The sequence below is a fragment of the Mya arenaria genome, chromosome 11, assembly GCF_026914265.1.
Source record: "Mya arenaria isolate MELC-2E11 chromosome 11, ASM2691426v1".
Lineage (NCBI taxonomy): Eukaryota > Metazoa > Mollusca > Bivalvia > Myida > Myidae > Mya > Mya arenaria.
In genome coordinates, this window is record NC_069132.1 from 443,672 (window position 1) to 578,208 (window position 134,537).

At 36.0% G+C, this 134,537-nt stretch overlaps 6 protein-coding genes across 11 annotated transcripts; 2 read left to right on the plus strand and 4 right to left on the minus strand.

The window, feature by feature from the left end:
* Positions 1-4,475: 4,475 nt before the first annotated feature.
* LOC128207741 (coiled-coil domain-containing protein 9-like) lies at positions 4,476-31,877 on the minus strand. The gene is made up of 12 exons (XM_052910858.1): positions 31,805-31,877; positions 22,880-23,020; positions 22,324-22,446; positions 21,484-21,741; positions 20,235-20,949; positions 19,115-19,329; positions 17,795-17,970; positions 13,808-13,854; positions 11,262-11,342; positions 8,431-9,794; positions 7,818-7,881; positions 4,476-6,983 (listed from the first exon to the last, which is right to left on the minus strand). Exons 2-10 carry the CDS (start codon positions 22,889-22,891, stop codon positions 8,467-8,469), a joined length of 2,955 nt encoding a protein of 984 aa, XP_052766818.1. The 5' UTR covers positions 22,892-23,020; positions 31,805-31,877; the 3' UTR covers positions 4,476-6,983; positions 7,818-7,881; positions 8,431-8,466.
* A 2,256-nt stretch (positions 31,878-34,133) lies between these two features.
* Positions 34,134-42,031, minus strand: LOC128207484 (uncharacterized). The gene is made up of 4 exons (XM_052910433.1): positions 41,105-42,031; positions 39,204-39,362; positions 38,536-38,737; positions 34,134-38,104 (listed from the first exon to the last, which is right to left on the minus strand). The coding sequence occupies exons 1-4, from the start codon at positions 41,603-41,605 to the stop codon at positions 34,788-34,790; spliced, it is 4,179 nt and encodes a 1,392-aa protein (XP_052766393.1). The 5' UTR covers positions 41,606-42,031; the 3' UTR covers positions 34,134-34,787.
* A 1,582-nt stretch (positions 42,032-43,613) lies between these two features.
* Positions 43,614-71,582, minus strand: LOC128209514 (centrosomal protein of 128 kDa-like). 5 transcript variants are annotated; one of them, XM_052913563.1, is made up of 30 exons: positions 71,525-71,582; positions 70,992-71,223; positions 69,420-69,497; positions 65,581-65,667; positions 64,998-65,060; positions 64,551-64,738; positions 63,035-63,107; positions 62,212-62,325; positions 61,694-61,786; positions 61,155-61,229; positions 60,834-60,951; positions 60,273-60,427; positions 59,408-59,673; positions 59,011-59,185; positions 58,470-58,589; positions 57,793-57,924; positions 56,797-56,871; positions 55,047-55,193; positions 54,337-54,423; positions 53,169-53,266; positions 51,479-51,644; positions 49,888-49,965; positions 49,553-49,606; positions 48,914-49,085; positions 48,495-48,544; positions 47,837-47,872; positions 46,786-46,902; positions 46,205-46,242; positions 45,717-45,780; positions 43,614-45,428 (listed from the first exon to the last, which is right to left on the minus strand). In XM_052913563.1, the coding sequence occupies exons 3-30, from the start codon at positions 69,456-69,458 to the stop codon at positions 45,189-45,191; spliced, it is 3,120 nt and encodes a 1,039-aa protein (XP_052769523.1). In that variant the 5' UTR covers positions 69,459-69,497; positions 70,992-71,223; positions 71,525-71,582; the 3' UTR covers positions 43,614-45,188. The 5 variants fall into 5 exon arrangements, with proteins under 5 accessions (XP_052769523.1, XP_052769526.1, XP_052769525.1 ...); XM_052913566.1 differs by adding an exon at positions 70,178-70,319 and having other exon boundaries at positions 70,992-71,567; XM_052913565.1 differs by having other exon boundaries at positions 71,546-71,561.
* Positions 71,583-79,069: 7,487 nt separating this feature from the next.
* On the minus strand, positions 79,070-96,823 carry LOC128207745 (uncharacterized). The gene is made up of 16 exons (XM_052910861.1): positions 96,783-96,823; positions 95,233-95,337; positions 94,691-94,817; positions 93,795-93,924; positions 91,974-92,129; positions 90,382-90,565; positions 88,718-88,834; positions 86,970-87,074; positions 86,425-86,551; positions 85,078-85,207; positions 82,284-82,439; positions 81,487-81,538; positions 81,078-81,185; positions 80,524-80,647; positions 80,168-80,294; positions 79,070-79,581 (listed from the first exon to the last, which is right to left on the minus strand). The coding sequence occupies exons 1-16, from the start codon at positions 96,820-96,822 to the stop codon at positions 79,381-79,383; spliced, it is 1,989 nt and encodes a 662-aa protein (XP_052766821.1). The 5' UTR covers position 96,823; the 3' UTR covers positions 79,070-79,380.
* A 4,004-nt stretch (positions 96,824-100,827) lies between these two features.
* LOC128209903 (adenosine 3'-phospho 5'-phosphosulfate transporter 1-like) lies at positions 100,828-116,615 on the plus strand. Of its 2 annotated transcripts, none has more exons than XM_052914163.1 (3): positions 100,828-100,968; positions 112,782-113,008; positions 113,287-116,615. In XM_052914163.1, exons 2-3 carry the CDS (start codon positions 112,867-112,869, stop codon positions 114,381-114,383), a joined length of 1,239 nt encoding a protein of 412 aa, XP_052770123.1. In that variant the 5' UTR covers positions 100,828-100,968; positions 112,782-112,866; the 3' UTR covers positions 114,384-116,615. The 2 variants fall into 2 exon arrangements, with proteins under 2 accessions (XP_052770123.1, XP_052770122.1); XM_052914162.1 differs by lacking the exon at positions 100,828-100,968 and adding an exon at positions 100,993-101,094.
* Positions 116,616-128,314: 11,699 nt separating this feature from the next.
* Positions 128,315-132,047, plus strand: LOC128209420 (uncharacterized). The gene is made up of 3 exons (XM_052913445.1): positions 128,315-128,371; positions 129,971-130,380; positions 131,073-132,047. Exons 2-3 carry the CDS (start codon positions 129,981-129,983, stop codon positions 131,282-131,284), a joined length of 612 nt encoding a protein of 203 aa, XP_052769405.1. The 5' UTR covers positions 128,315-128,371; positions 129,971-129,980; the 3' UTR covers positions 131,285-132,047.
* The last annotated feature ends 2,490 nt before the right edge of the window (positions 132,048-134,537 follow it).

Here is a 134,537-nt window from a genome sequence, read left to right on the forward strand (position 1 = left end):
CATGTAATCATACAGGTCTCCCTCTCCCACCAGACCTTGCCATGTTACCATACAGGTCTTCCTGTCTCACCACACCTTGTCATGTAAGCATACAGGTCCCCTCTCCCACCAGACCTTGCCATGTTACCATACAGGTATTCCTGTCTCACCACACCTTGCCATGTAAGCATACAGGTCCCCTCACCCATCAGACCTTGCCATGTTAGCATAGTAAGTATACAGATCATTTTCTCCCATCAGACCTTGCTATATTAGCATACAGGTCTTCCACTTCCACCAGTCCTTGCCATCTTTGCATATTTCCAATCTACCCTCTCTCATCAGACCTTGCCTTGTTTGCATACAGGTCTCCCACTCCCACAAGACCTTGCCATGTTTGCACATCACAAGTCTCTTTCTCTCACCACACCTTGCAATATTTGCACATCACAAGTCTCCCTTTCTCACCACACCTTGCAATGTTTGCACATCACAAGTCTCCCTCTCTCACCACACCTTGCAATGTTTGCACAACCCCAGTCTCCCTCTCTCACCACACCTAGCAATGTTTGCACATCCCCAGTCTCCCTCTCTCACCACACCTTGCCATGTTTGCACAACCCCAGTCTCCCTGTCTCGCCACACCTTGCCATGTTTGCATATTATCACAGGTCTCCCTCTCCCACCAGACCTTGCCATGATTGCATATCACAGGTCTCCCTCTCTCACCACACCTTGCCATGTTTGCATATCCCCAGTCTCCCAGTCTTACCACACCCTGCCATGTTAGCATACAGGCCTCCCTCTCCCACCAGACCTTGCCATGTTTGCATATCACCTGTCTACCTCTCCCACCACACCTTGCCTTGTTAGCATACAGGTCCCCTCTCCCACCACACCTTGCCATGTTAGCATACAGGTCTCCCTCTCCCCACCACACCTTGCCATGTTAGCATACAGGTCTCCCTCTCCCACCACACCTTGCCATGTTAGCATACAGGTCTCCCTCTCCCACCAGACCTTGCCATGTTAGCATACAGGTCCCCTCTCCCACCACACCTTGCCATGTTAGCATACAGGTCTCCCTCTTACACCACACCTTGCCATGTTACCATACAGGTCTCCCTCTCCCACCACACCTTGCCATGTTAGCATACAGGTCTCCCTCTCCCACCACACCTTGCCATGTAAGCATACAGGTCTCCCTCTCCCACCACACCTTGCCATGTTAGCATATCACCTGTCTCCCTCTCCCACCACACCTTGGCATGTAAGCATACAGGTCCCTCTCACACCAGACCTTGCCATGTTAGCATACAGGTCTCCCTCTTACACCACCCTTGCTATGTGACAATACAGGTCTCCCTCTCCCACCAGACCTTTCCTTGTTAGCATACAGGTCTCCCTCTCCCACCACACCTTGCCATGTTAGCATACAGGTCTCCCTCTCACACCAGACCTTTCCTTGTTAGCATACAGGTCTCCCTCTTACACCACACCTTGCTATGTTACCATACAGGTCTCCCTCTCCCACCAGACCTTTCCTTGTTAGCATACAGGTCTCCCTCTCACACCAGACTTTGCCTTTTTAGCATACAGGTCTCCCTCTCACACCAGAACTTGCCATGTTAGCATACAGGTCTCCCTCTTACACCACATCTTGCAATGTTACCATACAGGTCTTCCTGTCCCACCACACCTTGCCATGTTAGCATACAGGTCTCCCTCTCACACCACACATTGCCATGTTACCATACAGGTCTTTCTGTCCCACCACACCTTGCCATGTTACCATACAGGTCCCCTCCTCCACCACACATTGCCATGTTAGCATACAGGTCTCCCTCTCCGACAAGACCTTGTCATGTTTGCATATACCCAGTCTCCCTCTCCAACAAGACTTTGCAATGTTTGCACATCACCAGTCTCCCTCTCTCATCACACCTTGCCATGTTTGCACATCACAAGTCTCCCTCTCTCACCACACCTTGCAATGTTTGCACATCCTAAGTCTCCCTCTCTCACCACACCTTGCAATGTTTGCACATCACAAGTCTCCCTCTCTCACCACACCTTGCAATGTTTGCACATCACAAGTCTCCCTCTCTCACCACACCTTGCAATGTTTGCACATCACAAGTCTCCCTCTCTCACCACACCTTGCAATGTTTGCACATCAAAAGTCTCCCTCTCTCACCACACCTTGCAATGTTTGCACATCCCCAGTATCCCTCTCTCACCACACCTTGCCATGTTTGCACAACCCAAGTCTCCCTGTCTCGCCACACATTGCCATGTTTGGATATCACCAGTCCCCCTCTGTCCCCACACCTTGCCATGTTTGCATATCCCCAGTCTCCCAGTCTCACCACACCTTGTCGTGTTAGCATACAGGTCTCCCTCTGACACCAGACCTTGCCATGTTAGCATACAGGTCTCCCTCTGACACCACACCTTGCCATGTTAGCATACAGGTCTCCCTCTGACACCAGACCTTGCCATGTTAGCATACAGGTCTCCCTCTCCAACCACACCTTGCCATGTTACCATACAGGTCTTCCTGTCCCACCACACCTTGCCATGTTAGCAAACAGGTCCCCTCCTCCACCACACCTTGCCATGTTAGCATACAGGTCTCCCTCTCCCACCAGACCTTGTCATGTTTGCATATCACCTGTCTCCCTCTCCCACACCTTGCCATGTTAGCATACAGGTCTCCCTCTCCCACCACACCTTGCCATGTTAGCATACATGTCCCCTCTCCCACCACACCCTGCCATGTTAGCATACAGGTCCCCTCTCCCAGCAGACCTTGCCATGTTTGCATATCACCTGTCTCCCTCTCCCACCACACCTTGGCATGTAAGCATACAGGTCCCCTCTCCCACCACACCTTTCCATGTTAGCATACAGGTCTCCCTCTCCCACCAAACCTTGCCATGTAAGCAAACAGATCTCCCTCTCCCACCACACCTTGCCATGTTAGCATACAGGTCTCCCTCTCCCACCACACCTTGCCATGTTAGCATACAGGTCTCCCACCAGACTTTGCCATGTTAGCATACAGGTCCCCTCTCCCACCACACCTTGCCAGGTTAGCATACAGGTCTCCCTCTCCCACCACACCTCGCCATGTTAGCATACAGGTCTCCCTCTCCCACCACATCTTGACACATTAGCATACAGGTCTCCCTCTCCCACCAGACCTTGCCATGTTACCATAATGGTCCCCTCTCCCACCACACCTTGCCATGTTAGCATACAGGTCTCCCTCTCCACCACACCTTGCCATGTTAGCATACAGGTCTCCCTCTCCGAGCAGACCTTGCCATGTTAGCATACAGGTCTCCCTCTCCAAGCAGACCTTGCCATGTTAGCATACAGGTCTCCCTCTCCCACCACACCTTGCCATGTTAGCATACAGGTCTCCCTTTCCCTCCACACCTTGCCATGTTAGCATATCACCTGTCTCCCTCATCCACCATACCTTGCCATGTTAGCATATCACCTGTCTCCCTCTCCCACCATACCTTGCCATGTTAGCATATCACCCGTCTCCCCCTCCCATCATACCTTGCCATGTTAGCATATCACCTGTGTCCCTCTCCCACCAGACCTTGCCATGTTAGCATATCACAAGTCTCCCTCTCCCACCACACCTTGCCATGTTAGCATATCACCTGTCTCCCTCTCCTACCTGACCTTGCCATGTTAGCATACAGGTCTACCACTCCTACCTGACCTTGCCATGTTGGCATACAGGTCTACCACTCCTACCTGACCTTGCCATGTTAGCATACAGGTCTACCACTCCCACCAGACCTTGCCATGTTAGCATACAGGTCTACCACTCCTACCTGACCTTGCCATGTTAGCATACAGGTCTACCACTCCTACCTGACCTTGCCATGTTAGCATACAGGTCTCCCTCTCCCACCAGACCTTGCCATGTTACCATACAGGTCTCTCTCTCTCGGACCAGACCTTGCCATGTTTGCATATCACCGGTCTCCCTCTCCCATCAGACCTTGCCATATTTCCATATACCCAGTCTCCCACCAGACTGCTGTATTTATACTTATTTCTTTTAGCTTGGTTGTGACCTTTTAGCTTGATTGTGACGATAGGTAGATAGCTTATAGGATCACTCTCGAGTCTGTCCTGGGTAGAAACAAGTACTGGTGTCCATTTTGAAAGGCCGTGAGTAAACACCCATTGGGGATAGATCCCACAACCTCTTGGGTGAGAGGCGGACACCTATACCACTAAACCACTCTCACCCTTGCCATAGTTGCATTGCCTCAGTCTACCTCTCTCACTAGACTGCTTCATTTTCATCACTCATAACTAACTAACAAAAGCACCATGGAGCGAACCCAAACGCTTGTCTGTTGTCTTTTTGAAGTGAAACAAGGGGCATAACTTGACAATAGTTAGACCCAGAGTTATGCAACTGGCTGCAAACTAGACAAGCTAACAACAAACAAAACACAAGCTAAAGTGTAAAAATTTATTCCATATATATTAAATGCCTATGTTACACCATCCCATTCTAACTGCATACAGAGATAATACCATACATGAGTGGAGATGAGATGACTTGTACAATGAGATGTGAACCATTCTGTACAATACGGATGTGTCATGGCCCCTATGGATACATCAGATAGAACAGATTTGTTATAATGTCATAAAATGAGGATTCAGTTTCACGACAATGTGAAATACCTTTATAATTATAAATCAAATTTTAAAGTATATAAAAAAAAACGGTAAAATCAACAGCAAGTACCTGCACAATAATGTTGAAAATACGTATGCATGTACCTCTCATGTGCTCAACTTCCTACACAGTGATATCCCTTGACGAGCAGAGATTACTATTCATCAAAGGGAAGTAACCACTGTATGGAGATTGTGATAAGCTGTTCTATTTGATGTACCAACAGCTTATACAGAGTGTAATGACTGTCTGTCTATTCACAATAGATGCTCACAACCTCTGTCTTATAGACTTCACTCAACCAAACACGTTTTCTTTTTTTATGTTTATGATTTTTAAATACTTTTTTTTATCTTTCATTTTTCTTTTGCAATTTTTATTTCCTTTTTTCATCTTTGTGTAGATACTATGAAGAAAGTTAAAAGTAGCTCTTGTTTGTTATGTTGTATCAAGTATTCATTTTTCACTGAGTTCGTCAAATGTTCAGTTATTTGAATCTGTCTATGTATTCATATGGTTGGTTGTCATAGAAACATGATATTACATCAGGTCAAATCATTTCAAATAATAATCATCAATCCATTAGGCGAGGTACAAACCAAAATTTGGTACACACACTAAAAGGGATGTTAATCCATTTCTAAACAATAACAACAGTAAAAGTTTATAATTATGTGTAAATCTACTCCAAACAATTAAGCACTAATGAAAAAACTAAAACTCCTTGCCCAAACTAGAGTTCATGTTCTTAAAAAGAGTATCCCCAGGCTATAGCATGAGTTACACCAGCAGTGGAAGTGTATAACAAATGTCACTTTAAACACTTTCGCTTCAACCATAAGCAAAAATGTTATTCCACATCACAGGACACGAGTGTAAGTACAATTATCAACTGTTTGAAAGGAAAACATAGCTTATCACACATTCTGTGCTGTAACTTTAAGAATTGAACAAGTCAAGCTTGACAGCGGAAGCACCATTGAAGTTGAAAGATATTCATAATGGTTACAACAATTATAATTTACAACATATTACTGGCAAGATCCTATACAATTTGAAAAAGCTAGAAGAATAAATACATTATACAATTTCTAGAAACTCAATAATCTACAGGGTTGAATTGCAAAGCACTGCACAGTTCAATCTTCACGAGGCACTTGGGCATGTTAGGCCATATTGGTTCTCTTGATTACATCGCTGGCACCAATGTATCACTGATCCATGTTCCACTGTGCCCCAGCATGAACACCTACTTACATAATTACAAAATATACCAACTTTCAATGTCAAGAATTACAAACACTTCCCCGGAAATTATTTCAGTGTTTGAAACTCTTCCATTATAAAGTGGCAAGAAATGTTTTTTATGTTAATCATACAATCTCTGTACAGATGAACAAAAGTAAAGCTTGTACAATATACTTAGTTTTAGCCAAACAACACTGCAATATTGAAAGCATTTTGACAGGAAAGAAAGAAAAAATCCTTCCTCAAATAATTCTGTCCTTCAATTAAGCACAGGAATTCAGAAATAAATTAATATCATTTTATGTGAGATATACAATACAGCAAATACAAAATGTGGAAGTAGAAGTCATAAACATCAAATAATGTCCAAGGGTAAACAACATTATTAATTACAAAGTAAAAAGTATTTTATATGAAAGTTATGAAATATTTTAAAAATCACTATATAAAAGCATGGGTACGTATAATTATGTAAGTTATGAAAAAAAGTTATTCACAGAGAAGGAAAGTTTGGCATCAATGGTTATTTGAAACAAGAAACACAGAATTTGCTCTTATATAAAGAAACAAATCACCCTAAATCTTTGTAACTAAGTTATACTAACTTATTATTGCAAAAACATTCTTTACAAATTGCCTATAGCAACGCCGGTTAGTATCGAAGTATCTACAACACTGAGACCTCTAGTACATCTAGTTCAGTGTTTAATTGTATAATGATCACTAATAATATATGTGAATAATCAAAGATAGCAAATTATCCAAATTTAATTCAGGCTAACCACTTGCTCGAAGTCTAGGCTATTGATATTTGCTGTTGTTATACAAATTTCATATCTTTGCAACAGATTAAGTGCCAAGCGTAACTAACAGTTTGTAAACACACTGTTATCCAAAACATTTCTTTTTACAATTTTAAAACAACAATCAATAATCAACATTCGAAAATTATTTTTTCTTATTTTTATATTTCAATGGAAAATCAAGGATGTCGAAAGTTTCCATTCTGATTCAACCATGCATCCAGGTAATGCTGAAAAATAGCAAAACAATGTTTTTAATACTACATGTATATGCATTTAATGTTAAATTGGAACATTCTTTTGTCACCCAATCATTCTTTTGAGACTAATTTAAAGCTATAATTTAATTTGCTGGATGAAATTAAATCATTGCAAACTATACATTCATGGATGTCATGCGGGTAATTGAGCCAATCTCTTAAGTCTGTTCCACATGATACGTTAAAGAATACTATGCCAATACTACGCCAATTGCTGACAGCGACAGTGGGTTTATTTGTTGTGTAAAGTTGATTGACTACAGTGCTATAGTAGTTCACTTGATTCCAAATTCACTTGACAACAGCCATGATCATTCAATGCTTCAAAAACTTGAAAGGCTAAGTTAATTAGTAAACAGTACTGCTAACAAGAGCACACCTTAGCAACAGTCAATGCTCGCCTGTTGTTGTTGTTTTTTCATTCAAACAAGGGGCATAACTTTACAATTATTAAAGCCAGAGTTATGGGTCTTGCTATACATGTTTGTATTGCCTCTGGCAGCAGGTTCCAGTTACATTTCAAATTACATTTCAACAGTTTTAAGATGTATGGCCAAGGTTCAACTTTTTTAATGATGCCATCAACACCAATGCCATGACAATACCTGAAATCTTTTCTTCAAACAAACAAACAAACAAGCTTAATCTAATAGATAGGATGTACTTTATGGATGTGAAAAAAGGATGTCACTCAACCCAACTCAACAAAAATGAGATGTATCAAAATCATATTTATATATTCATTTCACAGTTCATAGAGGTCTCCACTTTTAATAAAATGTAAACTTATATGTTTGAACTTACATGGATGACAACAAAGTTGCATGATCAATCTAACTGGTGGCTTCATCGGCATCACCAGCAGTCTCTGTAGAAAATATTAAAACACACACTATATGTCAGCATAGTAAGGCATACAAATATGCTCGTTAAAATCTGAATATCAAATAAATCATTTTGTAGAACAATTAAATAGTAAATTAACAGACCATGCATTTATTTCATAAGAAAGGTAATTAGATTTCAAACCTCTATCATCATTTTCATAAACATAAAGATATTATATCAAAAACCTGATAATAAACATTATTTATGAGGAACATGATCTCAAATTATATACAAAGTATGTTGGCCCCATTTTATAAACAAACATAAAGTACAATCTCTTTAGCAAATTAGTAACCCTGAGTAGTACAGATAGTAATTTAAAGACAAATGATTATAAAAATTTTTTATATAGAAGCACCAAGCTTATTTGAACTTGTAATTAAAACTGTGATACTTGCATTATGACAAACATAACTTTTTGAACTCACAATTTTCTTGTCAATCTTTCCCATTATCTCAAGATATATATATACATGTAGAATAATTATTATTGCATCATATGAATACATATTAAGCACGATATGCTAACCTATTTGTTCCGGAACATTATTCTCGTCTGGCCCTCCTATTTTCCCCTCAGCGTCCCCTGGCGCTTCTTGGGTGGTCCTCTCCTCCTCTGAAGGGCCAGCCCCTGATTCTTCAGGGGCTTCTGTGGCCATCTGCTTTTCAACAGTGTCTTCTGACACTGGAGGTTTTCTTCAGATATATCTTCTCCTTTATCCTCAGGAGTTTCACCATCTGCTTTCTCTGCAGTGGTTTCATTTTCATTACTGTCAATTTTATTTGCTTCTTCAGTTTTAGAAGAGCTCTCTGATTCTTCTGAATCAACTTTAGTGTCAGACTCTTTTTCTTTAGAGTCGTTTTCACTTTCTTTACTCTTGCTGACATCAGATCTGTCAGTTTTCATCTCAGCTGTCTTATTTTTATCAGATTCAGATGATTTCTCCTCATCATTCTGATCTGCTTTATTAGGAGACACAAAATCTTTCTCAATCCTTCTAGGAAGGCCTTGAGATGTTCCCTCAGTTTTGGTGCCCTTCGGGTTTGCAGGGCTTTCCTCTTTCGAAACAGGAGATGCAGAGTTGAATGATATGTTTTCTGGACTGGTAACAGGCGTCTTCATTGCTGCAGCCCAATCGGCAACCTTGACATGCCCCTCTGGTGTCTTCATCACGTCAGGTGAGAGGGGGGACAGGGGTGATGTTGGAGTGAACACTGGTGCATCTGGATTTAGATTTTTCATATGCAGTCTTAAGGCATCATCCGGTGATAAGGAATGCTTAGGAATTTTTGATCCCTTATTGCTAGCACTATCAGTGGATTCCTGGGTTCCAGTCCCCCAGGACTCCTCCGTCTCACAATCTTCCCACTCATCTGTGTCTCCCTGACTCACCTGCTGGCTCCGCTTCACATTACCACGGTAACCATCAGTGTCCTCAAACTGGCCGTCTTCTATGAACTCACCGTTCTCCTGGCTATCATGGTACTCGTCATGAGGGTCACTGAGTATCTCTTCAATGTGGGCATCAGCATTGTCTGGTTCTGTGCTGGTGAGTGGAATGTCCTCGAAGTCTTCGTCCCACCAGAGTTCATCTTTGTCTCCGGGTGTGGTCGGATGGCCAGCAATGGAATGGGGCCTTTGACCGGGCTTGCGGGTCGTTATGATCGGTGTCTCAGAGTCAGAGTATTCCACCTCAACACTTGACTCGCCTTCCCTCCCTGGAGTATTATCAAATTTGATAACGAGCAGATCATTGTTGTTTTCTACCCTGCGGCCCTCATCCGAGTTGGTCCTGGTCCTATCCTTGGCCCTGCCCCGACCTCTCCCTCGGCCACGTCCCCTGCCTCTACCACGCCCCACCCCAGGCTTTTCCTTGACCTCATTGTCTACCCCTGCAATCATAGGATGGAAACTCTTAAAAAGTAGTTATATTGTGTATTATAAGTGGTGTACTAAACATGAATATTATAATTATTTACTATTTGCAAACTGTGAAACAAATTTTCATAGTTTTCAGAACGTTTGTGAGAAATTTGTGTACTAATACAATGTCAATCATAATTAAATTATAAATGTGTGTTTTACTTTTTTTATGTGTATTTCTTTTTCATATTAGTAAACTATTATTATGATAAAGTGTTTATTAATCATCAATGCCATGTGTTACTAATTAGTTTAAAATATTGCTTAACATTCTACCAAATTGAATGATAATTTGGGTGTTATAATTGATAGATGCAGCATCCAATAATTTATGGCATTCTGACTGTTAGTTTGCTATCGTACAAATCTTCAAATGTGCTGAACAATGGAAGGATCAATACAATCATGTCACAACATCAGTCTACTTGATGCCTCACAACTGGTTTTAAGTGTACAAATGACACCATGCATATTCCATGTCCTCAATACCAACTTTTTACATTCTCCTAGAAAATCGAACACAGGCATTCATTTTTTTTCATACTAAATAACCCCGGTACATGAATTTCTTTCTTGAATTTCCAATATTTGTTTGAAGAAGGAGCAATTTCAACAGTGAATTAAAGCCGTCTTTTCTAGCATGTCAGAAATTTTTATGTCACACTTTTAATTTTGCTAGGGGGAATAATGTCCAATAAATCCTCTCCAAATTGTAGTTCAAGACTCCTGCTAAAACAATTCAATGCACTAGAATGATAGTCATGCTCAATATTTTATCCATGCTCTCATATTTATATTTACTATTATCATATGAATTATTAAAACCAAAACCACTTTAAATAATTAAGTTGAAATCCCTTCACTGATAATAGAGTGGAGTATTATAAAACTACATGATGTATGATACCCAACCCTGGCTACTGCTTACAGATAATTGCTACATGAAAAATAAACAGATACTAAAGATGGTTGCATGACAAGTTATAACCAGTACAAAAAACGAAAGCACCGCAAATGGATGCCAACACTTGTCTGTTTTGTTTTTAGTCGAAAACGGACATAACTCAAAGATTTATTTAAGCAAGAATTATTTGCCTTGATATACATGTTGTTGTTTTTAGTTGAAAAGAGGCATAACTCAAAAAATATTAGGGTGAGAATTATTGGCTTTGCTACACATACTGTTGTGTTTCCAGTTGGAAAGTGGCACCTCAACATTTGTTACACATGTTGTACAAAGTCATACTAAGTTTCATGTGAATATGTTGAATGGTTTTTGAGTTATGGCCTTGGATAAAGTTTTGGACATAGACAACGACTCCAAGGCTATCACAAAACCTTGACTACTTTTCTACGAAAAACAGACAAGCTTATAATGAGATGCGGTTAACATTGAGCCAGGCGCCATGCCAGTGTTAACATAGTTGCCAGGCTACCTTTCATGGTACCAGGGGCGTCGCCGCGCTGACGCTCATCCCTCTCCCCGCGGTCAAACCTACCACTGCCAATACGACCAGCTTCAACAACAACAACAAATACTCTCACTCACATAGTAGGAATATATGATGCATGCCCATTTTACATTAAAAGACATAAGAATTGACATGAAGCCTAAGCACCCAGATATAAATATTCACAATGGTAGGATTTACCAATCACATTAGAATTTTGAACAAAAGTAATACAGACGTTTCAACATATACTTTTGTTAAACATAAAAGGTCATTTTTGAGGGCGGTAGTAAATTTTAGATTTAAATTTCAGCGTCATATCAATTCCTTTATATTGAACTTATGGAGACTTTGTTGTTTTTACAAAAGCAAAACATATTTGCTGAAAGTATTGTTTGTATACTTATATTTAAACATATGCTGCCACAATTTAACAAAATATGTTTAATTACTTTTTAAAGCATGCAAAATTTTATATTTCGATGACAGCAAGCATTGACTGATGAGACTCATAAAATGACATGGATCCAAACTGATTTGCAAGAAACTCTTTTAAACAATATTGCTCATCTTTTTTTTTGCTGACACAGAGAGTTTATATATTTTGATGTTTAAATATGCATGTTTAACTTAGTTAGATAAAAACATATTGCAGATCTAAAATTTCTATCAAGATAATCTTTAGAACCTGATTAAGTCAATAATCACAAAATTTCTCAGAAACTTACTACTGTCACTTTTAATACACTTTTATGCTTAAAAATTGATATACAGAAAACCCAATAGCTACTTAAATTATAAGACTATTGATGAACTTCTTGAAACTCAAGTAAAACAAAGCTGCACCATTACATATGAAGTACATGACTACTAGAAATTGAAATAAAACAGGAGAAGATTAAGGTACCCGATGTACAGTCACATGAATGGTGACCCCATATCTCACTCTCGTACCATTCTAAAGGGTTTAGTAAGTAAGGAATTACCCAAAAAGACAAGCTTTTTAGGCCTTGAAACAATGCAAAATTTGTTAAACACCTGATTTTTAATGAAATAAAGAATACAATTATGAACTGCGAAAACTTAATGTATGATAGTTTTTTTTACAGAAAATTATCTCACTTTATTCTTTGTAATCCTTCAAAGGGAAGTAAGTAATTCCTTAATAATGTTTTTAACACGTTTCAAAAATATTTCCGGCATTTTAAAGCCATTCATCAGTATAAACAAGAGCTGTCACAGTATGTGACGAATGCCCCCGATTGTGACATTGACCTATGAACAAGGTCGGTACAAAGTCGGAAAGTTACAGCCCGGACATGACAACCTATACACTATATCTTTATATGCAGCACTCTGTTGTGAATAAGCACTTAAGTGTGACCTTGACCTAAGAGGTAGGGGCACGGGTCATGCACGCGACACATCGACTTGGTATGTGGAACACATGTGGCAAGTAATTTTAAAATCTGTCCATACAAGGGAAAGTTACAGCCCGGACAAAACAACTTATAATCTATGTCCTTATATGCAGCACTCCGTTGTGAATAAACACTAAGTGTGACCTTGACCTTAGAGGTAGAGGCATGGTTCTTGCACGCGACACGTCGTCTTGGTAACACATGTGGCAAGTTATTTTAAAATCTGTCCATACAAGGGAATGTACAGCCCGGACACGACAACCTATACCCTATGTCCTATATGTAGCACTCCATTGTGAATAAAGACTAAGTGTGACCTTGACCTTTGAGGTAGGGACACGGGTCTTGCACGCGACCCGTCGTCTTGGGTATGTGGAACACATGTGGCAAGTTATTTTAAAATCTCACAATACATGGGAAAGTAACAGCCCGGACACGACAACCTATACTCTATGTCCTATATGTAGCACTCCATTGTTAATAAACACTAAGTGTGACCTTGACCTTAGAGGTAGGGGCAAGGGTCTTGCACGCGGCACGTCGTCTTGGTATGTGGAACACATGTGGCAAGTTATTTTAAAATCTGTCCATACAAGGGAAAGTTACAGCCCGGACACTACAACCTATACTCTATGTCCTATATGCAGCACTCCATTGTGAATAAAGACCCAAGTGTGACCTTGACCTTTGAGGTAGGGGCACGGGTCTTGCATGCGACCCGTCGTCTTGGTATGTGGAACACATGTGGCATCTGTCCATACAAGGGAAAGTTCCAGCCCGGACACGAGTTATTGAGCGGACACACGGACGGACGGACGGACGGACGGACGAACGGACGGACAGTGCGATTTTAATATGCCCACCTTCGGGGGCATAAAAATAATTATGTTTCATTAAATACTGATGAATATTATGTAAACATTTAACATATATAATCAGTTTGCAATGCTCATTCAAGTGATACCAAAATCAACTGGGGTACAAGGCATTAACATTTAACATTATCACCAATAGCTTAATGATGTTACAAGATAATTTGTACATCGGATAACTTAAATCACAACTAAAAATAGAGAAGGTAAAATGAGTGGATACTACACGCACATCTACCTGGCCTCCTGGCCGGCTCCATATGTAGGCCCTCGTCACCTCCGCCCCTGAAAACAAACATGCCATACTTTAAAGTTTCTGTGTATAAGCATTGCATTTTCTTTACAAAATTGATAGTACAAAAATGCTGACAATGGTACCAAAGGCTAATTTAATGGCACCAAGGTTATTGCAATGGTGCAAAGGCTATAACAATGGTACCAATGTTATCACAAAGGCACAAAGGCTCTTGAAATGGCACCAATGTTATCAATATGGCACCAAGGCTATCACAATGGCACCAAAACTGTAACAATGCCACACAAACAATCACAATGCCAACAAGGCTATCACAATGCCAACAAGGATATCATAATGCCAACTAGGCTATCACGATTGCACCAAGGCTATCATAATGGCACCAAGACTGTAACGACATATGCTATCACAATGAAACCAAGGCTATCACAATGCCAACAAGGCTATAATGATGGCACCAGGGCTATCACAATGGCACCAAGACTGTAACAATGTGACATATGCTATCACAATAAAACCAAGGCTATCACAATGCCAACAAGGCTATAATAATGGCACCAAGGCTATCAAAATGGCTCCAAAACTGTAACAGTGCCCCGGAGGCTATCACTATGATACCAAGACTATTACAATGCCACCAAGACTATCATAATAGCACCAAGGCTATCACAATACCACCAAGACTGAAACAATGCCACACAGACTACCACAATGCCAACAAGGCTATCATGCTGGCAGTTAGGCTATCACAATGCCAAAAAGGCTATCATGATAGCAACAAAGCTATCACATGCCACACAGGCTATAACAATAACACCAAGGCTATCACATGGACACCAAGGCTATCATAATGCCAACAAGGTAATCATGATTGAACCAAAGCTATAACAATGGCACAAAGACTGTTACAATGCCATACAGGCTATCACAATGACACCAAGGCTATCACAATGACACCAAGACTGTTACAATGCCACACAGGCTATCACAATGACACCAAGGCTATCACAATGACACCGAGACTGTAACAATGCCACACAGGCTATCATGATGGCACCAAGGCTATCACAATGCCAACAATGTTATTGTGATGGCACCAAGGCTATCACAATGACACCAAAGCTATCACAAAAACAACAAGGCTATCACAATGACACAAAGGCTATCACAATAGCACCAAGGCTATAACAATGACACCAAGGCTATCACAATAGTACCAAGGCTATCATAATAGCACCAAGGCTATAACAATGCCACTGAGACTATCACAATGAACCCAAGGCTATCACAATAGCACCAACGCTATAACAATGACACCAAGACAATAGTACCAAGGCTATCATAATAGCACCAAGGCTATAACAATGCCACTGAGGCTATAATAATGACACCAAGACTATCACAATAGTACCAAGGCTATAACAATGCCACTGAGACTATCACAATGAACCCAAGGCTATAATAATGACACCAAGGCTATAACAATGACACCAAGGCTATCACAATAGTACCAAGGCTATCATAATAGCACCAAGGCTATAACAATGCCACTGAGACTATCACAATGAACCCAAGGCTATCATAATAGCACCAAGGCTATAACAATGACACCAAGGCTATCACAATAGTACCAAGGCTATCATAATAGCACCAAGACTATCACAATGAACCCAAGGCTATCACAATAGCACCAACGCTATAACAATGACACTGAGACAATAGTACCAAGGCTATCATAATAGCACCAAGGCTATAACAATGCCACTGAGGCTATAATAATGACACCAAGACTATCACAATAGTTTCAAGGCTATAGCAATGCCACTGAGACTATCACAATGAACCCAAGGCTATAATAATGACACCAAGGCTATCACAATAGTACCAAGGCTATCATAATAGCACCAAGGCTATAACAATGCCACTGAGACTATCACAATGAACCCAAGGCTATCATAATAGCACCAAGGCTATAACAATGACACCAAGGCTATCACAATAGTACCAAGGCTATCATAATAGCACCAAGGCTATAACAATGCCACTGAGACTATCACAATGAACACAAGGCTATAACAATGACACCCAGACTATCACAATGAACCCAAGACTATAATAATGACACCAAGGCTATCACAATAGTACCAAGGATATCAAAATAGCACCAAGGCTATAACAATGACACCAAGGCTATCACAATAGTACCAAGGCTATCATAATAGCACCAAGGCTATAACAATGCCACTGAGACTATCACAATGAACCCAAGGCTATAATAATGACACCAAGGCTATCATAATAGCACCAAAGATATCAAAATGGCACTTTAGTTATCACAATAACACCAAGGCTATTATAATGCCACCAAGTCAATCACAATACCACTGAAATATCACAACAACACCATAGTTATCACAGTATTCAACAGTATCACAATGCCACCAAGGCAATCACAACACTACCAAGAATATCACAATAATCTATTCAAAACTTACAGTTATCATTGCATAGAAAAGATCTGTTTAATTGTTCACCCAGATGTTTTAATTGTAGTTACAATATTTTCTCTTAGATATCAGTGGAAAGAAGAAGTGTTGTCATGAAAATTCCTTCAGCCAATATATTTCAACCAGAAAGAGTAATTATTACCAAGTGTTTGAACCTGAACAAGCAGAAATAGATCTTGTTATTTTTTGTTAATGTCAGAATGTGGCATTGTTTCAAATATATTTTACATAACTAGAATTTGGATAAGACGACTGTCGGGAGAGGAAATAACTTTTTAACCGAAATAAGTAGTAATATTTTAAGTGCCAAAGTAAATGCAGATATTTTCATATAAATTCAATACCTTTTTATAACAAGCTCAAATTTAAGTAAAAAATAATATTTTTAAATCAATGATTACATTCTATTCTTCGCATATTTCAGCATCATGGACAATTGAAAGTAAAACATCTGAAATATATTTGATATGTCATTGCTAGGTCATTCGTACGACCAAAACACAGCTTAGTCAAGAGATATAATTGATTCATGGTTCTTGATTGTAGAGCATTGCCGTCTGAATTTAACAGTCTTCAGAATTTAGGGTCAAATTTAGTCAAACAAAGTCAATTTAGTCAAGTTTTGACAATTTCATTGCCCAACTCTAGAATTAACATTGGGATATGCTTGCATACAAAAATAACATGAGATCAGTATCCCCATTACCACTGTCATTCTATTTTTCAAGAATTGGAGGGGAAATGTTCGAGTATGAGAGAACAGTCAAAGTAAATATGTTAAAATTTTGAAAATTTAAGGGCTATAACTCAAGAGTGAAAAGTAAGTATGATCTTGCTGCTGAAATAGTATGCCCTTAAACATTGTAACACATTGTAGTGAAAATTGAATAACAAATTCTCAATAAAGATGGCAGGCAAAAATATTTAGGTAAAATTTTGACAATTTGATGGCATTAACTTCAGAAATGATAAAAAGATCCAGCTGTTGATCGAACTAAGTCAGGACATCAAGTCCATAAACGTTGTAACCAAGTTTGTTTAAGAAAGGCTAAGAAATGCTCATTACAGAGAGGACAAAGTGAAGTTAGTTATTGCTTAGACATAAAGGAGAATCTCTCCTGCATTAATAATGGGCTCTGACTGTTGAGCGAACCCTTTCAGTCGTGTTTGGTAAAGATTGGATAAAAAATGCTCAAATGAGTCATGAACAGGGAACATTAATAAAACCCCTTAAAACCCTTAGAAGTGCCCGCGACGACCTGTTAAGGGAGCAATGATTGTTTTTCCAGCCAAAGGAAACTTTAACATTATACTTCCTGATTAACCTATATCTACAATGAGACCTATTCCTGCTTGCCACGATGAGAATAAGAGCTTTTATATGATCAAAAATGTCATCAGGAATTTCCATTACATATCTAAGAAATTTCATAAATTGATCCACAAAAGAAAGCAAACTGACTCTAATTTCTCGTTGTCCCACGCACGTCTCCACTCGCCGTTGTTTCTCGCACGTTCAACTCGTGCGTTGTCCACCCTGTCTCGCTCGGTCTTCCAATCTGAGTACTGACGGCGCTCCTTTCCCGTCATCTGCATCGACATCTCCATTTTGGTTTTAGGTGGAGATCTCTGCTGCTCCTGCCAAGCATCAACAACAGATAATTGAGGTTAAGTGCACTGCAAGGGGATATTTATGTCCACCCATACTTCACAGTCTATCAAGAGGCATAACTCTATAAATACTTTAGCCAGAGCTATAGGACTTGCTACATATGTGTGCAGTGTCATAGTGAAAATGTTTATCAATGTGGATATTTTATGTTTTTGTTTTTTCACCATGCCAGCGACACAAAAGCTATGACAATACATCAACCTTTTTCTTCAAAAAACAGACAAGTCAAGTGAAATCCTAAGTAAAAAGTAAATATTTTTGTTGGATAATACACATTTTTGAGGGTGCAAACATCTGCAGATACCAGCACAATGTGGTAATACCCAAATGCGGATGTTTGAAACCTGTCTGACACAGCCCAAGAATCGCCATGTTTATACTGGTTATAGCATCTTTTTTACACCCAATCAAGGTGTGACACAGATTTTATGCATTAATGAGATGTAAAAGAAAGAAGAGATTTATAACTATTTCATGTCATGTTTTTCTTCCAGATTTACATTTTTTTTACATTTAACAAAAATCAATGATACTTACTAAACACAACACATTGCCTTCTTGAATGCAAGTGAATATCACTTTTTAAATGTAACTTTGATTTGGAGGTAGTAACCAGTTTTGTTCCATGACCAATTATCAACTACAATCAAATATTGATGGAAAATATCATAATCACAGACCATCGATAGTGATTTTGTTAAATTGTTTGAAGATTGATATACAGTTTTGGTTCCATTTCTCTTGTTTCATATTGATACTTTCTTTAATTAGGAACTCATTCAATAAAGGCTTGATGAAAAAAAATACCAAGTAAAAATCAGGTTTGAATAGTCATAAAAAATAGTCATAAATAAATGAAGCCAAAATGGAAATTGCAAGTGTTTGTACATGTATGAAATAGTTGACCAAATCAACCATCAATTGGTTTCAGATCTTTGATAATCGAAAAGATAAGTCTGTTTCAATTTCCAACCATAGTAATAACGAGTTTCTTTGGTCTTGATATGAGAGGCCACAAGACCAAGTCTAAGTGGTGTATTTGGCAAATACAAGTATTTCAGAAAGAAGTTTAAAAACAAAGTAAAAGAAACGTTAAATTTTGTCTCACACCTGTTTATCCTTCACTTCCTTCATTTTCGACTTCACATTATTGAAGTCGGTTCCTCCGAAATTCTTGGGGTGTCTCCTAGATGCCTCCTTGTTTGTGTTGTTGTTATTTCTATCTCCCCAGTTTTCCTTCTCTCCCTGCGACAGTCGCTTCTCTTTGCCATTTTCCACGCGAGTCTTATCCCGCGTGTCGCGCGTACGGTCCACAGGAAGTTGTACTGTGGGTCAGGAGGGGGACCCGACTGCAATGGGAGACAACTCAGATATACACGATTGAAATGGGTGACAACTCAGATATAGACCAGACTGAAATACATGTAGGCGACAACTCAGATGTAGACATGATTGAAATGGGAGACAACTCATCTAAGGTACATACCTGTGGCATAGCTAGCAAAAAACATGAAAATGTCAGATAGAAAGTGAAAGATATCTATGATCAGAACTTGAAAAATAAAGGAAAAAAAGATAGAGGGCAATAGGTGGATGAGGTCCTCGACCCCATAAATTGTGAGTAACATCAAAAATGGTCTAGCTAGGATTTTTTATCATGAACAAGAGTATTACGTCTTTTTTAAATGGGTCATGTAACAGGAATAAAGCAATCATGCTACCTTTCATGCTTCCATGCTTAAAAGTATATCAAACATACTGACTTTTTGTAAAACCACAAGGCACAAACACAATTAGATTTATATGGCTATCATAATTTAGAGCATTAAATCTTTAAAAGAATGATAGTAAGCAAAGATATACATGTACAAGTTGATGTAAAAACTTTCATTGTGGTTCTTTTTTCAGTGGAAAAGATGCATATTTGCCAATTATAGTAGGAGTTAAGGGCCTCTGAATATGTATGCGATTGTCTTTAGCAACAGTTTCATGTGATTATCTTGAAGGTTATTAAGTTTTGGCCAAGGATTAACTTATTGCACAATGACACTACCGCTGACGACACCAGGGCTATCACGATACAACATATTATTTACTTTGGCAAAGGGATGAGCAAGTAATTAAAATCAAGGCTCAACTGCTTATACTTACAACAGGCTCTTCCCTACTCTGACTCCTCTGGTAGGCAGGTGCTTGCTTATCATTATTCCTGCCTCCTCTCTGAGTCAGATTTGGTCTGGAGACCTCCTCATCCCAGTCTTCCTTCCTGTACTGCTCCCGGGCATCTCGATAATTATCTCTCCTGTCTCTATGCTCCCGATTATCTCGATAATCATCCCTGCGGCCATATGTTCATGACTGTCTCGATTGTTATCTCTGCGGTCATAATCTTGCCTATTTCCTCGCCCAAAGCCATTCCTCTGAAATTCTCTTCGATCATGTTGACCAAAGTTTCCTCTATTATTGTTACCAAAATTCTCGTTACTATTCCTGTAACCTTGATTTTGTCCTCTGTCCCCTCTGTTGTCATGGTGATTGTTACCACGGCGATCATGCTGGTCCCAGTTCCTTCTCCGGTCTTGGTCACCAAAACTGCTGCTTCGTAACAGAGGGTTATTCTTAAACTCTGGAGGAAACTGGTTTTCATCATTGTTATCCCAGTTCCGCCTTGGTGATCTCTGGTTAGGGCGCTGGTAAGGCTGTGAATGATTATGTGAATGTTGCATTCTGGGAGCAGAATTCGGCTGCTGATCTTCAAAGGTGACCTGCTTATCTACGTGTCTACGAAAAATTCTAGAGTCAAACTCATGTTGCCTAGGTCCAGACCCGTCAGACCCTTGACTGTCTCGGGAACGCTGCCTGTCCAAAGGCTGATTTGCGTCTCCCTGAAAGGATACCGATCTTGGCTGTCCAACGTCACTCTTGGAACGGGAGATCCGGATATCCTGTCAAACGGGAAACATTCAATCACACATGCAGGGGGATCTACTCTTCACTATGCAAACATTCATTGGAGAAAGTGTTTTAATTAACAGACAGTTAATAAATGGAATGGTTTTATCATGAAAATTACCATGCAACAGCAACATTCAACTCGTGTGTTATTGATAAAACAATTATAAAGAAGAAAATTTTAATGCAAAATCATGCCATACAACCATGCCTGTTTGGGGTAATGATTTTAACAAAAAAACATTCACAATATTCACATTAGTCTTAAAAAAATAATATCTGTTTAAAGAGCCAAATAGAACACTGTACAAAAGTATAAAACATTATAAAACTGCTTCACGAAAAAAAGCCCATGCTTAATTTGAGCTTACAGGCTTTTCTGATCGCTGTATGAAAACTTGTAGAATCAGTTACTTTTTTTTCATAAAAATGTTTGTATGACATCAGACTGTCAATCTGTTATGTTTCTGGTATAAACTTCAAAGTAAGAAGTTATTCACAGAAATTTAAAGCTCGAAGCAGTATACCTGAGCTTTGAGCTTTTCTTTGCTCATACGAGCGAGCTGTTTGCCACGCCCCGTGGCAGGTTTCTGGGGCCTCTTCTCTGGGGATCGTTCGGAGCGGTCTCTATCCGGTCGTTGCCGGATCTCTTCCCCATTAATGGGTCTCGTGTCCTTCTTAGGAGACTGTGATGCCCTGCTATTGACATCGTGAATTGGCTTTCCAGGCCCAGTCTCTATAACCTTGTGGTTTGGACTGGAGCTCCACTTATCTGCCTGGATCTCCTGTAATGTTAAGTTCATGAGCATGATTGCATTGAAAATGTGAACATAATAACCATGATTGTGTTTTAAAGCATAATTGAATTAAAATGTGAAGTTCATGACCATAATAATGTTAACATTCATGACCATGATAATATAGAAATTCATGATTACATTGAAATTCATGACCATGATTGCACTGAAATTAATGAAAATGATTACATTGAAATTCATGAAAATGCTTGCATGGAAATTCATGACTGTAATTGCACTGAAATTCATACCCATGATTACATTGAAATTCATGATCATTATTACTTTGAAATTCATGAAAATGATTACATTGAAATTCATGACCATTATTGCACTGAAATAATGAAAATTATTACATTGAAATTCATGACCATTATTGCACTGAAATAATGAAAATGATTACATTGAAATTCATGACCATTATTGCACTGAAATAATGAAAATGATTACATTGAAATTCATGACAATGCTTGCATGGAAATTCATGACTGTAATTGCACTGAAATTCATACCCATGATTACATTGAATTCATGAGTACTATTTCTATTGTGTGTTTCATTACTCCCTACCTCATGTCTAATTCTGATGACGTCATTCTTTTTACGAATGGCTTCCATCTTTTTGGTGAGAAGGGCTTCCTTCTCTTCCTTGGTAAGAATATCAAGGAATAGCTCCGCTCCATCGCAATAATTCTGCAATGGAAACAAATAAATCATCCTTTATCACTGTAAGATGATCTGTATGTAGACAATTTTGAGGATAATTTGGTTAAACTCCTCCAATTTTTACTAACAATTTTTTATTGCTACAGAATGTTAGAAACACACAGGGGGCATCTATTACAACAAATACGGTTGGTCTTGTAGTAAAAGTAACATGAGCGAAACAATGAACATTAAAAAACCTGTGATGGAAAATAGAGCACTCATGGTGTGATATGGTTTGAATGTCACTGGTACTTTAAGGTTTTAAATGTTTCTATCTACATGATGTATGCAAACATACTTTTGGCATGAAACCAAAGACTGACAATTTAAAAAACAACAACTAAATTTTTACACCTAACGGTCCGTCCAATTATTAATTAGACGAAACTAACAAATATGTTGACAGACACACACTTACAGGATTTGCCATGTTAGATGACAGTTCCTACAATAAGTTAGAACGTCAGTAGTGCTTCTTGTTCTACAGTTATCCCCGGTCTCCTCAGCAGATGGCCAATGTATGTGGTAACGTAGTTTAGAGAGGTCCCCAGCCCCATACCTGAAAGATAGAAAGCATAATATGCTTCATTTCAACATTTACATTTGTAAGCGATACACTTGTTCAGGATACCCCAAAAAGCATTTAAACCAGCCAATATGAAAAAAATTGGTAGGAAAATAGCATTACCTCGCCACAGTATTTCACCTGGTGAATACTTATTTTTACGACAATACATTTTGAAAATGCCTATTATTTCAAAAAATAGGTCAGATGAAACTTTTTCCCAGAAATGAGTCATAGGTAACAGTGTTTCTCATAAATATCCAGGAAATCAAAAACCTGTTTGAGAAAGTCCCCAGGAAAAGAAAGAACATTGCCTCACCTTTCCAACATATGCTTGAAATAAGTGATATCAGCCTGCTAGGTAGATAGAGACTTTACAACAATAAACACATCGCACAGAAAAACCTTCAGCTGTGGTTTTTATTCACATTCAATGGTTTGGAAGATTCAGGGACAATGCAATACTTTCATCAAATGGTTGTACCATATGATCTAATTGTTTATGTGTGGGTGGAAACTGATATGTAAATATATATTATAAATAAGCAGTTTAGTGTGACAGAAAAAAAACCTAATCTTTATCCAATTAGCAAAACTAATAATCATCTGCCACATGTCAGCCCCATGCCAGGGTGTGAGCAACCTGGAGAGATACACACTCTGGAAGTCAGCCCCATGCCAGGGTGTGAGCAACCTGGAGAGATACACACTGGAATGATAGTGGGACAACAAGACATAGATCTTAGGGGCAAGAACTCTTCCATTATCAACATTTTTTACAATATGCTACATGCATCAACATTTAAACATTAAAACCTTTATTCATCCATTCATTTATTTATATGTTTTGCATTTATAACAGTTGTTTTGCCCATTGGCAATGTGAAAATCTTGATAGAAAATAAAAGCAAACTCTTTATATAAATGTAAATTAGCATGCATTGTTACCACCTGAGTAATATTTATATTAAATGTTTGTTTTTACATTCAAATATCAATACAGATTTATTACTTTACAAATCTTTACAGATCAAGCAGCAGTACATGTATACTTTTTACCTGCCAATATGTGGTCTATGAATTCACACATACCAGCATTTTGAGGTTATAACCTGGTAGGCAAACATACTTCATGATCTGACCATATCTGTATAAGGCCTCATCAAATAAGTTATTTGTTCCCTAACATTCAATAGGGTAGGAATGTAGGCATATTTTTTCGCTGAGAACCGGATTCTGTACCAAACTGACCTATATCAGGGTAAAACACTAATGTGAAAATATTTAGGTATAAAATGGTCAAATTTTACCATGTTCATTCAAAAACATACATTTTTTAGGAAATTACGAACAAGAATCCATACTACAGCCAAAAAAAGTGTAGGGAGGAAAAATTAGGGTCAGGAAACAAACTAAAAAAATTACACCTATTAAAGCTAAAGCAATTACAACATACCTTCAATGTATATAGAATGATTATTTCACCTTTAACCCACAATACCAGCATACCATAGGGCTACTTCGATGAAAGAGTTGGAAATTCACGCCAAATGGCGATAATTGTTTTACCATATAAGATGGCATTGATTTAAGCAACATATATCAATACACTATTGTATTATCAGCGCTTTTTTCATCTGCTTTTATAGCCATTATTCAGCTATATTAACAATGCTAAAAAGTACTTATTTTGACAGCTTAAACATAATACAGTGTTAAATGAAAAAGTTTGTCAAATAACAAATTTTGTAGCATACAATTTTTTTGTCTCGGGATAAACTGCATTCTTTGATGGATTGAGAACTGTATCTCTTTTTGTACTATTTTCTATTTCATTCTTATAATCTACCTATCTCAATTTTTTTCAAATTTCTTACATCTGGATGCGAAAATTACCAATTTGACGAGAATGGGTGATTTTTCAGATATTGTCACAAACAGCTCCAATTAAAGACAGAGCATGACCCAAATTATCTTGTACAGAGTGTATCATAAAAAGGGGTTTCTAAAAAAGGTGCACAAAGCCATTAGAATTTGTTTAGGTGTGTTTTTGGTTGGTAAATCATTTAAAACAGAATCTATTAGATAATAAGTCCATTTATTAATTAATAAAGAAACTGTTTTTTCCACAAAATAACAACTTATAGCCCCTTTAGCCAGAGCCAGGAGCTACATTTGACTACCAGCAGGTGCCCCAATTAGCCGGCAATCTGCACATGGAACACAACATAATGTTAATAGACCTGGCATGCTGCATGTCTCATACAGCATGTACATACAGGTATTTCCTCACAACGCAAATTGGTGTAAAAACAAACAAGAGAGTCTCCCCATTATCCCCTGCTGAATTAAGAACAGAACAGTATCAACTTATGACACAGGAAAAAAATGAAAATTAACAAAGGGCAATAACTTAAAAAGAATACACCAAGAGTTACATTGTATGGATTCTGTGCACTACACTTCTCCTGCATGAAATATATCTGTATATGAAGTTTGAAGTCAATACCTTAAAGACTTTTCAAGATAGGCTCTGGATAAAAAATAACTATGAAAATTAACAAAGGGCAATAACTAAAAAATACTGCAGCCAGAGTTATGGTTCCTGAGCACTGCACTTCTCCTCAAGGAGATCTATCTGTACTGTACCTTAAAGACTTTTCAAGTTATGCTGAGGACAAAAAATAACTGTGAAAATGAACAAAGGGCAATCAAATATTGCACAAAGAGTTATGATTCCTGTCCACTGCTCTTTCCAACAATGATATTTATCTGTCACTGTACTTCTCCTCATGAATTGAGATATATCTGTAGATGAAGTCTGAAGTCAAAACCTCGAAGACTTTCCAAGTAATGCTCCGAACAAGATTGCCCAGACACAGACACGCACACACACACACACAAAAAAAAAATCATGCCTACCATTGCTATATCCCCTTCGCTTTTCAGCGGAGGATAATAATGTTCATTCTCTCACCAGAAATGGTGTTATAATTTATTGTGTTCATTTGCACTGTTCATGACAGGGTCCAACTCAATAGTGAAGAAGAACACCGCTATGTGAAAACTCCTCTGTTCTTGTTTACATCAGTCAAACAAGGAGGAATACTCGACAATTATTAATCTAGAGTAATGTGCCTTGCTGTACATGAGTGTTTTTGTCTCTAAAAACATGTTTATCCAGTTTCATTAAATCCTGGCAAACATTTTTTTAGATATCAGGCCAAGGTTTAAGTTTTTCCACTTTGATGATGATGTTGATGACAACAAGGTGTATATATATTCTTCGAGTATACCTAATCATGGACCACAACTTCTTTTCTTGGAAAAGTATACATAATCATGAACTACCTATTTTACTGTTGTACTGTCTAGAGGTGCCCTGCATGTGTCCTTTAAAAGCCCCTGCACTTTTATTATGAAGCAAAAATATGCCATGCCCATCTATAACGATTTGTCAGGTGAATCATAATATTTCTCGCCATCATTCATCATAAAACATTTTTTCTTTAAAATATCAATCTCCACAAGGCTCAAGATACTTGAATATCATAGGTAAAAACTACAGAAATATGAACAGCCAATGTTCCGGTATTTGAAAAATTTACTACAGAGGGAATTGCGTTATATTGAATGGAGATTAATGGCAGCTGCATGTGCCAAAAAAGTGCCACACTTTACTTCAGCACAACATTATCATGTAGCTATACTGCATTACTTCAAGACAACACAAGATTTTTTAAAGAGTGAAATACAGAATAATCAGTATGTCTGAATAGATGCGTAAAAAATATAAAGCATACAAAATATCTTAAGTAGGTACTTATATTTCCAATACATTAAACATAGTATTTCAATTGTTAAGAATATTGTCAGTCCTCAAGATAAATTATTTTGTATCTTTCATTGAAGCTAAAAACCGCAGTTATATTCCCAAGCCATGGAGGAGCTATTGGGCAGTGGTCAAAATGAGCACTGGCCCGCAAGCCCTGCACCAGTAGAAGACATACTGGCCTTGCTCAAATTCTTCATTTTGTATAGCAGGGCTTCTTTATGATTTGTATGACATGCATTAGTGTAAGAATACGGGCTTGTTCATTCAATAGTATTATTTCTATAAACAATTTAAAGACTAAGACAATGGACTCAGTACGGTATTGGGACCTTCACCTTCGGACCACACAGTTCCACTTTGGGATTTCATTTCTAAGTGGAACATGTCCATCAACAATAAGGGTCTTAAAGAAACAAAACTTGACACGAAATGCAAGGCTTAAACCCTGGGCCAACCTCAGTGTGGCTTCATCCTACCATGGGTTCACCAATTTAAAAGGCACTCTACATTTCATCAATAACCTTCAAAAGGTGTAACATGCATGATGTGGACTCAAACCCTTCACTCAGTGTGATGACCTTGACCTTGAGGTGGCAAAGTTAATGCCTACAAAGAAAGAAGGAGATATGGAGTAGACAAGAAACAACTGAACGGACGAAAGACAATTGGGACAAAGTGCAATCCTGTAGCTTTGGAATAATCAACCCAATTTCATGTTAGGATATAATGCCCATTTATGGGTTTGTTACGATTGTATAATACTCAGCAAATACACTCATACCAATATTTTTTAAATACAATGCCAAATGATTATTACAACATTTAAATTCTAACAACAATAATGAGTGGGAGCTGCAATTCATTATTAGATTAATTCCAGAAAATTAACGATTCATTGATGTTGTTTCCTGGGATAAACAAACCCAGGTGCCTTCACATTTCACCAGACAAAATATGCAAATACTATTTGGTGCACAGTATTATAAGTGAAGAAAGAAGAAAATCTATACCACATTCATTTAATGCAAGAAATATACAAAACATAAAATTCAGTCACAAATTGTTCTTGGAATCAAATGATATATAGGTCTAAGCCAAGTTTTAAAGAGCCCACAGGGGAAGGAAAAACTAAAGGCAAATTGGTGGTAAGGGTGAAAAGAGCGCTCAGTATCCCGAAATAAAATCAGAATTTGGTTTAAACATATTTCTTTCATGAAAATATCGAAATTTGACAAATTGTGTTATATTGAAATTATGCAAGTCTGTAACAGAATGAGCTTGATGATTTCAATTTTTAATGACTAAATGTTTGTATGTATTTAAAACTTGTTACATGTAATCATATAATAAGTTTTTAGACAAAAGAACTGTTATTAATTCTGTGAAAGTGCATAAGAGTGCACACGCTGGTTTCAATGAGGAGAAAAGGGCGCTACCAACAAAGAGCATGGTACAACACCTTTCTAAATGCTCAGTTAAAACACTAATATAAATGTATGGGATGAATATGGAATTTTCAAATATTGCCCAGCTTTCTAAACAAATGCTGGCTAGTATCCAACACAAACTTGGCTTTCAAGTATTAGCCATAGTTCACTCACTGAACTTCATATTTCGACTGGCATTTGTGAAGCATATTGCACATACTCATCCCTAACTTCGCAGTTCATCTTCTGTTTTTTCAGCTAATAGACTGCAGTAACCAGTAACAGCAGTTTTTTTTCAACCTTTTCTCTAGAAAATTATCACGGAATATTTTTCAATATGGCCTTATCAGCTACAGCTATAAACTTCCCAGAAAAACATCCCCATTCTCTCTGCTCTCTCAATAACTTATATCAGAATATAAGTACCATACATTTGTTATTTGCAGATGTTTATATGTAATCTTCAAAGCTTATTTTCTTAATCACTGAGAAATTTTGTCATTCAAGAGAAATAATGCGTAAAATATGAACTCATTAAACTTTGAATTTCATAATATGTCATCTTCATGAACAAACAAAAAGAAATACCTATATACAAGTTACTGCAAAAAATTAAAGTAAAAATCCTATCTGGAATAACATACTGGTACGTTATTGAAATAAAAATATAATACAAGTAACATGAACACTGCCTCGCCATACCTCCTAAATCCCACATATCAACAACCCTACTTTGACATTATCCCTCTTATTTCATATTGCTGTCTCCCTTGATTCATCAAAGTGAAGGAATGTTGGACACAATCCACAGTATGTCATACTCCAGTGCCTCAACTAAAGTATATACCACAAGTTTACATACATGATCACAAGTATACATCAGAAGATCATGTTTTAGTTCCCATTATAATGCTGTAATCACAACCATTTCAGTTTTATATCTACTATAAACAAACTGTAAGGCTTCGATAAATTACACGAAATATACGAGTCACAACTTAAGTAAGTAAATTACTTAAAATTCATCTGCCAATACAGGAGGTGGTCACTGAATTTCGGCCCATTTTGGATATTCCTGACGTGAGAAATGACCAGAGAAGCCAAGATTTAAATAAAATACACTTAAATCAAGCAATCAAAGAAAAGACAATCTTATTCTCTTTACAGCAAATGCATAAACAAACACATGAAAATCATAAAAGAAAACATATTAAGCTATTTGCAGGTCCATGCAATTTTAACTTCTACCTGGCTGTATTTGATATCTTTTTTTACTCATAATCATTATTTTACTCTTAATCATTAATTAGAGTTTTGCAAAAAGAAAATGTTTCATTGTGAGGGCTAAATCCTACCCGCCCGGTGAAGCTAAACAAAAATCTAATTGGCTTGGCCTAAGACTGCAACATTAAGATTTGCATCACATTTGATACTGGACATAATAAGCAGAGACTTGTCCACCTAATATATCACCTACACATATTTTTTAATGGTATGTGTCTCATAAAACAAGTGACAGAGTTGACTAATCGTTTCATATCTTCAGGCTTTAGGTGATAACATAAATGTGATTTCTAAAGAACAGAAATTTTGTCATTTAAAAATCTGAATCAGCCACTTCTTTCAATTAGCAGTAATACAATATACCATTTTACATCTCAAACAAATTAAAGTAAAAAGGTTTTTTATACAGCCACAGTGTCAACCTCTAACAATAGACAAGAATAATAATCTGAAATCAGATTTGCATATATACATGTAATTTATTTATGAATGCAAAATATACGCTACATTTATACCACAACATTCCGCAATATCTGATTCGCTTAATCAACCTTAACACACACCTATATTAAGTATCAAATGTCAATATCATTAACCTCTTTTCACATTGTTTGATGGGCTTTAAATTCCTATCGATTTAAACTAAACCTTAAACTTAACCGATAGGACCCAATAAACTTAAGATTTTTTGCACACTTAATGACCATTCTACGAGTTGTAGAGTTTAAACATACCATTTCAAAGATAAGTTATCACAATTGGCTTTTTTACAGTTGATACTCAAATTGGGACAAAACAAATCAAAATTAAACCCTGAATCTGAAACTTCATTGAAAAAACAAGTGTCCCTGCACTTGTATAATAAGACATGAATGATAATGCTGGTCTTATCTTAAAGATACATGTACATGTACTTGCCTGCAACTAGCCTGAAAGAAACAGAGCCAGTATTTATAAAACATTTCAGTCATTTACTTTTAAAGTTTATTTTCTAAAATGTTGATAGTCAAATTCAAAGTTATATTTTTTTACCATTATAGTAAATTACATAAAATAAAAGAAAATTAAAGTATTTTAGATATTATTGAGTTATTATATCATATGACAACTGTGAGATAAATAACTCAGAAAACAGCCTAGCCTAAGTTAGATGTTTTATGAATACCAGCTATTTAACTGTAGATTTTGGTACATGATATCTTAGTCAATCAACATGGAAAATTTCTGTAAGAGACTCTTGCAGCAGCTCAGCTGATCATAATATTGCTCAGCAATAACTTGTACAAAATACATGTACATTTGTACATATTTCTAGCTAAATCAGTGGCGTAACTCTTAGGCTTGACTTCCATGCTAAACAAACCTACTGAAAATAAGGTAATTTTTCTCTCTTTTTTGTGGTGTCAATTGACCAAGGGGCATACATGTACAAATAAAACTTTTATTTAAGAGTAATGAGATTAGCTAACCATGTTTCTCTATCGGATGGAGAGTAGATCTCATACAATGTTTTTAGATACCTTCCAAATTTGTTGGGATATCTCAACTACTTCTGCCAAAAACTATGATGTTCCCGATTTTATAAAGGTAAGTAGCATCTGAATATCATGGTCACATTTCAGAACACTGCCATTTGGTCATGATTAATGTTAACTAGTGCAAATAATTGTACATGGACATATTTTTTAACGTTTTTTAAAAGGCAAAAGGAAGACTCCCGATTTGAACGTCTATTATTTTAAATCAAACGTCAACTAGAGCCTGGGATTAATTATTGGCTCTCTAGAAAACAATTTCATCTCCGCATCTTTGAAAATAAAACAAATATCGAAAAGATGTACCCAAAAAAGAACAAAATATCTGCAGATTTTTGATGGCAATAAAAACTAAGGATCGGTGGAAAGAAATAGGTGATATCCAGATACAAACATTTTTACACATCATTAGACTTCAGTAAGAAGTAATCTGCATAAAAAATATGTAATGCCAAGTTGCATGCCTTAATGTAATCAGTGTAAAAAAAATTACTTTGCTACAAATTACTGTCATGTTTGTAAATAAATCAGAAAATAAATAAACATTTGTAAAATATGTCAAAACAAGTAATTCGTTATATAATTTCCCATACTTCCCACATTTGCACAACATGGATATCCAGATAAATATGACAATAAAGTCCGATTATGTTCAAAAACACCACTGAAATAATAAATAATTCGACAAAATACTCACGAAAGTTCAGCTCGCCATGTTCTGACAGCACTGAGAAATCTACCTCCGTTGAAGAGTATTTGCATCACCTGAGGGACCATCTCAAGGTTGCATTGATATGTCAATACAAACTATGGAAGCCCACATAAGCCTTTTATGATTTTCACTTAATCGGCTATTTAATTTAATATGTTAAGTTTAAATCATTAAAGAGTAATTGTATAATAATAATAATAATAATAATAATAATAATAATAATAATAATAATAATAATAATAATAATATAAAAACAACAACAACAACAACACAGATTTATAAAATGAAGATGTTTTAATAAGATGAGTCATAAGATGTAGTTGAAAAATTAGAAATTAAAGATAACCATATAAATATATTGTTTCTAGCACGTACATATGTATTATAAAAACCGACGTGACGATTTCGACACTGCTTTTACACGGAGTGTATAATATGATATTGAAACAATGACAAGAATATTGGGCTTTATCCAATACCTTTTTAAAATGAAAAATGTTTGAGCGGTTTTATGTCAACTGGCAATGCGCATTCCAGGCAATGTTTCTTTGAATTAAGAAATGTTGTTGTTTTTCTCATAACAGGTTGGAACAGAAAAGTTATACATATTTAATATTATTGACTATGACTATGAGTGAACAACCTTCACAAGCATAACATAACATGCAACGTTGCAATACATTTATCGTACGTAAATCTCAGTGAATATGAATGCCACTACCAAGTAAAAGGTAAAGCAATAAATATAAGCTTTGTTTTCAGTCGTTTATAAATGACGAGTAAGTAGCTGGCAAATCACAACTCCGGAGTTCTTTTGTAATGACCCTAGCCTATAGACTTTTAAATTATACACACCATGTACACATGGACCGGGCCCGAATCAAAACCTACCATTAATGGGTGTTACCCAGTATTGATATTACAATGAAGCTCCAAGCTGGACTCTACCGCTGATGACAAAGATAACAAGAGGGCCACGATAGGCCTAAATCGCTCACCTGGGTGAAAGTTTTAAATCTTTGTTTTTATGAGAATGAATGAGCTTATTGATTTATGGCATTGCAACAAGAGATTAAACTATGATCGAGTATTGTCAAATGTTGTAGTGGTTAAGGTCATCCAAGCATAGCATTTGTATTTGTTTTCAAAACTGTACAAATGGTACAAATTTCATTGCTGTAGCTTCAAAAATAAGAAAGTAGGTCAAAAGGTCACAGAATAGCTCAATCGAGGACAACAATTATGTTCATTGCAAAACAACATATATGGTCTTAATATCATTGCTGTAGCTTAAAAAATACGAAAGTAGATCAAAAGGTCACAGTCAGTGTTATCCAAGCGCACCATTGATATTTGTTTTTAAAACTATACACCGGGTCAAAATTTCATTGCTGTAGCTTCAACAATAAGAACGTTGGTAAAAGGGTGACACACATTTAAATTCCATTTCCAAGGACAACATTGATATTAGTTTATGAATATACAGCTGTGATCGAATCCATAGATATAGCAATAAAATACAACAGTCAACTGTAAATAAACAATGTATTTGGCATCCAAAGCAAAGCTTCAGCCGCAGCTATACTTCGTAATAAAACAGCTGTAAAAAAATACAACTATACTGTGCGATCACTGTTGTCATAGTGTAACTTTTGAGCCAGTTGGTACGCCGTAGTTTATGGTTAGGCCTTAGTGTTTTATATTTCTTCAAAGATGGTTTTGCAATTTTGATGTTTGTCATGTGTGTGTGTTTTTTCTGAATGCCGTAACATAGCTCATCGACCGAATGTTTAGTGTCACTATCTGATATCTGACTTGAGATAAAGAGTGTGTGTATCTTAAATATTTATCCAATTGAACAAAAATAAATAAGTATGCACTAGCCGAATACATTAACGAAGTAAGCCCTATGCTTTTATGCCCGGGTTTCTATGCGATATATATTTATATATCATTCATGATACGGTTAGTCCGGAATAATGTTTCGATAAACTATAAATTTGTAACAATACTGTCATGGATGTTTATATGTATTATGACATTGTTTTATGCATGGCATAAAATGTGCGCGACATATTGTATGTTAGATATTGCAAATAAAATTACCTTTCAAAACATTTATAATTATAACAGACGAGTGATAACTAGTAGAAATGTAAGTTCCTTTACCTGACAAACCATTAATTTAATGTTTGAAATACATCCATAAAACCATTTTCATTAACATAAACATCATATCATTCCAAACTTGAGCTTGTAGAATGTTGTACATTATGTAACATCTGGGTGTATAGGATGTTATATTGGTCCCAGGTAACATGAACTGTGTCACTAATGTTAAAACTAAATATTATGACCGAACATTAACGGGAAAATCTCTCATTTTGCCAGCATTTTATTCCCATACTGACAACAATTAACTCGCTTTTGAAATACGGCGGTCGAATCATGCGAATGCAATATGCAATATTAAAAACAAAACAATTTACAACTTTCGCTGACTCAATTGCACTGATTTTATTCAGTCGATTCACGTACACAATCATATGCATCGGAAAGATATCGTGATTGTCCGAAGATTTAAAGGTGTGGTGTAGTGTTATACAAAATAGGTTTCCGCCTCCCAATCAAGTGTTCATTGATTCGAGCCTTACCAGAATTCTCATTGATACTTGTGATGCATATAGTTCTATTCACAATCGAGCTAAAATTAATTTGATATTAAATTGAGTTACCAGAAGTGTCAGTAAATCATGTACGTTTGTTTACGTAAATATGCAAACGATCACGTGTATTTGGCTAAAACATGACTTTTATCAAACAACTAAATCGTATGTTTTGTTTTACATCACTGGTAACATAATACAATCAGAAAGTCGGCTTGTCTATAAAATCTTATCAGTTTGCATCAGTTTCATAATATCTCATATAGGCTTGTCGAAGTGCCAATGTTTTGGAGCCACTTGCACTATACCCCTGTTTCTCTGATAGCAGGTAGTGTTCTGGTTGAACCGTTGTCACACAAAAGGACACATTCCGCACAACTGAAGGCAAAGCAACCATCAAAGCTGCGTATATTTGACAACAACCTGTTATAAAATGATTCTGGCATGGTAACCCCATGAAAGTGTACTTTCTTAATGTTGCCTATAATTTTTATTTCATTTGTAGCAAATGTCATTCTTCCGCACCTCAGCCTCAAAAGTTGCCCGTCTTTAGGAAATGCTATAGGACTCGATATGTTCAGATTTGTAAGTGCTACTGATGATAAGCGGTGGCAACAGGACAGGTCAATTTTTCCGGAAAATGTAACATTACTCATTTCAAGCCTGGACAAGTCATGACACATGACAAACTCTAATGGCCCTTTTAACTCAACAGTATCTAGAAAAAGACTATCCAAACGGGCATTTCGTGAAAAATCTATGTTTAGTCGAATGTTTTCCAATCCGCATTCCCCACCTTTGGAACACAATATCTTCAGCGTCGTTATATCACTGCATGCGGTAAAATCAATCTCACCAATAATTTTTGCTCCCCAAATTTCCACTTCTTCCAACTGGCAACAACTTGACAATTTCAATTCACCGTCCAAATGAACATTGTTAAGTTTTAAGTGCCTCAGACGTTCACAAGACAAGTCGAGATATCCAGAAACGTTGACATTTTGCAAAACAAGTGACGTCAACGCTGGCAGACTATTTATTTCTAGACATTCTTCTATTGTGAAATTCTTCAGTTTCAGAGCATTGAGTAGCGGGCATGCGGAGAGATCCAGTGTCCCTTCCAAGCTGATCATTTCCAATTTCAAAGACGTTAACTGTGGACATGAACGAAGATCGAGTTTACCATCCAGTGACACGTTTTGTATCTTCAATGATGACAGTTCTACACACGAGAACAGATTCAAATCACTGTTCATTGTAATATTCTCCAATTTTAGACAGTTCAGTTGTGACCTTGCTGGAAGACGCAATGTGCCATCAAAGTTAACGTTTTTCACCTTCAATGCAGATAACTTTGGACAAGATGAAATGTCTATGCTTCCCTTTAATGTGACGTTTTTCAATTTAATTCGAATAATTTGTGGACAGGAGGACAAATCTAGGTTTCCCGGCAGAATAACATCTTCTACTTTTAAAATAGATAGTTGAGAGCAAAATGAAAGATCGATCAACCCTGAAAAAGAGACATCCTTTAAGCACAAAGACCAGAGATGAAAACATGAAGAAGCCTTAAGCATTCCGCCAATCGTTACATTCTTCAGCTGAATTACAGATAGCTGGTGGCATGCTGAAAAGTCTACATCCTCTTGTATTTCAACATGCTCGATTTCACAGGTGGATACATGAGGACAACATAGTTGAAGAGGACCATTTATAATGCTGTCCCTTAAAGACAATATTGATAGTTGGTCGTATGTAAAAACTCTTTCCTCTTGGCATTCAAAAGTCACACTTGAAAGTGACATGTACTTCAAACAATGGTGACTGTTGTTTATAATTTCGATTACTTTTTGTGTATTTCCATAATGTTTTGTGTAAAGAGTTGTTATTCTGTTGATGTTGAAATCAACAATAGCCCCTAAATGAACATTGTCAGTGGAATCGTCTAAATAGACGTGTTTGAAAATTATCTCTGTCTGCAGAAAACCGTTATTTTTGCTCTCCTCAAGACCACTTGACATCATTTCCTGAAGAGCTTTGATCATTTGCCCGTTCTGGTATTCATTGAAGTTTTTTGAGAGGCAGTAACTACAACTGTCAGAAATCTTTTCAGAAAATAATTTTGCTAGTTCCGCATTCATTCCACATATAAAGACGAATATTTCGGACATGTCGAATATTCTGTCCAAATCTACAAGACAATCTTCCATTCGCTTGAAAACAGATGGCTTTTCTGGAGACGTTACATCTAAGGATGAAACAAACAAAGCACAAAGCATTTCCTGGTATGACTTGTGTAAAAAGCTGTACCTAACTGGTTGAGAGGATGCATTGCATGTAATTGTGCACCGCGAAAGTATTCCAATTTTCAACAAACTTTCAATACTGACTTCTGAATTCATGAAGCATTCACTGACAATATCTTCCGTAAACGTAACCGTATCTTCTCTTGACTCCGCAAACAGTGTTTTGAAAGCCAACCGTCCTAAACCAACCAGAATGGTGCTATTTTCTGTACAAACTTTGTTTTCTAGTATACAATTTGGCAAAGACTCACTGCCAATCAGCTCAAAATCGCCATTGTATTCCACCGATGTGTCCATGTTGGCCATTTCAATGAGAAGACTGATCATGTTACAGTATGTTTCGCACTTTGACTTGCCGAAAGAGACATCATCATACCACAGGCATAAAATATGCATCAACATCACTGGTATCGAACATATGTTTGCTATTGAACTTCCCATAGGGATGGAATCATCCTGATGTGGGGTTTCAAGAAAAGATGATTCCATTACCTTCCTAAATTCGGCAACATCTTTCGTTTTTCCGTACTTCGAATTCAAGCAGCTGGTCACATATTCCGTCAACAAGTCGTTGCGGACACCCTTTATGCCATTTATTTCAATGCAGACAGTCAGATCAGATTCTTTCAATCGACACTCTGAAAGTTTCCACGGCCTTGACGTTATTAAACATGTACAGTTTGGCCGAACTTTGAAATGTGGAACATTGTTTGGTTGTACTTTACACGATAGAGGGTGTTTCCATTCATCTAGACCGTCAATAACTATCAAACAAGATTCATTTCGCAAAATCTCTTTCAATAAAGATGGATCATACATATGACCACCGGAGAGATTTGTTACAATCTGCTGGAAAATCATATCATCAACGTCGCACAACTGGTCTCGAATTTCTCTTAATGACACGAAGAACAAAAAGTCGTACTCTTTCAGGACACAGATATCTTCAAAATGCCCGGTTTTGTTATTTTTCTTGAAGGTTTGTATTTCCTCTTTATCATTTCTCTGTAAAGCGCACCAAATAGCCGCAACGTATTGACAGAAAGCCGTTTTCCCCGCTCCAGCCTTTGCACTTACGTACACATATCTTGACTTGCCTTCCGCGGAATTAAATATTTCGCGAAATGTCGACACAGAGCCTTTCCCAGATATGTGATCTCCTTTGCATGAGTATCTTCTATTTGTGCTGATTGTTTCGATGCTTGGCGCCACGTAGAAGTCGACGATTTTGGACCGCTTTCCTTGAATCATTGGAGATATTGATGAAGTGCAGTGCATTTCCGAATTGAATTCGTGCAAGTCGTTCCTGAGACCTACAACAAAAATGGCATTATGGACAATCAGTTTAACATTCACATTTTTCAGATATAAATCAAGCAAGTGTATCTTTTTATAGATAAAAGTGATTTACTGTACATTATGCATAGTGATGCTATACTAGTTCGATATCATTTGGTAGTGTTCTATGTGTTAAGAGAGAATATGTAAAACATACTCCGATATTTTGTTATTACAAATACGTTTGTTGGGCACTGAAATATTACAAAAGTGTAAGATTCATGATGTATGTTTATTCATTTATTTAGGATGCAAGTAAACACATAAAACAGCAAACCAAAGACTTTCAAACGATAATAAATTAGCATGGTGTCACCAGGCAGCATCATTAAACATTATCGCGAATTGGTTGATGAAATAACCATCATTTAATATTTATACATTCTATAAGTATGAACATATTTACCGCTTTTCTTATTTTCGTAGACGTTTGAAATATGTTCGGGGATCCCACATTGCATTATGTTCTTTTGAACTTCTTCCATGTAGTGTATCAAGCTTTTCTCAAGCGACCTCAGCTCTTCGATCTTATCAGACAGGCCCTCGGTAGTTATACGAACAACAGTTCTTATATCAGCTTCGGTCATCAGGAGTTGATCGTTTTCAAGCTGAAACATAAAAAAACAAAAATGGTTATGGTGTCGGCTTCACTGTCGGGATTAAAATACATACGAGACTGCTGCTTTCTGTTATTTTTTTTTTCGAGTTTACAGTTTCAAAATATTGATTGCTGTCTTATTTTCATTCTTTTAGATGAATAAAAACCTATCGGGATTTGATTCTTGTGGGGTTTTTTATCGATAGTTATTTATGAAGTTGTCAATTTTTACTGTCAAATCACAGTCATACTTATAGCATTTGCTGTTTGTTCGACAGATTTCCACTCAATCATTCCATTTTTCAATGTGAATAAGACGTATAGATTCCACATCGGTGTCGGATAGAACCCACAGTTGTCAAATATTGAGGGAAAGGATCCGCTATGCACCATCACCATGCAATAGCTGAATGGAGCAAACGAGACGTATTTTATGGGATTATTTGATTTAAAAGATATATGCATACAGGAAGTACCTGAGTAAGCTTGGTCACAGCTGATGTGGCTTTCGGATCTGTAGCAAGCCTTTTGGAATCCCAAAGCAAATCTTTCATGGTATCTAAATTCTCTTGAAGTGTGATGTCATCTATTTGTAGAGAGGAGGAGTGGCGAGTGTTGTTAGCAATTTTGCGTGCCTGAAAATGACAAAAAAATGTCCTAGTTATGAACAGAAATCTGACTGAGTCGGGAGTCCAATACAGTCAGCTTCCTTTAGTAAGTCTAAAGCTGCACTCTCACAGATTTACCATTTTTACAACTTAAATGACTGGTTTACATGCATTTTGAACCAAATTCGGTCGTTCCATGACACAAAAAATAATAACATTGCAAACTTTGGAGAAATCCGCTGAAGCGAAAGTGCCTATAGATAGAATTATATAGGGAAACTATGGTTAAACAGTTCTCACGACTTAGCCTTTCCACAGATCAACTTACTACCTACATATATGTTAGGATAATTCTTGCCCTTGAAGATGATGGTTTTGTATTAATTGTATGATTTTTACATTTTGGTCCTTTTTAAGGGTTTTGTTGGTCATTAAAAGTTACGTTGAAATAAGAAGGAGCTAAAAATTGTTTTGCTATTTAAAGTTATTATAGACATCTGATCGCGTAGCTTCCAGCGGATTACGATGCAGATTTTTTTCTCTTTCAAATGCACTTTTCGAAATAATGAATATTTAAACATCTTTTGGTCCTTATTGAACATTTATGTAAAATTTGTAGAAAATCGATGCCCAGAAATTGTGTATTCAACTGTACGGTAATGGTTTTATGGCCCACCCCGCGGCGTGTTCACAGCAGGATAGAAATAATCCATCGGCAAGTTTATGACACTGGGTATGACATGTGCAACGAAGTTTGTCATTTATAGCAATAAAATTATTCCATAACTATTTCGGATTGTTTTCCTTTTCTCATTATTATATAATTGAAACTATATATGATACTCGATTATTCATTTACATTAGTAGTTAGGAAATGTCATATATTTTTTTGTGTAAAAAAAAGAATTTCAATGTAATATATTTAGAAAAAAATATTCCCATTTTTAATCGCAATCACTATTACAGACAGTTAAAACGTAACGCGTTTCTTATAAAATATAAATGTTTCAAGTTTCATTGGCAATTTTGAAAATACATAATAAATTAGGGTATTCAAAGGTAATAATTTTCATATCTACATCGAGTCAACATGTTGATTAGTAATGCTTAAGTTCTAATTCTTAATGGTAAACATTTTGGTCTACCATTTTGCACTCAACCAAACATGTTTATAAATATAATTATTTTGATTTGACAAGAAATGTGGTAAATGAAGTTTTGTCAGCATATTTTAAGCAACGAGTACACTACGTTTTCACAACGTGTCAAAATGCCATTAAATCAACGTGTTGTTATGGAATAAAAGGGTATACCTGTCTTATTGTCAATACAACATTAATGACATTTTAACTTGTACTAAATGATAGCAACTGCAGTTAATATTTCAGTTTAGCTGTTCCTTTCCGAAATTTCAAATCCAATTTTGTGTTACACTGCTTTTGGAAAAATTACCAAACTGTTAAAAGATAGTTATGGAAATGGCCTCAATTAAATGTCTTGATAAACGATCAATTATAGACTTCAACAAAAAGACACGGAATATAGAGAGTGCAGCTTTAAGGAAAACAAAATAATATGCACAATCTACTCAGTCGTTTTATACGAATATAATCCCTAATCCCTGCTGGATTTGCCATATAAAAAAACGTAAAAAAGTCCGTTCACCTACAATTATTTGGACAGTTATAAGCTGTATTCGTTAATAAAATTTCTTCTTGTATGTATACAATTCCAAAAACAGCAATTATTGATATTTTATAAAAGGCTACCTTGATGCATTTATTTGAGGCCTTGGTCAAATCGTCCGCAAAATGAGTCTCGAACTGCCTGCAATTTGCAATCAGGTTGACGATTCCATTGAAATCCGTCTCCTGTGGACAGTTCGCGTCCCTATAACCCTCGGGAGGAAGGAAACATTTTGCCACCTCCCAGAAATCTGTACACCATTGTGTAGGATCGGTGTTGCTCCATGAAATTTCCCTGCCTCGTGCTGCCTGCTTTAATTGTTTGTAGAATTGTACGCAAATATTGTTTGGGCAAACATAGTGGGGCGATTTTAAGTCTTTTTTGCTACACATTTTGCAAACTGTTCCGCTTGGTCGTCCATTAATTCTATTGATGTCATCGAACGTACGCCGATGGAAGCATTTTATGACATCGATCACAAAGTCTACCAGCCCTTCCTTAGTGATGTGTAATCCAATCAGCGTTTTGTACCAGTTTTGGTTGTCTTTCGACTGTGTAAGTTCCATATAAGACTCCATTTTCATTTGTCAGGTATGAATGAATTCAATTAGCTAGAATGCACACCTTGATGGCGAGTTGACGTTATATAGAATACATGGGAAGCCAGTTCAAATCAATGTTCCGGCTGGTGAACTGTACATAACATGAACTCGACGATAATTATAAATTAATTATATGACTATATAAAACACTGCGGCATTAAACTATCACGCACATTGGTAATAATCCATTGACTTGATTTCATTTTGTGCGGTATACTAGTACACCTTTTGTGTGAAAAAGAAGCTAAATTTAGAAATCAATCACTCCGATCTAGTCCAATAATATTATGTTAATAGTTGAATCATGTGTCCTGAATGCGAGCACATTTCCTCACCATATTGAAACATCTGTTGGTATTGAAATAGGTCCGCTTTAAACTTTATTGTTGATTTCCATGCAGTTTGGCTAAACTACGGAATTGACAATTCCTTTGTGAATAGCATACTAAGTATATGATTTTAATAAGTCGGCGTTACATATTTGATTTTGTGACAAGACTGGTCATAGCTGGGATCCCAACCATATATATTTTAACACAATATCTGGAACAATGTTCTATTTGTTGCTCCTGTAAAATATCATATTTGTCTTAATACAAAGAGACAATGAACACTTCCGTCTGTCATTCTTCCCGCGTAGTCTTTCTGTCCAATTTGTCTGTCTTGCCTTCCTGTCTTGAATGCATGTCTTCCTGTTTGTCTGTATGCATTTAAGTCTTGTCATCCTGTCTGTATGCATGTAAGTCTTGTCTTCCTGTCTGTATGCATGTAAGTCTTGCCTTCCTGTCTTGAATGCATGTCTTCCTGTCTGTCTGTATGCATGTAAGTCTTGTCTCATATGTCTGTCTTCCTGTCTGTATGCATGTAAGTCTTGTCTTCCTGTCTCATACGTCTGTCTTCCTGTCTGTCTGTATATAAGTCTTATCTTCCTGTATCTTATGTCTGTCTTCCTGTCTGTATGCATGTAAGTCTTGGCTTTCTGTCTCATACGTGTGTCTTCCTGTCTGTCTGTATATAAGTCTTATCTTCCTGTATCTTATGTCTGTCTTCCTGTCTGTACTTATGTAAGTCTTGTCTTCCTGTCTCATATGTCTGTCTTCATGTCTGCTTGTATGTTAGTCTTGTTTTCCTGTCTGTAGGTATGTAAGTCTTTTCTTCCTGTCTCATATGTCTGTCTTCCTGTCTGTCTATATGTAAGTCTTATCTTACTGTCTCGTATGTCTGTCTTCTTGTCTATCTGTCTTATATGTCTGTCTGTCTTGTCCTCATGTCTCATATGTCTGTCTTCCTGTCTGTTTGTATGTTAGTCTTGTCCTCCTGTCTCATATGTCTGTCTTCATGTCTGTCTGTATGTAAGTCTTGTCTTACTGTCTCATATGTCTGTCTTCCTGTCTATCTGTATGTAAGTCTTATCTTCCTGTCTCTTATGTCTGTCTTCCCTTATGTCTGTATGTAAGTCTTATCTTCCTGTCTCGTCTGTCTGTCTTCCTGTCTGTCTTATCCTCCTGTTTTATATGTCTGTCGGTCTTATCGTCTTATCTGCATTGTCAGTCTGTCTGCATATCTTGTCAGCCTGTCTGATCTTGTCTTTATGTCCTGTATGTCTCTCTTGTCTTGTTAACTTTTCTGTCTTTTCTGCCTGTACTGTCTACCTGTTGTTTTATATGTCTGTCTTTATTGTCTGTCTACCTGTCGTGTCTGCCTGTTTTGTCTCTCTGCCTGTCTTGTATACCTGTCTTGTCTGCCTTTCTTGTCTGTGTTCCTGTCTTGTCATTGTTCCTGTCTCGTCTGTGTTCCTGTCTTGTCTGCCTGTCTTATCTGTCAGGCCTTGACTATCTGTCTGTATTGTCTGCCTGTCTGTATTGGCTGCCTGCCTGTATTGGCTGCCTGCCTGTGTGTGTCATGAAGATACCAAAGTCATACAAGAAATATATATTAACTTGTGGAATTCAATTTATCAATAAAACTTAAAGTAAAGAACAATAAGTCAAATATAAGACATTTATTCAGTAATTCTAGCGACGTTTTATAAATATATAAATATGGTAAATTATAGATAAATATATCAAATACTGCAGTAAATGACAAATTACTCCTATACAACTTGTAGCCAACACAACTGAGAGATGGTCAATCAAATAATTCAAAATAAACTTGTGTTGTACACATCAAATGACTTTGTCCCCCAAAAAAGAGATTTATCTTGAATGCAATATAAATGCATTATTATAGTTGTAATTGTTATATGTTTGATATCACAAAACTTCCGTATACAAAGAAAACTAATACTTCACAATTCACTTTCATCTTTCCATCAAAATGTTTATTATTTATTGTTCACTGCTATTTGTGACGTTTCTACAGACATAGAGTTTTAACGGATGGCTCAACTACTTTACTCCTACCTGGGTACCTGAAATTGTAATTTTCTGAACAAATAAAAGAGAAAATTAACCCCAAAACTAAAATTACACTCAAAATCCTAAAAATCTAAAAATGGAAGTAATTCAAAAAGATATAATAAACAAAATTAAACCATTATTGTGATACACTAGTGCCGTAAAGGAATGTTAATACATGGAATTGGCAGCTATGAACCATTTCTGTTTTCATTTTCTGTTGAACAACAACAACAACAACAACAACCCACAAGCAAAGGTCTGCATACTATGTGTGTGCGAGACCCAAGTTTGCACAGGCATAATAACTCTTAAGTCACATGTGCTTATTATACAAAACAAGATTTTTACACAGAAAAAAACATGTCTAGAGCGACTAAATCTGCAATAGCAGAAGTACAGGTACAGAACATCGATATTTAACAGTGCTCAAATAATTACAAATTTTAATATCACAGTCAGTAAGTTTGTTACTTTTAAAAATGTGTAGAGAAAAAGTTGTAAAGCAAAATGTTTAAATAGCTCTAAAAATGATTTACTTCATGCAAATGAGTTTAAAAAACAATCAAAAACTGATTGTACAAAAAAATGTATAATAAAAGCTTTTAAAACACTAATACAAAACACTGAACATGCAAGATCAGATCATTTCTTTGAGTGGGACGGACTCAACTAAAGACTGTAAACCTACACTAAAATATCACAACATGCCTACAGTCTTTGTCCATGGAATGCTTCAAGTTGAACCTTGTGCTTAAACATGCATGCTGACAAGGTTACTGGATGTTTAATGGAATGTGCATGATCGATGCTCAAGGTAAAAGTTCTATAAATAGCACATGTACAGCATAACTATGATGTTGCATCTATATACACATAGAAAGATCAACAGCAATATGTGTTAAATTCATTTTTTGTCTTAACAAATGCACTAACAACAGAAACAAAATCAGTAAATCTCTAACATGTAATTAACCGTGTACACTTTAAAGAGCTCCTTTGTCTTTTCAACACTTTTTACCAAACTGCTCGGATGAAGACATATGATGTACATATGCATAATTCTAGAAACGTAATAAATGCATTACACGAGTGTCACTTTTTCCCTGTGTACATGAGGTCAAATAGCTGCATCGACCAGGATTAACACAACAATATCCCAGGAATCATAAGCAGTTGTCCTCTATAGACTTGCGGCGGGCAAACTTTCGCTGGAAATCCTCATCCGACATTGACATTGGGCCGATGGATTCATTGTGTCCCTTTGGCAGGCGGCTGGGCGGGGTTTGGGGGCGACGGTGCGGGCTCTTGGAGGTGGCAGTACGCAACCGGTTGTTTGGGGTTCGAGACCTCGGGCGACCAGGGGATTTTTTAATGTTGTTGATGTTTCTCTCTAGTTCCACCACCTGAAGCATACACATATGGATAAAATAAGTATACATGTAAACACATGGATCAGTAAAGGTCATACTTCATGTTTTATTAATGAAACATCTTCATGGTCTTTTTGATCTGCAAAACTAAGTTTCAGTGATATGAAGTCATGGGTCAATGTTTGAAAAAAAGAAAGAAAAAAGAAAATAGTTTTGCTAAAAAGCTTATGTATCACTACTGTTCATCATTATAAAAAACAACAACAACTTGATATTTAAAAAATTGTTGCCAAAAAAAATGTGTGAGAGGTGAATAATTACCTGTTGGTGGTTAAGATTGGCCACTTTAATCTCACTTTGTAGAGCTCTCATGGTGCCTTGTAACCTGAACATATAATAAACAGTTGTAGTGAAACATGCCTACAGACTAAACAATTAGTAATAAACATGTTACACAAATGTGTCACATCACAAGGTATTTGTTACACACCTGCTGGGACACAAATATAACAGAGTATTGTCTTAAAAACACATGCAGAACATTTTTTTTTATAATTTTATAAGTATTTTTTTATATTTTTATAAATATGACCCTTTATTATAGATGCCTGCTTCTTCAAATCTATCATACTTTGCATTAGCCAAGGTTAGACTGCTTGCATGATGACGTTGCTGACAACATCAAGGCTATATCAACACCTTGATTATTTTCTTCAAAATTCAAACAAGCTAAAAATTGAATATGATGTGCTTCTTTATATGGGTGACCAAAATAGTTTATATGAGAAAGGAAGGAACTCCAAGCTCACCTGAGGTATCTCTCTTCAATTCTGGCTCTTTCTTTATCCTGAAAACAAACAAGGCATGACAACATTTAACATGGTTTGGGTACGTTTCAGAGATAAAGATACAAATAAGGATGAATAAATATTTGTATTATAATATAATTTGTACAAATTAAGGCTGAATCATAAGATGTTTATCTCTGTTTAAAAAAGTTTGAAATCCATTCCCCATCAACACACAAACATCTACCCCAACCACTAACCATCCTGCCATTAAATGCTTGTCATTCAAAACTCTTGCCATTTAAGCTCCTAAACATGCTCCTTCCTATTTCCCCTGATCATCCAATGTTTTTCTAAATACCTGCCAACCCCACTGTTTTATTTCCCCACAAGCCCTCAATATTGGTGATGATTTGGTGTTTCTCAAACTCACTCCCCTCCCCCAGCAACTCCCCCACTCCCTTAAAACATGTCACCTGCACTCATTTAATTTACTGCATGCCCTTGATGTTGGTGATGATTTGAGGTTTTTCAAACTCACTCCCCTCCCCATACGACTTCCTCACTCCCTTAATACACATTAACCTGACTTCCTAACTCACCCTCATGCCCTCAATGTCAGTGATGATCTGATGTTTCTCTATCTTATGTTGTTTATGCTGTTCATTTTCCCGTATTTTCCGAACCTCAAGCTCATCTGTCAGGTCCAGAATGTGGTCCTGGAATATATTGAACAATATTCACCATCTAACCAGGAATGAAAATAGACCTGAAAATCCTAAAATATCAGTCTGAGTGAGATATACGCAATTCAGGTGTTTTGCGATGAAAATTGACCCCCCCCACCCCCATACGACCAAAAACATTGAAGGTTGTAGGCAAGAGGGCCTTAATATTCATTTCAAGGTACTCATCACTGCTTTTGATATGAACATCCAGCAAAAACAACAACAACAGATGTACATATAACAACTACATAATCACAATTCTCCATATTACTCATGAAACATTATTAAGATTATGACCTACATTTCCAGCCAATGAAATCGCCCATTGGCCTTCAATAAGTAAAATGCTTACCAGTGAAGAATTGCAGTATTACAACTTAACAGGCATGATGCATTACTTGGTACACTGTCTTGTGAAAATAGTTAAAATGTAAGTCAGTTAGTAAATAATGTGTAAAATCTTAATGGCTTAGAAAGGCTCATTTGCTCCACTTTCTTCGCCAACTCCACCCTCTCTTAATCATTACGATTTGACACAGTATGTTCCAACAATTACACATAGCATCTGTTGTTGGAAAAAGAATGAAACTTAGAAACAAGGATGAAATTTAATTTGTCTTGGAACTGTAAAAGTCTTAGTTACTTTGTTATGAAGAGAACATTTCTTAATAATTTAATTTCATGTACAATTAATTCATGAAAGAAGCCATTTTAATCGTCATTTCAAGCATTATTTCATAAATGATTCTGGATAGAATACTTCAGCTTTTAAAATTCAATATCAAATGAACATGCAAACCATACAGTACAAAAGGTTGTTAGTAAAATCACAAAGCAAGTTGTAAGGCACTGTTATATTCAACTGATATGAATCAGTTATCAACAAATGTCTAAGCTACTTGTTTCAAAACTCAACAGTCCTCACTTGTTGTCTTTGTTCTTTGTTGAAATAACCTAAACTCTGTAAGACAATGTGGCAATCATAATACAAGGGTACACTTAACGTTATATTTAGACAGGATTAATTACCAGCACAGCAGAGAGAACACTTACGCTCGCCTGTAAGTCTTTAATAAAGGGAATAACTTCCAATAAATTAAGTCAGAGCCTTGCAAAACATGTGTGTATTGTCACTCGTAACATGTGTACAAAGTCTCATTTGAATATCCTGTACGGATTTTGAGTTTTCGCCAAGATCTTTTCGACACAGATGCCGATATTGACACCAAGGTTATGACCATGTCTCAAGGTTTATTCTGTGAAAAACAGACAAGCTAAAAACATGAACATCTAAATAAAAAAGTCATATTTTAACTTAAACTATCAAAACAGTACAATAAAATTTCTCTGTAGCTATGGCCTATTTGTTGGCAGATCACCTGATCAGAGGGATTCGGGTTCGGTCGAATAACGGTAAATAGTTCTTAATGACATGTTAACTGTTTATAATGTTCATGCAACAAAAGCTATGAAAGCGCCTCAGAGCTTATCGCCTTATGTTACTTGTTCATCATTCATCAAGAAATATTACCTATCTTAACTCAGTATATCAAACCTTTCTTAGAAAAACAAAGTATAGATACCTCAAGGACTTCTACAGCTTGAAGATTTTCTATTTCTCTCTGTGCCAGTTCTGAAAATGTGATATTTTAGTTCATAAATAGTTGTCCTCAGTCAATATTACGGTCATCTTAATCGTAGGAAAACATGATATAGGTGTTATGTATATAAAGGGAATTCGCATCTGTGGCTGTACCATCATAGAGCAATTACATGAAAGATACATTCCTCAGAGAATATTAAGCATTAGAATATACTACAAAGTTCAGATACATGTACACATGATTTGTTTTGTTTAACAATAAATAAATGAAAATATTTACAAATTCAGAAACCCATGTCAAAACGATTGATTTCTGGGGTACTAATATGATATCATATTTTCCCCACCCCATTCATCAAAATGGAGAGGTCATCAAGTAAATAGGATTACCCCACCCACCTTGTTTAGCAGCGGCAAGTTCGTCGAGGACCTCCTCACGCTTTGCGAGCTCCTGGAGAAGAAACTTCCTGTCCCCCTCATTGGATGTGAGCGCGTCCCGGATGTCTTTACGCAGTTTCTCCTCATACTTTATCTTCTCTCGGACCTGGTTACGCAGCCACTTCATCTTGATCTGGAAAACAAGATGATATCTGACTTGCAATTCAAACATAGTGATCCTGTTAATAAAATAGAAATAAATTAAGTGGATATACACCAAATTCAATTAAGTATAAACGTTTAATATTTTCACAAGAATTTTAGAACAATAATTATTGTTCATCCACTGCAATGTACAGTTTATATCAGGTAAATGATGTAATTTCTCCTCAAATAATGTCAAATTATTTTTCTGTTACATTTTTCCATAGCCCCCGTTAGAAACCTGAAACTAGCTTCCTTCAATGCCCAATGTTTGACGTTAATTACCACACACTTTAGTGCACAAGTTCCAGCAAAAACTGTATCTTTTCCAATGAAACCGGGTTGGAAAAAAAGAATCTTTGTTACTCATTTTTTTTCATTTTTTTTCTTCCAAACAGTGATATAATTCATAATTTCCATGTACACAGTGTTATCTAACTTATAAGTATAACTCACCTTGAGATCAGCTAGAAGGTTTCCATTCAAAGCACCTTTGACAGCACTAACAGTCTGTAAAGCAGTAAGCAATGTAAGCATTTAAGATACTGAGCATGAAGAGGTACATTACATTACACTTAACTGAGAAAAGATGACTGCAGTGATTCATTTTAACTTGTATCCTGGGTCATATAATAAAACCCATTAGTCTGAAACAAGCGTTCTTAAAGTGTTATGAGCATGAACCTCAATGTTATACTCAGGACCCAGTGTTAAGAATTATGTGACTCTGATAGACGCATTTGAGCAAATTTGAAAATAAATCGATGGATGAGTGCAAAGTAAGTTGTTACCTTGAATTTTTCAATACATCCTGTAGACATCACGTCCATCAAGGCATCCACCTCCGATATCATGTCCTGAGAGAAGTTCTGCAAGTACACAAGGCAACTATTGTACACAAGGCAACTATTGTACACTGTTTCAAAACAAGAGCACTGATCAGGGATGCCAATGTTTGTGTTTTTTTCTGAACAATTATTAATCAAACATTGTTGGCCTTGCTACACATGTAGCCCTTTTTGCTGGTGACTTTTGTATTTTTACCAAGTTTCATGTGAATATCTCCAACAGCTTTTGAATTTTGGCGAAGGTTAAAAGCATTCAAACACTAACACCAAGACTATGACAACAAAAATCATGCTGAAATACGATGTGCAATAAATAAGAATAAATCAAAACAACAAACCTTTGTGGTAAAGGGTCAAAGTTTGCTCTTGAAATAATGATTCTCATCATGTATCAAACTAGCTAATACTGACTTGCCTCCAATGACAGGGGCAATGAGTATCCCCATTCAAGAAGAACGTTACAGTATAAACTAGGGATGGCAACGAGTAGTAAAACTAATACTCGAGTACTCGGACAATCGTTCGATCGAGTACTCGGGTACTCGATTACTCGGAAAAATTGATTATGTGTTCGCAAAGACAAGATTGTGTATACATGTATCTTTAATGACGTATATTGTGCGTTGGTCGTATCATTGGTCATTTTCACCTTTAAAGTAAACTTTCATTACGTATTTTAACAAAAAATGATATAAAAAGAAAACAAATGTTGTTTCAGGCTTTTAATTTGTCTTATGTGTTTCATTTTATACAAATTTGCACTGCAGAAATGAACAACAATCAGAATTACAATGAACGAAAATTAATAGCATACATAAAAATAGTGAACAAAATTCAATACGAACTTCAGTTGTTTACTCTACAATTATTTTTTTTTAAATGATAGTTTTTCGTTCTGTGTAATTGTTGTTTACCTCATTAATATTCATAATTCTTGATTTAATATATCAACCAATCAATTGGGATAATCATTGCAAAAATAGTTAAAATAAACCCATTAAGAAATCAATTCTCGATACACTTTTGCTCGTTAGCGTCCATTGTTTGGTGAAAGGTCTCTAATTGGTATACAATAGAATTGTGTAGGTGAAAGTACCGCTATCAAAACTTCGCTAATTGACATCAGTGCTAATTTGAAATAGGGTTCCTTTGTTGTCAGTTTGCAACTATCACAACAACTGTCAACTAATTGATTGAGGTCAAATGTGTACACAGCGGGGATTAGAGGGACCGTAAATTGCCCTCTTGGCAACTAACCAGATCTGATATTTTGTCTGTAAATCGTGTATTTGGTGATTTTTATAGATTTTTTATATTTTTTTCCCCGAGTACTCGAGTAGTGATTTGGTACTCGAGTACTCGGACGTTCGATCGAGTACTCGGGTACTCGTTGCCATCCCTAGTATAAACTTCCGTAAAGGCCATTGGCTCTCTCCTCAATCCTGTACTTCATATTGTTTATTAAAATTATATCAAATTATACTAACTGAAAATGTAAAAACTGTTCGAGCTAATTAATTATCCCCATTATTACCTCATATCTTCTCTCCATCTTCTTAAGGTCACTATTGAGGTGGAAAAGCTCATCTTCAAGACGCTTGGCCTTGGACAGGTCACTCTCTGTCATCTGGGTAACAGACTCATACTCTTTCTTCGTGTGCTCTAGTCTACCTAGGAGCTTGTGGTTATCTTCTTCCAGTCTGCATTAGATAAATAGACTGGTTACATAATGGATACTATGTTTTATTATATGTTTGTGCTATTATTAACTATTTATGCCCTGATACAACATTTCCCCACCCACCTGTTCATGCCCTGCTACATCAATTTCCCAACCCCCTGATTAATGCACTGATACAACATTTCCCCACCCACCTGTTCATGCCCTGCTACATCAATTTCCCAACCCCCTGATTAATGCACTGATACAACATTTCCCCACCCACCTGTTCATGCCCTGCTACATCAATTTCCCAACCCCCTGATTAATGCCCTGATACAACATTTCCCCACCCACCTGTTCATGCCCTGCTACATCAATTTCCCAACCCCCTGATTAATGCACTGATACAACATTTCCCCACCCACCTGTTCATGCCCTGCTACGTCAATTTCCCAACCCCCTGATTAATGCACTGATACAACATTTCCCCACCCACCTGTTCATGCCCTGCTACGTCAATTTCCCAACCCCCTGATTAATGCACTGATACAACATTTCACCACCCACCTGTTCATGCCCTGCTACATCAATTTCCCAACCCCCTGATTAATGCACTGATACAACATTTCACCACCCACCTGTTCATGCCCTGCTACATCAATTTCCCAACCCCCTGATTAATGCACTGATACAACATTTCCCCACCCACCTGTTCATGCCCTGCTACGTCAATTTCCCAACCCCCTGATTAATGCACTGATACAACATTTCCCCACCCACCTGTTCATGCCCTGCTACGTCAATTTCCCAACCCCCTGATTAATGCACTGATACAACATTTCACCGCCCACCTGTTCATGCCCTGCTACGTCAATTTCCCAACCCCCTGATTAATGCACTGATACAACATTTCCCCACCCACCTGTTCATGCCCTGCTACATCAATTTCCCAACCCCCTGATTAATGCACTGATACAACATTTCCCCACCCACCTGTTCATGCCCTGCTACGTCAATTTCCCAACCCCCTGATTAATGCACTGATACAACATTTCCCCACCCACCTGTTCATGCCCTGCTACATCAATTTCCCAACCCCCTGATTAATGCACTGATACAACATTTCCCCACCCACCTGTTCATGCCCTGCTACATCAATTTCCCAACCCCCTGATTAATGCACTGATACAACATTTCCCCACCCACCTGTTCATGCCCTGCTACGTCAATTTCCCAACCCCCTGATTAATGCACTGATACAACATTTCCCCACCCACCTGTTCATGCCCTGCTACATCAATTTCCCAACCCCCTGATTAATGCACTGATACAACATTTCACCACCCACCTGTTCATGCCCTGCTACATCAATTTCCCAAACCTCTGATTAATGCACTGATACAACATTTCACCACCCACCTGTTCATGCCCTGCTACATCAATTTCCCAAACCTCTGATTAATGCACTGATACAACATTTCACCACCCACCTGTTCATGCCCTGCTACGTCAATTTCCCAACCCCCTGATTAATGCACTGATACAACATTTCACCACCCACCTGTTCATGCCCTGCTGTAATATCTCTGCCTCCTTTCTGTACTTCTCCTCATTCCGCTTGGAAATCTTCAGACTAGATTTGTCTTCCGACAGCTCCATCTAAAAAGATATCATTATAAATTTATAAGGACTAAAAATAGAATTGACAGATTTACATTGAAAAAATTGCAATATTCAAACTCCTTTTAAACATTCCTAAACAAAAATTATTCATACTTTTAAATCACTAAAGAATTATTAATACATGTATTGTTATTTTTTTAAACAATGACAATTAAAATAACTTTTATATTGTAGGAAACAGCTGAAATTGTATGGTATGGCAAATACTGAACAAATGATGAAAACCAGGATTATACAAGTTTTGAATAAAGTATACTTGAGCCAATCAACACATTTTTACTGAATCATCTTTTCTAAACAAACTCATTTCTTTATATATAAGACACTATACAATGAGCAGTTACTGCTGTTGTGAAGTTCCTTTTTAGTTAAAAGTATCAGGCTATTAGAATTTGGTACAAACAATGTTTTACTTGCTGTACTCCACATCTTTTTATATTTTCTCATACTACAGCAAAATTGAGCTGTGTAAAACTATAATGTGCAGTTTTTTCTCTGCTTGCTTTCTACAAAGGTGATCAAATTTCAATCAGTAATACAGAAATACATTCTGTCTCCATGTGGGAGTCCATATGCTTCTAGGTGTCTGTAAATTTAGCCAGTCACAGAATAATATTTCATTCAAAAAAGCCAACAATTTGCGCAATTAGTTTTTTAAACACATACCCATTTGAACTGAAAAATAAATCAAATGCATTATCCTGAATAAAACTAAGGCTCTTATAGTTTAAACTTTACAATGCCCTCTTTAATACAAGCCTATCAGGCAAGGCAATTTCTTTTCGGTCAAAATAGATTACCGTATACAAGCCTCAGACTTTGGCATAGTGTACAGACTGAAGTTAGAGTACCTATATGCATAGGTTATAGCTGATGTATAACATGTACAAATTATTCAAAGGGAGTGAAAACACAGTTATAATTTATAGTTGAAACCTTTGCAAGTCTGACATCATGTACAATATATAAACTGACTCAGTCGCGTAGGCTAATGTACCAAACAGGGTGCTCAATTGACTTGTTTGAAGGGACGACCTCTACATTACCTTAAGAGCTTGTATGGCAGCCTCATACTCAGCCTTGTCCTTCTTCAGCTTCCTCTGTAGGTCCTGTAACATGTGGGCCTCCCGTACCTGAACACACGAACAAGTCAGGCTTAGTAATGAAACAATAACACTACAGGGCCAAGCCCGGTAGCCAAAGTTCAGACTTTAATTTTATTTACAGGTACAAGAGGTAAAGCCAAACAAACATGCAACGTCACAAGACAAAAGATACAAGTTACCTAGATTTTAAACTTCTGTTATTAACTTATTATATCAATTATTGTTGGGGTAACCACTTTCTAACTGTCAGTGGAAAGAGGAGATCATTCAGGGATTAAACCATTTATAAGATTTCAACCTCACAATTGTCCCAGTATTTACCACAAACATTTATGACAGCAAACACAATTGTCTGACAGTAAACAGGGTCAGGGGGTGGATATTAAGAAGTTAAATAACACAAGAACTTCAAAATGTCCCTCTAAATTTCAAAGTTTAGACCTAAGCATTTATAAACAACTTTGTGCATATTGTTCTTTAATTACACAAATTTTCATATACTGACTTATATTAAACTCATACCAGTACATGTGGTCAGTATAAAACTTGGTAACAAAGTCAATATACAAACTTTTGCCATTTATGACATAACTGCAGATTTCATTTTTTTGAGAAACAACTAAGAATCTTTAATGAAAAGGACCCATTACCTTAGATTCATTCAGCTCCCTTTTCAGGGTCTCAACAGCATTCCTGGAGTTTTCTCGTTCCTCATGCAGCTTGTTGGTGAAGAGTTTGATTTCTTCACGTGCTGCCCGTTCCCGGTGCTGGATCTCCATGTAGCTCTGACGCAGATCCTAAAACATGCAGCGTTGGAACATATGAATATGATAATCTTGCATAGACAGCTCAGATTATAATTAATTAATGATCTACAAATTTCTATTTAATTAAGCTAGAACAGTGCAGATATTCAGTTTATCTGACATAATTATCTTATCTATAACTAGCTCGTATTAAAAGATGTATTATGTTTATAAAACACTCTGTGCATGTTATATGTGAAAAAAGTTTTGTCAATGAATTATGGAGTCAACACTACCGTATTACCAAAAACAATATAGGTAACAAGAAAGTAAGATAAATAAAAGATAGAAAAAAGCTGAAAACATTATTTGTTAGGCCTATATTTTCCACTCATAATTGCCAAAACATGTTATATTCATGCATTAAGTTAATTAACAGAATCCACACAATGCATATACAAAATTTACCGAATAAGGAAGCCACAAATGAAAAAAACAAGCGCCAGTACCCTGTATCATCATTTTCCTATGCAAATTGCTATATATACTATTTCAACTCATATTTCTATTGAATATTAATACTTAGTACTACAGTGCAGAAATTTTAGGCAAACTTTAAGGTAAAAGAAAAATTCTGTCATTAAGATATAATGTTTTATCTAAAGATATTTTTAACTAATTTCTGCAAACTAAAATACATTGTAATTACTATGGAAGGAATTTATATGAACATGCTGATCCACATCACATTCTGATCGTCCCTGGCCTAATCTAACTACAGATGTACAGGGATGCATTTCATTGTGAACCTACCGAAATGCCGTTCGTCTGAAAGAATGTTAATCACAACAACAGTTAGTATAATGGATTGGTTTGTATTATTAAAAGTCCAAACTTCAAACACTTGTTACTGAGAGTATGCCAGATGAGCATATGCCTGCTCTAAATTAAGTTTGTTTCATGTGATCAATATGGTCACTGTCTTTCATTCACATGACTTCCTGAGAGATACCTGGTCCAGACTTTTTGGGGAATTTTTAGGGTCAGGATGGCTCAGTGTCTTGCTCAAGAGGTCCCAGTTTCAAATCCCTGTCAGTGAAAGATCTTGTGACCTCTCACATCGACACTCAGAGTGTTTAAATAAAGCTGTTAGCTTTCTACACAATCCAGATAAAATAAATTGGTATGAGTATTGGTATGAACTAAAGACACCTGGGATGTGTGTTGCATAAGCAGGTAGTTGGACAGCAATTTTTAGCCAACTCTAATCCGGCAGTTTGTTACCCCTGTCCTCCTGAGTTCCCCTGCCTGGAGGAGAGTGCTCTTTCGAAAAGCTTTCATGCATCAAAATTCTCCAAGAATAAAGCACTGTTAAAAATATATGGAGTTTTTGGAGATATTTTCCTATTGGATAATTAATTAAAACCATTTTTTTAAAAAGCTCTTTTGGATTTTTTCCATTGGTGCTATTAGCCATCCTCTCCAAAGGTGTTTCTCCTTCGCAACTTGTCTCAGTTTTCATAAACACAGGCAAGACCTTGACTACATAACTCTCAGTAACAAGTTACAACTAGGGGTTAGCTCTCTATGGAAGGGTACAAAACAAAATGAGTATGAGTAAGGAGAACAGTACAGTTGTTAGGCAAGGACCTACATGTATCTTCCCGTTGGCTTCCGACAGTTCGGCCGCTATGTGTGCCTTTGTGGAGCTTAGATCCTTAAACTCTTGCTGCAAGAACAGACGGACATACACTGACATCTGCTATCTTAGCAAGTGCTACCATTACCATAGCTACAGAAACGGCAATGGATTTGGTTTTCTTTGTTACAAATAAAACTGCAGCTTCAAAATTAAAATCTTGAAAAAAAAGTTTGCAATAATAATTACATTTTTTTCAAAAAAGATTGCCTTTGATGAAATTATATACCACTACAGATATCAAAGCTGCAGCTTTCTTAGCATTTAATGCCTTTGCCAGTGATTGCTCTGAAATACTATTAAGGAACGAGGTATAATCTGCAGTGCATTGCAAACACCCAACATTGATCAGTACCACTGAGACACACAAAAAGCTGTGAAACACAAATACACATTCTCTTTTTGACATTAAATGACTACACAAATACTTCTATATAGATATGGTTTAACATTATATAGCATTTATAGAAACATTTTACATTTTAGAATCAAGTTTACAACACCAAAGTTTTATTGATGACAAGTGATTCCTCCAATAAACTTGTTGTCACATGACATTCCTACAGATGTAACATGTTTGATGTAACAGGCCACATTATTGCAAAGCAGGGTCAATTTCCTACTACATTTATACCTGAACATGAATTGTGAAAACCATTGAATAATAACTACTCAAAACTTTACTATTAACATGTCATGTTACAATTAGTTTTTCCAGCATTTAAAATTGATTTTCTCAGTGTTATTCTAAACATCAGTATTCAGGGGCCATATTCAATAAACGTCTTAAATATATTGTGTGATTTGATTTTTCTATAATATCAATTGACCAACACAATGAATGAATTCTGTGTTATATTGAATACAACCCCAATCTTGCGTTAATATTAGCCTAGTTCCCTATGACTGTGCAGATTACCCGCACCAACCCACGGCACCATATGCCCCTACCTGTAGTTGAGCGGCCTGGTCCTGTGCCAGACAGTGTGCGGCCTCCACAGATGACAGACGATCCTCTATCCGGTTTTTATCCTCTGTAACCTGGGCAACTCGCTGCTGAGCCGAGTGTAACTCATTCTCCAGCTACAAACAAACAAGTCCCTCATGTGAAAATCTTTATCTTTTTTTTTGTTACATCCATGGTTAAAGCTATTTACAACAATGCTAACAATCTCGCTGGCGAAGACACCAAGGTTATGATAATTTATTATAATACCTTAACTTTTTATGAACTGTGAAAATCACATGAGCTAATAAAACTCTTGTACCCTTTAACATTTTGTGGTTTTCATTGAAACCTTATGCTTTCATTAACTTATCGGGCAAATGGACACAAATACTTGATTGAAAAGTATAGCACCATATTCCAGCAATTTTACCACCTTCAGCAAAATTCAATGACATTCAAGTCAGTAAAGCATGACCATTGTAACATTTACTATATAAAAAGTTGTCCGCCTCTCTAGAAGGGTTTTTGAACTTCACCAGGGAAACATACTGGGAACGAGTATGGTACTACATGTAGTTTCTAGCAAGAAAACAGTCTTGACAGAGATTTGATCAGCTTACAGATATCTTCACAATGAAATCAAAATAAAGGAGCATAAACTGCACTACAGTGTACATACCCTGTCTGCCACAGTCCTGGTATCCCGGAGTTCACGGTCAAGATCCATACGAAGAGACTTCAGCTCATTTATCTCCACATCCTTGAGCCTAATCTGCTCATCCTGAGCTGCACGTACAGCCTGGTGGGGGAAAAATGGACAGTTGTACACTTTTGTTTTCAGCTTATTGTAAAACCTAACTTCTAGCGCATTTTTAGAGTAAGTTGGAAAAAAATTGATACATAATCAGAAACTAGGCAGCTATTTTAAGGTTGAAACACAAGCATAGGCAGAAACTGGACACAGAACAAGACATGGGGCATGTTACTCAGCAAGCATCTATATAAATTTATCCTTATACATTGAAACTATACACAATCCTTATTATCAAAACATAGTCATTTCATATACATGTTTCTATTCGTCAATGAGGTGCAATGTTTTTAATTTTGGTGTTGTAAACTGCTCATAACAGGTGATCTCAAGTTGTATGCTATAGGAGTGTAACACAAATATGCCGTGTGACTGAAGGCGTACATAACAAATAATCTTTGTTACTCACCAGAGCATCACCGAGTTCCCTGCGCATGTTTTCTAGCTGTATACCGAAGGCGTGTCCATGCTGGCGTACGGCCTCCATCTCCTTGATGAGCTGTTCGTTACGCCCCATCATCTGCTGGTTCCCATGTTTGTGCCGGTCAAGCTCACGCTCGAGCTGCTTCACCTTCATTTTCCATCTAAACAAATACACAAGAAAGTTTGTGTAAATTCCTTGGTATGAGCACATTAAGCACACTAATGTTAATTCTCTAATCAATTTCATGATATTCTGCTGTAAATAATGCATTGGCTGCCATTCTGTTTCATGTACTATATTGTACTAAAGTAGCTCTTAGAGTATTAAAATTTCAACTTGACCCTGTGAAAATAATAGAACAAATACAATAGTGAGTACTAACTGTCTGACTGTTTCCTGGGCCCGACCCTTGAACTCGTCCCTTTTCTTCTCAGCATCGGCAAGAGCGAGCTGCGTATTCCTGAGTTCTGTGAGGGCCTTGTCCAGTTCCCTACTGCTATCCCGCAGTTTGGCAGCTGTGTCCTCCACCTGTACCAACAAGTGGTTCTTGTGTCTTTCTGCGTCCTCACATTTATCTGTCATACCCTTTAATTCATTGATCAGTTTTGCTGTCTGTTTTTCCCTGTTTTCCAAGTCTTTGGTAATTGTCTACAAACAAAAGTTGTTTTAACATTTTTTGAAGGTAAATAGGTAATTCTGAGCTTATTACAAAGCCATAAAACGATGATTGTTATTTGTTAAGTTCATCTTCATTTCTTTCATTTTGTGCGGAGTCAAATGAAGAAAATTACCATTATCTACTTAATTTAAATAATGCAAGAAAGAAGGGTGAGAGTGGTATTGTTTTTGAAGATTTTTGCTTCTCACCCAAAAAGTTACGGGCTTTATCCTCATCAGAGTAGATCAACCACTTAACCACTCAACCCTCCACTTACCTCTTCTGGTCATACCAATGAAACTCTTGAGGGATTTATATAATGTTTTAGATGCATTCACAATTTTAAATAGCTAAAATGTATGTTAGTTGTCAGAACCAAAACATCACCCAACCTGCAATTCATGTTGGTCTGTATCCCAATTCCTATAATCAATGTTTCTCCATAGAATGCATTATTCTTAAACATGCTCATCAGAAGAACGCACTTTTTCATTTATGTTTGCATAAATCTATGCTTGTAATCTTAATTTTATGGTTCAAGTTCTAGAGAAGCATGGAAGCATGAAAATAAAACATTGCCTCAACTCACCTCTATATGATCGGAGAGCTGAACCCTTTGCCTCTCAGACTTCTCAAGGTTCCTTCGCAGTTCCTCCGTCTCCGAGGTAACGCCAACCGAGCGGGACATCTGCTGTCTAAGCTCCAACAACTCGCGCTCAAGGCTCCTCTTCTGATCCTCCTCCACTAAAGAGTTCAAAAGAACATGTGATTCATAGCTTTCATACATGAGTATTATTATATATAGAAGTAGTGTGAAAGCCAAAATTATCTTATTCTTATTATAATGAGACTTACATTCTTTCTGCTTTCAACACCTCAAACTTTATTATTTATCAACAGACATTATTTTTGTTATTTGGATTATTCCATATGCAATAATCATGCAATTTCAAATGTAGTAAAAAGTCATACATATTTCGATTTTCAAATAAGATCTTGTAAAGGTGTACAAATGTAGTTGTATAATATTTTTGAATGAAATCTTATAAAGTTATTTATTTTAGACTTAGTAAATAAAACAGTACATCAATATAAAACGGAGGGACAACTATAATCTTAAATCAACCTTCCACAAAAGTGGGTAACGTACTTGATCTACGTTTCCGCCGTTCCCGCAGCTCCTCTTCTATCCTTGCCTCCTCCATGTGGGACTTCATCCGTGACCGATCTGTATCCAGCCGACGTAATTGGTTACGTAAATCATCAACCTAGAGAGTAAAATTGCATGTGACTGGTATTGTAAATAAACCTAGAGAGGGAAGAACACATGTACAAATTACAAGAGAAATGGTAAAACATGCCTAAAATGCCTAGTTTTTGGTATGCCTGGAATTTCAATCCACATATGAGAATCCCCTGATTAACCATCCTAAATCAGATCACATGATGTATGAGAATTTCCAATTGCTACCTGTGACTGGAGCGCAGATTTGGAGCCCTCAGCCATGTCAAGTTTTCTTCTCATGTCATCCACGTCAGCCTCCAGCTATAATTACATCAGAAACATTCTTGGTAACCAGAAAGTGTTTCTCGATTTTATTAGATACCTTTTTACTAGACTGATGTTTAAAATGGCAATCAATTGAACCAAACAATTATGAGATTAAACATAATATGTTACTCACTTCAATAAAAAAGATATACAATGTACACATTCATGGTATGTTATAGATAGATAGATTCATTCACTAGCAAAATAAATTCATTATGGTAAAAGAGTACCAATAAAACAGTAACAGCAAAATAGGTTTTTCTAGTGTGAACTTCTTCAATTTCATTAATATAAAAATAACACATACATTGCCTTCACATTAATGTCACAATGTATTTCTTACAAAAAACATCAGAATTTTTAAAACAAGTTAACGCAAATTTGCAATGTGACCTCAGTCCCTCAGTGCACAAACCCCCACCCCTAGTTCATTTCTCCACCCCTGTCGTTGACCATACCCTGTGTTTGTGAGGATCTGATGCCAGCAAAGATGCGCGGATCCTCTCCTCAGCAGCCGCCTGCTGGCTCTGAGCCTGTTGCTGTTGTAACGCCTGAAATGTGCCACACAAACATGTGCATGGGTGCTTTCCTTAACTCACAGAAAGTAAGGTGCAATCACACTCAATTTGTTGATAGATATAATGTTTTATATCATTTCTGTCATTCACAAATAACAATCATAAACTTTTTGTTTATAAATTTGTTTGGTGTTGATCAATTACAAAATGAAAATTTAAAGACAGAAAAGACAAAATTGAACAATAGAGTTCTTACGAAAAGACCTTTCATATACTTCAACAAACAAGTTTTCGCAATACCATAAGTCTTCAGTTTTAAGTACGGTCAACTTAGCCTACTCTCAAAGACATTGACATTTATTGTATAATACTTGGAAATTAAACAATGCCAGATTAATAATATAATAATTTTTTATTTAAATATCACTAAACCAAAATGAACATTCTAAATATAGTACACTTCTGAGTTCCATGGAAAGATTGGAGAGTTCCTCGTATCTCCCAGTAACAGCCCGGTCCATATCCATATCTGACTGGATAAACCGGAGTCGTCGCTCCACGCGCTCAGCCACCTGTATCACACCACACAACACATCACCTTATGCCACATGCAGACACATGCAAATCCCATATGAATTTACTTCTTTATTTTTTTTACTAATCCAAATTGCTATATAGTAAGCAACTCAACATAAATAAAGATATCACATTCAGATTTTAAGTAACAAGTGCTATCATTTGCTTTGAAGGCATTTAGAATCTCTATCCAATCTGTATTTGAAAGAATTACACTTGACATACATGTAGATGCTGCAGTCATTTAGATTCTCTTCCCAAAAGACATGTACCAGAACTAAGTTGTGTATTTAGCATGTACAATGATAAACTACTTTCCACAAGACATACTGTAGTGTGTACAGTGTAGTGTGTATAGTGTATATATGACTATAGCATGATGATATTACAAGTATTTCCCAAATAAAATTAAAATAGCAAGACTTGAAAGTATCGCCTTTTAAACAAACATATGATTACTTGATGTAGACATTTTATCCATTGATTGAAATGCATCGCATATTTTTTTCATCTATTTTTTTACAATATGTACCTAAGTAATTAATACCTCTCTACGATAAAACAAGAAGCTGAAATGCAATGCAAGTGTTCAATATTTCAATGAAAACAAAAATGCATCAATCCTTTTAAATAGTGCATACCAAAACCATAGACAGTAAATATTCCTAGCAAAATACATGTTATTTTTCAGCCCAAATATCTTACCGGATCACTTGAAGAAAATCTCTTCAGATCATCTGAAATTTCCCGGATCTTTCTTTTGGTGTCCATGTCATACCTGCAGAAAGAATTACCTAGAATTAATTGGTGATAATCAAAGAAGTCCAACTTCAACACAAATAACTTATTTATGAAACAACGTTTCAGCCATTCGGCCTTCATCAGGTTGTATGTATCCCAGAACAACCTATTTTCGACCACAACCTGTTTTCGACCGCCCCCTAAAGATAGGTAAAACACTTCTATTTTGTGTCACTTCCTGTCAAAATAAGCTCCAATTGCTGACCAGAACAGTAGAATTGTCAGAAAACTTCATTTGACAAGAATGGGAATGATAGTGTTAAAAAGAAAACTTGAAACAACACAAATTAGTCATTTTTAATTAATGCCAAATTAAACCCTTCATTCAGAATGATTTCAGGTGTAAAATACTTCTTTAAAATCACCTTGTTTATTTATCTACATGTAACTATATTGAATTATAATTGGGCTCTCAAATTATACATATTGCAGCCTAGGCAGGTCATATTAGGCTCATTCAGAGTTGGTCCAGTGATACCAGGGTTCATGATGGGTGAAATTATTATTTTATACCCATATGAAAGCCATTAGAAGGGGTGATGCTTTCTTTTGCCCCTCTTGTGGTGATAAGTAGCTATAAAGTGACTGTATGACAAATATGTAAACATTTTATTACCTTTTTAAAAAATAAAATATTTTACACTGTTAAAACAAGTTATACAAATTTATCTGAAAATACTGTGCACAAACTTTTGTTGTTAAGTATAGCTTAAGGTCATGGTCGAAAATAGGTTGTATTTAGGTCAAATACAACATGTGACAGCGGCCATTTTGGATGAAAAATGTAAACAACAGATAATTGAAACAGATTTTATTTTTTCAAAGATAAATGATTGCTTTAAATGGTACACACAAACATTTATCTTCTATTATCACTTATTTATGATTGAAATCTAAATAATCCTTAGGCGGTTGAAAACAGGGTATGAACAGGAAATGACGTCAACATCAAACGACGTCAACGTTGATAACGTCAGAATATAGCATACATTTTTGCGCAAAATAATGTCTTATAGGATCTATAGAGATACAATTATACTGGTAAAATGCAATATAAATGCATAAACAAACATCAATAAACCAGTATAAACTATGCAACATTAAATAGGTTAAAAACATTTATAAACCAGATTCATTTTTTGATTTTTTTAAATTCTGCAAGAAGAATAAAAATAACATTTTTTTACAATCACAAAATTAATCTGGTACAGTTGAATTTAATATGTGCAAATTTTCACAAATCGATCAGGTCAAGAATATAAAACCTAGATAATTATATAATAAGTGATATTTTTCAATGTTAATCATGTGTCCATTTCTTCAATTATAGCAAAGTAAACATCTAAAACTTGTAAAGAGAAAGACCGCAAAAATCTACTGTGTTAAGAAGTTGCTTTTTCAATGTATTATCTTTACGTACCCATCTCTGCGGTCAACCTCCCGGTTGAAGGACGTTTCAAGGTTGAGGTGATCACTGCCTAGGTCCCGCACCGCATGGTGCAGCTCGTGTAATGAGCGGTTCATATCGTCTGCAAATCGCACAGTTGACTTCCGTGGCTTACGGCGACGACGAGATATAGGAGATGAAACTTCATACTCACTGTCACTCTGAAAAATGAAAGTGAGATAATGATATTAATATCTTACAAATAAATATAATCCAATGTTATAAGTCTGCCAGCTTTTAACTGTGTTCAAACATATGCATGAATACTTAGAGAGTGAATACCCATTACCAAAAAAAACTATGAACTGGTATTAAAGCATGCAGTGAGATAATCATTTTTAAACTTAATGCGTGTATAAAAAGTGAATTGCAATATTCATGTAGTTCTTTGTACAAAAATACTAGAATAAGGGAAAGTACCCCGTAGTCTCGGAGTCTCTCATCCCGGATCTGTTGGTGGGTACGACCAATGTCATCCCGTAACTATGGAAACACAATCAAAATTATCACACTTTACAAAGACTGTTTAAACAGTGTGCTTTTTTCAGGAATATCTAGATTTAATAACAATTTTGTGATTAAGAATTTTAGCTCTATTTTGCAGTGATTTGGTGCACAAATTAGAATATTAGTAAACAGGTTGTAAAATAAAAGCACAAAGTTACATTCAATGGACTGAAACTGATAATTAAATTTAAAAAAACATATCTAATTTCTCATTCCTTATTTTTATAGTCATCGTTTAATATCTTTGAAATATTTCATTGCAAGAATATTCATTGTTTATATTATATTTAAAAAATGTGGCAGAAGATATTTCGTTTTGTAGATAAGCATTTAAGTACAGCAAAAATTGAATGGTTAAAGCTTGACATTAAACAACTTCAGTTTAAGCGTGTGTCTACCTGCTGCAAATCATGTTAAATTAATAAAATGATTAAATTCACACAAATTTTGCAATTGTTGACAAAATTAAATCTCTGAGAGTCCATTTGAAGCGTACCCTTTCAACGTTATGCCTGTGATCGTGGCCCACGTCCCTGTACTGATCCAACATGCGATCCAAGGACTTCAGGTTACGGGTTGTACCCTGTGAATGGATCAAACACATGATTAATTCAACATGTATATATATATAAACCAATTGTGAACTTGAACATGTACAGCTCATCAATGTTACAATTACATAAACACACGGCATGGCAAAAAGAGTTAAATGTGAGATTACAATGCAAAGAGGTCTTTGTAAGACAAGAAGCTGAATTGTATAAAACTGGTTAAGTTTTCAGTTTTGTCAAAGTTATCCAAAATGTCTTGATTGGTCAATAATTATCCAATTATAACTACTAACCAATCAAATCATTTTAACATCTCACAGTCACTGTCCAATCCAATATATATATACATCCTGAATAGAGTTTATTTTAAATCAATACAAATTCTAAATGACATTATATTCTGCAATTTTCAAATCCATATAACAGGTTTCAGAGATGCATTTAAGACTCATCAGTAAAAAATCAGAAATTTTGAACAATATAAACATTATGACTAATTAAGCTTAATTTTAACTTAATTAGAAGCTAAACATCAATTCCCACAACCGTCAAGTCTCAACATCAAGTTAAGCATCTCAAAGTTCTTATACGGGAGCTATTTTGAATGAAAGAACAAACAATTGATGCTAAAGGAATTGGATATTTCCTTCACAAGGGAAACTGTAAGTGTACCGTATGTAGCAAACATGTTTCTGTAGCTGTTAAAAAGATGATTGAGTGTACACTCACTTTACAAACCCAAAAGGACAACAAGGTAATACCCATAATAATAATTGTTAACCACAAAATAATTGAAATTACATTTCCAATACAGATTAGAATTTAATCTGGTGAAAAAATGTAACAGAGATATAAATATTTGTAAATAGAAAAATATGCACTCATGAAGTACTCGGTAAATATATAAATACATTTATAATAACATAAATCCTAAACAAAGATTTTACCATGACAAAACATTGAAGAAAATATGAGTGTTTACCTATTTAATGAACATGTTTGCAAAATATTTTTAAAAATATTTTACCACTTTAGATATATGCATACAAGCACATATTTATAAACATAAACAGGATATTCAACAATTTAATTGAATTAAATTGCTCAGATTTTTCTGTCAGTGAGTTTAGCCTACATACTATTCACCAACATTTAGAGGGCATGGTAAATATTTGGCAATTGATTTCTGACAAGTAGACCTTTCAATGGGTCTACCCTCTGATAAATGAAAGTAAAGGGAATGAGAGATTAATGAATCGATAGCACCTCTTTCCTATCTGAGTGATTTCAAATATGATAAATAGACTAAGAGTAAATTGAATTTTTGGACATTCCTGTAAAGAAAAGCATATCAAAGCAGGAAATAATGGTCAAAATAAACATAAGCCCACAAATTCAACACTGTCTTTCAAAAAAAAGCAAATGAAAATGCATCCAAATAAAAAAAAAATGGCATCGACCTATATTGTGCGCCTTTAAGATATCATACCAATACTAGTACATGTTCTTTGTCCAAAGTGATACAAATACTTCAATATACATCATATAAAATCAAATTTTGGGACCCGACAGTGCAAAACACTTCACACCCAGCAAACTGCGGACTTAAATTTCAAGATTTACATCTTGATAACTCAAAATTTCTTCGGGTGAACAACACAGCAACAGTCTTGCTTCATATAATTTATTGAACAAGCATAAAATATTGGTTATAAAGTTGATAAAATTTTACAAAGAGTTTAATCATTAAATTTTTGTGTCTTTTCAAGTTTTATGAGGTGTCACAGGCTGATGGTTACTGCCAAATATTGGGGTATTATCAGATGGTTGTAAAATTGATCGGCAAATGGGCAGATTACAACAGACTGCCTTAAACAAACTATATGGATATAAATCTAATATGTGACTTTTTGAATATTTTCCAAATGATTCCTAATAATTCCATTTGCACGCAATATGCACATTCCTGATACATGTAAATTGAAAATAATAATATTAAGTTATGTAAGTCAGAAACTGTTAAACTTTGTAACCAACAAGAAGTAATCAAGTACTTCATACATGTAAAGAAACTAGTAAGGCTGAGAATGTTGTTGTAAAATAGTTTTATTTATTGTTTGTATGATTGATAATTATATAACTATTATTAAGCTAGACAATTTTACACACTGTAAAATATGTTTCAAGTGTGAACTGCATTAACACATGTAATGGCCATTAACACATGTAATGGCCAAGATTCGAAGATTCAAACATATTACATGTACAACATTAACAAAGCTTTTTTCTTCACCGGTAAAAACATTACTTTAGAAAAAAAAATACTGCTGATGGCAAATAAACTAAACAAAACATGCTTGTCAATCAGTTGTATTTACATTCGGGAAGTGTTTTGTATAGAGAAAACTTGATGTTCATCTTGTTATACCGGCAAGGGGTTAGAACATTATTGTTTATTTCCATATTGTGCTCTGATTACATTAGCACTTCATCAATCAACCAATTTCTAAATGATGTCACAATTACTGGCTATTCTTTTAAATTTAAACATTCATTTATTGTCAATAACCCTTTTAATAATAAATTACTGATACTGTAACTCAGCTGCAGAATATTTTGCTAATTTAAATCGTAATGAAAAGTTATTTAAATGTAAATATAAGGATTGATTCCATTTTTTACAATGCTGTATGAAAGCACGTAGGCTAGCTTGCAAATTTCCTAAACACTAGTGTACTTCATGGAACATTCTCACTTACCCTCCTGCATTCATGCAGCATGATTCTGATTTATTCTGATATAATACATGTATAGAAGTATAACCATTATCTGTGGTTTGTGAAAAAGATACTTTTCGTGTGATAAACAGACTTAGATTCTAGGAAAAAACTTAAACACATAATTTAGAAACTAAGTGTCTGTAACATTTATATGACTGAATTTAAACACACTTTTATTGATGTACATTTATATTTTATAATGATATATTTTTAGATTAGTCAATAATAAGAGGATTTTTTTCCTGATGACCTATTATACTTGAAGTAAAATAATCATTGTGCATCAGCCAAATGCATTCATTTAAGATTTAAGTTATGTGTACATAAGTCTATGCCATTAAGTGATTTACTGAATACACATGGTTATGATATATATGACAATCCAACGCATTCTTTTAAAGTGACACTCTTATTCAAAATCAATACATACACTTGAATAACAAACATAAGTTTTGAGTGATATACCTTTTTTTACTTAATGAATAATGCGTTTATGCAAAATATTAATTACTGATAACAAGATTGTAACTGGTATTTTATAGCTGATAACGAAAAATATTAAATGATTGGGGAGTGCTAAAAGAGTTACTGTAGTCTACTATTGTCTCAAAAGGTAGAAATACTGTGTTTTCTGCATCTTTCTTCCAAATTAAACTAAGTGCCCTTCATAAGAGCCATTGTTTTCAACATTTATTATCCTTGACGGTATATTGAAACAATTGTACTAATTGTGGTAAATCTTATTTCGGAGTAAGAGTCCATCTTTAAAAAGTCATTATTCCTGTATCCACTGTAAGAGTTTTTGAAATAATGCCCCATTGAATGCGAAGTGCAAGCAAGTTATATATAAAGTAACTGTTTTGTACAAAATGGTAAAGCCTTCTGTGCAAGAAGCAGCATGCATATATGGAATATCTTTGTGATTTGTCTGCACGCTTTTTAATACAGTACTACTTGTTACAATTTTGATTTGAAAACGAATCTACAATACTGTTGTACTATACCTCTAGATTCTCAGATAGGCGGTGAACTCTGTCATCCATTGCTAGTTTGTCTCATATAGGATGTAAATCAACATTCATCTGAAAATATAAACAATTTTTTTGGACTCAGTGTTAAAATAACATGACCACTATTACTCAACACTGCTGTATGTTTCCAGTGCTTCATAAGTACTCTTAAATAAGATACTTAAGGTTGCTGTGTTAGAGATCTTTACACTGCTAGTTTTTTTGGAGGACTATAATTTCCTATCAACAGAACCAAATATACAGTCTATATATTTGTATACATTTCAATATACACATGAAAGGAAATTATGATTATCATTTATCAGTTTTAATAACAGCAGGAGGAGACTAATCTGAAGCTTTCATTGTGTGTGCATCTTAATAACTTACACTATCATCTAACACATTTCAACATCAATTTCACTACAGGAAAATTTTTATACCATGGTATTCCTGGATAATTATGTCAATTAAATATTACTTAAATATCAAACAACGTAATCAACTTTAAAAAACATATCATTATTCGTAACGAAAAGCAACTTTCAGGTAAGATTTAAACCGTCTCCGTGGCCTAGTGGTTAAGCTTCCGCCTACGGAGCTAGAGGTCGTGGGTTCGATCCCTGGCCGCTTCATACCAAAAGACGTTAAAAGTTGGTGCAAGTGGCTCCGTTGCCTGGCGCTCGGCATTTAAAGGGTAGTGCTTGGAAAAGTGGTGTACTCAGTACTGGTTTAACCCAGGAAAGTTGTACCCAGTGTATCGGTGCTTTACGCTGAGCACGTAAAAGAACCAGGAGGTCTCTTCGAAAAAGAGCTAGGGTATCGCACCCGGACTTCCTTGTATCCCACCACTGTCTCTTCAGCGTGCTGTCCCTTCAGCAAAAACAAAGGACCCTGTTGAAAATAAGTGCTTGCACTTTCACGGGTTATCCTTGACGGCAAGGTCTAAAGAAATACATACATTCTGCATTGCATGGATGGGTTGAAGGACGAAGTGAACCACTTCCTAGGTGAACCACTTTTCAACCATTTCAGGACAAACATAACCGCCGAAATATTATAAAGTGGCCAGACTTTATTGTGATAATTTCCCTATGTAACATGTAGATGGTTCACATTGTCCGTTCAAAGGGTTCACTTTCCCCTTGTTCACTTAATCTGACAAGTGCACATATGTACTCTTAAAAAACTTTTTATAGTGACAAAAATAAGCCATCACCACCAATTAAAATACTTCAACTGTTGTGATGTTGATTTTCATGCCACAATGGTTGCAAATTCAAATTCTTATGAGGTTGGAATGTGTTCATATGTTCATATTTCTATCACTTATAAATAATAACTTTCTTAAGGTGGTAGAACTTAACTTTTTAAATTGATTTAAAGAAGTTCTGTTAGGCTACTTGCTACAGTTAATACTGTCAATATATTTCATGACTGTAACTTATACTAATAAAATAATGATTGCCATCACATTGGTTTTCATTGAAAAAAGGTAAAAAACATGGAAGCATACCAATGATGACCTAAAATCATACAGTACACTAGCAACAAATGTTCACTTACATCTATACATTAATTTTTGTCATGTTTATCCTGTTCATATTTTGTGAAGCCACATTTAAATCCAGATTGCTACATGTTGTTGATGTTAATTTAAACAGTAAAACACACAATTCAAGTGTTAAACTTTCTGTATTATGATCTGCCCAATGACTCCAAGCAATCCCGCAGAGAATAAAGATTAAGATAGGACAAACTTTGACATGTCCCAGCCTGCAGTGTCAGATAATTTTCACTGAAAAAATACAGTAATCCATGTTAGATTCAATGTTTTCACCAACAGTTGATTATATAAAGGAACAGGAATTGCCCTTTGTTTAAAACAGTTATGATGCGACATATGTTCAAGAAATGTTTGGGGTGATAATTGAATAATATTGGAAATGTTTTAATAAGCGTCTGCTTACATGGATTAAAAATGAATAAAATTCGGTTGTTTTAAGATGAATATCTATAAGTTGGCTTGTATTTTCTTGGAACATGGAAATATTTGTGATAATTGTGTAATATTGAAGCTATGCACATAAATAAAATACATTTGAGGGAGTAATTGTTACTGGGATGTGTTTGGACATGTCTTTGTTTACATCTAGAAACGGATTTCAAGCGTCTGTAACAATTGAATTTTTATTTATCGAATCATTATATCCGAGCGTATCTTACCTTACGCCAAGTCGGTGTATTTATGATCTGCAAAAATGAAATGATGATGATGATGATGATGATGATGATGATGATGATGATGATGATGATGATGATGATGATGATGATGATGATGATGATGATAATAATAATAATAATGAAATCCGAATCTATATATGACAAAAAACTGAGAAATTCTATGCAGCCCTAATCTAATAAACTGAATCACAGTTAACAAAAAATAACACCTGCCTATCCTGCACACTTTATACCAACAACGATTCACTTCTTTTTTAAGAAGTATTCTTATTTTTCATTTTTTAACTGTATGAAAAGGCTGCTCCAGCCCCGGATTGCTTGATAAAAGCAAGTGTTTAAAATAAAACTGTCAGCATGCGGCGCCTTAAAACTGCCAGCACTATGTCTACTGTTGTAAGAATGTGTAGATGAACTAGAGTAAAATTTTCATGTAAATATGATGGGCATTTATTATTAAATATTTGATGTACATGGTTTAGTCTTAGATGCTATTTCACATTTTCTATATTAAGCCATCCAAGAGTACTGAAATCCTAAACTTTCAGGGAAGTTCTACAATCATAGCCATACATAAATCTGACAACTTTGTTCTGAGTGACCTGTAATCTATTCCAGAATTGTTTTGAGATACCACTGTATGTAGATGCATAGTCGAAATGACATTGTATTACGGAATTACATAGCAATGAACTATTTTTACCGTATTTATTAGAGATATTCAACAAGATGTTATAAGTTACATCAAGGATCTTTATTTAAAGACGGGTATTTGATAACATGAAACATTAGCTGAATGAGCTATTTTCCGACAAAATAATTTTACCTGATTTACAAGAGATATTTAGCGAAATATTTTAAGTTACGGCAGCATGTTTACGTTGATCAGCTTATGGAAAATGTTTCACATATTTTTCGGAATCGGAAAATAGACGCCTCTTTGGTATGATACAATTTAGTGACCAATTACAAAAAAATGGGGTCTGCAAGTGACCAGTCCTGGGCCAATAGCATTTTGTCATTCATTTTGGAGGCGTGATATACGATAATGGAATTACAGCGGTATTTCGTTCATTTAAAACTGAAGTAAGATGTTTACAAACGTATCAAATAAGAGGCTGTCACGTTGGTGTTAAGATAACGGAGTTTGGGGAGAATCGCAGGCTGGGTCTCTAAGGAAATACTCAACAAAAGTTGGGATCTGGGAATAGATTTGTTATTTGTCCCAGCCAGCTTGGAGTAGGAATTTCACTGGTCCCAGCCAGCAGGGAGTAGGAATGTTATTGGTCCCAGCCAGCTGGTGTAGGAATGTTATTGGTCCAAGCCAGCAGAGAGAAGGAATGTTATTGGTCCCAGCCAGCAAAGAGTAGGAATGTTATTGGTCCCAGCCAGCTGGGAGTAGGCATGAATGTTATTGGTCCCAGCCAGCTGGGAGTAGGCATGAATGTTATTGATCCCCTCCAGCTGGGAGTAGGAATGTTATTGGTCCCAGTCAGCAGGGAGAAGGAATGTTATTGGTCCCAGTCAACAGGGAGTAGGAATTTTATTGGTCCCAGCCAGCTGGGAGTAGGAATGTTATTGGTCCCAGTCAACAGGGAGAAGGAATGCTATTGGTCCCAGTCAACAGGGAGTTGGAATTTTATTTGTCCCAGTCAGCAGAGGGTAGGAATGTTATTGGTCCAAGCCAGCTGGCAGTAGGAATGCTATTGATCCCAGCCATCAGGGAGTAGAAATGCTATTGGTCCCAGCCAGCAGCGGGTAGAATTGTTATTGGTCCAAGCCAGCTGGCAGTAGGAATGTTATTAATCCCAGCCAGCAGGGAGTAGGAATGTTATTGGTCCCAGCCAGCAGGGAGAAGGATTGTTATTAGTCCCAGCCCGCATATAGTAGGGATGTAATTGGTCCAAGCCAGCAGGCAGTAGGAATGTTATTGGTCCCAGTCAGCAGGGGTTATGAATCATTATTGGTCCCAGCCAGCTGGGAGTAGGAATGTTATTGGTCCCAGCCCGCATATAGGGGGAATGTCTTGGTCCAAGCCCGCATGGAGAAGGAATGGTATTGGTCCCAGACAGCAGGGAGTAGGAAAGTTATTGGTCCCAGCCAGCAGGGTTATTGGTTTCAGACAAAAGAAACTATTTTTTATTTACATGTTGTTATTCAAAAATAGTTGTGTCGAAAAAAGGAAAGAATATTCGTTTTTACATAGATTGTATCAAGGCGTTTGTCTTATGTTTACACGGGAACTTACTGTGAATCTTATCAAGAATAGGCATATGAGCGGACATTGAATTTCTGGTTATGTACACAATCTTTAAATTATGAGTAAATGTAAAAAAAGGACTTACACAGTACCGGTGACGCACCTATACATCAAATAGGTCAGTGAAAGTATTTAATTAAACACTTATTCAATATGCACAGAACAGGGTTGTGTAATTAAGTCCTTTGACGAGTTTTCGTTGTTTATCGACGAGTTAGCGGAGTTTCTTAATTGGAAAGGTGGGTGTGGGATGTACAGCAATAGCAATATCGAGGACATGTATGCTTTTATACTTGCTGATGACGTAGCCGGCGTTGCAGATACGAAACAGAATGTTTCAATAAAATTCAACGTTGTCAAGTCTAAGATTAAGGAGCTCTTGGCCACTTGTTGTATATGCGAAATGATATTATAACGGAACCCAAATGTTGACTCATGTTATAAATGTCTCGGAAACTTGTCCTGACATTAAGACTTCCTTAAACTAGACGGGAAAAACGACAGTGGCCCCAAAGTGAACAGACTTTAATAATTCGAACATGATATCGGTTATGCATGGATGGCTGTCGAAGTTTGAATCAAGACAAACTTGATGTTGTTGTTTAAAAACTGAACTAAAGACTGTGCCATTCAGGAAATTAAGGGATTTGAAAATTCTTTATCGAAAGCGTTGCGCTATAGATAGTTTAAAAGTCTTTTAAACATAAAGATATATTTATCCATTAACTTACCATTCATGCTGAAAGAGTCTGGTATTATCGAGTTTTCGTTTTTCTAGACTTTAGGTTTTGTCTCTATTGTTTAAAGCGAGATGTCAATGTTATAGAAGATGAATATCACTGTTCATTACTTTGTCCATTGTACGATGGTTCAAGACAATGATTCTAACATGAGCTACCATCGTCGGCTACCCCCGATACACTACTTTACCATCGTCGGCTACCCCTGATACAATACTACCATCGTCGGCTACCCCCGATACAATACTACCATCGTCGGCTACCCCTGATACACTACTACCATCGTCGGCTATCCCCGATACACTACTGTACCATCGTCGGCTACCCCTGATACAATACTACCATCGTCGGCTACCCCTGATACAATACTACCATCGTCGGCTACCCCTGAAACAATAGTACCATCGTCGGCTACCCCTGATACAATACTACCATCGTCGGCTACCCCTGATACAATACTACCATCGTCGGCTACCCCTGAAACAATAGTACCATCGTCGGCTACCCCTGATACAATACTACCATCGTCGGCTACCCCTGATACAATACTACCATCGTCGGCTACCCCTGAAACAATAGTACCATCGTCGGCTACCCCTGATACAATACTACCATCGTCGGCTACCCCTGAAACAATAGTACCATCGTCGGCTACCCCTGATACAATACTACCATCGTCGGCTACCCCTGATACAATACTACCATCGTCGGCTACCCCTGATACAATACTACCATCGTCGGCTACCCCTGATACAATACTACCATCGTCGGCTACCCCTGATACAATACTACCATCGTCGGCTACCCCTGAAACAATAGTACCATCGTCGGCTACCCCTGATACAATACTACCATCGTCGGCTACCCCTGATGCACTACTGTACCATCGTCGGCTACTCCTGATACAATACTACCATCATCGGCTACCCCTGATGCACTACTGTACCATCGTCGGCTACCCCTGATACAATACTACCATCGTCGGCTACCCCTGATGCACTACTGTACCATCGTCGGCTACCCCTGATACAATACTGTACCATCGTCGACTACCCCTGATACAATACTACCATCATCGGCTACCCCTGATACAATACTACCATCGTCGGCTACCCCTGATACAATACTACCATCGTCGGCTACCCCTGATACAATACTACCATCATCGGCTACCCCTGATACAATACTACCATCGTCGGCTACCCCTGATACAATACTACCATCATCGACTACCCCTGATACAATACTACCATCATCGGCTACCCCTGATACAGTACTACCATCGTCGACTACCCCTGATACAATACTACCATCGTCGGCTACCCCTGATACAATACTACCATCATCGGCTACCCCTGATAAATACTACCATCGTCGGCTACCCCTGATACAATACTACCATCGTCGGCTACCCCTGATACAATACTACCATCGTCGGCTACCCCTGATACAATACTACCATCGTCGACTACCCCTGATACAATACTACCATCGTCGGCTACCCCTGATACAATACTACCATCATCGGCTACCCCTGATGCACTACTGTACCATCGTCGGCTACCCCTGATACACTACTACCATCGTCGGCTACCCCCGATACACTACTGTACCATCGTCGGCTACCCCTGATACAATACTACCATCGTCGGCTACCCCTGATACAATACTACCATCGTCGGCTACCCCTGATGCAATACTACCATCGTCGGCTACCCCTGATACAATTCTACCATCGTCGGCTACCCCTGATGCACTACTGTACCATCGTCGGCTACCCCTGATACAATACTACCATCGTCGGCTACCCCTGATGCACTACTGTACCATCGTCGGCTACCCCTGATACAATACTACCATCGTCGACTACCCCTGAAACAATACTACGCTATGTGTATCATTATGAAGTGTAACGGAAAATATACCGTGGTTGCCGACGATGATGAGATACTTGAAATAAGAGTTATATGTCTTCACTCTTTCTATACATTACAGTACTGTCAGAATACAACAGACAAAAGGTTATAGGTTACAAACTTGACCTGTGAAGCTATTGTTATTCGAAATGAATACATGCATGTATGACCGAAAGATGTCAAAAGGACAACTATGTATTGAATATATGTCTATATTTTCTATAAATTATACATAACTTGTCACCGCTATTGCGTCATTCTCTGATTACACGTGTAGTGGGCCGGGGGCCGTGTACTTTAATTACTATTATCTTATTTATAATTAATTTTACATTTGATGATGTATTTAGATAAATTTTTCACATGATAACCACCGACACGTTTTTATATCTACTTGAAATAGCAATATGCTAAAATGGCACTGACTGTGTTGCAACATGGACAATAATAGAAGGCATGTAACGCTGGGTCGGCACACGTACGCCACATGAGATATGAGCTAAGCCTATACCTATATAATTATGTTTTAAATCATACATGGATGATTATTTCTCTTCCATAATGTCTAGGTAATATAACATTCAAAGGACGGAAGGCATTCATATTTGATGAAAATTTTCAAAGAATAAGTGACTGAAATATGTCTCTATGCTTTAAAACGCCGATTTGAAAAATGAACCATAATACTTTAGTTCTGAATAAAACATTCATTAAATACTCATGAAAATGCTTAATATATACCAGTTTTATTCCGAACGTTTAGGTAATTTTTATTTGTAGTTTACCAACAAAGTCATACAGCTCTGTGGAAAATACAAAACAATACTGGCATTTCGACGTTCAAAAAAGTGGGGGTTTTCAGAAAGGATGGAGCAATTGATGACTGTAATCGAAATCTGGCCCCAGTATCACGAAAATACTCAAGTCAAATGGCAATCTCAGTCTCAACTTTGGAAATCGCCGGATTAACTGACTGCAGTCACTTCTCAGTCATATCCATCTAAAATGTGGCGTATCCAGGACTGGACACGAGACGAGGCGCCATTAGGGTGCACTTGTCAAGTTTTATCATATTGGCATTCAAAGTTCGATATTGAATACGCTAGGGTACATGTATGGTTAACAAGAGGCCCTAAATCGCGCACTGTCGAAAAGTCACTGTAAAGGTCATCCTCGGACACTGTCGAAAAGTCACTGTAAAGGTCACCCTCGGACACTGTCGAAAAGTCACTGTAACGGTCATCTTTGGACACTGTCAAAATGTGCCTGCAAAACTATACATATTGCGTAAACTTCAATGCTGTGGCTTCAAAAGTATAAAAGGAGGTGAAAAGACCATGGTCAAGGTAATCGAAGGACACTTGAAATGTGTTAGCAAAACTCTACACACCATGTAAACTTTCAATGTTGTGGCTTCGAGCGTAAGGAAGTAGGTCAACAGGCCAGGGTAATGGTAATCCAATGGCAATATTGAAATTCGTTGACGAAAGTGTAAAGAATGTCCAAAATACTATATTCCGAGGAGAAATTTTGTCCATTCATATTGAAACGGCAACCCAATCTTTACATAGAACCACTAGATTAACCTAGAACTGTACAAGTACATTATATGTTCAGTGTTGGTTTATTTCCACTGCCATAGCAACCAGAGTAATACTTCGATTGAAATATTTTGGACAAAACATCCTCGGACAAAATACCTCCCGCTCATACAAAATCACACTCATCATTTGAAGGCGGTCAAAATTACCCCTAAGGGTTTTAAAAGGGTGGAAAAAAACCGTCGAGAATTATTTTCAAGGATTTGCAAGATGGACAATAGTGTCATTTTACTAAATATTTAATGTTATACAGGAAAAAACATTCACCAAATTGGTAAAAAAATAAAATTTAATAAACATTTAACAACATTTTATAAAGCATGTTCAAAGTGTGTAGCAAAATGAAACATTCACCACATTGGTATAAGGTTGACATAAATAGATGTTCAACATCTTATTCAACATCTTTTAGTTATTCCTATGATGATATTTAATCAATTATTCTCTTAAAGCCATGCAGCATATAAGTACTTTCACTACAATAACAGCTTGATCACCTGGGGGATATTTTGGTCATCCTTTTGAAAAATCCTTCGGTGGGGGGGGGGGGGAGACGCCTTGTAAAATAATAAGAGGCGTTTTGTCCACCTATACAAAACTGTGTGAGAGGGGTTTAGTCCGGGGTGTGTTTTGACCTACACTTGAGAATCATGCCAGTGAGATTGAAACAACTTAGCCCTGTGGTTTAGAAAATGCCGTTTAAAACGAATTGTTGACGACGACAACGAACGTCGGACGAACTTCTTATCCTAATACATCACTGTCACAGCTTTGTACCCAGGTTGAGTACTTCATTTTCTATTTGTAAGGATAATAAAAAAAACAATACAGCACACCATCGAACAACGAGGTGGAATTATTTTCTCTTGTAAAATGAAGTGTAACGACTATTTCATTTAGTTTATTCTCGTTGCTTTCTACTACTACAATGAAAAAACATCACATTTTAGAAAGGTTTTAAGTTCATGCACACATTAAGAAATAATATATACTCAGAGAGAAGTGGACACACAGGAAATTCAACTAAACCCGTTTAAAAGCTGATCATGCGACAGTTAGAGCTCGCACCAAGCAATCTTCGACATCAGAAACACCGCGTTTTCCTTGAGTTGAAAATATTTGTGTCAATAATACTTATAAGCGACGAAAGTTGAATAATCTCCGACGGTAAACTATAGGCGTCATTTCGAAACAAGTCTAATTTTCGTCAGAGGAAGACGACGAAGACGAGGAAGACGAGGAAGATGAGGATGACGTCTGCTCGGCTATCTCCATGGTAACGCAGGAGCCGGTGATCTTGACGCCAAAATGCCCCGCCCACGAGCACGTGTCACTACCTCCATGTGACAACTCGAGAAACCTGACACCAGAGCCGTAGTCTGTGAAGGACAGCTCCGCCTGAAGAAAATAATTGCAAATATAGTCATATCAACATTTTCAACATTTAACTTTTATTCTAAATCGAGGCGAATTCCTGCAATACAGGGAACATAGGCAGTGTAAGACCCTTATCGTAGCGGTACGCCATAAATCAGACAAGAAAAACTTAACAAATACAATTCATATGAATAACAAGCCCGTACGTATATAAAATTTAATTGAAACTTTGTTCAGAAATAAATAAATAAATAAATAAATAAATAAATAAATAAATAAATAAATAAATAAATAAATAAATAAATAAATAAATAAATAAATAAATAGGATGAATCATGAAAAAAGTAGACTTTGTGTTGATTTTCAATTCTTTAACTTTTATAACGCTATCGGGTAAAAATCAATCACATAATTTTTAAAGTTATCAAAGCTGCTGACCTTTCTGTAACCATAAAAGTGATGTTATGATGGTATTTTATTTATAAAGGCGAAAAGGGCAATTAAAATACTGTTATCCTCCTTGCATGGTAGTTCATGAGTTCGTTACACCTCATCGCGTTCTAAAAAAAGCTGGTGCCGTAGTAAACACAATACAAAAACACGCTACCTTGCTCCAACCGGAAGCGGCGTCCTTTGTGTTGGTGACGTCCTTTTGGTCCAACTCCTCAAGATCGGCGTTCAGCAGCCGAACATGCAGGCGATACTGACATCCGGCGTCTCCCCGGCTACCGTACCTAAACAAAGACGCGAGACACATACTGGAGTTGTTTTCGTTTGTTGTTATTCGTGGATGGTACCTGAGTATAGGCGTATGGGTATCAATAGTGTATATGAATACATTGTTAATGGTCGAAGACATTTTGCCGATTTGCGTGTAAACTTCTCTTTTATCCTTTCACAATCAGAGGTTTTCAAAATGAATTTTAACATTTACTATTAAACTGAGGTATAGTTAATACCAACCACTCGGACACTTTTATTTCTGGTTTCTGGTCATCAATGACGTCATTGTCGATGCCGGAAAAACTGAGGTCGATCGTCTGCTTTTTCACACAGTTGCCATGGGACGTTGCCCAGCAACTGTTGCCTGTAATGGAAATAAATATATCATTTAGATTTGATACTGTAGATGTATCATATTCTATAAAGAACATTTGTATAACAGGAGTTTGAAAGTTCTTCGTTGGGACCAAAGGCGGTCCAGGAATTGACGTTTAAGGGGGCGTAACTTAAGGGCACAACTCTTTGACATTCGCCCCTCCATTTGAACCGAAAATTAAATGGTTCAAGTATTGGCAGAGCTTTAGGGGTACTCCCCCAATAATTTTGTAACGATGTTTACTCTGAAATGGTGCATTTTGAGCGTATTTTATTACTTGTTTGTCTCCAATATTGACATAAAAGGTAAACTTCGACACTATCGGGGGGGGGGGGGGGGAAGGGGGAGAGGCCTTAATCCACTCATGGTCACCTTTAGTCCCATAAATCACTATCACAATCAGCAAAATAATCCCTACCGCTGGCGTCAGGGTTGGCGTCCTGTATGGGTTCACAACCGCCAGCCTCTTCCTCCACTATCCATCCGTCACCGCCGTTTTCCACAACTTCCCAGCCATCCATTCCATCTGGATATACAGCAAAACCACGGAACATGAACACATGAACGGTATGAGGAAGCGGTGCATTTTCATGAAAAAAATGAATTTAGTCCAAACGGCATTTTCTTAAATTCAAATGTATATTTTTTAGTGTATTTCCTGTTTTTCCTTTAAAACGACTATTGAACGATTACTACTATTATCATTGGACACGACATTCCAGATGCCCTTTCTACACACTCGTTAAACAATTATTTAAAATATTATGCTTAATAGGGAACAATCGTCACGCAGTTGTTAGAATCAGCTTACAATCAGTCTCACTTACCTGTTGCGTCTGGATTTTTCAGAAGGTTCTTCCCGGAAGCTGATCTCGCCGTCTGGAAATGAGGATCATATTTTGGGTCGGATCTAGCATATACATTGTATCACCAAATCAGTAGATAGTTGTACGTTTAAGAAAACAATAGTATGTTTAAACGCGTACAGACAAATGAAATACAAGCTAAGATATGCATTGTGTCCCTACTATACCTTTTAGTAATACACACGAAATGTTACACAGACGTCATAAGAAGAAAATCATTTACTATTATTGGTTGCAAAACGTCTTCATGAAAGTTTAAACAAACATTTCAACAGCGAACAAGTTTTTTTTAAATTACTATGCCCCTTGACCTTGACACTTGGCCTTTTGAATGCGATGCCATCTATTGGTATATGGCAAACTACCGCTGAAGTTTTATAGTCCGAGGACAAAACGTGCTCAAATTATTTTTCTGACAAAGTTTGCATAGGACTGTTGACCGTAGCCTTGACCTTTGACCTCAAAACCTATCTGGACAATTTACTGGTAATGGGAAACCTTCAACCTAAGTTTCATGGTCCTATGCCAAACCGTTCTTGAGTAACTGTGCGAACAAGTCATGATTTACCGGTCAAGAGGCAGAACGACCGACTGACCGATCGATAGACCATCCGACTTTACAAAGCTATAGGTCGGCATAATTAAACTGTCACATGAGTGCTGTTAAATGAAGTTTCTAAACTAAGGAGCATCACACAACCTTTCTAGAATACATGTATACTTCAGTGAATATCTAAGCGAGTGCGAGTTCCTCTTACCCTTTTCTTCTTGTTACTCCTCTTCTTGCCGACGAAGACCGCCGAGTTCGTCATCTTGACTCCGAAATGCCCCGCCCAGTTCTTAGAGTCATTACCCCCGTGGCTGAACTCCACAAACCGAACTCCATCCGGGTACCCCTTAAACACGTGCCTCGACTGGTCGAAAACAGAAGCGATATATGATAAGTGAATAAGGAAACATACATAAATTACCTGTATAAATGCATTTTATTGAAATATATTATACCAGAATTCCTAGACTATGCATAATTATAATAAGTATTTAAGCTTTCATTTAGACATTACAAGTATTCAAAACTTGAACCAGAAAAATGGTATTGTTGATTCATTTATTATTAAATTTCGATTACTTTTTAGTAATGTAAACTTATTTGTTTGTATGTATATCAGAATGACTTCTCTTAACCTTTTTTTACATTTTAACCGCCCCCGCATCCCCACTCCCCCCCCCCCCCCCCCCCCCCCCCAAAGTAAAAAATGCAACAAAACCGAAATGTACTTTTAGTATAATCTAAATTACGGGCTCACAATGGCATTATGAAACTTGCATATCACGTGACTTTCTAAATTACTAATGATTTGCATTTCTTAACTACGACGTGTTTGGTTTAAAAGGTTTTCCTAGTTTTGCATCTGAAAACACATTATTTTACTTTACGATATCAAAATTGCAGAAAAATACAGCTATAGTATAAAAAGGTATGTTGATTTTAGAGGGGTGCGAACCCGTGCAGGTAAAGTCAAGAAAAATACCTCAAGATAATCACATGCCTAACCACATTGTGACATCTTAACTATACAATGATAACATCACGTGGTAATGTCAATCAACCAATACCGCACCAACACGGCTGTTTAGTTATTTCTACAGTTTATTCCGGCAACTGCTCAGGTGCTGTTCGCTGTATGCTCCACCCACTTATCTACCTCATTAGCAAATAGTGAGTCAGTGATCCAGGAATTTGAAATTTCGTTGGTATTTCCCAAACATTTTTTAATGATAAATCATAGCGTGGTCCTCGGCAATTTAGCAGACATTATATGAGACTCGTTCATACTCACTTTTCTTCAATTATTATCTTATTATTTAATCCTAAGTGACACAGAGGCTTAAAGAAAGGAACATATAAAAACTTTGACAAAATTTTGTCTAAACAGAATCTTGGTTAGACTTAGGCTAGTTAGCTTGTCCCTGTGGTTTCCATCGACATTTGTACCAGAAACGATAGGTTAAAATACGCTTCATTTTAGCAATGTGAGCGTTTTCTCGCGGAAATATTTATTGAATGATGGCCAACAGCTGTGTGACATCACCGTCTGGGATTCGTCTAGATATAAATGCATTTACATTATAGATTAAACTTCCAGCATTGATATTTCCATCAACATACCAGCATTCTACTTCAGGGCTTTGGCCAGTCTTACATGAACAGAACAGAACAGAACAGAACAGAACAGAACAGAGCATTTATTTACCAGAAGATCATAGACCCGTAGATCATGTGTCCGAATATCATACAAATGGCGACAAGTACAAAACATTCATACATATAAATGCAATTTCATGCAATACAGACAACAAATAACATACCAAAATTAACAATAATCAAAATTATAACAATAGTTTGCATTAGTGATTACATGGACACGAACATTGTAAACGCTGTTCAAAACCATCGCTCGCATCCGTATTTCAAAACGGAAACCATATTCGATGTATCCCCAAACGGAATTTAAAAAATCGTACTTTAAGTAGAAATATCACCTGATAGTAAAAGTCATTTTCTCTTTAATGCCGTTATTGTTTTTCACATTTAATGAAATGTTTTGGGCAACTTAAACATATTCATCCCCATACCATTTGCCTGGTGGCAATGTTTTTTTGTATTTTAGTTTATTCATTGGTCGTAAAGAAGCATTTTCCAACTGTTTATTATCTTTTTTAAGCCAAATCCATTGCGTTTTCTGTCCACATCCACGACCATGAACCCACCCCCTTCCAATCGTAGAATAAAGCCAAGTTCAACGGCCTTAAACTTGTCTGTTGTTTACTGTAGTGTACGGATCGCGGACAGCGGATGCAAACATGCAGACAGTGTGTGGATGGAATAGATCTGTGCCAATTGTGTGTCGATAGAATGCTATATACCGAGGCACAAGCTCCAGAATCAATAAAATGCTGAAGTTATAGAGAATATTTGTCTATTTCAGTGATCGTATTTTATTTCACGAGTGTCATAGAAAAACAAATTTTCACGAGTTGCATCAAAAATGGTAAAAAAATCCGTCAACGTACAATTATTTGGACTAGATAGAATAAAAGTTCATGTGTACATCAGATACTACAATGTAGTACCTTAAGACAACTTGCATGTTAACATTGCAAACATGCTTTTAAATTACGATACATAAGGGATTGAATAAAAATCCTTTTTAATATGTGTTCAACTTTTTGATTTTCGATATTAATATTGCACTTGGCATGTTCTTGTTATTGCCATTTCATCTGTTTAAATATTTGTAGCAACGATGAAATTTAAATGTTCCAGTAAACCATACATTTTCTGTTGTTATGTTCTGTTAATTTTTCAAGTGCCGCCCCTAGGGCACGTTTTTTATAATCATTTGAGTCGGGGCAGTTCCATGCATCAATTAAAAGCACATGGCCCCAACAACTCATTCGGAAAATAAATGAATACCATTGACCCTCCTCATCTCTGAATGCACACAAATACCTTACAATAAGGTGTCTTATAAAAAGTAAATAATGTACCTTCTTCCAATCAGCGCCCTCCTCTAGAGTGTCCTTAAACTCCCAGGCGTCCAGCTCCGTCTCCCGGTCCTCCCCCAACAACCGCACCTTCACCCAGTAATCGCACCCGCAGTCCCCCCGGGAACAGTACCTGGGTGTTAGAACGTTTTGTTCCTCAGTCAATCAAGGGACATAACTGTACCATTATAAAAGCCAGAGTTACGGGCGGTGCTATTGTGCACGTGTGTATTGTCTCTAGCAACAGATGTTTCCGGTCTCATTCCAATATATTGAGTGCAGACTTCGCGTGTTATTTGCTTTTGGAACAATGCCAATAGCAAAGAATGGACATAGCACAAGAACTGAGGTATTTCACGTGCACATGTACAGTAACTAGTCGGAGTGTTGGATATATAGAGAACCAAGTTTCGAACGTTTCTCTCCCATCCATGAAATGTACCGGACTTAGATTACAATAAACATATGAATTCACCCAAATATATGCCTGCGATAATAAATAGCATGCTGGTTACCCAAATATCTTAATATCATATCCTCCGACCGTGACCGAAACAGTTTTCAGTCACAGGCGTTTTCAATAAGTAGAAAATATTGTGGATATTTTAAACACGACACTTTCATTTTAAAACCTAAACATATCTTACATAAAAGGCACATTATGAACTCGTAATACAAGAACGTTGAGACGGGTTATAATGGGGAACATATTGATATTGCTCGTGGGATGTCTCGTTTGCACTTCTAATCAATATGTCTATACATAAAGTTAAGTAAAACAAGCAGAACAGACAGTCTCTATTATTTGCAGTATTTGTAAGTTTGCAAACTACGTTGTTCCAGCGTAAAGAAAATAGCACATACTGAATAACATACTGCTTGCTAAACTATCAAACTGCCGTTACACCGTAAATTTGAAATGCTTAATGTAAAATTATGTATTGAATTGCTGGTATTACGCATATCATTCAATATTCAACTCCCCTATAATACAATGTGATTATCCGGTTAGCGCAGTGGTTAGCGCACTCGCTTCTCACCTAGGCGACACGGGTTCGATTCCGGGCCTGGGCGCATATGAGTTTGGTTTGTGGTCACCAAGCCGGGAAAAGGGGTTTCCTCCGGGTACTCAGGTTCCTCCCACAGCACAAGGCCTCACTCTCGCATAGCATCGTACCAACGAGAGTGATTAATATAATGTTGTAATTACTTGTTTCACAATCGTTGTAAAATATTAAGTTTAAACTAATGTGATTATTGTTCATGTGATACTATCTGCATGTAAGATATTCCGACATAAGTAAACTAAGTGTTGGACAATATATATAGAACCAGTACTGTACGTCTTACCAGTCTCTGACGATAATAGGAGGCTTCTTCCCGTCCAGTTTCGCGTCGCTAACACCCTTATCCAGCAAGTCTACTAGCTGTCGCTTCTCGCAAGGGTCGTGACTCGTGCACCAGTAGCCGCAACTTCCTGGAACAGGAATGCTCCAGATATTAAGATAACACCTATAAATAACACTGGTATGATACATCATTTATGGCATATGTTCGAACGATGCCCTACATGCCAGGAAAACGTACGCAAACCAATAAATATCACGTTTTGCATTATTTCTCTATCAACTGGTTCAGTGATAGTTGATTGAACGTCGATAAATCAAACGCGTCGATTATTTAGCTTAAATATGTATGTCTATTTCAGAAGTTCCAACTTGTGGCCCCAACTTCATACGTTTAAAATTACCACTGTTTATGCTTGATTGTGAATTGAGACAAGCATCTGCAAGTTGCTTATTTACAACGCTTAACATAGTTTATGTCAAGCAATCATCGTAAACAACATTAAGGCAAACTGCCATGCAACAATCAATCATACCCTGATCGCCTACCTTTGACGGACGTACATTCGCAGATGTCCTTACATCCTGATATCTCGTCCTCGCAACAGAAGCCGTCCCCGCCAGCGGCCGTCACCTCCCAACCCGAAAGACCATCTGTTGGATATAACACGTTGGTCAATATCAACAGTAAATGTTGTAACGTACATTGTGTACATTCTCATCTTACGGGGCACAACTATAGAAGTACAAGACTTATCAAGGGCTACTCGCACCAGAAGCCATCCCCGCCAGCGGCCGTCAACTCCCACCCCGAAAGACCATTTGTTGGATAAACACGTTGGTCAAGATATTGTAACGTACATTGTGTGCATACTTTCCTTACGTGGCAAAACTATAGAAGTTATCAAGACTATTACTCGCACCAGAAGCCATCCCCGCCAGCGGCCGTGACATGCAACCAAGTCAGGCCATCTTTTTGATAGCACACGGGGCGATCAACGGCGGGGATTGTAACTTACAATAAATCAATATATTCGTATGATTTTAACTGGCCACAAATATACATGAAATATCTGCAGCTTAATGCAGCAGAAGCCGCGTCACCCGCGTCCGCCAACTCACAATTAAATGTAAATGGCGGACGACATACTTTCAGTTGGTAAGGGCATTATCACATGTTTGTGTTTGTCTCTGCTGTTTCATTTGATAAACTCATTCTGAACTGCAGCCTACCAAATGCCGTCTGAAAGCTTTTGTAAAAATAGTGTGAGAAACAATGAAGCTACATGTATAAGTACTCATGCAAATAGAGATTTCTAAATCCACTGCTGTAAACTGTATCACATTTCCAGAACACAACAGAAATGCATCATTTGTGCGTGCTGGCAGGTTGACAGGACTAATAAACAAATATACGTCGTGACACGAACCCGGTCGGGCACCATTGGCTTGGATAGGCTAGTCCACTTAATCTCCGCCATTATTAGTCCTTTGACGAGTTCTCTTCTTGGCAGATTCTTACAATGTCCAAATGTAAAAATATCTCTTAGCGCGCATTATTGTGGTTAGGTAATGAATGGCCAATGGCTATCATGAATACAAATGAAAATGAAAAAAAGGTATCTAAAAAAACACTGCATTGTTAAGTTAAAACTGCACTCTCACAAATTAACAGTTTTGACTTTTATTTTATTTTTTTTTGTCTCAGAAATAGCTGATTTGGTATCAATGCCTGCAATTCAGTAACAATTATATATAAGATAAGATAACTCAAAATAGCACAGATCCCTGTTTGGAAAACTGCCGAAAACTTCGTTTTTCTAACGCGTTAGTAACGCTTAAAATTAGCCATGGCACCGTGGTTTATTAATTTTCGAACGTAAATTATATGAAAAAACTGCAATTTTATTTTTCCAGCAGTCTTATATCACTTGTTTCCAGACATTGGCATATTTCAAGACAAAAAAAACCATGTCAAAACGGTTAGTCTGTGAGAGTGCAGCTTTAACATTTACTACAGAATAGTTCAAAGGTCAAATTTCGACAGTGACATATTTCTCTATACTTGAAATGACGAGCGTACTACCTGTTTAATACATGCAACAACAAACTCAGACATAGTACACACCAACATACTAGTTGAGCATAATATACCTGCTTTATTTACAATAGGTGAAAATATATGAAATATTTTCATAAAATATGCGAATATCTTCATTTGTTGATTAATTTAGCGGGAAAGGCAATGATAAGATACAGATAATTTACTAAAGTTTATGTGAAATGAATAAATTTACCTTTCGCCCGGTTGTTTTCCAACAGGTTTTTCCTGCCCATTTCTGCTCTTTGCCTACACTGTCCGTCGATGTAACACTGAAAATAACTTTCTGCTTCGTTTCCCACTCTCCCACTCCCTGGTTAAATATTTGATTAATCTACACTTTTGACCATACTTTAAATGCCCATAATATTGGTTATAAACATATTTGTATTAAACGCCTACATGTTACATGTATCCTATTTAACTCCTGTACATGTAAAACGCTCGATACATATCCTTACTCTGTTTGCAAGCATACTACACCTACTTCATGTATTGATGAATATGTTGAAAAGGGGAGCAAATCTTGCTAGTTCATCTTATAAAACATAACTGGTTTCCCATTTCGTTAAGTGCCTTCCACAGTGCAAAAGTCGTTCGAAGAACCAGAACATAAAATGTTTAAAATTCATTTTATCTTTTTTTTAATTTCAATATTCCAATAATATAAGCATAATAAATACATTTGTTGAAACATGTTTATGTGTGCTAAGGAGTTGGGCAAATTTTACGGAAGAAAATTTCATCAGATTTTTAATAAAAAAGGATTTGCAGTATTTCGGAAATGTCTTAATACAAAATTAATATGTTTAAAACGTCGAAATAGTCAACACGACCCAATTAACCATGGCACGTGACTGTGTGGTGAATCAGCGGCAGCTATCATTTAAAGACACATACTTTACATTCTCGTCACCAAGAAATTCAATCCACTTGTTTGCATTAATTTATTAAATATCAATTTTATTAAAGAATATATCATCAAGAAACAACATGACATTGTTGATTTGGTAGCCTGGGGCATTTTGACACAAAAAAACTGCAAATGCTTTTTTAAAAATCTAAAATCTGATAAATCTTCTCTCGTTATTTTCGTGAACCGATGATTTTCTATTCCATAAAAGAGTTTTAATATCTATTATCAGTAATTAAATCTGTCTTCGACAGGTTATCAAAGTAATGGCCTCCACATTTCGCCCTTTGGCGAACTGCAGGCAAAGTGCTCCAAACTGAGTTCAGCCTTCGCTGGTACGTGGTGATCCATTTTGGACATATAAACAATCTTGAAACGTTAAACGTGTTTATTTGATTCAACGCCTATTTCTATATTTCATATTCAATGGCGTTGTACAATACATGCATACTCTATATATCCAACATACAATTTGAACATAAATTGATATAAAACAATATAAACCAGTTAAACATAATGATATTAAAACTTGCAACTTTCATTAGATTCAAGGTGAGTGAAGTAGTAATATATGTACATTAAGTAAAATCATAATTGGTCAAAGAAAACGATAAAAAATGTAAAAAAAACCCTCTAAGACGCTAAAAATCAAAGATGATATCAGATATTTCTCTGTTTTAAAACAAGTCACAAAACTGTGTAAAATAGTGAGTGTTGAGGTTTTTCTTGAACACATCTATAGACACTGCATGACTGCTTAATATACAAAGGCAAATTATTCCATAGTTTTGGTCCGATTGTGCAAAAACTTATATCGTTAAACGTTGTTCTCTTGTTAAATGGTACATCATACTTGATACCAGGGTCACTGGCTGACCTTAATCCTTGTCTACGACTAACAGTCTCAGACAATAACTTAGTCAAATAACTTGTGACAGGGGCCCTACCAGTACCACAGTTGAACATAACTGTCAATATCTTGAAATTGATTCTAGCCCTAATTGGCAGCCAGTGCAGATCATAGAGAGCTTGCTTGGCCCCGTCATAATTGCCTCGGTTAAGAACTAATTTTGCGCACATATTTTGGATCTCTTTTGGGTCCCTGGCTATACCTAGCCTATGCTGGTAACTCTATGTCAGAAATACCATACAATATTAGGTTACAGTAGTTCAAATGAGAGATAACAAGTGAAAGTACAAGGTATTGGTAGCAGCTCTGGTTAACTATTTTCTTATACACTTCACCCTGAAAAAGCTCAACATTGCAGTGCGGCATTTACGCTTCACATGTTCCTTAAAGGATAAATTTTCGTCAAGAAAGGCACCTAAGTATCTAATGCTTTCTCGGTTTACAGCATCACCAGCAATATCTATATTTGTAGTGACACACTTATTAAGTCGAGCCTTACTGCCAAACGTAATGAATTCTGTTTTGGAAGTGTTCATTTTTAGTTTGTTTGCGTTCATCCACTTGTTGATCGTAACTGCACATGTTTCTAGTTCGTGAATATTTTGCTGTTCAGCTAATGGGGACGTCGGACTAAAGCATTTGTGGGCGATATGATCATCAGCGAACCCGTACACCGAAATCGACGGAGGGATGACATCAAACAGAGTACCAGCATAGGTTAGGTATAGCCAGTGACCCAAACAGCTTCCTTGTGGAACGCTTCATTCTAATGGACGGGGTGATGATAGAGACGTATTAATACTGACTCGACAATTCCGTGGCCTTAGACACGACTCTAGCCAATTCAACGCAGTATCATACATTCCATATTGATTATGAAGTACGTCTATCAAGAAATCTTATTCAAGGATACTGATCATTTAATAAATGAAACATGATATAGAAGACGTGCTATCCTATTGTCATTTTTCATTCCAAGAAGCTCTACGTTGACCTTGAATCGAACCGAGGTTGGTTGTACCCAACCCGTGCGCCATCCACACGAACACAATTGTTACAATATATGAAGGGCGAATAAGATCTTACATTGGATGGAGCGCATTTATTTTCTTGGGGAGGGGAGGGGCGCAAATATGCCTGGTGCCCAAACCCACAGGTATAAACAACAAGCAGGGGAACTTGGTCCCCCCATGTATTCTAGAGTGTAAATTTTATGCATGGTTTAGGTATTGAGGTGTGGCGCCGGATTGAGGGGGCTACACCCGCTAGTGAGCTTTGATCTTTTATCTATATAAGTCGGATTCCAACCTAAAAAACTGTATGGGTAATTCTCTGGTCAAGGGCAACCTTTCACTGAAGTTTCATGGTCCCAGGCCAAACCGTTCTTGAGTAATTGTAATTATGCGAACACGACATGGTCTACCGGTCAGGAGGCAGAACGACCAACTACCCGATCGACAGACCATCCGACATTTACAAACATATTCGCCCCTTTTTAAAAGGTCGGCATAATTAAACTCCCACATGAGTGCTGTTAAATGAAGTTTCTAAACTAAGGGGCATCACACAACCTTTCTAGAATACATGTGTACTTCAGTGAATATCTAAGCGAGTGCGAGTCCCTCTTACCCTTTTCTTCTTGTTACTCCTCTTCATGCCGACGAAGACCGCCGAGTTCGTCATCTTGACTCCATAATGCCCCTCCCTGTTCTGAGAGTCATTACCCCCGTGGCTGAACTCCACAAACCGAACTCCATCAGGGTACCCCTTAAACACGTGCCTCGACTGGTGGAAAACAGAAGCGATATGATCAACGAATAAGGAAACATACATGCATAACCTATATAACTGCATTTTATTGAAATATATTATACAAGAATTACTAGAATATGAATATAATACTTTTTAAGCTTTCATTTAGACATTACAAGTATTCAAAACTTGAACCAGAAAAAATGTATTGTTGATTCATTTATTGTTAAATTTCGATTATTTTTTAGTAATGTAAACTTATTTTTTGTATGTACATTTGTATATCCAAATGACTTCTCTTAACCTTTTTTGACATTTTTACCTCCCCGAACTCCCCAAACATGTATTTATTTAAATAACAAAATGCAAGAAAACCGAAATGTACTTTTGGTATAATCTAAATTTAGGGCGCACGTCATTACGAAACTTGCATATCACGTGACTTTTGAATTACTAATGACACGCACACATGCACGCACACGCACGCACGCACACACACACACGCACACACACACACACTTATGCTTGATATATGCAATATTTAAGTTCGAAAGCCTTGTATATATAAACACACTCATATTTTCTACAATTGTTTCATTTTCATTACATGCACATTGAACACGAACATTGTAAACGCTGTTTGAAACCACTGTCCACATCCGCATTTCAAAACGGACAACATATTCAATGTATCCCCAAAATGAATTAAGAAAAACCGTACTTCTCAGTAGAAATATCATCTGATACGTAAAGGCATTTTTTCTTAATTGTCGTTTTTGTTTTTCACAATTTGGACATCATCCCCATACCTTTGCCTAATGGCAATGCTATTTTTTTTGCATTCAAGTTCATTCATTGTTCGTAAAGAAGCATCTTGCCACTGTTTATTATCGTTTTAAGCCAAAACCTGCTTTCTGTCAACATCCACGATAAAATCGCTAACAGTGCGTTTCCGGGCAGATCCAAAACGGATACAATCGTGGAATCAGTTTCGATTGCCGTGGAATAAGATCAGATTCAACGGTCTTTAACATTTTTGTTGTTTTATGTACGGATCCGCGGCGGACAGCGGATGCAAACACGCAGACAGGTGTCAATGGTATAGATATGTGCCAAATTTTTGTCGAAAGAATGCTCAATACCGGGATAAAAGCTTCAGATTGAAATCATTTTTTTATCTGAATCTTTTAACAAATACCTTACTGACATTTGTATATAAACCTTAGATATTGGATGTTTTTTTTGTCATTTATTTTATATTTTAGTTATATATGGCGATGACGTCTCAGATTATACTAGAATTATACAGGGCCACCTGGCATAAATAATAACAGTATTACCAATGGCTCGATAAAATACAAGCCCACTTGTACATCAGATATAAGTACCATAAAACAACTTGCAAACATGCCTTTAAATGAAGATACAAAACGTTTTGAATAACCATCCTTAACTTTATTTTTTTTAAATATAAATGTGTTCAACTTTTTGATTTTCGATATATATATATTTATATATATATATATTGCAACTCGCATGTTCTTGTTATTGTCATGCCATGTGTTTAAATATTTGTAACAACGGTGAACTGTAAATGTTTCAGTAATCCAGAACATTCTGTTCTGTTGGTATGTTCTGTTAATGGTTCTAAAGTCGCCCTTGGGAAAAGTATCGTCGTATAAAGAGTTAATAATGTACCTTCTTCCAATCAGCGCCCTCCTCGAGAGTGTCCTTAAACTCCCAGGCATCCAACTCCGTCTCCCGGTCCTCCCCCAACAACCGCACCTTCACCCAGTACTCGCATCCGCAGTCCCCCCGGGAACAGTACCTGGGGCGAGAACGCTTTGAGTCTCAGTAAAACAAGGGGCATAACTGTACCATTAAAAACAGAGTTATGGTCGGTGCTATTGTGCATGTTTGTATTGCCTCTGGCAACACATGTTTCCATTCTCATTCGAATATCTCAAGTGTAGACTTCGACTGTTAGTTGCCATTGGAACAGTGCCTAAAGCAAAGAATGGACATAGCACAAGAACTGAGGCACTTTACTTCGCACCTGTACAGTACCTAGTCGGAGTGTTGGATATATAGAGAACCAAGTTTCGAACGTTTCTCTCCCATCCATGAAATGTACCAGACTTAGATTACAATAAACATATTCACCCAGATATATGTCTGCGATAATAAATAGCATGCTGGTTACCCAAATATCTTAATATCATATCCTCCGGCCGTGACCGAAACAGTTTTCAGTCACAGGCATTTTCAAAGTATAAAACATGTGGATATTTTTAAATTCAAAACCTTTACAGATCTTACATAAAAAGTATATCATGATCTCATAATACAATAAGTTATGAGCTATATGTTTGACATTGTTCTTGGGATGTGCTCTTTCTCTTCTAATCAATTAATATATACATATAGTCGAGTAAAACAACCAGAGCAGACAGTCTCTAATATTTGCTGTATTTGTAAGTTTGCATACTGCATTGTCCCACTGCAAGAAAAGCAAGGTATATGTATGGACAGACTCTAGACAAGTGTAACCGGACCCTTAAAAAGAATAAGTTGACTAGATATGTACGTCTTACCAGTCTCTGACGGTAATAGGAGGCTTCTTCCCGTCCAGTTTCGTGTCGCTAATACCCTTATCCAGCAAGTCTACCAGCTGTCGCTTTTCGCACGGGTCATGACTCGTGCACCAGTAGCCGCAACTCCCTATAACAGGAATGCTCCAAATAGTAAGTTGACACTTTTAAGTAAGATTAGTAGGGTACAACACGCATGGCATTTGTTCGAACGATACCAAACATGCCAGGAAAACGTACAAAAACCAAGTAAATATCACGTTTTGGATTATTTCCCTACAGATTGGTTCAAAAGAAGTTGATTAAATGTCAAAGGTTAAAAAACACGTCTACGATTATGCTTGAATGTGTATGCCCACTTAAGAGCTATTATTCAGACACGCATCTGCAAGATGCTTGTTTTCAAAGCTCGAAGTTATAAAACCCATTGGCAATACGGGGACTGAACTCTTGACAACTAATATGTCATTTTATGTCAAGCACACATTGTAAACAACATTAAGGCAAACTGCCATGCAACAATCAATCATACCCTGATCGCCTACCTTTGACGGACGTACATTCGCAGATGTCCTTACATCCTGATATCTCGTCCTCGCAACAGAAGCCGTCCCCGCCAGCCGCCGTCACCTCCCACCCCGAAATACCATCTGTTGGATATAACACGTTGGTCAAGATCAACAGTAAGGGCACAACTAAAGTACAAGACTTATCAAGAGTTACTCGCACCAGAAGCCATCCCCGCCAGCGGCCGTCAACTCCCACCCCGAAAGACCATTTGTTGGATAAAACACGTTGGTCAAGATATTGTAACGTACATTGTGTGCATACTTTCCTTACGTGGCACAACTATAGAAGTTATCAAAAGCTACTCGCACAAGGAGCCATCTCCGCCCGTGGCCGTAACATGCAGCCAAGTAAGGCCATCTTTTTGATAGCATACGGGGCGATCAACAGCTGGGGTTGTAATAAATCAATACAAACGTATATTCTTAACTGGCCACATACACATGAACATGAACTGCCTGTATCTATATGTAGCAGAAGCCGCTCCTCCCGCGACCGCCAACTCACAATTACAAAGACAGTCCAGTTGGTATGTATACGTACAAATTGTGAGGTGTGCCGAGGCGAACGTATGGGTGCCATGGAAAACGTAACTGTTCTAGGTTTGTCAATTATAATAAGTATATTCTGTAAACTGTATCATGTTACCAGTATACAACAGAAATGCACCATTTGTGCGTACTGGCAGGTTGACAGAGCTTATAAACAAAATATGCGTCGTGACACGAACCCGGTCTGAAACCATTGACTGGGATACGCCGCCATTATCAGTCCTTTGACGAATTTTGTTCTTGGCAGATTCTTGCAATGTCGAAATGTTAAAAAAAAAAATTCTTAGCGCGCATTATTGTGGTTAGGTAATGAATGGCCTATGACTATCATGCATACAAATAAAAAAAATATCTAAGAAAACACTGCATAGTTTACTTAAAGCTGCACTCTCACAGATTGACAGTTTTAACTTTTATTTTATATTTTTGTCTCAGAATCAGCTGCTTTGGTATCAATGCCTGCAATTCAGTCACATAACATAACTCACAATAGAACAGACCTCAGTTTGGAAAACGGCCGAAAACCTCGTCATTCTAAAGCGTTAGTAACGATTTAAGCCATAACACCGTGGCTTTTCAATTTTCGAACGTAAATATGAAAAACTGCAATCTGATTTTTTCAGCAGTCTTATATCACATGTTTCCAGACATTCACGCAAATATTGGCATACTTCAATACAAAAAATGTCAAAACGGTAAGTTTGAGAGTGCAGCTTTAACATATACTACAGCATTGTTTAAAAGTCAAATTCCGACAATTACATATTTTCCTATACTTAAAAATGACGAACCTACTACATGTTTAATACATGCAACAACAAACTCAGACATAGTACAAACCAACATACTAGTTGAGCATAATATACCTGCTTTATTTACAATAGGTGAAAATATATGAAATATCTGCATAAGATATGCGAATATCTTCAAAAGTATATTTAAATTTACTTAAATTAATGAGAAATTAATAAAATTACCTTTCGCCCGGTTGTTTTCCAAAAGGTTTTTCCTGCCCATTTCTGCTGTGTGCCTACACTGACCGTCAATGTAAAACTGCAAATAACTGCTTCGTTTCACCCATTGCCACTCACAGGTTGAACAATTGATTAATCTACTGCTGACCGTACTTTAAATGCTCTTAATATTGGTTTTAAATATACTTCTATTAAACGCCTACATGTTACATGTATCCTATAATTCCTGTACATGTAAAACGCTCGCTATATCCTTACTCTGTTATCAAGCATACTAGTGCTACCTCATATTATAAAACATAACTGGTTTCCCATTTCGTTTGAAGCACCAGAACATAAAATATTACAAAAATAAATAATTTAAGTTCAATATATATATATATATATATATATATATATATATATATATATATATATATATATATATATATATATATATATATATATACTAGCATAATTAATACATCCGATACATCATGTTTAGGTGTATTTAGGAGTTTTATGGAAGAACATTTCATCAGATTTTTAATCAAGCAGGATTTGCATTTTTTTCAAAAATGTCTTTATACAAAGAATATGTTTGAAATGTTTTTTCGGAAATGTCTTTATACAAAATGAATATGTTTTTCAAATGTTGAAATATTCAACACGACCCAATTAACCATGACACGTGGCTATTTGGTTATTGCAGTTATTTTAAAACACATACTTTACATTTTCGTCACCAAGAAATGAATTCATGCACTTGTTTGCATTTAATACTTTATTAAATATCTATTTTATTTAACAATATATCATCAAGAAACCACATGACATTGTTGATTTGTTAGTCTGGGGCATCTTGACACAGAAAACAAATTTATATTTTGTAACCAGAGAGGAACCAATAATTGTTGATGAATTAGACTGCCCTATTACGATCACAAAAAAATAAAAACTATTCTAAGTTTAAAAGACATAAAAGTCCTGATATGCAAAATAATGTTGCTTCTTTTTTTAATTGATTCTTAGCATTTCCCCCCTATCTTGATAAGATTTTTTAATTTTATTTATGACAAAGGAATTTACCTGAGGCTTGGTGTAAAGGCGTCATAGTTCCTATCTTTATAAAAGGTGACTGTTCTTGTGCTGCTAACTATAGAGGGATAACACTAATAAATAGTATTGCAAACATTTATCAATAACCTTACGGAATAGAATAAAAAAAAGTTGTGTGAACGAGAACATATATTAACCTCATCACAATTTGGGTTTAGAGATAGCCGTAGCACAACTGATTGTATTTTTATATTAGATACTATTATTCAGAATGATATTAATAATAAATTCAAGTTGTATTGTGTTTTTATAGACAATGAAAAAGCGTTTGATACTATCATACATGAATGCGTTGGATTTAACTTTTGAAATCTGGTATGAGTTGTAAAATGCTTAAAATGATTCAAGCTATTCATCTCAATGTTAATTCTTGTATAAAAGATACTGCTTGTATGTCATATTCTAAAATGTTTAATGTTACCCTTGGTTTTAAGCAGGGCGAACCCTTGTCTCCATTACTGTTTATATAATTTATACATGACGGAAAAAGACGTACGCGTACTATCCATATATTTGCTAGTATTTGCAGACGATATTGCGTTATTCACTACCAGTGCAGAAAGGCAACTAGACACCATATATCAATATTCATGCAAACTGGGTAAATTGCTGTTAGGAGTACACCCCCATACTTCAATTGCAGCTGTTTTTGGTGAGCTGGGTAAAATACCATTGTCTGTTAAATGTAAACAAAGAGTTTTGAGCTAAGTTCAAGAACAACCAAGATTCACTTATGTTTAGCGTTTTTACTGAACATGTAATTTATATAATGATTTTAATAGAAATATCGGTAATAATACAGATGTAAACCTATGGTGTTCACCAGTCAAACGGGTGTTAGATAATCTTGGCCATGGTAACATTTTCTTTGAATTTAATGCTGATATCAATAAAATACCAAATTTGGTGCAACGACAGAGATCAGTATGTACAACAATTGAGTGATATATTTTCTAATCAACCCCAAATTTAATACTATAAAACATTTAAATGCGAAATTAAATACGAAAAAGATTGTATTTATAATATTAAACTTAGACAAAAGTTGTCACAATCTTCACATAATTTGGAAATTGAAAGAGGTAGATTCAACAATGTTATTAGGGCAGAACGTAAATGTAAACTATGTGCACAGAATACTGTTGAGACAGAATTTCACTTTCTACTATGCTGTCCCGCTTATAGTGATATACGCAGAAACATGGAATAAAATCAAACTGGCCTAGCTTACTTGAATTTAAGAATTTATTCTGTTAAAATGTTAAGGTTATTAACAATGTTGCCAGATTGATTTCCGATGCTATTAAATTTCGAAAGCAAACACTCCAAATTTTGTATTGCTTAAATAATAATAGTAGTAATTTCAATAATTGATAATGATATAGTTTGTACAACTCGTTAATTATATTAATTACTTCAATTGTCAATATATATACATTTTCATATGCATTTTATTTCACTTTTGTATATTTGTTTATGTACGTTTGTGTCTTGGCCATATCGATATTTATGCTATGTGTAAATGGCCAAAGGCAAGATGCCGATTTGCCAATAAAACTTGAAACTTGATCCACGCAATTTCTTACGCCTACAGCGATTGAGGCGAAACAAGTTCGATTGAAAGGGGAGTGGCTTTATTGTCATTAAAAATATTCAACCAATCTATTTTTTTCATTTATGTTCATTTATTTGAAGGACTTTCACTATGGAAAACGAATGGCTTCAACGTTTAATTTCCATAAAGAGCTCCAAATTAACAATTACCTATATACATATTAATATTCCTCATGCCAGTCAATTGAAATCGCTTAACTCCTCGTTTGTCATTCTTTTTTTCATTCTTATTGTTTTATATAAAGGCTATATACGTCAATATGCCTGTACGCAAATATACGACAAGTGTAAATACTTATAAGCATAAGCCATGCCAAAGTTAAGGACAGTATTAGCAGAATAAAAATAACAGACACTGATATAAATTATGCTACAATATAATCGCTTGCTTGAATTAAACAAATAAAACCTGGTACCAATAACAAGATGAACGTAACAACTTTAATTCAATAAAGTCAAGGACGGGGGTACGTGATGATGGGGAGGACGATGATTTTCTATTTAAAACAAGTGTGATAATATTGATAAAGGATACGTATATCAGATTTTACATAATCTAAGGTATAAGTGCATACTTGTTACTGATAGTATGGCAACTTCATTTGTAGTGCCTAAGATGCAGTAATTGCATAGGAGTATGATATAACAATATTTCAAAAAATACATGAAGCAATAAATATCATGCACAAGAATAGTCTGTGTGCGTTTCAAAACTTTTCACAAAAAGACCACAGTTACCTGAAGTCACGAACTCAGCTCATCTGTTGAGTTGAGTTGAGTAGTAACCTGAAGTTTGGTCAGACAAGCATTCAGTGACTATCCACGGTCTCTTAGATGATATCACGGAGCATGCATATATACGAGGGTCTGGTAGTTATAATTAAAAAATAAATATTTTTCCAATGTGATATTAGCTCATTAAATATAGATCTAACAAAATTTATGAACTTTTTTTATATCACGACTTTGATTAAACAATGTTTAGTTTATATTCTCGGTATGCATTGTGTTGTGACTGGGCAGTTTTATCCAACCATTTATTGGCGGTTGCGGCTTGGCGGTTTTATCTACCCTGATATGGGCGGTTTTATCCACCCTGATATGGGCGGTACAATATCCGCCCAGATATGATCTTTCGGTTAAACTACATAACACGTTTATACCAGTTTTATAAGACGTTGATGGCATTTTGAATAAATGCCCTTTTTTCATTGAATTTAAATACGTCTTCGCTCGAGCCTATCTTTGGTCAATAAATGGAGGAAAACATCAGATAGACAGTTATATGTGTCGTGAATTTCGGATATTTTTTTTCTTCTAAAAGTCTGTAGTTGCTATTTTTAGTAACTAATAGTATAAGTTGACCTAATTTGTTGTACTTACTCAACTACAGTATCCGAATATATACCGGAAGTTTGTATTGTCGCCACGAATCAAGACGATTCATCAACTCGACTGTCAAAGAATTTTATAGCAGGTAATACCGCCTTTATCGTTGTAATTACTGAACCGTGAGCCTTAATTAGCTTAAACAATTGGCTAGTTCATGTGAGCATCGTTTTTTATGATGCATCGCGTGGAAAATGAAGTCAAGCCACCGAAAGTTTGTTGTTTTTTTTTTTGTATTTATAATCAGTAGCAAATCACGATGTTCAATGTGCAAGAAATCGGATTTAAATAGTTTTATTTCATGAAAAAGGATTGCCTTGTAGGTGATTATAGAAGGCATTTGTGCAAAATTATGTGGTGTTTTTGGAACATATGGTTTGTATTTTGAGAAGGGATGTATACAGTAGCCACCTCAGGTGTCCACCGCATATAGGGAACTTTTTTAACATTTGGATTTCCTTTTGGTTCCCTAAACGCCACAAGTCGACTGACTCATACCAATGTTAGATATATTTTTCAACTGTAACTCCACAATATTTTACACTGCACTGTTAAATAAATACACAAAAGTAACACATAAATTATTTTTAGCCAATACCTTTCTCTTATTTCATTAAAGTGCTTTCTGAAACGCAAATTGAGATCGATCTGTCAAGAAAGCATCGCCATTTTTTAACTATCTAGCAGTTGCCTGTTATCTTTCCGCTCAATATACTTTGCACTGGGACCTGTCATTCTTGGCTAGGAAACAAGTGGGATATGGATGCGTAGAGTTGCCAAGACAAAAATCGTCAAGGCTCTGAAGCAGCTATTTATATGGACAAGATGTACAGTATATAAGCTAAGCAACATTTTTTACTAGTGCCGTTTCGTCTCTGTTCATAACATCTGGGTTAGTAATACAGTACACTTGTAGAGCTAGACCCATTTTCCTTGCTGACTACGATAAATATTATTATTGCGGGTATATAGATCAAGATCAATATTTAGTATTTTCTTCAGGTCACTTATTTCTAATGAACATTATTTGGTTATTACCGGTATAAGAATCTGACTGCCTGAGTTGGATATGTGTTTTTTTTTTCCTTAATTAAATAAAGATTACCCTATATTCAACAGAATAAAGTGGAATTTGGGTTATTGATCACACACATTTTTCTTGTTAAAAAACTGACCAGTCACTGTGAGGGAGCAATCAAATCATCTGACCTCATAATTTTATATTTTATAATTTCTGTCAAAAACATGGTATGATTTAGCCATTGAAATGTGTTTTTGTAAATTATTTTATAATATTCTCAAAAAGTACAACACCAAGAATGACAACAGTAGTCTACACATAAGTGGAAATTAAACAGTGTATGGTGGGATTTAAAAAAAAAATCAATGTGATGACCATTAAAATTAAGAAAGATTTTATCAATCTTTGAAAACTGTTAATTGTATCAGTAAGGATGTATAAAGCCCTGGTAATGTTGGATATTAAAAAAGCTATGAAAATATCAACTCAAGATAATTCACGCTTTGATGAATTTTCATAATATAAGATTATATCTGTCCATTCATCAATGTATAAACATTATTGTAGCAAGGTCACTGCAGATGTTGTAAACTGTAGGTGGTAGAAAACTGTCGTAAGAAAAGCTACCTAAAATTTACATGACCTTTAATCTCTACGATTGCTTGTTCAAATTGTCATTTTGTATTGTACGAAATAAAATTAAAGCTAAAACAAATGTTTATTGGAAAAATAAAATTCTAAGATCATAAAGCCGCACCTCTATCACCTTCATCAGGTGATAAAGAGGTACGGATTTACGATTTTAGAATTGTCAATAGATTTGTTGCAAACTGTTAACACAAACCACACCAACACACATATGGGTGTTTTAAAAAAAAATGCAGCCTTTCCTTTAATCAATGTTTTAATGAGATATATAGCAAATATATGCAGATAGTGTGTACTATTATGTGGAGTGCTTGTTTGCTTATAATTGTGCCAAATTTTAGAGATGTAGCATTATCTGTTAAAAAGTTACAGTAAAATATGTAGTCAAAAATGTCACAAGTGTAACGCTTTTACCCTTTGTGTAATTTGTTAATTAAAGTTCAAAACTTTTTTGTAATAAAAAATGACTCAATGTAACTGAAAATTTGCTATAACCACTTCAAACAGTTTTATACTTTCACTTATAATTCTTACTAGTTAAATTCATAACTAGCATGTTTTAATTCACACCTGTTGAATTTTCAATCATTCAGAATTTCAGAGTTCTCAAAGTACTGGAGCTGCCTTGAAAAGTTATAAGGCACTATATAAAGAGACTATTTTTCTGATGAATAACAATCTGTTGGCTTTGTAAAACAACTAGCATATTAACTCAAAACAAAGAGAATTTGTATCTAGTCTAGATTAACTAACATAACATAGGAATGTCACAAGTGTAACATTATATGTTTTAAACATCATCATTTTTCCCATTCATATTTAACAATGCATTTTTTTCTTTTTTTCACTTTCAGGAAGTCCAAAAACAACATGTATAGAAAAAATGATCAAGTGGGGAAGTGAATAACTTCACTACTTGATCATAACTGATGTCACAAGTGTAACGCATTTTGAGCATGTGGCATATTTTTAGACATCCATAACTCCATTACTCTTTGTTGTGTTAAGTTAACATGCAGGAACATTAAAATATATTTTAAGAATAGCATAGCCAAGTTTTGAGTGTCAGAGTACCATTTAAAATACATGACAATTTGTTTTTGTAGATATGCAGAAGGGAACATTTTCTTTTTAAAACTATTTAGTCAAGTTTTTTTAAAACTAAATTTAATGATTGATAATTTGCATGCTCAGAAATAAAAAAAATATGAAATGAATATGATTATAGAATTTATTTAAGTTTTGCAACATGCCATGAAACGTTACACTTGTGACATAATATTCATCTTTTGACTTTTATGAATAATACTTTTGATTTACACAGGTCAACAGTAAAGAATAACAATTAAACATGCGACTGATGGTCAAACTCCCTTTTAAAGGGAAAAACTTTAAGAATAAGGATAGGGATAGTGAAAGCAAGCCCTCTTCAAGCTTAAAAGAACGGGTAAAAAGGTACAGGGAGAAACTAAAATCAGATCCCAAACTTAAGAAAAAGTTTGAAAAGTTGAAACAAAAGTTGAAGGCCGAGAATGAATTATATAGACAGAAGGTTAAAGAGCTGAGAAAAAACAACTCTAAATATGATGCAGAAATAAAAGCCAAAGCCAGATTAAGGCAGAAAAAGCATAGAAAGGCTGCTGCTCTTAAAACAGAAGCTGCTGAAAATGCAAGTATGTCATCAGTTAAGTTACTAAGGTCAAAATCAGCTGTGAAAGGGCAGACAACCACAAAACAAACAGAACATGCAAGAAAAACTTTACCAAAAGAATCTCATGCATGGGCTAGCACAAAAATTACAAAAGCATATGTCTAACATTAAAGTGTTCAACATATGACAGTCATTTTCTCCTTATCAACATGTAAAAAGGACTGTCACATGTTGAACGCTTTAATGTTAGACATATGCTTTTGTAATTTTTGTTAGTTTAAAGTTGAATAGTTATGTGTTATAATGCATTTTAATCAGTAATCATTACATTCATATGCTTGGTATAATGATAATTTATGAAAGACTTCTTTATTTAAAGAAATTACTTTAAGCACTATTGTTGTCACAAGTGTAACAATTTCTGGGAAATATATACATTTTTAAAACATGCATAACATACTAAATACTTAACATACTTATATGAATTTTGAAATATGTCTTAAGAATACCCTAAATAGTAAGTAAATACATTTTTGTCACTGTAAGATACTTAATTTGTCAACAACAAAAACATTTTGATCTATTATATGAATATTTAGGATTTAAATTTGAGAAAAATTCTTGAGAATTTTTTTTTCAAGTTATTACAATAATGATACATCACAAAAGTGTATCTATATGTCCATCATTGAATACAGAACAATAACCAATGATTCTTAAGACTGATTATGTTTATTATCAATTCAAAATCTGCCATATGAATTGCAAAAATGTAATGAAATATAGTTTAAAATGTGAATTTTATACCATAGTCCTGTGTTTTGTCCATTAACCAATTCGAATTTCATAAAATTTGAAGTCTGGTGAGCACAAAATGTTAACACCCATATCTGAAAGAAACAAGTCTACTTTGAACATGAAATAGATATACCACTGTATAGCAAATATGCAATTAAATTCTATGACACTGTCAGTGCTTATTTATAAAAGAGCAAAAGTTTTCATTTTCTATCCATAAGAAAGGATTATTGGTATGGAAACAGGCCCTTTTTAAAACATAGGCCTTGAAGCTGGTGTTAATTGAGACTGACCCTGCATTAGTTTTTGTTGTATTTTGCCTTGTCAGTTTTAATTGAACATACGGTATGTGATAACAAATTAACAATATAACATTAAAATGTATCTGTGTAAGAATATTTTTTAATATTATTTATACATAGCCGTCAATGGTTTTATCATTTTTTTTACTCCTCCTGGGTTCCAACATTTTCTAAAAATATGACCTCTATGAAAAACAAACATGGCATTCCTCTTGTGCATGCAAATTGAGTTCTAAACAAGCATAATGCATAGATTTAAAGAGCTCAGTCGACAGTGTTGTAGATATATTGTTTTAAACCTATTTGCTTGTATTCAATACCTATTTTTCTTTTTGCCTGATAGGACAACTAGAATAAGAAGGGGCAATCATTAATGTGGTCGTGGACACTTAAAAAGAGCAAGTTAAAATTATAGACGGCTTGCTGAAGTGGGCAGGTGCAATTTAAAAGTAAGGCTGTGAGTTCACAAACACACTGAAATGGGTTTTAAAACCAGAATGTTACCTTTGCTACTAAATTACCCACAAATTATATAATTATAAATATCAGAAACATGTATTTGACCAATAAAGATGATATGGTTATTACTGTTCTGTGTCTCACACTATTATGAATTAAACAATTAACACTATTTAATGCAATCGAATGAACAAATATACAATAACAACTTAATATGGGCAAGTTTATTTATTTTGGCTTGCCCGAACAGGCAACAAGAAGGAAATAGTATTTATATCATCAAGGCTAGTGATGATCTGATGATCGATTATTATCAAATATTAATGTTTTGGGCCTGAAATCAGCGACAATCATTTGTATTAATTTGGTCATAATCAATCACCAATTCAACAGGAAAGTTGTCTTACTACTTTTCTCTCGTAATTTGTGTTCTGTTAGTTTCCTCCAATTTTCTCATTTGAGTTCATTTATTTATTCGGAAGTGTTCATTTGTTATCGATAACAATATGGCTGAAAGCAACAACAACACTAAATCACTTGTACATGCACATGGCATAAGGATAATGTAGTATTGAACAAGAAATAAAAGTACAAAAACGGAAATGTCAAAAACCCATTGTACTATTGATTTTACTTGAGTGGAACCGATTATCGACAGTCAATCTGGAACCGATTCACAACACTCATCAGGACTGCTTTTAGACCTCAGAGGCATCAACACTGGACAAAAACTGCAGTCCATGTCAAAAGACATTGGGTTGATTGTTCAGAACTTTGTTAGTTAACATTGTTGTTGTGAACTTCAAAATTTGAATTTTTTGTACAGCTCTTCTGCCAATTAATTTTCATGTTACACTTAAATAGTGTTCAATAACTGTACAGTGTCAGTAGCCTACATTGCCTTGCGGTCAAGTCTTGACTACTGCCAAATATAATTGTACTGAGAAGGCGAATTGGTTCAACTCCGGCAATAGCCAGAATATTTTTCAACAGTAAAGCATTTTTTACTTTGCGGAACCAATAAAACTGCCTCTTTAATGGTTCATGGTTACGAGATTTTCCTAGCCAAACTGCCCACAGTACACAACGAAGCATAGCATAGTGTATATTGGGGGTATCCGACGATGAGAACATGAAAAGATGATTTAAGCGTTAAAACAATGACATTAATAACATTGTGAACTTTAACAAAGTTCTGGGCAATCGACCCATTGTTTTTTAGTATGCTTAATCTTTGTTAGATCTGTTACAGTCTGGTTTTCATTTTAGTATTATTAATGTTAATATTGTAGACAGAAAGGCCAGGAAAATCTGTGTATGTAACAAGAACACTTATCATGTCTACCTATAAAAAAGAAGCAGCGTAAACTGGATAAAAAAACATAAAAATGCCATGCAAATTCATCGCAAGTAGACTTTTATGCACAACATTGTGAATGCAAGAAAATATACATGTACCATTGAAATAAATAGCATATAACTGCTTGTTTCAGTGTTAGATAGCAATATATTTCTCTCTTTTTTATATTTAAGTTTTTACATTTGGTGTTTATGAAGTTCAACAAACAATTCTATTTACCGTAAATGACTGGGTATAAGACGATAGGGGGTATTAGGCGCAGGCAAAAAAATCTGTGAAAAATCTGAGAATTTTTTTTTTAATCTAAGTTTTGCGTTAAAGGACGCATAGAAAATATGTCAAAATCGTCTGCCAATCTTGACCACCATGTTTGTTGACAGTGACAAATTTATTTTTTTTCGTGAAAATGGCGATGGAGAACTTTAAAACCATACAATGATAATGCAAAATATGTTTCATTTTTATTCGTTTCATGTTAGGATAGGCACTAAAAAATTACTTAGTGTGACAATTTGTTTCTGGATGGCACTGAAATGTACCTTTTATGACTATTTGTAAGATTTCTTTCTGACAGTATATCGTAAACGATAACCTGTCGAGAATGAATAGGGAAGTTACTGTATGAAAAACCTTTAAATTGTACAGGCTTGTTATACCCCCACATCGAAGTTTGAGGGGGTATATAGGAGTGAGCTTGTCGGTCGGTCGTTCTGTCTGTCGGTCTGTCGGTTTTCATAGTTTCCGGACGATAACTCATGAAAGGCTAGACAGATTTGAAAAATTTTTGGTACACAGGTGTAACATCAGAAGATACAGGTCAAGTTCGATATTGGGGCTGGTTGGGCCAAGGTCAAGGTCACTGTTACTAAAAATAGAAAAAACGGTTTCCGGACGATAACTCATGAAAGGCTTGACAGATTTGAAAAAATTTTGGTACACAGGTGTAACATCAGAAGATACAGGTCAAGTTCGATATTGGGGCTGGTGGGGCCAAAGTCAAGGTCACTGTTACTGAAAATAGAAAAAACGGTTTCCGGACGATAACTCATGAAAGGCTAGACAGATTTGAACAATTTTTGGTACACAGGTGTAACATCAGAAGATACAGGTCAAGTTCAATATTGGGGCTGGTGGGGCCAAGGTCAAGGTCACTGTAACTAAAAATAGAAAAACAGTTTCCGGACGATAACTCATGAAAGGCTAGACAGATTTGAACACTTTTTGATACACAGGTGTAACATAAGAAGATATATGTCAAGTTCGATATTGGGGCCAGTGGGGCCAAGGTCAAGGTCACTGTTACGTATAATAGAAAAACGGTTTCCGGACGATAAATCATGAAAGGCGTGACAGATTTGAACAATTTTTGGTACACAGGTGTAACATCAGAAGATACAGGTCAAGTTCGATATTGGGGCTGGTGGGGCCAAGGTCAAGGTCACTGTTACTAAAAATAGAAAAACAGTTTCCGGACGATAACTCATGAAAGGCTAGACAGATTTGAACAATTTTTGGTACACAGGTGTAACATCAGAAGATACAGGTCAAGTTTGATATTGGGGCTGGTGGGGCCAAAGTCAAGGTCACTGTTACTAAAAATAGAAAAACGGTTTCCAGACGATAACTCATGAAAGGCTTGACAGATTTGAACAATTTTTGGTACACAGGTATAACATCAGAAGATACAGGTCAAGTTTGATATTGGGGCTGGTGGGGCCAAGGTCAAGGTCACTGTTACTAAAAATAGAAAAACAGTTTCTGGACGATAACTCATGAAAGGCTAGTTTTTCTTGTCAGCAGTGTAACTTCTAAATTACCCAACAGATTTAAATAAAACAATACATGCATGATAAAAGAAGATGCAGTGTGCAGTAACCTTGGATTTATGGCCTCTTTTCAAAGGAATGGTTTGCCATTCCTGTGTCCAGGCGGCATTTGGGGGTATTCGTCACTCCTGTGACAGCTCTAGTTCTCAAAGTGTCAACACCTACAGAAAAGAATAAAGAACATGGAAAAGTGCGAAAAATCATGACCATTATTGCGTCAGTTTGTAGTATTGGTATGTTAAACAGGTCTAAAGGCAGTGTGAATTTTTCACACCTTATTGTACAACTGACAAAAATATTTTGACAGTGCCCAACTTTGCTTTTTTATATGCATGTTTAATTATTGTTTTATTCAAATTAATATTGAATAATTTTAATAATTTTAATCGTACAATATTTTTTTAAATTATAAACATCTTGCGATATACCGTATCCCGATCTTCAACTGCCGTTTTAACCCGCATATACTCAATCGATATGACGCGAGTAACTTCCCTTTCTACATAAATCTAAACAAACTCTTGGCCTGATTGTCCTCAGAAAAAAGTTTAAAAGCTTGTTACTGGGTATTATACGCAGGCATTTTTAACATCGAAATCTGAGGGGAAAAATGCGTCTAATACCCAGTCATTAACGGTAATTTGTGCTAAATTATCAAAAATTATGATTAACTGATTTTCTTAAATGAAAAATTAGCAAAATTTTAGCCAATTGATCACTGGTCTTTCTTCCAAGGACTAAGACTGTTTTTGTTGTTGTTTTGACCATTCAAAGCGCTAAATTTAGAGATACAGTGACATTATATTGTGATAAGGAAGATTTAATCCACTGAAAAACATAATGTTAAAAATATGTTAATGATTACATGCAAAGGGGGTTGTCACGGTGCCAGGACCCTATATTAGGGTCAGTTGTGGCCAAAACTAGGTCCAGAGACAACCCCCTTTGATTACATGTATATTAGTGCAGGGGTCGGGCAAGAAAAGGAAATTCGGGAGAATGGAAAACTCTCGAAGAAGTACTAGTGTTTCTTCAATAGTTATTAGGCCTTTAATAAGGTTTGGTTAAGGTAACATCCCTTTCAAAATAAAGCATACAAGGGTTTAAACAACATATTGAAAAGCAATAAACTTTTCTTCTTTTTTTTTCTTCTTCTTTTTTCAACCTGACTATAAAAATGATAGGGTCGGCGCCTATTTACTAGGTAGGGTCGGGTAACCCGAACCAAATGTATTTTTTTATAAGGCCTTATAGAAAAACTGTTTCTTAAGCTGTAGAAAGAGAAAGGTGTGACATTTTCTTCTCCCGACTGTTCTTTAAGCTTGATCTCTGCAGACACTTAACATTGCATGCTTCAAATACACATGAACAATCAGTTACAGCATTCACATGGAAGAGCTGTAAATGGAAATGAATCCAGACCAGAGGTTTGTTGGGAAAAGACATCACATGCAAGTGCATCTATTACTGTTCATTTCATAAAAAAAATACAATATATTTTGCAAAATGGAAATGCTTGAAATTACATTCATTTAATACAAATAATACACGAACATTTCAAGGTGAAAATATCTGTATTATTTTTTAATCTGCTTAGGTATTTCTACATGGTATTTTATTAATAATTGTTTGTTTTTATATTAAAGCAATGACATGAATGTATAAAAAGTTCTACCTCTGTAGCTCTTCAGAAAACAGTAATGTTTGCATTCAGCTTTTTCACCCATCATCAGTGTGTTAACTACCCAAAGTTATTGAATTAAAATGGAAACACAATTACCGTAATAAAGTGTATAATAGTAATACATAGTAATGATACTAAATTACTAAATCAACTCATATATCGTCCATTTTGTATCATCGTTTTTAATGGAAAAAGTCTTTTTAATTTTGTAAAATGTGATTTGTTCATTTGGTTTAAATATTTGGACTTAATACTGTATTGTGGTCAGTCTAGTTGCCCTTAGAATTTGGGATTATGGAAGTCCACACACATAATACATTACATTCGGTTGAAAAGAATGGTTGTTGTGTTTTTCCAATAAGATTAAAATTAATGGTAAAATAAAAACAAGTTTCAACAAGAACTTCAGCGTGAAACACATAGTTTTGGGGACATGTTTTTTCCATGTGTTGTATTTATTGTTGGTGCATCGGCAGAGAACCTGTCTTAAATATCAATTTAAATTTAATGTATTTGGATCAAACTGTTCACTGGGATTTAATTAAATTATAAGAATGATGGAAAAAAGCCCTATTGTAAGGTAAACGATTATTTCTGTTCTTTGATGATATTTTTGGTAAATTATTAAAGATTTTTGTTGTTGTTAGAATTACTTATTTTGTTTATTACTTTTGAGGGGACAAAGAAATCACTGTTTGGGATTTTTTTTAAAGCATCTGGAGTTTAAAATCAATTATTGTTTTTGTTTTTATCGTGAATGCATGTACTTTTGTGAATATTTGACATTAGATGTTTTGGGGGTTAAAAATTTGTGATCTCATGATTAAATCATTGCAAATGATGGGAAGATGAATATTTTGTAACAACAATTAAAGATTATAAATTTGCAATGTGATCGGTTGGTGAAGAATACATGAATATAAAACCCTCTATCTACCTATGTAACCATCTTAGAAGATGTAGAGGATTTTTTTATATATTTTTATGTAAAACCTTAATCCTGACAGTTTTGCGGTTCAAATGTACTGTTCTATTGCCCAAACCTTCAATGTTTGCTTAAATGGAATTGCTGGCCTTGTGTTGCATTGGGCTAACCATTGAGCTTGACCGGTCAAATTATGTTTAATTTGTAAGGACTGGATGGTAGTTAAAATCTAAATTCCTTAATAATAATCCTTTTGTGTTATTTTTTACCCTAATTGACCTTGGAATCCCACTCCCAAGCCCGGATATGAACACTTTCATTATCTCATATCATTGGTGTGTGTGATTTAATATTAAAAGCAGATTGTTAACATTTTTGGCTAAACTATGTTGTGATTTTATTACTCAAATTCTCAAGTTAATAATTGTTTCAAAATCTAAAGTTATCAATTGCTTTAATTTCATGTTTATATTGTTTCCTAGGTCTTAAACTTATTTTTGGAGATAAATATGTAAATAAAAAATATTGATATATGACATGTTTGGTGACAACGCTTGACTTTCTATGCCTTCAAGGCTTATTACAGTAGTTTCAGTTGCAGAATGTTCTGATACTAGATTTTGTGAAGCTTGAATGCCTTGTAATATGATTTTAATATAGTTTGAAACAGTTAAATGTGTATAGGGTTTGAGGTAGAGAGTTAAAGAAGGATGCTGCACCCTTTAAATTTTTGTTTATACCCTTCTGCCCTCATGGAGACCAGCCTTTGGCACTTTTCAACCTTCATAGAATTAACTGCTTAAGACTGCTTAAAAATTTAGAGTAAAACTGAGAATACATTTATGATTATAAGTTCATGAAACCTTATATTGATTCAATTGAAAAACTATGTCTACAGGCCTTTTGTGTCAGAATATCTCACCCATTCCCAATGCCAAATATGTATATTTTTTCCCAATTTCAAGAAAAAAATTTACCGAATGAGATGAAATTGCTGGCACAAAATGCCTGCATGGCCTCTCAACTAACACTGTGTCCCTTACTGTAGGCACGGAGTTTTAGCGCGGGAACAATTCATTCACAACACTTATTCATCTACAATTATAAATACATTTACCAGCATTTTTGGTTGACATTCATGGTTAAATACAATAATTTCACAGAGAAATGGTGCCTAAAATGATGATGTTCATGTCTCAAAAATTTAAATTTCCCCTCTTTTTCTAGTGCGCTGGTGAACGCTGGTGTCGTTGGACTGGTGATCTTCATCCTGAATCTGGTGGCTCCACAAGTGCTGGGCAAGGAATCCACGATGGTCGAGGCAGGGGAGATCACTCCGATGGACTACTGGCTGGTGAGGTTGGCCTTCAACCTGCTGGGTTATGCCACCATATTTGTACCCGGATACATGATGATACGCTACCTCCGCAAAATCAGATACGATGAAACTGCGGGTACGTCTAGCGTAATCATGTGATAACAAACGACTCAAAAGCTTAGATATAGTCAGTTTATTTGATTCAGAATTGATTACTGAAGTAAACATCCTCCTTCAAAGAGTAGTTTTTTTGCCATTCTATAGAAAACTGGTATGCAATGGTTGATAAAAGTGACTTCTGATTTATAAATAAATGGTACTGCCTGTTCGATCTAATTAAAAAAAAATTTTTTTTTAATGAAATGCAAGTTATTTTTGATACCCAAGTTCAATTGTGTGGCTTTTATATTGTAGGTCCCGGGTTTTTCCAGCAACTTGCCAAGCTGTGTGTGTTTGGTAAGGAGAACGAGCACCAGGTGGACACAGGCTCACAAGCCAAGAAGGGGGACAGCGGGGGTTTCTCAGAGAGTGCAGGGCTCCTTGTCTTCTGTTTCCTTGGATTGCAGGGTTCCTATCTTACCTGGGGGCTACTCCAGGAACGCATCATGACATTTGAGTACGGGGAAACTGCCAATGGCCAGGGCGAGAAGTTTAAGAACTCCACGTTCCTGGTTTTTATCAATAGGATTCTGGCCTTCATGATTGGTGTCATAGTACTGTTTCTTAAGCAGCAGCCACCACACACAGCTCCATTGTTTAAATACTCGTTCAGTTCATTTTCCAACATCATGAGCAGTTGGTTCCAGTATGAAGCACTTAAGTTTGTGAGCTTTCCTACCCAAGTACTGGCCAAGGCCTCCAAAGTCATACCAGTGATGCTAATGGGCAAGGTTGTGTCTAAAAGGACTTATGAGTACCATGAATACCTTACGGCTCTCATGATTTCCTTTGGCGTGGGTGTTTTTCTGATGACGAGCCAAGATGTCACCCATGACAGCGGCAGAACCACTACTATCTCTGGTGTAATCATGCTGGTCGGCTACATGTCATTTGATAGCTTTACCTCGAACTGGCAAGGTGAACTGTTTAGAAAGTATAAAATGTCGTCTATTCAGATGATGGTGGGTGTCAACATGTTTTCATGCATGTTGACCAGCGTAGCTCTGATAGAGCAAGGTGGGTTTGTAGAGTGTGTTGCCTTCATGTTCACCCACCCAACATTTGTGGTACATGCTGTTATACTCAGTATTTGCTCTGCATGTGGACAGCTATTTATATTTTACACCATTGAGAAATTTGGGGCAGTCACCTTTACCATTATTATGACCCTGCGACAAGCCTTTGCTATTATGTTGTCTTGTATATTTTATGGTCACCCTCTCACCCTTCTCGGCATTGTTGGTGTACTTATTGTATTTATAGCTTTATTCCTAAGAATATATGCGAACCAACGAGCTCGTGCAGTGAAGCTTGCGAGAGAGGCCGCGGAAAGAAGTTCGGCCAATGTTTAATGGTCCATGTTCACCTTTGTAAATAAAGGGATTTATACATTTAATTTTGGAATTCAGAAATATAGAAAATTGAAACTGTTGAATTAGCAAATTATGACTATCAACCTTTGCTAAAAAGCATTGAATATAAATCAAACTAGTTCCAAAACAGCTTATTTAAAATGTTTGTTCGTTATATATGTTTAAATTCATGGTATGTTTATATTTTAATTTACAAAGTAGTACAGTTTATGTATATAACATAAACACAGAACCAAAACTATTTTTATTTTTATTATTTATTTTAATCACTAGTAAGGTTTGTTTGAAGTATTGTTGTTGTTTCTTGGTATATCTTAATTTGATGCTGGTAATGTACATGTATGTTTATATTTATATAGCATTTGTGTTAGGCTAGTCAATCGAAATGTTAATTTTAGTTACATGTTTTTCAAATTGGTCTGTTCATTGCATAAGTTTCATATGGCAAAAAGTCTACTCTTTTAAATACTCGTCTTTAGCTTAACTGTTTTTTGAGGGGAAAAATCTAATTGTTTTGAAGTTCTGATGGCCTTGGTGGCGTAAGGGGCATCATTGTTGGCGTACAGACACTTTATCTTTGGCAATAACTCAAAAACAGTTCATGATATTCAAATGAAACTTGGTATTGATGCTACCAAAGACAATATACATATTTTTAGTAAAGCCCATGTCTCTGGCGTTAATAGTTGTAAAGTTATGCCTCTTTTCTGATAAACAACAGACAAGCAATGGTGTTTGCTTTGTGGTACTCATGTTATTGTATTGTTATATCATTTACATACAGTCTCCTTTATCCAGACTTTTTTTGTATGAGAATGTATTTTTTATGAACAAATATTTGATTGTCTGAATACAAGACCTGTTTCTGAACAGTTCCTTGTGTGTCCTTACAAATGGTTAAACTTTTACTGACAAGGAAGAGCAATGTTGCAGCTATTTTTAAAAGTACGGTAGTTTTTTTTGCTGCTTGACTTGTTATAGTCTCTATATAAGTGTTGTACCAACATAATTTCACCAAATGTAGTCATGTGATTCAAAGCTTTAAAAGCTGGTTATGAATTAGCTTATTTAATGTTTACTTATGATATATGAATCTCAGTATTCGCAGAGTGCAGTCGTTATTTTGTTACATAAGCTTGACTTACTTCGTACAGAAACCATTAAGTGGTAGCTTATGTAGCGTCTTTCTTCAAACACCAAACCATTGTTTACATGAATCTCATTTGTGAAAATGAATATTTTTTTTTTTAATAAATGTTAATTGTAAATGTGGATTTGCCATTTTGCTTAACTGATGACTCAATGTTTTGTTACGGTACTTGTATTGGTTGAAGCTTTGCGCTGATTTCCTAATGTCAATACTTTATTTTGTTCGGGATTTGTTTTGAAAGACATTCTTTTTAGAAAAATCAATATACCTACATGTATCAGTTATAATAAAAGATCAAAGCATATTACACTTGAATACTACATTTCATGACCGTAACTTCCATTTATGTAAATATTGATATAAGCCAACCATATCCCTTGTTATTCTTGTCACTTTTATGAATATTGTCAAAGTTTACAGTCCCAAAGTTTATTTGAATTATTGATATTTACCATTTTTCATGACATTTGTGTCACCAGAATTTCGACTTAATATATTGTAACGCTTTAGTTAACTTATAGTTTTGATATTTTCCTGGAATTGTAAACCCTTCCCTTATGAAATTCGCATTTCATCTGACTTAAAATAATGCCGGAATATTCAAAGATAGATAAGAGGTTTGAAAAAAATAATGCACTGGTATTAAACGAACAGAGTTCAAAGATTTCAAATGACACAATGATTATATGTATCAGATGAAAGATTGTATGCATCTATTTTAAATTGACTTTCAAGATATTACTTACTACATAAAAGATAAGATACAGCCTTTTTACCATCAGATACTGAAGAGTATTACGTTTTAATCAATCATTCAAAAAGATGCGAGTAATAGGGTGATTTCGATTTGATCCAGTATTCATTGATATTTTTGTATTAAGCATCACATAAGAATTTTAACAGCAAGCATTTTGTATTTTTCCAAATTGGTTAAAAGTTTGCATAATTTCTGTACCACTGTTTTGTTTTGAATTTAGTTTATTTATGAAATATTGTTATCATGAAATGTTTATTGTTATGGATCTATATACAACTGTGGGAAGAATCTAATAAAAAAAATACATGGTTACTGTCTCATTGAAATTTCTATCCAAGTGGTCTAAATTTACCTATGCTGCAAGAATGAAGTTAGAACTACAGAACAACATGCCCAAATACAAGCAGTGACTGTCACCATGTTCATATTGGGTCAACCCTAAATGCAACCTCAGCATGTGTCTCAGCATTAGCTTATTCTGTTATTTTATGTCAATTCAAATTAAATAAAGTTAATGAGTGGAAACAGTTTTTCTACATTCAGTAACAGTGGCATTGACCCTCACGACTTCAGTCATTTGTAATATCACTGTAGCCATTTTCTAACCTTCAAGGCTTGCCTAATGTTTAGTTCACAAGTGGGCTTTTGTTCAATAATTTTGTGACTTTAAAGCATATATATATACTGACATACACTTAACAACTTTTCAAACGCTACCAGTAGCCTTTTCGCAATATTTTAAAACTACTGAGGATAATTGCGTGAAATTTTCAGGGCAGTTAAATAAATATATCAGACATTGTTTGGTGGAAAACAAACAACAGACATTTCCGTATTTTGAATTTTGTATTTTATTCGATGCAACCCCCACTTTACAAAGTCGCAAAATTTATCGGATAAATACAATTGACACCACGCCGATTACGATAAGGCTACGCCTACAGTGTCACGTGACCCCTCAGTAGGGGCCCTCCGACATGAACACAGAAGCAGACGATAACCATACAGAATGTTTACTTGACAATCAGATATAAAAAAAATGTATGGAACATGGTAAAACATAGCAATAAAAGCTAGTTCGACATTAAATTAGTTAATTATTATAATAAGTTAAATTCAATGTTTGATTCAGGTAGAAATAATGCAATGTCTAAACTTTAAAATAATTAATTTCAAAATAACATCGAAATTTTGTTTCAGTAGAAAGGCTATTGTAAACCTCAAATTTATGAACAAAACATGGATTAATTTACTTTACGAAAGTCAATTTATTGTTGACGTTTGTTTAGATCAAATTGATTATGCTGTTTTTCTTCCTTTCTCCATTAAAAATCACCTTTTATACAAGTTTAGTGAATTATTATTACTGATATAACTACCGTAATATTTCTCTCAATGTATTAATATCCGTATTAAATGAAATGCGAAACTGTTCCTGCAAGGAACATACATGTAGGAGTTAGAAGTGATCATAGTCATTATAAATGCATAGGTTTATATACATTGATTTGCGTCATTTACGATTGAAGATGATTTTGTTTTATCTATACGTATTTACGTTTTGTGACCTTTAGATATATGATATTTGATATTTTATCTAAATTTAATAAAAAAATGTAACTCAAATTAACTGAATTGTCTTTTTCACTAACATTTTGTAAAACAAACTTAAAAGCAAATGTATATGCTTCGGATTTAAAACTTGACGCACAAGAAGGAGAAAAAAATCAAAATAAAATAAATCGGAAGATGTCGTCCATATTACGCACTAATAAATATACTCATAATTATATTTCTTGTTTTACGACTAACGAAAAAGATACGTATATTATGTACGGTCACATTAAGAATTTGGAGGGTTTGAAATTGTCTACCGAAAGGTCACTTTGTTATCAAACAAATTCCAAAAAAATACATAGTTTGAATAATTTGAGCAGCAATAAGGGAAAATGTCATCATTATTGATTTACTTGTCTTTACTATCTCTTAGTTATAAAAAACAACAACATATTTTGTGTTTACTATATAGAAAACAGAGTAATTACACTACCGTTGATAAGTGCAGATTGTCGGAGGTCATGGCGGATAGCAACGGGCAACTGATAAGCCCCGCCTAATGTGGACGCTGATTGGTCAGTCGGGTATAATCCGGCCAGTTTGACTGACAGGCCGCGTCATGTTAATTACTAATAAAATGAAAGTCAAGGTCCCCAATCTTGAAAAAGTCCTTGGAATGCTAAGAACAAAATTATCAGTAGATTTAATAAACATGTAAATTGTTATCACCATCTTTGTATAACGTAAATGTAAACATTTATATCACATGACGCGTGTCATTCTGACACATTGAAAGAAACGTAACAACACGCTGTCCACCGTGTATGACGCACTTAACTAAATTGTGTATTTGTACTAAATCTTTAAAGCTTTTTTAAGCTCGATTACATTAAGTATCCAGTGTTTTAGTCATGTACTCTCGGCATTATTTAATACTTGGTATGACCACCATTTGCTTGGATGACCGCCCTGCATCGGCTGCGCATGGACAAGACGTAATTTCGACAAGTGGCCTGAGAAACAATCGCATGCCTCTATTATTCCGTATATGAGGAATACAAACGGGAAGCAAAATCTCATTAACGTACCTGTCAGCATTTAAATTACCGTGAATTCTGACGGCAACAGTTTTTGTGTTCATTGACATCCCTCCCCAAATCATTACGGAACCCTCGCCAAATGGTGTTTCCGACTATACAGCTATCTCTGAATCGTTCATTTCTCATTCGGTAATTTCGTACACGACCATCTTTATCGTATAAATTAAAGCGTGATTCATCGGTAAATAATACAGCCGCCCAGTCCGCTCTGGTCATACGTAAGTGACGACGAGCCCAGCGTAAACGGGTTAGTTTGTGCTGATCAGTTAAAATAATCCCATGAAATGGGCGTCTGCAGCGTACACCATTTTCCCTCAACCTTCTACGCACAGTCTGGGCGCTGATAGGGCGACCATGCGTTCCAACTGTTACCCTCGATGTATCAGTAGCTCGACGTCGCCTGTCTTGAAGGTGTGCATTCAGAATATTTCTGTCCTGATTTCTTGTATTAGCTCGTCCTCTTGGCTGGCGTGGCAGGTCTCGGACAAAGCCTGTTGTTCTGTATTTACGAAGCAAACGTATTACTGATGTGCGGTGCACGTTCAGCATTCTTACAACCTGAAAATGAACGAAATTTGCAGGTTTCTGAAAATGGCCTAAGTGATATTTGATTTTTTTTTAAAGTCTGATCGAAAACGAAATTATAATGACTGGCAAAAAATAAGTAAACGAACACTTACAACATTGTAACTCGCACCACCTTCAATTGGACCAATCCCTCTTGCTCTTTCTTGGTTTGACAGTTTCGGCATTTCAAAAAATCTTTCTTAATAACTGATGCAAATGTCAATGTCCACGAATTTAACCGTTTATTTTTAGACTACTTAGAAAGTACACGTATAACAAGTTTCACGTTCACCGCGCCTCTAAAACGAGTTCTTAGAAAAATAAAATCGATGCCCGCATGAGCAATTAAGCAGTTATTTATCGTGTGTGTGTTTTTGTTTTTTTTAGGGGGGGGGATAAATATAAAATCACATTAAAATATAATAAGAACTGCGTTAATAAAAACGAATTTTAATTTATTATAAATTTGCAAGAATACAGTAAATAATGTGGAGTACTGAGTAGTTGGCTAAATTAGCGACTTTGAAAAAATGGGTTTCATTGGATAATTAATAAAATCTGTTATCTTTTAGACTTATTTTATTGTAAATTTTATATCAAACAATGTCCTCTGTATTAATCTATATTTCCTGAAAATATTATTCAGTTCCTTTTGGTAGTTTTAAAGTTATTGCGAAAATGCTACTGGTAGCGTTAGAAAAGTTGTTAAGCGTATATTATTCAGTATCAATGGGGAAAGAGATAAATGAGAGAAATATAAATACCAAAAACAGCCATGTTGACTATGCCACACTGTTTCAAATGACCAATCAGTGATATCGATATTTTTCAGTAACAAAAATCCCAACCCCTTGCGCTATCTAGGCTATCGCTCGGTTAAAAAACAACAACACTTTGTCAAAATTAGGCTGAAACCCCACATTTTGGTACAGTCCAGATCTCAGAATCACGATATTATATCCTACAAATTGAAAACCAGCCTTAACGGCGAAGTCATTTGAGAGTTAGCGCCCTTTATTTAAAGAAAATACATATAATTGTTATAGTCCGACAACTAATTTCAGAATCCTTTGTCCAATCATCACCAAATTTGGTCAGAAAAATACCTAAAATCCGTCTTGTTCAATCAATAACCCGAGAAGCCTTTTTCAAATCATCACCAAATTTGGTCAGAATGTGTATGGGCAGAATATCTTGGTCAGGTTCAATTACCAGCCATTTCGCCCATGTCACTCCAGTGTGTTGACACTTGAATTGGCAAAAACTGTCTTAACAGTGATCTTCGCTCTCTAGATTTGACTTAACGTACAACTTCGCATCAAACTTGGTGTCCTAAAACAAGGACGAGCGTACTTGTGACAGTTGTCGCTCTTTTTCTTTTTGTCGAGACATTATAATTAGTAGCAAATCTGTGCACCATTAAATGGATCCGGGTAACTATGGTCAAGGTTTCAAGGTTTATTTTTTAACTCGAGGTTTAATTAAACTAGCATAGGAGTTGTAAATAAAACATATTAATTCACAAGAATAATTAGCATCTAAGACGTCACGGATGTTTTGGGAATATGACTAAAAGGACACAGATGCAGTTTATCAACATACCAAGTTTGAGATACCTTGTTACAAGCATTCAACAGTTATTAAACGGAATCGGATTTTTAGCTCAAGGTCATCATGACCTAGACTTCTGACCAACAGACGTCAACATATTATTAGGGTTGCTGGCCATGTCCGAGGGACCTCTATTAAGTTCGAGGTCTCTAAGTTTTTTCAATTTATTGATAGAACACTACGTATTTTAACTTACCTTTCACCTACTGACCTCAAAAGCAATATGGTCCATCTGCTGGTCATGACCAACCTGCCTACACAGTTTGAGGTCATTGGCAATGTTTCAGCTATTGATCGGAAACCAATTTTCAGCTTACAGACACAATCATCTTGACTATAGTTCTAATGACCTCAAATCATAATACCAAGTTTGAGGTCCCTGATAAAAGGCGTTCTTCAGATATTGAATGTTAACCGAAATTTAACTGAAGGTCACCACGACTTTGACCTTTGACCCACTGGCCCTTAAATCAATAAAGTTTATATCATGGTCATGACCTTTCTTCCCAGAAAGTATGAGATCTCTGAGCCTAAGTGATCTTCATTTATTGATCGAAAACCGATTTTTAGCTGAGGATTGTCTCCAATGTCACCACGACATTGACCTTTGACTAACTGACCTCAAAATTAAAAGACTATTTTCTGGTTATTATCAACCTGCCTACGCATTGGCATAAAACACCCAAGTGTTTTAGTTGTGAGTTGAGTGTGACACAAGCTTTGGATGAATGAGGAAAATTCTGTACTCTTCCCAGGGGTAGTACGTTAATAAAAAAAGCTGGTATTCATAAAACTTTTTAAGTCATTTCTTAACTTAAGTTAATTTCCTAAAATGTTTATGGTAAAATTAAGAAAGTAATACAAGTTTTATTTTAACATAAAATCGTGTGTATTACATAAATAATGAAAAGTATTTTAGATATAATTAAGTTTCTACATCGTATGACCAGTGAGATACAAAACCTAGGAAAATGACTTAAAGGTGCACTCTTACTCCCAAATAAGATTTACCACAATTGATACTATTGTTTTAATAGTCCACAAAAGATTAATAAACGTCGAAAATACCAACTTTAATTTGAAAGAAATGAGCAGAAAACACGGTAATTCTGCCTTATGAGACTATAGTAGACAACAGTTAATATTTTAGCATTCACCAATCAGTTAATATTTTTGCGCTTTCTGCTATTAAATACACGGTCACAATATTGTTATCAGTAATTAATATTTTCCATAAATACATTATATAGTAAGTAGTTAAAGGTTTATCACTCCAAATTTATGTTTGTTATCATGTGTATGTATTGATTTTGAATAAGAGTGTCACTTTAAGTTAGGAAACTAAAGATTTTTTATAAATACCAGCCCAAGAGCATTGATGAGAAAGGAAATGTATCTATTTAACACATGTTAATGTTGTTAAATGGTATTTATTTAAAAAAATGAGCATTCATGTTATTTAAAATACATTTCACACGCTTGAATACTTAACCAATGGCAAGAATAAAATTGTTTGAATAAACACTGTACTGGAACGTTTGTGATACAACGTAGGGCTGCCTCGTATAACAGAAGCATCTTAAGTAAATTTTAAATATTTTCATTTTAGGAAAAAGAAAAATGGCATATTTTCAAAATCATTTAAGGGTGTTTTTGAACAATGTTGTCGCCAAGCTGACGACGAATCCCTAAAAATACATTGCAAGTTTTTGGTCGAATGTTAGAGGGTTTGGCGTATTCCATTTCTGCGGAAAAAGTCTAATTATATTTAAATTTGTTTTATTTAGTTGAATATTAAGATGTTGGCTAAAAAAGCTGTGTAGCGGCATATGATTGAAGAAGATGCTGGAACAGGACAATATCCCATTTTATTGCATACTGATAAATGACGAGTTCCTATGACTATTGTAGGCGCGTTTGGTAGTCGGTGTGTACATATGCATTACTGGTGCAAAAAGCAACATCCCTGCCAACCTCACGTTCAAGACCGGCACCTGTTATTATAAATAACCACAGTTATAAATTTGCCGCAGAAGTATCTTCTATTAAGTCTACTGCCACTTAAAACGTTGCACTTTCCGGCATTATGAACAGCATCAGAAGACAGAAATTATAAATGGCTGCTGAGAGCCTAAAAAATGACGGAGAGATTATCCATCAGTTTTGGGTGTCTGAAGGAGCCCCCGTTGATAGTAGCACACGCAATCATATCATCACAGTGTATGTCCCGTTCTTGTTTGCCCACGCTTTGGCCCAGTGGGGGGTTGCAGTTTCAACTTAGTGTCGAGAAATCATTAAGTGTACCGAACTGTTTTCGTAAAAAGGTGTCACGACAATAGCTATCCTTGACCAAAATAACTACAACATAACTAGCGCGGCCAAATAGTCAACAGCACAGCATTTTAACAATAGCAAATAGCAGTATAGCAACAACGACAATATATAGCATTTCAGCATTAACAACAATAGCATAGAATTTCAGCATCAACAACAATAGCATAGAATTTCAGCATCAACAACAATAGCATAGAATTTCAGCAGCAATGACAATAGCATATAATTTCAGCAGCAACGAGAATAGCATAGCATTTCAGCAGCAGCGACAATAGCATAGAATTCCGGCAACAACGACAATAATATAGCATTTCAGCAGCAACGACACCATTATATCATTTCAGCAGCAACGACCGGCAATAACATTAGTTCCAGCAGCAACGACAATAGCAAAAGAAATTGAGAAGACCCTTATGAATACGTGATGATCAGAAATGGCGAGTTATCACTTCAAAGTTAAGACTAAATTAATATGAATGTGTTAATATAAAGAATTCGTGCAACATTTAACAACATATGTTAATTAGGTGCTGCCGAACGCCAATGTGAGATTCTATAGCTATTTACTAAAAATTGCCAACATACAACGGGAAATTAAAAATATAAAACACTTCGATAAGAAAGCGAATTCTCGATAAGTACTTTTTAAAAATTTGGCTCGTCAGTAACGCAATGCTAACAACAATAATATCAGAAACATTTTTTAGTTTAGAATCATGATTTTGTACAGAGGACAAGGCTTGCGGATAACGGGACCTGGTTTTCGTGTTCGCCAGTAAATAAACCGCATCCGGTTGAGAATGACCATACGGAATACCGGGAGGATGATGAAAGCGCCATCCATGCCCGAGATATTGTTTTTTTGGCATTTTTTAACTGTTCCGTAAACACCTAGAATTTGCCATTGCTATCATATAATTGGTAGAATGACGATCTCTGAGGTTTTGCTTTTTAAGCTATAGCCACTTTGTGGAAAATTGCCACAACCACACTTTTATGGAGGCTATTCGTTGCCAAAAGTCCAGACGTGTAATTCCCACAATGTGCTTCTTAATCGTACTAAATATCTCTTACATTTGTCAATGTAGACGTGCTATTTGTTGTTTCTATTCGTCAGTTGTTCCGTATTGATCTGTCATTTGTCATTATAGTAGTCAAAATGTATATTTGTCAGATCGATCCTGTATAAACTCACTAAAACATATATCGTATAACTTGCCTTTAACAATATGATGATGTAATTTAGAAAGCCGAATCATATGTAAAAACTGCAATCCTACAGTCGACACTCGCATTCGTAAAATGAACATTTGCAGTCCAACAAGTCCAGGTTTACAAAAGTCAATTGACAAGTTCAGAATTACAAGGATAGACGATTTCGCCTATACCTTATATGGTAAATGTCACCGAAAGAAACGAAGGTGAATGGGCGGAGCTAACGAATCAGATTTTCTTTCGTTTATTTCCGTCGAATCAAGCAAGGGAGATAACATCTTCGCCTACCTCCTGTAAATTCCCGGTTGTAAGTCCGACTACTCTCTCTTTATTTCACAATAAAAACTAAAATTAACTTCATCTTTTATTTTATTTTGACGATCAATGTTCCTAAATGGGTTTTAAATCACCATATTATTTAGTCAATTGCAGTTGGGTGTATCTGAGCTGGGCTCACGGACCCAGATTTATACTGCCACTGTCAGTTTTTTTTTACTTATATACCCAAGCAAGCAAAAATTGTTCATTTATTTTATTTACAAGTGGACCATGGGAGGGTCATTCAGTGTGTGTGTGTGGGGGGGGGGGGGGAGCTGTAGGGCCTGTGTCCCCCCCAGTTGGCCCGCAAGTAAACTTAAAGGTTACTTTTTTGTCAATATTTCTCAGAAAAAAATACTTAATAACGCCATAATGCACCAATTCAGACTAAATATATTTGAAATATTCTAGGGGGAGTACCCCTTAACCCCACTTCCCACATTTTAAACATATTAATGTCATGCCCACTCGAGGGATCATGTCCAACAAAAAGTTGTGCCCTTAAGTAACGCACCTCTAAAGCAAGTCCCTGTTCAAAACCTGCTCCAGCAAACTCACGAAACTTTTGATGGACATCATAATGATATCCACCTAGTTTTGTCTGATGTTATACATTTACTATCTTAATAAGCATGTATGGTGTAAACGTGTAATTTCAATACATCATTGAAACAAAATATCCATGTGGATGGAAGAACAGCCCTCCAACCCACTTGTGTCTCCCAGTTATGAATTACGGGATCTGCCACTGTGAACCATAACAATCAAGTGGGGGATTTCAAGAACACGAAAAAATAGATATCGTGAGTCTTAGATTAGAAAAACAAACGCGCGATTTTTGCCCTCCAAAAGGGCTAGGTCCGCATCACCTAAATGTGAAAAAAGCCCTGACTGTTGAGTGTGGGTGGGGTATAAAAGCTAGCAGCAAGTAATAATTGTTTATTAGCAATAAATTGACTTCATCATTAAAATACTTTATTAGTATTTAAACCTATAAAATAATATTCGTTACAGTATAATGTACGAGTTATATGAAGTTGTAATCTTAGTGTATTTTATCCATACAGTTCCAGCTACCAGGTAAGAAACCTCTGGGGCATCTTAGTGAATAATTTCCACTTCATGAAAATTTATATTTTTTTCTTCGTAAATTTTAAATTATCTAATATTACTTGCAATCTTAAACATTGCAAAAAGGCAAGAAAGTGTCCTCTAATGGTAGAATTTAAAATAGTGTTTATAGTAATTTAAAGCTGCACTCTCACAGATTGACAGTTTTGACAACCCTTTTTTTGACCCAGACTCGGCTGATTTTGGCAGCAATGCTTTCTATACAAATAATAAGATTACTCACAATAAAACAGATCTAAATTGTTTGGAAAAATGCCGACATTTTTCATTTTTCTTAAAACGTTACTGTAGTATCACTTTTAGCCATAAAACATCAATTTGCGAAGGTAAAACTGAAAAACTGTATCTGATCTTTTGTCAGCAGTCTTATACCACTGGTATCCAGACATTTACGCAAAAATTGGCTAATTCCAAAACAAAAAATAAAAATAGTTGTCAACACTGTCAATCTGTGAGAGTGCAGCTTTAAAAGAAAAATAAGACAATGGGACTTTTCATTTTTGAAGTATAATTTAATGCTAATGACTTACATTTTGTTGTGTTTGAGTCAAGTATTATTTTGCATACATCTCATTTCATGTCATATGTGCGTATTAATTACTATTATATAGACAAAAACATGTTGTAATATCATATATTATTTTATTCGACATGAAATAATTTATAATCCATCCTGTTTCCAAATCATAGTCTATAGTGTCATAATATAGATGATTCGTAATGTCCATAATAAGGTTCGCAATGTCCATGGTCCAAAGTATCCATAATTGGTTTAAATAGAGCCGAGTGATAGCGGAAATTTCCGAAAGACGTAAGGAGCAGCTAAGGCATGGTTAAGGCGGAGTTAAGACATGGTTAAGGCGGAGCTATCTATAAATAAAATTAAATTCATCTCGTAAACATGTTCAACTGCGAATGAAAAGTTACCACCATGCAATGTATTTTGTAGAACTACGAACTGAAATCTGTCTTCTACACACCGCAATGTAAAACCCGGCATGTGACTTCCACAGAATGACGTGTGTTTAACATACACAACTTTATAAACACGACTGAATCGTCTGTTGAATAGATGCAACGAGAATAAAACTCCAATCGGTACAATGAAAATGAAAATGTGCAGTGTAAAATGTAAACATACAACCGATGAGTTGGCGGTTGTAAAATGTAAATTGGTAAATCATCAATGATACAAACCTAAAATACACACATACACGTCTGGACTTTTGGCAACGAATAGCCTCCATACACTTTCAGCGGAGGTTGACCAATGTCGTTTCTCACAATATCAATGATAAGAATTTGAGTTAGAGTCGTTTCTATGTATGAACTTGTTCAAGAAAGGAGATTGTCCGCAATTTCTTCCATACATAGACCCCGTAACCTACAGCTGCTGATGTAACGGTCCGCTGTATGCGGCGGAAGTGCGTTCATAGTCTCCACTTCTATGCACTTACTAGAAAGCTCAGCTGTGCTGTAAGGCATAGAAAGTTGGAACTTCAACAATCTTTAAAGCTCTGCTTTCCTGATGGTTGAAGTGTAACGGTCCGCAGTAGGCGGCGGATGTGCGTTCATAATAACGTTCCGTTAAAACGGAAGTACGTTTATACCGGATGTAAACTTGGTTGGTAATATGCAAATTAGCAAAGCCCGGGATCTGTGAGAATAGAGAATTTAGTGTATATAAAGACCAGTGGACCCCTTCAGGGTCGAGCATGCTTTTCGCTGAAGGGATCTGTTGGTGTTTGTTTCATTACGGCAAAAAGCTCGGCTATTTGGTGTTTCACGGTCGCACGTTACACTGATAAAACATACAAGTACGTATTCCTAAGTTGGGGGTTTGTAATGTGAATGACAAGTGCGCTTTCCCACGAGCCAATGTGTGCCGTCCTTTTGATGGATAACTTTTTCACAACAATAGAAAGTTACCATTTATATATCTATATTTAAAATTTCGGTAAAGCCAGTCACTGGCGTGGAATTATTAGGGAATTTATTTGGTGGTCTGTAACCACGAATCTTGGACATTAGTTATAATAAATCTCATTGGCAACTTTCTGTTTTACTACAAAAAAAAAGTAAAAAGATTTTTAGTACACCGAGACTGGCGAGAGTGACAGCACCGAGACGATAACGACAATTGAAGTCGAAAGCACATCGATATCATAGGCGACAACAATGCCATTATTCGACATACCACCGGCTCTCCTTGAAGATGAAAATACAAGTAGGTAGAATTTGATAATCGCAAATCTACAAAATGTATTATAAAAGACGCCTTTGTTTTATTATAATGTTTGACCAATATGTTTTTTTATTGAAAGGAATTGATGGAATACGCAATTTAGCTCAAGCGTAAGTTAAGTGTCTTCCGGATAAGCAATTCGGACATTCACATAGTCGAAACACATCGATATACTGAGTCATATTTACATTAACAAGTATTCATTTGTATGGAATTTATGTTATTTATCATACCTTCTCAAATCAAATATTTTTGCACGAATTAATAACTTTCACCACTGCAGGCCAGTGCAGTGTTTTCATTCGTCTGCCAAGGGCCAGGGCAAAAAAAAACAATGGTTTGGTTAGGGTTACATCTTTTTCAAAAACAGGTAGGATAGGTAGGCTCGTTCTTTTTCTTTTATATATAAGGCTTTAAATAAGAAAACTATTGTCATCATTTGTAATAAGATTTCATAAGCTTTACACACATTTATTCTCGACAAGCATCACAGTACAACTGAATACATTTAGACAATGCAAACCATAAGTAATATCAACCTATAGTCTATTTGACATTACTACATCATTCCCATCTAAATGAAGAATTCATCCATGAATCCATCGAGAAGTTTTCCCTGAATTCCCATGAAATAAAACTGTCTTGTTTTGATAACCTTAGATATTAAACATTTGTAAGTTGAATCCTTGGTTTGGCAATTATACTCCAATAACAGAACGTCAATTTAATGTGGTTGTTGACTGATTAAAATGTCAGACACTCTATAAATGTACATGAAAATAATAACCGAATGTCCTAGATTAGCTTTTTGTGAAAAATAGTGTTCCAACATTCCAACGTTAATTTTAGTAGATATACAATGAAATGTTGATCCTTTCAAGCAATCATTCACATAACGTAATAAATATATACAGATGAATATATGGTTATTAATTATAATAGCATATATACTAGTATATAAATATTGAAATATACTAATTTTCTATCAATTTATGAAACCAAATATCAGCTTAGTATGATACTTGACACTTATGGATGGTAAGGGATCATCATGCCCTTTTAATACACAAGCATATTGTAAGAATCTTTTAACACACGTAATCCTTGCAACGAATTGGCGGTTTGCGCTTGCGTTGTGGTCGTTGATACTGCTGTTGTTGTAGCTGTAGATTTGGTGGTTGCTGTGGTTGTTCCACTGCTATTGAAGTATCGGCGGTGGTTGACGAATCCTGCACTTCTGGCATGCTCTCAATTGTAATTTTGGAATCCATTAATTAACTAACACAAAGTGTTCTAAGTGAAATATTAGTATGTTGCCCATTAGAACATGCCCTGGATAGAAAATGACTAAACAAGCCATGCCAGAAGGGCATAGGCACTAGAAGGCCTCTTGTTAGTACTATTTTACTGTAATATTTCAAAGGGAGCAATCTTGCCACTATACATGTATTTAAATCAAACTATACATGTATTTATTTTAAATCAAAACTGCATACCATGTCATTTTACAATCCAGCTACATGCTAATGCAATGCCACACTATTATATGTTTTTACTAAGATTCATTTTTTTCTTTTTTAGGTATACTCACATGATTGCTATGGAAAGTATAAAAACATGGCTGTTTGGAAAGCAGGAAAGTGCTGTGCAGGAAGCTATGCCATCCTTATCAACAGCACAAGAGAATATGCTGCAGGGGGAGGAGAAAGACAATATGTGCAAAAATCAATCGAAAGGGACACCTACAAACTTAGATAACAGTTTGTCTTCTTCCATAGATAGTCACATTAATCTCACTGGTACCATAGAAACTGTTCCAGAACTACAAGAAAATGTAAATTTAGCGAAAGATGCTGAGAACCACAAAGTTTTTAGGACATCGTTATTAACTATTTGCTTTTTTAGTGTTTACAAACACACTGCTTATGCTACACGTAAGCTTGGAATTACCCACCGTCACTTGAAGGCTCTGAAAACTCTCTTCGTTGGAGGTACGTATAGTAAGATAAATTACAAGTAGCAAAGAAGAAACGCCACATGTACATACATCTGTGCTGGCCAGTTGCTGATCATAGGCTTAGCCCATATTTTATTCAAATGAAACAAAATAAGGTAATGACAAAGCCTTGGTGTTCTTGCAATGTCGTTGGGATGCAGTGTCGTTGCCATGCAGTCATGCAGTATCGTTGCCATGCAGTGTCGTCATCATGCAGTGCTGGCGTCATGCAAAATCTTAAACCTTCAAATCATTATTAAATGGCCATAGCTCACATGCTACCAGCAAAAAATACTGAATGCTGTTGTATGTGTAAAAAGGGAAATTTGCTGGCTTTAATATTTATTTCGACCTTTGATCAAATGAGATGAATAGCCAAGAGTTGCCATAGGCGTTTGATTGCAGTACTTTTTATAAGAGTAAATAGTCAACTGTTATTTTATGGAAAAAATGTTTAAAAAAGCAGAATGGATTTGTATAAAACATAGCATCTTATAGTTTCATTTGGTATTAGTTTTTAACAGCCATGCAGATGTACTTTAAGAAGTCATTTGTTTCAAGGGCCCATTATTATTAGTTTGTAATATTTCTTTACACTTTGATAAGGATATCAATGGAACATGTAAAGTCACATTTAAGAATATATATATATATGTACATATTAAAGTATATTTAATTTTGTTTCAGTCTGGAGTCATTATATGCTACTGGAGTATTACCTGCCTTCAATTGTGAAATATGGGCCTGATGGTGAGATACTACCACAAGATGTTGATGCATCAATGAAATACCTTACTGATAAAATAAAAAGTGTTAACATCAATGGAAACAACATAAGGAAATCTGTTGTTGAATCCGAAAAGTCATTGCAGACAGATCATGGACATCAAGAATCATAGCAAAGATGACTTTTAGTGTTTAATCTATGATTTTAACCTTTTTACCTTTTGCAGTTGTTAAAACTATTAACACTTTTGTACATACATGCATAATTTATAATAATACTAAGGAATTCAACTACTGAGGTTGTTCAAATCCTGCTAATTGAGTCGTGATTGACTCTTGGGCGTATTCTTTCTCTATGGACATTTTGAAAATGCACTTCAAAGTTCTTCTTGATCCAAACTACAGGACATAATGCTTTGAAAACAACATTTGGTATGACTTTATTCATTGTAGCGTCATCTTAATTTGTTTAAAATAAGCCGTTGCCTTGGGCACATTTTTACCATATTGACATGTTACAAAGAACTTCAAAACTATAATTGACAGAAAACAAAAGGCATAATGTCCAGATAATAAATGTTGGTATGTAGCATCATTCAGCTGATATCATTTTCCAATTGTGTTTGTATGTCTCTCCTTGGGTCAGAGGTAGCCCAACTGTGGGCCACATTCTCTACATGGACATGTTTCAGTACACAGATTAAATTATGACTATTTTTAACATGATGTTAGATATCTTTCAAAGCATTCCTTACAGGTATAAAATGACATTTCTTAAACATTGGTTTAATGTGTTAAAATAATGTGAGCAATGTGGACTGACACGAACATGGCTATACGACACATGAGTGGATGGTAGGGCTGAATTGGAAAGTAAGATATGATAAACACATGTGATGTTGTCGTTGATATTTGTATGTATATATACATGATGCCGCCTGCGTAAGTCCTGCAAAGGTAAAACGTTGCACGTTCATTATAACCTCTCCTGAGCATAAAGACCTCAAAGTAAGCTATTGTGATTGGTCTATCTCTGTCATGTGTTATGTGTCGACAACAATTTGCTTAAAAAAACCTCCTAAAGCACTTGCACAAATTGGACGAAACTTCACGGGATGTCCCTTGGGCGGTGTTCTTTTAAAATTGTTCAAAGAAATGAATTCCATGCAGAACTCTGGTTGGCATGACATCTGAAAGGAAAAACTTTAAAACTTCTTCATAAAAACTGTAAGGCCAAGAGCTTAGATAATTTATTTGTAAGATTGTTTAGTGGTCCTCAACCAAGATTGTTCAAAATACCATAAGCCCCTTGAGTCAAAACTGCCCCTGCCCCAGGGTCACACAAGTCTCCTTAATACTTTTAATAGAGAAATCTCTAAAATTATCATTGTCTAAAACCACTAGGCCCTGAGACCCTTAATATTTTGTATGTAACTTCATGTAGTAGTCCTTTACCAATAATGTTTAAATTTTTCCCCATGGTCAAATGTTGGCCGGGACTCGGGGGCATAAGTTTTCATTACATGTACAAGGATTTTTTTTTAATCTTGTCTGAAAACCCTGAGCCCAGATCCTTAATAGTTTTGAATGTAGCACCATACAGTGGTCTTCTACCAAGTTTGTTCAAATCATCCCCCATGGTCAAAATTGGCCGTGCCCTGGTGCTCACAAGTTTCTCTATAGACTTATATAGGGAAATCTTTGAAAATCTTCCTGTCTATAGCCACAAGACCCAGACTCTTGTTCTTTTGTATGTAGCATCATGTATAGTGGTCATCTACCAAGTAAATTCAAAGTATGCTCCTGGGGCCAAACTGCCCCTGTACCGGGGGTTACAAGTTTCTTGTAGAATTATATGAGAAAATATTCTTGTATCAAACCACATTACCTTTGATATTTGTGTGTAGCATCATATGACGACCTTTTTCAGAGTTTGTTTCAATTATGCTCCTGGGATCAAAGCTGGCCTGATCCGTTATAACATACTTCCTAATTTTGGAGCTACATCAATGAAATTCGGACCATGCGTACAGTTTTGAAAACAAATATGAATGTTGTTCTTGGATGACCTTTAATGTGACCTTTTGACCTGCTTTCTTATTTTTGAAGCCATGACAAGAAATTGGACCATTTGCACCGTTTTGTAAACAAATATCAAGTTGTCCTCAGATGACCTAGACTGGGTCGTATTGACCTACTGTCTCTTTTTTAAAGCCACATCAATGAAATTTGGACCAAGTGTACAGTTTTGAAAACAGATATCATTGTTGTTCTTGAAAGAACTTGATTGTGACCTTTTCAACTTGATTTCTTATTGTTGAACCTACAGCAATGAAATTTGGACCATGTTTACAGTTTTGAGAAAAATAGATAATTTGGTGTGTAGCTTTGTCGAAAGGTCCTCTACCAAGATTTTTCAAATAATGAACCTGGGTTCGAATTGGCCCTGCCCTTAGTTCACCTGTGTTACATAGCGATAAGAAGGAGAAAAACACTAATGAAACACTTAAATTTGGTTGATGGCAACAGTGAATCTACAGGAATAATTTTCGCAGACGATGTCACACATATATTTACAAGAATCCGGGTCAACTCGGCCCAATTACCTTTTCGGCCTGGACCAAATCGGCCCAGTTACCATTTCGGCCTTTAATACAAAAAGTAGGCCGAAATGGACCAGGCAGAAATGGTAACTGGGCCGATTTCGTCCAGGCCGAAAAGGTCATTGGGCCGAGTTGACCCGACACCTTTTACAAGGGGTATAACAAAACACACAAACAATGCTGTCATTGTTAAACCTACATATGTAACTGGAAGGTCCTTATATAAAACTTTCACTGAACTAATATATTTTAATAAATCACTTCATCACTTGGCGAACCTGCCAATGATCGGCGCTGATAAATTTGAGAAAACTAATCATACCCAATCTCCTTAAAATTAATTGACCAGTGAAAATGTTAACCATGACTGACCTACATAAATTGACCCCAAAAGTAAAGTCATTATCTGTCCAACATCAACCGTGCATACTAATGTTGATAGGAAAACGAAAGCGCCCGTTAGTGTTCTTGTAATGGTCGCATTTGCATGGACCTCGATCTTCGACTAATAAACCCCCAAATTAATACACGTCACCGACTGAACATGAACAATGTTCGTACCAAGTTTGAAGATTCTACATCAAGTCATTCTGGGTGCGTAACCGACCATGACCAATGTGCTTGACAACTATACCAATTAAGTTGTTCTAAAGTATTTTATCAGAAACGAAAGTGTGATGCTGACAACGACGCCGGACAAAGTAATCCATTCGCAAGCTACACAAAACCACATACCGTATTCACTGAATAATCGATCTCTTTACTAGGTGAAGCACCGAGAAGAAAACTTAACTTGTTATCATGTAGCTATTGCACCTTAACT

What these genes read in the sequence shown, in the direction of transcription:
- LOC128207741 (XM_052910858.1), bottom strand. An exon ending in TCATCAGAATTAGACATGAG is followed by an intron (nt 21,742 to 22,323) that starts GTAGGGAGTAAT and finishes TTAACATTACAG; the next exon opens with GAGATCCAGGCAGATAAGTG. An exon ending in CGCCCCTGGTACCATGAAAG is followed by an intron (nt 9,795 to 11,261) that starts GTAGCCTGGCAA and finishes CTATGATTGCAG; the next exon opens with GGGTAGACAATGAGGTCAAG.
- LOC128207484 (XM_052910433.1), bottom strand. Translation starts at nt 41,605, where the DNA reads ATGAAAATGGAGTCTTATATGGAACTTACACAGTCGAAAGACAACCAA. An exon ending in CCTCAAATAAATGCATCAAG is followed by an intron (nt 39,363 to 41,104) that starts GTAGCCTTTTAT and finishes TGTCATTTTCAG; the next exon opens with GCACGCAAAATTGCTAACAA. An exon ending in CTGTGACCAAGCTTACTCAG is followed by an intron (nt 38,738 to 39,203) that starts GTACTTCCTGTA and finishes TTTATGTTTCAG; the next exon opens with CTTGAAAACGATCAACTCCT.
- LOC128209514 (XM_052913563.1), bottom strand. Translation starts at nt 69,458, where the DNA reads ATGGATGACAGAGTTCACCGCCTATCTGAGAATCTAGAG. An exon ending in ACGGCGGAAACGTAGATCAA is followed by an intron (nt 60,428 to 60,833) that starts GTACGTTACCCA and finishes TGAACTCTTTAG; the next exon opens with TGGAGGAGGATCAGAAGAGG. An exon ending in ACTTGCCGCTGCTAAACAAG is followed by an intron (nt 48,545 to 48,913) that starts GTGGGTGGGGTA and finishes TCACATTTTCAG; the next exon opens with AACTGGCACAGAGAGAAATA.
- LOC128207745 (XM_052910861.1), bottom strand. Translation starts at nt 96,822, where the DNA reads ATGGGCAGGAAAAACCTTTTGGAAAACAACCGGGCGAAAG. An exon ending in CCTATTATCGTCAGAGACTG is followed by an intron (nt 85,208 to 86,424) that starts GTAAGACGTACA and finishes TCTAACACCCAG; the next exon opens with GTACTGTTCCCGGGGGGACT. An exon ending in GAAATAAAAGTGTCCGAGTG is followed by an intron (nt 80,295 to 80,523) that starts GTTGGTATTAAC and finishes GTCTTTGTTTAG; the next exon opens with GTACGGTAGCCGGGGAGACG.
- LOC128209903 (XM_052914162.1), top strand. Translation starts at nt 101,075, where the DNA reads ATGAAGTCAAGCCACCGAAA. An exon ending in ATGAAGTCAAGCCACCGAAA is followed by an intron (nt 101,095 to 112,781) that starts GTTTGTTGTTTT and finishes CTCTTTTTCTAG; the next exon opens with TGCGCTGGTGAACGCTGGTG. An exon ending in CAGATACGATGAAACTGCGG is followed by an intron (nt 113,009 to 113,286) that starts GTACGTCTAGCG and finishes TTTATATTGTAG; the next exon opens with GTCCCGGGTTTTTCCAGCAA.
- LOC128209420 (XM_052913445.1), top strand. Translation starts at nt 129,981, where the DNA reads ATGATTGCTATGGAAAGTATAAAAACATGGCTGTTTGGAAAGCAGGAA. An exon ending in GAAAACTCTCTTCGTTGGAG is followed by an intron (nt 130,381 to 131,072) that starts GTACGTATAGTA and finishes ATTTTGTTTCAG; the next exon opens with TCTGGAGTCATTATATGCTA.